The 144179-nt window shown below is 40.4% G+C and overlaps 1 protein-coding gene across 2 annotated transcripts; it reads right to left on the reverse strand.

The window, feature by feature from the left end:
• Nucleotides 1-9761: 9761 nt before the first annotated feature.
• On the reverse strand, nt 9762-111711 carry SH3GL2 (SH3 domain containing GRB2 like 2, endophilin A1). Of its 2 annotated transcripts, none has more exons than XM_055791194.1 (9): nt 111518-111711; nt 30796-30864; nt 28502-28574; nt 22501-22644; nt 20555-20688; nt 19077-19235; nt 17456-17559; nt 14032-14162; nt 9762-11249 (listed from the first exon to the last, which is right to left on the reverse strand). In XM_055791194.1, the coding sequence occupies exons 1-9, from the start codon at nt 111560-111562 to the stop codon at nt 11050-11052; spliced, it is 1059 nt and encodes a 352-aa protein (XP_055647169.1). In that variant the 5' UTR covers nt 111563-111711; the 3' UTR covers nt 9762-11049. The 2 variants fall into 2 exon arrangements, with proteins under 2 accessions (XP_055647169.1, XP_013158007.2); XM_013302553.3 differs by lacking the exon at nt 111518-111711 and adding an exon at nt 72305-72448.
• Nucleotides 111712-144179: the final 32468 nt, after the last annotated feature.

A 144179-nucleotide genomic window follows, 5' to 3' on the forward strand; every position in this document is an offset into this window, starting at 1 on the left:
AATCATTTGTGCCTCAAGGGCCCATATGTAAACTGGGTATAAGAAAACGATTTTGCTACAAGAAGGAACCTCAGTTAATATACATTAAATACTTGGGGAACTTCAGATGAAAGGTGTTATGAACTGTCAAAACATTCATATTGTAATAAATTCCTTGAGACAATTTGGCCCAAAGTAAGCATAACTATCCTTCCAGCTAAAGGCTGACAGATGTATTTCATGATGAATACTTCGTGCTTGAACGAACAATTTCAGAAGCTATTCTGATTTTTTTCTAATGTTTTCTGAAGGTGAGCATCTGTAATTCTATAATTATATGGGGGTCAGGGGAGAAAATGCTACATATAAGCATGTATGTGCCCAATTGAAATTATAAAGCTTTGTGCAGGAAAGATCTGTAGCTAGGAGACAGCTAAAAACAACTTTATTCAGGAAAGATGGGTGATGTATGTGGGTGCTTCAACTGTTTTACTGGACTTTTTAAAACCTTAGGTGTGTTTTATTAACCTGTTCTGAAGATCTGTATGAAAAAGATTTGCTTACACTATGAAAATATGATTGATGAAAATAGGTAGGGTGAACTTCAGCAATTTCCACAGCTTAGGTTTTTGGGTTGCTTGGGATTTTTTTAAATTTTAATATTCAGGTTTTGATGATATTGAAAAATCAGGTTTTCACCATTAGCATTGCATAATGACGATTATTTATAGCAATCTCTACTTTTGTTAACATTATCCTTTAAAACTTTAATTTTCAGAAATAAAACGTATCTGTTAATAATATTAAAATGAAATGCCAGGGTGCCCTCTACTGGCTCACAGTATTAACACCAAACAGCAACAAAAATCAAACATTTGTAACCCGGCAGGAACTATAGTCCAAAATCTAAGAGAAGGTTGCCAGATGCATTTAATTTGAAACATGTTGGACTTGCTAAAAACAGATTTGGATCCCTCCCACGTTTTGGAAAGGTGGTGGCAGCATGCGCTGTATGCTGCTTGAAAAAATGGACTGCCTTTTCCAGTGGCTGCTGACCGCATGGTAGAGCAAACCACATTCATACTGGAGCAATGAGGCTGCCATGTTATGCATCATCAATTGAAAAAATGCTTTCCAGGGTAAGAAAATAGAAACAAAGCATGTGCTGTCACATTTTCTACAGCTCAGCAGAGCCTACAAGTTCAGCAGGGACTGTGAAATCCCTGCTGTTGCGCAGTCCTTCCCAGCTTTAGCCCCGCTCACAGGACCTGTGACAAAAGCCGACTGTTGGCCTGTATCAAGTTTACAAACAAGACTGGTAGTTGCCCACTATGAAGAGGGCGCTTTTCACCTCAGACATGAAATAAGGAGCTTCTTGTGTGAACTGGAAATACTTGCTCAGCATGAGGCCGCAGGTGATTGCTGACCTTCAGCAAGCAGTTTCCCACACAGGAGGAACATTTTAACACCTCTCTGTGATTCCATTTTCACCTCCTGGTAATCTCTAGAAGTTTGCACATAGTGCTACAAGCCAGATCAGCAGACTCATTTCTTCATACTTTTTCATAACTGCAATATTGCAGAGAGCAGCAGGAAGTGACAGCTTTTCTTGGGTTATAGGGAATTATGGAATTCTACAAACTTCCTTTAGATGTAAAGAAATGAAAAATACATAAAATAATGGGATTATTTATTATTTTTGCAGTCTGAGAAGAATAGAAAAAGAACCACTGGTGGTGGTTGCACTGTCCTTGATAGGCCCTCTGACATGAGGGTGTGGAGGGGCACATCTACAGCTTATTAGTGAAGCCCTGAAGCTGCGACCTCCAGGCATCTATCTACCTGTGAAATTTCAGCACCTTAATACCTCTAGTTGCCAAACATCATTCCAGTAGTCAGTGGAAGATACCTTCAGCTTAATTCCTTTTCCAGACTCTCCACTGAAGGTTAGAGTATTAATGCTTAGTAAATACTCTTAAACTGGCAAAAGTAAAACTTTTGGCCTCAGGTAAAAACAGAAATTTTGATTTGGCTGGATTAATACCGTAGTTGTACAGAGAAAACTGAACAGATTTTTCCTCAAGTCTACCGTGCAAAGTCTGAGAACTTTATGCACATTAATATATACTCTCAACAGCTCTGTGAAACATGGAATTATTAGCCCTATTGTACATTTTGAGAATTAAAACTAAATTCACTGCTCAGTTTCTGGTAACAGTTCTCTGCCAGTACTTTAAATCAAATCTATGCTGAGTCCCATCCTAGGACCTTAAACAGATCTGGAAACTGGTATGATGTGACCTCGGTGACTTTGGGAACCCCATGAGACCATTCTAGACTTCCAGGCAGGACAAAGCAAGTAGTAACTTCATGATGCTTCAAAGTGAAAGCAAGGAGCACTTTCTGGGAGAAGGAATGTTCAGGACACGGTGAAATGGTCTATAATGTTCCATGCTTCTGGAAGCTTCCTCATTTTAAACAGCTGTCTCAGCTTTACACACAGCTAGGCATAGCAGCTGCTGCTCTTTTGCAATGGACATTGTGGATCTAAGTTATTTTCATGTGGTATACGAGGCCTTTTATCTGCCTGCTCAGAAGTGTTAAAATGATGGCATAAAAAGTCCAGCTGCCTTCTATTTATTTTATATTGCAATTTTCATTCTGCTCTTTGAAGACCAAGCTTTAAAGCACCTGCTTACAGGATCTGCAGGAAGTGATCAGCTGCTTTAGCATTACTCTTCTCTTTATGACACTCACCTCACAGGAACTGGGTACGACACTGGATCAGAAGATTGCTGTAGGACTGATGAAGCTGATGCATCTGCAGTTTCCTCTGGACATCACCACTGATGTGTGCTGATGTCTGTCATCATACTGGATCTTTTCCTGATAGTTCAAGTTCGCATTATGACAGCTGTGAGCTGCTAATAAGCTACTTCAGCCTACTGCAAAAGGACTGTCAGAGGCTACCTCCTCTCATGTTGAAGAAGCAAAGTATGCTTGCAAGGTTTTCTATTTATGCTCTGTTTTCTTCTTCATGTCAGTATTTGTTTTAGAAACAGCTCTGATCACATTTCACTTGAAGGTTAAAATCAGAGAAATTCCAGGAACGTAAGTCCCATCTCTGGAAGAACAGAAGGTAAATAACATTCCTTCTTCTTTTTTTGCTGAGTACTCTGCTGCTCCCTCATAATTTAGGAAGTAACTTCCTCACATCACCTGAAAAGTCAGCAATAAGAGAGGATAGTTCTGGCTCTGAAGCTTTCTACTAGCAGATTGAACATCCTTTCTGCCTCTTCTAAAGTTGCTTTTTTCATCATGCAACCACATACATGGGCTGAAGCTTTGACATACAATACTTTCTTCATTACTACAGGAGCTTCTGGGTTTCTTCCTGTTCTTGTGATCTCTGGAAGGTCCAGGCATGCTGCAATGGAGAGACGGGACACAGCTTGATGCAAGCAAATGTCAATTTATTGTATAGAAACACGGGTATATATACTTTCAGAAGTCGCGCGTTTTAAACAGATTGGTCCTTGAAGCTAAGCATTGCATACTAGGCAATCCCCGATTGGTGGTTAACTACCATCAATTAACAGCAAGGTGTTACCTTTCCTGGGCGCCATCCTTGGCACCATCCGTCCCCCACTCCCCTACGCTGTCTCAGCATGACTCATCATGTTAATTGTTGTGTCTATTCACACTGGAGCACATTCCCCTCAGCTAACTGATTGCCACGCATGGTCCTAGTTTCCAGTCCGCTCCTGCACAGGCACATGGCGATATAAAATGTTTGACTGGGACTGTCCAGCTAGAGTTAGTGCTACAATTTTTGCTGATAGGCTTTAAACATCAGATCACCCAGCTGATTTTTGCATAAATCAAGAAAATATTGCTGCATACTGGTCTGAGTTCTACTTGCAGTATTGGCAGAGGATTATCTAAGTCATCAAGGTCCTGCAAAGGGTCACCAGGTGAGTTTTGCCAAGCCTTCAGTGCTTCTGGGTAAGAAATGCAGACACTTGAGGAACTTTATAAACAAAACCTATAATGACCACTGGGCTAAGAGGCAACTAAATGGGCACTTTGAGAAATCAAGCCTTAGACATAGGCACTCAGAATGCATGTTAAATCTTTGAAACCTAGCCCAGGTATTTGTGGAATTCTCCTTATGCAGTTAACTTAGTGAAATTATGCAAGCTGTGCATTGTCACATCAACCATTAGATGCCTTAGTATCCCTCAAGTACTTCATATGGTCAACCATTATAGCCATAACTGTTACACAGAGTCATAACTAGCCTCCTTCACACTGCACATAACGTAAAAGTTTTGGAGGCAACCACTACAGTAAGCACTGAAGGCCTGTGGATATCCGAGTGTTCTGATGCATAGCATATACCATCTAACTTTTACAGTGTTGTGACTTCTCTATTTTCAGTGGAAACTAAAAGATGTTCTAAAAAAAACAAAGTCTGGGGAATCTGCAGCTCCAGCTTCAATATGTTCAAGACTTAACTGGACAAGGCCTTGAGCAGCATGATTTAATCACACCTTGTCTGAGCAGGAGATTGGACTAGATTCCACAGATGACTCTCCAAATCTCGTTTTTTCCTTGCTTCTATGAAAATAAGTTTCACCAACTAACATGAAAATAGATTTCATACTTAAAGTGTTCAATATTTAAGAATCTGCCCATTATTTAAGAACCTAAATAATCTAGGAGACTGTGGTCTGCTATATACAAGCAAGTGCTACAGAAATGTGTACATCATTATCTTGAGAGTCCTGTGTTGTAACACTCTCTCTGGTTTAACATCCAAGTAGACAAACTGATAAAGTAGGAGTTAGATTTGTGGGCAGTGAGGCAGACTGAAAGCTGACTAAAAGACTGGGCCCAGAGTGTTGTGTTCAGCAGCACAATGACCAGCTGAAGGCCAGCCATGAATGGGAGTCAGTAGCAGATCCAGTCTTGTTCAACATCTTCATTCAAGTAGGTCCAGAGGAGGGCCATGAAAAGGGCCAGAGGACTAGAACATCTCTCCTATGAGAGATGAGTTGGGGTTGTTCAGCTTAGAGAAGACAAGGCTCTGGGGACACCTTATTACAGCCTTTCAGTATGTAAAGGAGGTTTGTAAGAAAGACAGAGGGAGACTTCCTACCAGTGCCTGTGGTGACAGGACAAAGGGTAACTGTTTTAAACTGAAAGTGGGTAAATTTAGAATGGACATAAGAAAGAAATTGTTTTGCAGTAAGCGTGGTGAGACACTGGAACAGGTTGCTTAGAGCAGCTGTGGATGCCTCATCATTGGAAGTGTTCAAACTCGGGTTGGACAGGGCTTTGAGCAACCTGATATAGTGAAAAATGTCCCTGCCCATTTCACGGTCAGGGGTTGGAATGAGATGTTCTTCAAAGGTTCCTTTTAGCCTAGACTCTACGACACTATGATTCTATGATTAATGGTCTGGAAGATTAGGCAGAGTACACTCTCTGTTACTTTGCAGATGATAAAAAACAGGGAGGAGTGGCTGATACAGAAGGTTGTGCTAGCATCCAGAGGGACCTGAATGGGCTGGAGAAATGGGCTGACAGGAACTTCATGAACTTCAGCAAAGGGAAATGCCAAATCCTGTCCCTGAGGAGAAAGGTTAGAAAGTGTGAAGGTAACATGTCACAATAGAGGTCTGTAAGTGGGACAAGAGATGGGTTCATGGTTTCAAACCAAAGTATGTGGTATGTGTTCTTTGTGGAGCCAGAGCACAGCACCTGGAGTACCGCTAACAGGGGCCTATAAGAGGTCTCTCTCACAGCCTGTGGAGCCTGGTGCTGGTGCTCACCACAGCAGGGAGAAGAAATGGGAAGTAGCTATGGGGTGCCAAGCAGACTCGTAGTCCAGGGATGTGCAGACACCCAAGGTCTTGGGAAGGAGTCCCGATTTGGAGCCACCCTCTCTCTTTGCACACGCTCTCCATCTCCCCAGAAATCGTCTTGCCATTCTGGTGTGGGACGAGACAAAGTGACTATGGGGATCATTAGAAACATTAGTAAAATAACTCTTGTGGTGCTCTGAATTACAGCTGGAGCCTACTTCAGGACCTCATTGACCATATGGATGCTCTGAGCAAAGGACATGCCAGTGACTACTGAGGCACAGGAAAGTCCCATAAATGAGCACTGGTGACGGTGGCTGGTAAATCACTGAATCCTCCAGTTTCAGGCAGTGACCCAAAGTGGCACCAGTTTGTTTCTGCATGTACTGGGAAAGCAGAACTTGTCAGAGAGCTGTCCAGACCCTCCTGGAGCCTCCCAGCTTGTAGGTGAGCAGAGAAACACAGGTCATTGAGCCCCCTTTCCTTTTCCCTGCTTTGTTAGTGTTTCTTTCCAACTCCAGGTTTCACAGAAGGTGAAGGGAGAGTGAAAGGCACAAGCCCTGAGCACTGTGCAAGTGAGTGCGAGTAGCATGAGGCTGGCTGCCATGACCCTACCAAATGAGCTTCAGGCCAGGGGAGGAGTCTTACCACAGGGACTTCAGCTTGTCCACCGCCTGCCCCAGCAGCATCTGGAAGGCAGATGTTCTCTATTTGAGTCCCAAAGCTGCAGGGGCTTTCCAAAGCCAGCAGCTCTAGAAAGGCATGGCAGAAGCTACTGCTGCTTTGACCCACTCCCTTGTGCTTTATCTCCAAGGAGAGATACTATTGAAGGTAAATAGCTTAGAATTTATCTGTACTTCACAGTGCACAGCAAGAATATATCACAAAGCTATCCCCATCTTCCACAGCATTTTAGTCCAAATGGCAAGGAAGGACAGCAAAGTCTTCTGGAAATTCCAGGTCTGTGTCCAACTACCAGAGCACTTAGACTTTAAAAATAATAAAATAATAATTACAGAGCATTCTAGAAATTCTGAGTTTAAGTCTAAGACAACCTACTGGTGCTTTACAGAAAATTAAGATCAAGTTCACTTCTACAGAATGCACTTGTTTTTATACAGTGTTATCTGGGATTGTGCCCTAATTTTTTACTTCATTTGCCCATCTCAAACTCAGCCTATTCCTACGCTGGGAAGAAAACTCACCTGTACACTACCTGTTTCCTGCTTTCATAAGTCTAGCCAGTTTCCTCAGCCTGTAGATGTGGCAAGCCTAGGATACACCCTGAAACAGAACTATCGCTCAGCGTAGCAGTAGCCATAAAGATTTGAAAGACCTACAAATGTGAAACCAGAAAAGAAGTCCTCATAGCAGTTTTCAAGTCTTGTCCATGTAGTTTATGTTGGAAAAGCATTATGATCATAAGGAAAGAGTTGTCTGTATAATCACTAAGCCAAGATTCAAATATAAAATTCTGGGTGTGACTATCATTTTCTTCCTATCTGGAGTGAAGGGATATTTTAAAAGAGGAAAAAACCCGCCCTCGTTTGGTTCAATCATTTCTTTATTTAAATAGAGAACTGCTCAGGGAACTGTTGCAGGGTGGGTTTTTTTCCGTATTTTTCAGGAAGTTTCACTTCACAATAAATGAGAAAGTCTAAGAAGGTAAAAGCTTCATGGAACCCTAAGGTTCAACTGACAAAACACCCAACAAAAATGATCAAACCTAAACCTTTAGCTATATTCAGCAGCTGATAGCTTAGTGCTGGAAGACTTCCTGATTTCCTCTGTGAGAAGCAGCAGTTCTACAGCCAAGTTTGGTAATTAGGAATACATGTCACATTTCACATTTTTTAAATGTTTCTGAAAACATAGACCTTAAGAAGCAGGATGACAGAAGCTGTAAGTCTGCCAGTGAAAAAATGATGTTGCCTCCATCAACAACATCTCATGTACTTCTGGAATGGAACAGTCACAGGGCTCTGCACACAGAGCTTTGAACTGCTTGAGATGTGAAAGCAGTCTCCTGCTTTCTTCCAGCTCCTGGATCACACCCTTTATCCTAACACTGAAGCTTTAGATGCAAACTTTTGTCAGCCCTGGCAGTCTCTGCCTTGGCCAAGTCAGATTTTGATCTTACCACCTGAGGAATAAAGCGTTCTTCAGGGATTACCTGTACGAGACAGAGAACAGAGCACACGGAACTGCCAAGAATCATGTAACATGTCAAGACTGGGGCCAATGTTATCAAGTGATGGCGTGTAACAGCGTTTTTCACTACTCTCTGCATTCCTTCTGGCCTAGTTCTTGTTGAAAGATGCAACATCTCCCTACAACTTAAAAAACAGGCCCCCTCAGCTGGGTGGGACACCAATTATCCTTTTGCTCTAAACCATGTAAAATTATCTCTAAGATAATTGCCTTATGTTTACACGCTCTCCAAAACACTAGACAATCATAATCTTGATAAAATAGGGGAATGCTAGGGCACTACCTGTGATTGCTAGGCCTGGACAATTAACATAATTAACTGCAACATAGTTCTTAACTGTAGTAAGTCACTATTAATGCAACTGTTTGGAACAGATTACTTCCAATCACCAACAGAAACTGACTCAAGAGGCCAGTCCTAGGATTTAGGTCAGAACTGTAAAAAAAGTAACAGTTGTTGTACATATATTTGTGTGTGTGGGTGTATTTCTATTTGGGTTGGAAGGGACCTTTGAAGATCATCTAGTCCAACACCCCTGCAATAAGCAGGGACATCTTCAACCGTATCAGGTCATTCAGAGCCCTGTCCAACCTGACCTTGAACTGAGCCTTGGATGAGGCTCCACCTCTGTCAGACTTGCCTTGTTCTACTCTGCCAGAGTCTCTGTCAATGTGCCTGGGGACATCTCTTACACACAGGCCTGTGGGGTTATGTGACAAGGCGCTGGCAGTGGGGGGCTCAAAGGGACTCACCACAGGACACAGCTGAGCCCCTCAGGCAAGATGGTGGTGCCTCAGAGAAAACCTAAGAATGGGCAAAACACGCTAGGCAGAGAGAGGAGGGGGGAAATAGAAGAGTGAGAAACAGCAGAGGGAACACCAAGGTCAAAGGAAGATGAGGAAGAGGCAGTCCATGACACAGATATTCACATCACACCATGTGCAGGGACCCACCACTGGAGCAGAGGAAAACCCTGAGGAGGAAGGAGCAGCAGCGAGAAGCTGTTATGGACTGACTATAAACCTCCCATTCCACATCTCCCTGCACTGCTGGTTGGAGGGAGTCAGGAGCAAAGGAGCGACTTTGACCTTGGGGAATGGGGCAGGAAAGGTGCTATTTTAGTTGTCCTTTTTTTCTCACTATACACGATCTACTTTTAATTGCTAATAAATTAGCTTTCTCCAAGTCAAGTCTGTTTCGCTTGTGACAGTGACCGGTTAGCAATCTCCCTGTCTTTATCACAACTTTCTTATCCTCTCTCTAAGGACAAACAGCGAGTGAGCAGCTGTGTGGGTGTCTGGCCCTTTGCCAAGGCTAATCCACCACAGTATGTGTACAACAAAGAATATAAAATGAAATAAAATGCTGTGTCATATGAAATAAAAATTAAACTATAAGTTAGCATGTCTTTAAGCTTTACTAGGGGGGGTTGTGAACACCAGCATTATTTAATGAGAAACAACCTCCTATCCACAAGATTGCTGGTCATCATGCCACTGATTTAATGTGCTTAGTGTTCAGTTTCTCCTGTTTATAAGGGGTATTATACATATGAGTTTTAATTGACTGAAGCAACATGATAATGACAAAAAAAGTATTTTTCACATTTGCAGGAAATGAGGAATTTGCCTTCTGAAATAAAATTCTTGTTAGCTGCTTAGCATGACAGATTTGAAAGCAAAAAATAATCCACAACATTATTCTAGTTATTATCTCAGCATTTATTTGAAATATCAATACTTTCCATGATATAGTTTATACATTAAGCAGTAGGGAATTGTCTTCATTTCACATCATCCAGTACTGAAGTGGCACATTCAAAGCAGCACATTAAATCTCTGAGAGTCTGTACAATTTAGATAAATAGAACTCTGGATAACTAAACTAACAGAACTTCTGCAACTGTTACCAAAAGAATGCCAAGAAGCTAGGCACAGCACTGTATGCACAAAGTGCAGGACAGAGGAACACAAGTGAACCAACTAAACATATGGAAAATATTTTTGCATATACAGCCACATGTCTTTAATTGTGCAACACAAAAAGGTAAGTTTTATTTAGTCCTCATTGAGGAGAGAATATGCACAAATGATGTTCAAAGAACACATGGTAGACAGAAACAAATGAAGTGAGGGTCATGTTTGGTTGGTTATTGTATTCCTCAGTGGATGAGTTTACAAAGGATATCTGGTGCTTAAGCAGCATGATTTTGTGCCAAGACTTGACAAGAAACAGTTAACAAATGCCAGTTTTATTCCCCATCTTGCCCTCTTACTGGCATTTTTGGTGAGCATGCTTAAAGTTCCTGAAGGGCAAATTCAGGTGCTTTATGGTCCAAGGTTTTTACTATAGGAATCCCCATTTTATGGTTTACAGTTTACCTCTAGATGGAAATAGGCCTTTTAACAATAATTAAGAACGTAAAAATGAGCAGAGAGCAGCAGGACACACAGTACAGTGGTTTGCTTTATGAGAAACCAGAGGGTCTACATTTACATTGCCTCTGTGAGAAGAGCAAGCCAGTTTGGTTGGAAGGTACAGTTCTGGTTAGTCAATGTTAGACTTGTGTGAACTGCATCATTAGGAAGGAAAAGATGAAATGGCAAGAACGTTTTCCTCTTTTATAGAGAACTAAGACTGAAAAGCAATACAGTGGTGATAGGTATTATCTTCCCAATACCATCTTCACTTCCTGCTACTTTACTATGAGTTACCTGCTTTGCTTGCCATCATCTTCCCAGCTTCACCTCAGTAACGGCTCTGGTTACCACCAGGCCAGCATGGCCAATAAACTAACCCACACTATGCTGGCTCAGAAGATAGTATGTATCACCACCATGCAGCATGACAACACATAAACCAAAGATGCTCCGTGGAAACTGATGACTCTAAACCCTGCAGTTTGCACTTACAAGGTGTAAGAAGCAGCATTTTGAAAGCAGTGGTACTGACACAACTATCTGGGTCAGAGGTGGTGGAACAGCCATCCTAATTGGGTAATGGAACTAGAATATCAACGTAATTGATGGGGAAGAAACCTGACTGGCCATGAAGCATCCCCTCATACCAGTTTTCATCAATCTGGTTAGTGAGGGTAATGATATCACCCTCTTTAAATCCCAGCTCCCCTTCATTTTCTGGTTCAAAGTCATACAGAGCTCGGCAGCATGGCTGATCCATGTGAGCACCTGTGGAGAAGAAACACAAAAACCAATCTGCTTAAAAATCCCAACAGTTACAGCATATCCTTTTTACCATTGTACCTACCACAGATTTTGCTGCTTCTCATATCACTCAGATGCTGATGACAGTTCTTTGGTAACATCTAAATCTGGACTACTAAACTTCATTACAAGACAGCTATCAGCTTTGGCAGCCTTCAGTTTTCCTATGTGACTGCTAGTAAATGTCTGAGAATCCTAAAAGAACCAAGCTACAGTCAAACCCACACCTAAAAGCATGACTATGACCAGTTTGGAATCTAGTTTTTATCTGTTTGTAAAACACAAAATGTAAAGCAGAAGTTCTAATGTATTTCCAGCTTTACTGGCAGAGAGATGCTTTGTCTATTTACTTCAAGTAAATGATGTAATTAGAACAACAGTGAAGATACAACTGCGTCTTTGTCCTTTATTTGGAGACTTCATTGGTACAGCTATACTGTAAACCACTCTAGATGCTCCTAATCCTCTGAATTTTAATCTGAGGTTTCCAAACACTTTTCCTCCCCATTCCCACAAAACACCCGACTGAAGGGCCACCAGGACAGATTCAGAACTAGTTTGAAATTGAAAGCTTTCTAATATGTTAGTTCACGAACATCGGACCATAAAACCTTTAGTATGGCTAATGGAAATTATTATGTTATTAGTTAGATTAGATTTTCAAACATTATATGAAATTAATAAATATTCTTCCTATTTCCCATATTCCCCCTCCCTGAAGTCTCTTTAGCTTCAAGCCTACAGAAAGCAAAATTGTTACTGGTCAAAATATTTCGGATTTTGCAGCACTAAATTGTAAAGAAACTTATATCCCTACCTGACTTTCCATAGTAAAAGTTCATGCACTTCCAGTGGTCAGAATGAACCAACACATGCCACTGCACCATAATGGCACTTTTAAGAATACATATTTCAGCTTCTCCATGTGTATTGGCTTCAGGATGGATAAGTTTCAGATTCGAACTTTCTGTATATTCATTTCAAACACTCACTATGTCTAGAAGGCCTATGCTTGAGCTATTTTAGGACAAAAATATTGCAAAAATATCACTCTCTGATACAAAAATGCTGAAGAGACACAGAAACATCGGTCTGCACTATCTTAGCACAGACAAGTGCTAAAAAACACTACAAAAAAGAAGTGAGGTAGAAAATTACTGGTGGCATGAGAGCTGCATGAGGAGATCTTTAGCATACAAGACTCAAACCACACTCACACACAAGGCCTCTCCATTGTATCCCCCTCCTCACTAGCACAGTAAGGAGCTTACTAGGAGTTTGCAAGATCATGCAAGATAGTTTCCTGTTGCAGGTGCCAAATGGAGATGCTATTGCTGCCTGTACCTGGGAGAACATAAAACATGTGATGGGAAGGAAGGAAATACTGATTAAAGATCTAGTGAAAAAATATCCAGTCTTGCAAGGTGGAGTGTGCTAGCAGTTGTCACTGAGGTAAACTGGAATAACTGAGGTCAGGGTCTAGGCAGAAGACAGTCCTCACCGCAACATGGGAAAACAGATCATTACTGGGAGAAACGAATAATAAAGCTTTCTTGGCATGTGCTAGTGTGAAATAAATACTTCTTTAAGATAACTATTATGCACAATCATACAAATGCTTATTCTTGCTTATGTTGCTCCCAACTGGACAAAGAAAATAATCCAAATGGCTTTGTTTTTCCTTTTAGTGATTTTTACTTTCAGGCTTTTTGTGTTGCAATAACTAGTTTTAAAAAGTAGCATAAAGTTATGGAGGTTGGGTGGGTGGGTGGGTGAGGGGCGAAAGGGTTCAGGGTTCTGCATTTTCATGGAAAACTTCCATTTGTTCTTTCAGTTTTCTAAATGCCTGTTTCATAAAGATCTGTATTTTAAGGTGAATTTAGCACGGCAGCATCTCTTTGAGCTTCTAGGATGTATTGGGTCTGGCTGAGGTGGAGATTCTCCCCACAGCAGCCCTCACAGAGCCGTGCCTTGTACTGGTAGCTGGAAGGGTGGCCATAACACACCAGTGTTTTGGCTACTGCTGAGCAGCGCTCCCACACAGCCGAGGCTGCCCCTCCAGCCTCCCCCCTTACCAGTAGGCTGGGTGGGGGGTGAGCGACATCTTGGGAGCGGGCATAGCCAGGACAGCTAACCCAAACCGACCAAAGGGATGTTCCATACCATATGATGTATGCTCAGCAGTAAAAGCTCAGAGAAAGGAGGAGGAAGGGGGTGGTGGCGGGGGGCATATTTAAGACATACATCTTCCACAGCAACCACTCTGTGTACTGATGCTCTGCTTCCTAGGAATTAGCTGGACAATGCCTGCTGATGGGAAGTACTGAATAACACCTTCTGCTTTCCTTTGCTTCTGCATGCGACCTTTGCTATTGCTTTATTAAACTGCCTTTATCTTGACGCACGAGTTTTATTGTTTTATTTTCTCTCCCCCTGTTCTGCTGAGGAGGGGACTGATAGAGTGGCTTGGTGAGCACCTGGACATCCAGTCAAGGTCATACCATCGCATAGGACTAAGAAAATTTTTGACCCAAAGACACACTTAAAGCAATGGTTGATCCATCTCTGTTCTCCTGCCTGGGGATGTGAACACTTTACAAAGAAATACCCATACTATCCTCCTTCTCATTTTCCCTCAATATGGAACAACTAATCTCTAGAAGAAAGCATGGAACTTGGAACTTCTGCATTGTAGCAAAACTTCAGACAGAGCTGGCTTTTCTTCTCACATTGCTACTGCCATTACCTGATGGTTTGGGTGTGGTGGCATGAGATATTCCTCCATTGTGCTGAGTATTGTCACCAGTTGTGAAATCCAGGCTCATACGAGGTTTGGGCTGGTATTCTCTCCTGGGCTGTGAAGATGCCTCTTTTATTCTGCCAAAACATGAAGTTAAATGTCAAGAGTTAGATTCTTGTTAACAGATGAGATGCACCAAACAATATTATTTCCATGGCTGAAGTTGCCATCCACCAATGATCCAGATTGAACACATTCTGGCATTTGGAGTGTTTTTTTGTTTACTTTAGTTTAAATTACCAAAAACCACCTGATGTGACTATGCCATGAAGTTCCCTCCAGGAACATAGCATTTTGTCTGGCTTCTTTTTGTCTAACAATAACAAAGCGCTTCTAATGGGGAAAAGCTTGTTAAGTGATGAGCAATGCTTACAGAAGAGCTGTACAAACATCTCCCATTTTTAGCATGATTTTTGCTTCTGTCCCTGGCAAGCCTTCACTAGTCACTTGGTTGATGCCAACTCTTGTCATTATGTGAGGAGACTGTGTGGGAATGTACTGACTTCAGTTGCAGACTTCAGTAATCTGTAATTTGGAATACTTGTTTCACAAATGCACACAACTCCACTTTTCCTGATTCTCAAAATTAAAACATTATGTATCATTGATGTCAACTTATTCTTCTAATTGAGAAATCTAGAATTACTAGAAAAGGGTACATTTTCAAATTCCAGGGTAACATCCAGGGAAGGGATGACAACAGAATCAGAGGAGCTTATGCAGAAAACTGCCATATATATTTCTAATATTGCATATGAAAGAATACTTGAGTCAAGACTTCTGAATTTAAAGGACAAGTTGGTTGCCCTAAGTTTCTCTAGATCTGGCCCAGGCGTGTTGATAGCATGTTTTCATTTATCTGTTTAAAAGAACTGCTTCTAACTTAACTGGGTTTTGTCCTCATAACAAGGGTTTCCCCTTCGCCCAAAATGTTATTAATATTAGTCTGTCCCCAGAGACTGCTTTTCTTCTTCATAAACGAAAACATAAAACATATTGAAAGCATAAATTAATGATGTCAAAATAAACAAATAAAAAGGCTTTGCTGTGTTTCACTCATTAACAGAAGTTACCTTTTCAAAACCATAATGTTGGAAGAAAGAAACAGTTAAACAAGTTCCATTACACTTAATACTTCTGTGAAACAAACACCATTTTATACAGATTATGAACTAGAAAGTGACAGTTCTAGTGACTTGCTAAAAATTACCCAAAAGCTCAGCAGGAGCCATGTTTCTTAAGAAAAGAAACATCTCCAAGGAAACCACTCCTGCTTCCCAGTTGCTCTGTCACTTGTTCACTTGGAAACTGCAGCCTCCTTTTGCTTGATGAAAAAGAGTCTGAAAGGAAAAGCCTTTTCTGACCTTCCATTATTACTTTTATTGCAAATCTCCCAATGTTTGTCAAGTTTCTGAAGTCCCAGTTCCTGTAATTGTGGCATTTTTTAAGGAAGCTTACTCCTTCCACTAATGTGTAGAAGAAAAATGAAAATTATTGCACTGACAGTTCCTGAAGAAAGTTTTGAAGCCTAAGCTAAAGAGCTCAGAAAGAATAGAAGACTTGAGTGCATTTTAAAATTTTTCATGGTCTTGCAGTCTAACTCATATCTTTAAAAATTCTTTGGACAATGTTTTAAACATGAAAGTCTTAGCAGTTAGAAGACGTTGTCCATGCCAAAGAAAAGCATGAACAAGTTTCATTCACATCATTTTATTAAAAAAGGATCTAGAAAATGGGCAGTATGTGTTGTAGACATCACTGAGAGTGAACAGTAACAAATTTTCTCAGCTTAAAAGTAAAGCATTATTTATTTTCTAGTCCATAAGGTCAATAAAACAACCCTTAAAACCCAGGGCCATGCATTCTTTGCTGCCTGCATACCACCAGCAGGGAAAGACAAGATATATGTTGGCATGAGCATATATCACTGTGCTCTAATTTGTGCCCAGTGCTGTGGACAAAGGATGATTTAGCCAGCAGACTCTTTACAATTAGGGATGCACACTACGTTTATGCAGTTTTACTTCAGCTGATCTGTAACAGAAGTTTGATTGAGGTTGGTTGACTGAGGCTGTTGAAAACAGCTGAAACTTAAAATAAAGATACTGATCATTTAGCAGAAGTTTCAAAAGGACAAAGGATTATCTGAATTGATACAGAAAGATAAATCTGTTGCGGAGAAAGGTATCCTCACTTTGTCTTGTAATGTATACATTATATGTAACAATATATAACAACCTGCTCCTGGGGATTTTTTAATGCTTATGTAAAGTAACGGAATTGCAGTATTCGTTTGGAAGTGCTGAAAATCATTCTGTTAGCTGTTTAGACAGTACTGCAAACTATCCAGAAACAGCCTGTTGGGCAGCCTACCTAACAAAACAAGCGCTGCTCCTAATTGCAAAGAAATTTTAGGACTTTGAACTGGATGAGGCTTACAGACTGTGTGCTCTGAGAAAATAAACACTGACAGACACAGTAGTACCCAAAAACATTAGATCTACAATAATGACATCAGAAAACAGCAATGAATCATATATGATTAACAAGCTGCCTTCACACAGTATGTGAACATTGTCTGCTCTTGGTAACTATGTCTAACTTTTAGGAAGAGTCCTCTAGAACCATGCGAACTAAAGAAATCTTCCTGTATGTTAAGTTTCCTTGAAGAAGGACATATGTGTGGGAAGCTGATAAGCTTTTACAAACATTATTTTCCTCATTTCAAGGGAGTACAATCTGTTTTGTTTTAATAAAAACAAAAATTCTAACCCCAAAATTCTAAAATTCTATTTAAAAGATTTTGTATCAATTCTGAGATAGCATTTGCAGTTACAGAAAAAGAGATGGAAGAGGTAAAATCAGTTAAGCCTTGTATCAAGTTTGATCTGATAATAAAGCTGGAAAAAAAAGAATATTTAATAAGTTGCAAATGATGGGGGTCTCACTACCTGGCTCAGGAAGATCTTCACATAGATGAGAACATAACAAGATGTTCTTTTTCAATAGCAATCATTAACATCGTCTCTCAGAGAGTGCTTTGTGAATACATGCAGGAATGGTAAGGAATCCAAATTGTAAGTCTCACTGACTACCAGTATTTTATAAACACTTGATTTCAGTTAAATCACATTTAACAGCTTCACTGAGCTGCCTTCCTGAGCTTGGTCCTCACTCAATCATACTCAGAAGTATATGCATCTCCAAAACATATAAACCTTAGCCTGCAATTACCTAATGAAATGGCCCTTGTTTTCATAAACTTACAATTACCAGATTGCAAAAGGTAACAGTGTTGCATTCTATTCATAGGTTCTCTGCCTCTGTAAAACAAAAAAAACAATTCAACAAACTTACAAAAAGTGCTTACCTATCTTCCAGCTTAGAAGTCACTCGCTGTAGGATCTGCGTGGCCTGCTTGTGGTACTCCAGCTGGGCTTGTACAAGAGCAGAAAGCTGGCTCACTTGTTCAATCTGAGGATTGACATTAAAGCATCAGATCTTAGACGAGTGCTAACAGCTCAGCAATAGCGAGTAAAGACCACTGTCACACTGACACTGCAAAGGCATTTTTACTTATCTCTCTAAACACCTGATTCATCTTTGTAGTATGCAGTTACGTACCAGTCTTTACTCACTACCATGACTGGTTGTGACTTGAACTGGAATAGTAAATGAACCCCTTCTCTGCTGATCATCTCCATGGCTGATTTACTCAAACAGCAACCTACAGACCTACCTTGGTCAGCATACGCTACAAAAATAAAAGGACCGTAATGAGACTGCCATGAAAGCATTATATATGTTCCCCACCCTGCCTTTGAGGGGCACAAAACCATATGGACTAAGGTCATGCTTCTGTTGTATTCTGGCCTGTGAAGCAGACAACAATGGGACGATACTATGACGTTTGGGGTTTAGAATATCTGTAGTGAAGGCAGATAGCATTCCACTTCATGAGGGAAAAAACATCCAAAACTCTTGTGTTGGCAATGCAATTGCCAGCAGTTTCCATGGTAGACACAGAGTAGTGTAGTGCCAGTCAGTATTATCTGGCCACACAGGGCTGGATGTTACTGCAAGGATTAAAACTACAAATTTGTTACACTTCTTTCATTTCAGCACAGCTGTATTTAGTTTTTAAATGCAAATATTTTCAGGTTTGTTATGGCCCCTCTTACAGCAATCTGGTAACAAACTGAAGAATTAATTAGAATTAGATGTGTATTTAAACTTTGAATATATCCAATCATTTACTTCAACAGAAATATTTAAACCGAGTTTCCTTTGACTACATATTCTGTAAGACAGACTTCAGCTGAAATGTTTTTTTTCCTCCAAAAGAGAAATTTTTCTTCTCACTTGATTTTACAGTTTCAACATTAATTATAAATAGATTAAAAAAACTAAGATGCTCAGTCCTAAGCCAGTCTGTAAGCACAAAATATGCTGCAGAGTCAGATTTAAGCAGTGACAGTAATTGGCCTTTTTAGTCACTATTGCATCTGCTTACAGCACAGACCATGGGGCTGTGAGTTCATCATCTCTGATCTTCACCAATCATCTCAGCAGCCCACACACTTGAGCAAAAGCCTTGGCTCAAACCCTAAAACCACAGCTAAGTAAAAGTCATGAGTTACATGTAACTAATTTTAAGAAATAATATATTTTTGTTTTCTAAGTAATACTATGCAGTTAGGAAGCACAATGATGCTACCGAGGATTTATGTTCTTTAGCTCAGTTACCTATAAAATACTTATAAAATTAGTCCTACACTAATGTGTAGGTGGTACATTACTGTGGTTTCTGAGCCTCTCACTGAGTCCAATGAGAAAGCAAGTGCTTCCCCATTGTACAGCGACAGGAATCTGTAGCATCATGGATTTAATACAGATTTCAAGTTCTACACTGCTTCAGACTGCCTTCACTGCTGAACTTGTATCCTTCTCTTTTTAAGATTCAGCTCAAAGATCAGCAAGGGATATCTCACATCCATCTCCAGAAGGTTGAACATGCTTGATTCAGCAATTTCTTTTGATTCATCAAATTTCTCCAGCGCTTGGCGAAGTTCTTCATCAGGCAGCTTGCCCTGTCTTTTCTTTTTGTAATCAAAATCCAGGCGTCGACCCTCCATTTTCTTTAGGTGGTGCTAGAAAACAAAAACACAAACACAAACACAGAAAAAAGGATGTTCCCCAGCCCTCCTTATACCACATTGTAACCAGTTAGTCCATGTACATTTGCAAGCCTGTGTTGTTTGCTGTGTAACAACCCTTCCCCAGAGGGGAGTAATACAGAACAATGAAGTGGTTTTACATATCACTTAAGAAATGATGGTGTGCTGCTGTGTAAATGACAGACTTTCAATACTCAAAAAAGGCCGCACAGAATGGATAATTGCAATTGCCATCTGTACAAAAGATCACCAAGTTTCCAGCTTTTTAATTCTGGTGCAGAATTACCTGAACGCTATGGGTTTTCCCTAGATGCTTAAAAGAAAACTCTATTAAAAGGACAAGTTGGTAAATTTTTGCCTGTTTAACAGTTCTCATAAACAAAGCAACAAAGAAAATATTATCATTTCCATCAGACCGCTGAAGGATCTTTTATGTTATCTTTTATTAAAGGTTTACTAGTTTGTTAACTGACATAACATTCATGTCAATGTGTTTAGCAGTTGCCATATCAAGATGGCCAAAAGTTAATGCTGTCAGCATGATCATGGTTAGTTTAGATGTTTACTTTCCCTCAGAAGAATCAATTCGTCACCTATTATGATATTTATAACCTTGCCAACTTTTAAAATTATATCAAACTGCCTAAGACATCTTTTTTCCACATATATTTAATAATATGAAAGCCTTACTGAGCTCAGAAAAATAGCTGCTTATACAGATAAGGATTTGCTGAATTGGGAGGCAATTTAACTTCCACAATTATAAAACTACATTGTGTCCACAGAAGTATGTGTGCAAACAGATTTTTCTCGGTAAATGCTGGCTGGTTCTTGGATTACTAATTATGTAATTCATGCAAGCAAAGAGTGTTCGTGTTCAAAGTTCCTGGGAATGTTTTTGAAACAGTCTTCATGCAGATAAGAGAGTAGTGCCAGTCTACAGGCAACTATCAAAATGCCCTCATGTGTCATACACCTGAAAACTGAATGTAAACATCTGTTCATCTGTTTAGTGAAATGAGCTTCCAAATGGTAGGATTAGAGTACTGGGTTCATGCCTGCATAAGCTTGGTGATGCTACCATAAAAAAAAATTAGGATTTTGATCTTTCCCTTTTTAAACCATCAACACAAGAGACAGAACTGAAAAGTAAAACTCAAACCAAAAAAGACTAAAATTAGATCATCTGCGAATCTGAAAGCTCATTTTAAACTACACAACTAACATAAATTCTGAACATATACGCAACTTGCTCATTTGGCATTACTAAAAAGCTACGTTGAGGGCAATACCTGTATTTCCCTCAGATCTTTGTCATGGAGATTCTGAAGTGGGTCAATGAAGTTTTGTTTCACTTCCATGTCTAAAGAGTCCTTGACTTCAGAAAGCTCCTTCATAGCTTCTCCCACATCTGCAAGTGCTGGCCCTGAAAGAAAAGACGTCCAGTTTATCTGAAAATAACTTCATTCCAAATCACTGTAGAATGGAATTGAGTCATGGAAATTTCAGTTAACATTTCAAGTCTCAAGTTCAGGAAAGAAACAGAGCACGAGGCACTGTGTGAAAGGGCAACATGGATTTCACACTTCAGCAGCCCCCAGAGTTTATGCCTTGTAACACAGCTGAACTTGAGGATCCATGCTGCATCAAGGCAGCCACCTCCACACCCCTCATTATCTGTTCATTCGCCACTCTGGTGAAACAAACATGCTAAAAAAGAATTACCCGTATTTGCTGCAGTGTTGCTGTCACCAGACACCAGACCATGTACAAAAACAGCTCTGATGCAAGTATAGGTATCCCTGTTTGTATCAGTGAAACTGGTGATAGTATCAAATGTAAAAATTCTTAATGATTTCACAGAACTTTTTTTAGATTAAAAAATTTTTTGATGAAATGATCATCTTCATATACCTACTCAAATTCATAAAAGTCAGGAATAATTAGATGCCTTCCGAGATCTCCAATATTAACTTGAGGGCCACAAAAGCCACCACTCTGGTTTACCTCCTCTGCATAAAAACAAAAGCACGAAGCTCAAAAATACCCTCCTGGTTTGAGATGTATGTTCATGGAAAAAAATGCATTTTCAAAGAGTATACAGGGTCTGAAAACCTAAAAATGTGAGAAATCAGGAGCAGTCTCCCAAGCAGCGGATGCCAGCAATGCACTGCAAAACCAGAGAGCCTGCCAGACCCGGATGAAGAGTGACAAACAGTTACAACAGCTGCTATTAGTTAACAATGTGAAAATAATTGCCATATGTATCTTTCTGCGTGCTACTGCAATCATTAAGGAATGTACAGCAATTTGCAAAAACAAAATTCTCTTAGTTCTTCATTTTCCTTTTAAAAATGTGTTTGAAATTTAGCAAATGAGAGGCAACCAATTATAAAACCAATTCAGTAGTCTGCAGCACAAATTAACTCACATCTGCCAAACTAACCAGTAAATTATATAAAACAAACAAGAAAGTACCTTTTCCATTACCGATATCTTTGTGCCAGAAACAACATTTTATAAAGATTCAAATATGAAGTAGAATTTTCAGTCCTATTTGAGGACCCTGTGTGTTGCCATACAAAAATGGCCACTGAGAGGCCTACATAAATAGGACAGAAAGACAAAGGATCCTGTCGTGAATGTCATCTCTTTTAAGTAGACCTCTACTGTTGAAGAACATGATGTTAAGTCTCAGTTTAACATTTCTGACGGAGGTAGCTGTAAACCCATTTGGGGCTTGGAGGGAGGAATGGTTGACACGTAAGACAGGAGTACTCACTAGTGCCTGAAAATGTGGAATTTGGTCAGAAAAAAAGGTCAAAGTCTATTAAAAAAACATTAGCCTTTGTTCCTTGCCTGTAATGAAGACAGTTAACATTTATTATAAGGATTCTGAGGACAAAAGGGTTTTATTGTACACACACATAGACTATAATATGATTTCTGAACACGAACATGTTTCATCCCAACACATGCCCAGTAACATAATCTATGACAGGCAGCCTAAAGTCTATGTGGATATGGGTCCAAATGGAAAGAATTCGACTGCAAATCTGCAAATGATACTCGACAGGCCTAGACCAACTTTAAAGGGGAAGTCTGATGAAGCAGAATGCTGATACTTCATGCAGAAGTTCTTCCTTTATAAGAGCGCAACACTTTAATAATAAAAGTTGTATTAAATTTTACTGCCATTTTTATTGCATTGTAATGGAAAGGGAAGTAATGAGGTTACCAAAGTTGCATTCTTCTCCAAGTTCTCGGCCAAATTTCAGCATCGCATCTGCCAGCAAGGCTTCAGCCTGAGGGTAACCTGGTCCCTTTTCCTGCCCTCGAATTTTTGACATGGTGTTGATCATGCTGAGTTTAGCCCTGGAAGCTGAAGCAGGCAAGTAATAGAAGTTACAAACATGCAACAGTTTGACTAGACAAGACAGGAATGAACTCCTTAAATTTATCTGAGCTACCTGCAATGTATTTGAAGGACATTATCTAAGTTTAGGACTAAGCCCTGGTTATCATCAATTATTTTTAGAGCAAAGGAATGAAATGTTGGTCACTGACTTTTTTTTCCTGCTGGTAGGCTAGAGAGGGGGCTCTGACCTTAACTTTAAGACAAAGCTTCCCTTGAAACGACTTGGACAGAAGAAAGCCCAGGAACACTCCCAAGATAGCACATTTGACATGCTACAACTCACGTGGATAATAAATCTTTAAGCTATCCCCAAATTCTTAACCTTAAAATACTCAGGTACCAGAAGGATAGGAGATGAGCCAGCCTTCCTCTCAAGGAAAAGTCCAGACTAGGTACACTCAAGATTAAACTCTGGTGCCCCACATTTTTTAAATGTTTGTAAATTTTTATGTTGTACAATATTAAATAAAACCTATGTCCCCAAACATCATGTCCAACAAACTTTGAAACACTTTTTGCTTTTTACAGGGATTTGGGGAAACTCCTGCTTCAATATGGTTTTCAACTGTACTTCAGCTTGTATTTTATTTCAGATACACAACTGAGATCGGAAGAAGGCATACAATTATCATAATTAATGAAAACAAAGACAGCAAAGACAGAAGAACTGATTTGTTTGATGACGTGTTTTAGGGAATTTTTGCAAGTACAGAATGTGACTGGCCTGCAGAGAGTGAATTAATTAACGGCACTTGACTTCAAATTTTTCCAACTAAATCCCACTGCCAGCAAAGCTGACTCAGTGGGTGTTTCTATGTATGTTATTGTGTGTGCTACAGGAAGGCAACTATGCATGCCTCTATCTTGCTCCTTGCAAAGGCTTGACTTTGTAAGTTGCTCTTATGAGTTAATATTTCTGTTTATAAAATACTAGTAGCTCACACTGTTGTCTGCTGATTCCATTGCTCAGAACTTAACCTTGCACACATTTCTGCAACAAAACAAAAACATTAGCAGACTAGAGCCAACAACTGTTTTGCTCTTAATTTGTTGAAAGTGCATATCATGAGATGTTTTTTGTTGAATGTTTTGCTTTGTGACACGAAAATGTATGCACAGACATAGCCACAGAGACAGATACAGAAAAATCAGGCAAGTGTTGCAGTACTTACTTTGCCTGACAAGTAGCTATGAAAGGATAACATATTTTTAACATATAGTACTTTTGTTTTCATAAGCCTACTCACTACCCTTGAATGCTGCCAGACCATGCTTTTCAGCATTTGAATTTCTTGATGCCTTCAGTTTCTACCCAGTACAAAACTACTGTCAGCAGACTGGCTGACTGTTCAGTATAAGAAACTTCATTTTAATGAAGTGTCTGGCCTTTAAAAATGGCATTGAAATGATAGTGGCAATGGGAAAATACAGAAGCATAAAAAAACCGTAAGGCCCAAACAAAATCAGTCAGGGGAATGGAGGCAACAAGCTGAATTAAAGCAGGAACAAATGGGGGCGTATGTTCAGAAAAAAAAGAAAAAAATGTAAGTGGGAATATAAAAAAACTGAAAAGGCTATATTCTGGACAGGTAGGTAAGAGTAGAAAGCAAAAGATACAGGAAAGAATGAAAGAAATGAAAGGACAATAAGGTAAGGGGGAAGAAATAAATCATGAAGAGAGAAAGGTAAGCATGAAAATTTCATGCTTCAATGATTCGTCTAATCATTTAATAATGATTACATTAGAATCCTGATTTAGTAGGAAATATTAGAACACATCCACCAATGGTCTCATTCCACTTTTCTTCTTTTAAAGTTGGCTCCAGCAGCTTCCATGGGAACAGAGGTAAGTTTGTGCTCAGTCAATCTAAAATCCCATCTCGAGCTCTTGAGCCCTTTCATTTCCGTTGCTTTACTGTGCTAGTGCCACACGCTTTCTTCTCTATATTTCACCCTGAGTGAGGACAGGCAGAGATGTATACATGGAAGTGACCTGAATGCTTGATTCTTCTCCCATTTGTACTCTCTCTCTCTCACTTTCATGGTGTCGCTAATTATTTGCCTTAATATAAAGTGTTAACAGAGCCGTGGCAAACCCTAAGAATACTGCCAAAAGAGTTCAGAAGAAACTTCAGCAGTGGGTTCAATTGCTCATACCTTGTACTTTCAATATTGTTGATCCTGCATCTTCTTTTTTCTTGAAATTATGGTCATGTACACCTGCAGTGAAAGTCTTTGAGCCTTCACCATGCTCAGCTTCAGTTATTTTCAGCTGTCCTTCAGGTTTTTATATTATAATTGGGAAGTCTACAAAGCTATCTTTCTCATTCACACTAACCTCAGATCAACATCTTTCAATAAATTCACTTTGTCTTTAATATTCTTTTCCTTTCTCTTTCCATCCCTTCCCTTCCCCCTTTCCTTTTTCTTCCAGCACTGATTAACTGTTCAGTGAAGTTAGACAATGCTGCATACTTCATTTATTGATCCTTCAAAACACCATGAAGCCAGCTGATCTCTAGCACTGCAGTACCATGTTATCCAAGCATATTGATGTTTTCTGGGCACATCTTACTTATATAAGTAACAGAATGTGTGCTCCATCCCAAACCCTCTTCTCCCTGCCAAATCCAGGCAAACTTTTAAAGAAACTCTTCTGTTAAATATTGCTGTTAAAGATTTTTGTTTAATTAAATTTCCCTCTTCCGCTGTAATTTTTCTATTTTTTATGAAAATGAGAAAGCAAACAGGAGATACTTGAAATCAGCATTTTTGATGCCCCAGAAAAATAGTAATACAGTTGCAGGGACAACTTTAAGAAGGAAATCTTCCATGTAATTCTTCTCACTATAGGGAGCCTTTTTGCAACTGGCATAAACAACCTAAGATCAGGTGAGAACTGAAAAGAGTCAGTCCTCTTTTCCTCCAACTGATACCACTGCCCAGCCATGGAATTAATAACATGATCTCATTTGATATGCAAGAAAGTAAATCTTCCTCTTGCCTATTACAATTTTAATTTTCTGATATCACTTGCACATGCCGCAAGCAGATGAAGCGATGTGTAGCTAGAATATGGAAACTGCTCTTTCCTGCGCACTACAAAGCAACATCAGCTTGAGTTGCCTGAAATCACACTGTTGGCTACCTCCAGAAATTTTGCTCTCTGCCATTGCTGTGAGCCTCTTTCTTGATTCACAGCAATCATAATCAGTCAGATGTGTCAGGAAGGAAGCCAGAGAAGCACTAAACAGCCAAAGCTTACTATTCAGTCTATGTGATGTTGCACAACAGCAGCTTGACAGTAGTTAACAATTTTATCACTAGCCCCATAACGTTTATCAATCCTATTGTTTTTCCTGCAGAGTGCTTGTTGACAATGGGCAATGAAGCTGTAGACTCAAGTCATAAATAGTATTTCATCTGTTGACATAGAAACCGTTCTAGCTGCTCCTGAATTTGTAAATATTATTCCTACTTTTTTCAATCCACTGGCAGCATCATCAAATTACCCTCTTTTCCTCTGCAATCTAACATAAAAATATCACCAGTTAAGCTATACCTGCAACAGCCCTTCATCCTACCACACTGGAGTTCACACTGGTTCAAATTTGTTTCCAGCTTATAGGAAACAAATTCCTAACACTGAATGACTGAATTTGGTCTGTACTCCCATGAAACTTGAAGACATTTATGACAGGCAGAAGGCCTCATCTTCATGCTAATTTTGCACAAGCCTAACTCCACTGACACCATCAGTGAAGCTGGCATTGACTTATGCTAGTATGAAAACTCTTATGTTCCTAGATCACTAAGGAAATCTTTAAGTTCTTCAATTGAAAGGTTTACTTGATTATAACAGCTCCAGATCACCCCCTACTTGTGAGGCTCCTTTGGCAAGAGAGGAGCATGTAGCTCTCCATCAGCCCAATCACAAAACTTTTCTTTCATCTCCCCATGAAAACCAAACATTTATTTCTATTTTAAAGGCTCAATTTAGTCATCTCTGATTATGTCTGGTCATCTGCCCTTTTTCTCCAGTTCAGCATGACCATCCTTTTTTGCACCGTCTAAGGAGGATGGTAGATCACTAGAGGACCAGGTGAAAGGTGTTATTATGTCTCCTCCTGTACCCTGGAGGAAGTTGCTTCAGAAATTTGTCTTTCTTCTTGTGGTCTGCGAGGACTGCCTGGTGCTTGTCCCTCACACAGGGTGAATGACTGGGACTGCAGAACAAAGGGATGCCTCATGCAGACATCCTCACTGTGCCTGTCCTGATCCCCACCCATGGGCTGATTGCCTGGCCTTGGCCTGTCCCCATACTCAGGACTCGGGTGTGGTGGTTGACCTTGGCTGGACACCAGATGCCCACCAAAGCCACCCTATTACTCCCCTCTCCAGCTAGACAAGGGAGAGAAAATGTAACGAAAAGCTCATGGATTGAGATGAAGACAGGGAGATCACTCAGCAATTATCATCATGGGCCAAACACACTCAGCTTGAGGAAAGTAGTTTAATTTATTGCCATTCAAATCCCAGTAGGATAATGAGAAATAACACCAAAGCTTCAGAACAGCTTTCCCCCACCCCTCTCTTCTTCCAAGGCTCAAGTCCACTCCTGATTTCTCTGCCTCCTCTTCCCCTGCAGCACAGGAAGAATGGGGGTCGTGGTCCGTTTGTCATCTCTGTCACTCCTTCCTCCTCAAGAGGAGGGCTCCTCACACTCTGCTCCAGCGTGGGGTCCCTCCCATGGGAGACAGTCCTTCATGAAATTCTCCAACAGGAGTTGTTCCCATGGGCTGCAATTTTTCACAAACTCTCCAGCGTGGGTCCTTTCCATGGGGTGCAGTCCTTCAGGAACAGACTGCTCCAGCGTGGGTCCCCTGAGGGCATCACAGTTCCTGGCAGGAAACCTGCTCCAGACAGGGCTCTTCCCTCTGTGGGTCCACAGGTGTTCCCATGGGTTCCAGCCTCCTTTGGGCATCCATGTGCTTCAGCGTGGGGTCCTCCGTGGGCCACATGGGACAGCCTGCCTCACTGCTGTCTTTCACCATGAGCTGCAGGGGAACCTCTGCTCCAGCACCTGGAGCACCTCCTCCTGCTCCTTCTCCATTGACCTGGGTGTCTGCAGACTTGTTGCTGTCACATATTCTCACTCCTCTCTTCTGCTGCAATTTGTTGCTCAAGGGTTTTTTTCCCCTTCCTAAATATGTTATCACGGAGGTGCCGCCACCTTCGCTGATGGGCTCAGCCTTGGCCAGCGGCAGGTCCATCTTGGAGTCAGCTGGCTCATCTTCTCACAGAAGGCACCCCTGTAGCCCTCCCACTACCAAGCCCTTGCCACGCAAACCCATTACTACATCAGGGAGGTGCCTGACGCCCAGGGCTGCTGCTGCCCCTGTGCCCCAGGCCACCCTGCTCCTGGCTGGAGCAGTGGGATGGGCCCTGGCTGCCAGCCTGTGCCCTGCCATCCCTGGGGAGTCTACAACCACCTCCATCGCCCAGGGAGCCCTCCATGCACACAGCACGGGCATTCAGATGCCTGCAGGTAAATACATCTGGTTTCCAGGCATATGCTGCCCCCTTAATTAAAGCAACACACAAAAGGAAAACAACCCTTCCAAAGACAGTCTCTGTACCCCTGACAGCACAACACAGAAGCCTGTACTCTCCCTGTCTTCTACCTCACAGTAAATTCACCAATTTTGTGTTCATCTTAACTGCACCAGTGAGGATGAGATCTGTCAGATTACATACTGGTGAGAAAGAGTATTTTCAAAAAGTGCTACAAATACTGTGTGAGACTGTGAAATTACATTACCTGGATTGGGCTGAAGGTACTCTATTGTCTTTGCCATTATTTCCACAACTGCCCTGCTGGTAACATCCACTTTCTAAAGGACAGAGAGTTAAACAGAAAGAAATGAAAAAAAGATGTTAGACAAAAGGAAGATGTTCTCCTTCTTTCTTTTTCTTCTAATAAATTCTTTTAACTCTTGTAATAATTTTATTTTTGTATCCCTGAGAACAGCCATGGTACCAGAATGGTAATAATATCTGGAAAACTACCAAAGCATGAGTCCACTATTTCCGTTTATAGCACATCCATTCTTAAGTGAGGCCATTAGCACAGAGTACATAAGGATGTGTTAGGAATTCCGTTACAACTCACTGTACCATGCTGATACTTCACATCACACTGTGAAGCGTCCACAAGAGGGAGAACTTTTTGATAGAATGATCACTGAAAATTATTTGAAGAATTAGCCACCCTTGATACCCTAATAACTGGCAAAATGAGGGGAAAGCTGATGTCAATCAAAACCAACTACCAATGATAAAATGGGCTGTCTATCTCTTTCCGAGTGAGGTCTGGTAAAAATGGGGTAAGGAAGGCTTGGTACCGCTCAGTTTTCAGTTTCAAGAAACCTATCAGCATGGATGCACTGACCATTTATTTCCCCTGGCTGACTCCATGGAAAATTATTTTGTATTTAGGAATTTAAAATACTTAGAACCGAATAGCATTACTTTCTTCTACTGTAATAGGAATTCTTGCTTTTTTAAGAAGTATGCTGCATTAGCTTCCTAAGCTGCATATAGCAAAGTATGCAACTACTCTCCCTCCCAGAATCAGGCCTCAAAGAAAAAAGGCAGATTTGGGGATCCCTGTAAATTGTCCTGTACTCTGCATTTATGAAGACACATTGCATTTCTCTGCAGGGTAACTTGAGTGAACTCCTTTACCATAATGGCAAGTTCCTATTTTAAAAAAAAAACACCTGAGACAGGTTGGTTGCAGCATGCTGTGACTTACGTTTTCCTGTTTCCTGTTGCCACTGCCATCTGCCAGGTCCTGCTCTATGCTTTACACAAAGAAGCAGAAGGAGGTCTGCCAGCCCTGGGTGACTGTAGCTGAACTGTCTGGTAAGGAGCCCAGAAATGGCTAGAAGGCTGCGGAGGAGAGTGGGGGCAAGGGAACAGAAGGCTGGGCATAGGCAGGAGTATGTTCACTGCCTGCAGAAAAGCTGGCAGGGGATACAGGGCCAGGTGGGGAACTGGGAGGCAGTCAATGAGTTTACTCCATTCTCTTCTCAACTCTCAGTGCTCTTATCTCCTGGGCTGCCAACGCATGCCACCCACAAGCACTACCTGGGACTCACCCCTGGCTGTTGCAATGTCCTATTTTCCACTCTAAACCTTGCATCAGTTTTCTGAATCTTCGTTAACATGTTCCAGTTCTGACAGCAGTGCCTACACTTGTGGCACATTCAAAGCAAAGCTGGGCAGAAGGAGAGAAACCAGCTCTGCTGTACTTTCACTGTAAAATGTAAAAAAAATACGCCCTTCTCCTTTATTTTCCATTAAAGGCTTTTTTCGCCGTCTCACTATACAAATGTACAGATAAATAGGCTCTGTTTATCTTGATCAGAGTTCTATGTCAGATACATCCCCTACAAATCACCTAGCAGTAGTTTGTGTTACAAGATTTGATAGTACCTTTCAAAATCAAAGCCAGAAAAAATCCTGCCCCTACTGATCCTTCCAACTGAAGTATTACCACCACGCACAGCTGGCTCTTTTTCATCGCCTGCACTCCACAAAAATGCTCAGTGCTACCACTGCCAGCCTCACGAAGCAGACTGTTGGGGGATAAGCCCCATCTACCCACGGCACTCGGCCAGTGGAGGCTGCCTAACAGGATTTCTGAACCTGAGAATGAGTATCCCAGTGCCACTGTCAGCCCCATTTGGCAGCTAGCTCTTGCTCCTCTTGACTGATGGTCAAGCAGCTGAGAACTACAGGCACCCTTTGCTATTGGAATTGCCATCTTGTAGATGGACTCTCTGTTTTCAGAGATCTCCTACAATGGTTTAACTGAGACTAATCTGTAGCTTACCTGAACCTCAGTCTCTGAATGAAATATTATAGAGTGCAATATATTACCTATGTCTTGGTTAGAAAGAAATAAGAAATGGAACGCTTGGTCCTGCTGAATAAATTTAAGTCTTTCAAAATTATTTGAGTCATCCAGGGACAAAAACTTTGAAATTCCTGTCCTAGAAAGAAAAATGAATGGCAATAATGAATATACACATCTGTATTTAGACTTACCCTTTCCATTTCTTTGAAGTCATCATCTAGCTTGGTTCCTTCTGCACCTCCTACTTTTTCACTCACTTTCTGCAGTTAAAAAAAGAACAACAAACACATTCAGCAATAACTGAAAAATCTAGCCACTTTTCCTGAGGAGATGTTTTTTTTTTTTCCTGTATGTTGGTACAACAGTCAGACGTATTATTCGTTTTGAAAAATTTCAAACACATTTTAACTTAAGTTAAACAATCAGAAAATAGTATGTTACTGCTTAAGTCTCACAAACCCAATCTTCTGCTGGTGTTAGAAGTACATCCTGTTATGTCTTTGCAAAACCACACCTCTATTCCTCAGTTGAATGAATGTCTGTATCTCAGAACTTATCAAGCAATTAATCAACAAGGACAGTTCTGTATTCAGCAGACAGAAATATCCATGGTTGTGTGTATTGATGAAAAAGGAGGTGACTAGATAGAATGAACTGGGGAAGGAGTCAAGGCACTAAAATATTTCTGAATATTTTATGTGGGGATGAAACATGGCCCCAGCTGCTTTGTCCAGTGGGTATCAAAGCAACATCAACAGTAATAATCATGCCTAAGCACAAAGCAAGAAGAAGATCCCAAGGCTGACCCTAGCTACACAGAAGACAACAGGCACCCATGCCTAAGAACTGTCAGAAACATAGTGATTCAAGACACAGCCAGACCTTTGTTGCTGAAAATTGGGTTTATAAATAAAAGAGATAGATAGATATGGAAAAACCCACATTCACACCATGCAAGAGCTTGAGGTTAACAGGAGTTACACATAACATATCCAGCTGACAGATCTATTAAAAAGAATGAAAAGGAACTTTGGTGCAGTATCTTTAGCAATAGTCCTTTTTTAAAAAAAATACTCAAACTAATTGGAAAATGATTTTGTGCTACTTTTTCATTTCCCTAATTCAGTGGAACACACCGAACTGAGTTTCCCCTTACTGTCAGTAAAAGTGACAGTAACATATTTGAATGGTAACTGCTATGCAGCATCATTCAAAATAGATTTTAGCAATTGCACTGTCAGTCACAAAGTGTTTTAGTGGTGTAATTCCGTAACTAAGTCAGGTGCATATGATCCACTGAATGTACTAATCATTCACTGGGCTTGTATTTGTCACAAGAAATTCATCAGACATATGACTTTCTGTTTTCTATCCATTTTTAGCTTTTTGTACTGAACACATAATTTTACAAACTTTCCTAGATGTCTCTGAATCATCTTTAGACTGTTTTAACTAAGCGTATCTACTGATTTCAGTGAAGTGACTCCTACAATAAACACGGAGAGAGAAAAGAAAAACAGTACTTTTTTTTCTCTTGGTTTCAATCACTGTGTTAACTCTTCCATAGCTTGCTTTTAGTATAAAGAAGAGGAGGAGTCACAGTCAATCACTTACATGCCATTAACAAAATCCAGACATTCGATTAATTTCAAATTCGCTCCAGTTCACTCCAACAAAGCTGCAAGTTCAGCACGGCCAAGCACTTATTAATGCAAGCTATAATTATCTGTGCAATGGGAAATGGCTACCAGCTCTGTTTGTTTTCTGTCAGCTCCTCGAAAATTAGTTCCCAAAATGGTGCGCTAATGAGACATCAATACTATGAAACATCCTGAAAAAACAACAAACTATACTTATCCCTTCTTTCCTATACAGAAGAGATGTGCAAATCCATGCAGGCACTTTCCTGTCATTAATCTGAATGCATATGAGTTTGTGTGGTCTGTATTAGTGAACTTATGCCTTACAGATATTAGCGAAGTGCCACAAAAAAATCATAGATCTTAAACTCACTGCTGTTAGGAACAATTCTGCAGTGGACAATGGATAGACTCAGTGTCCTAAAAGGTGCCACTCATTTGCAGTTTCTGTGAAAAATGGTAACAAAAGAAGCACAAATGACCAGAAGCTTTCTTCACCAACCCATGAATGGACCTCCCACCACATATGATGTGGCAAAATCTGCACAGGAGCTTTCTACCATAAAGGTTGTAGGTCCTTGAAAACAACAGTATGCAAATATGTTAGTACTTAAATATGCAAACCAGGTTTTTAATAACTGAAGTTGAACTCTAAGGATACAAAATACCCAAAGGTAATTAATGTCCCAGACCTTTTTAGCGGTAGCTTTACTTTTCATCACTTTGGGATAATTTCATAGTTGATGAGAATTTCCAACAACATGGCTTATCATTTCCACAGATGCCCTAAAGATCCCATCTCACATCTGCAAACCATAGCAATCACTCCTTCCCTTCATATTCATCGTTAGTCTAGCTAAGGAACGTATGACACATTCTTAGTGTGTCTACAGTGCAGCTATAGTGCAGCTCTGTAGCCTGATGGAGTGGTCCCACCACTATGTCAAAAAGGTAGGTCATCCTTCTCTTCTAAACATGCTTTCCACTCTTGGTCACTTTGTAAATATTACTCTCAGAATCACCGTCATAAGTCACTCATGTAAGGTGACTAATAAGGCTATGTACCAAGCAGAAAATTCATTTTTAAAGCTCTGCGTCAGGTACTGTCACTGACAACAGAAGTGAGTCAAAGGAGTGAGCGGAGCTGTGAAGTCTTCAGCCCTTCTGGAGCTGGGTGAGTCTTCTTTCAGGACAGTTACCTCATAGGCCCTCAAGGAAGTACCTCCACCCCCATTATCCAGACAAAAGTCTGATTTGGAAAAGCACTGACAGACCGCAGGAAGAGAGCAGCTGAACCAAAATCCCACTTGAAAATTTAAATACTGGTTTTCTTCTTGAAGGAGCCACTCAGCAGTCTGCCATGAGAATTCAAATTAAGGATTCAAATTTAAGAAAAAACCCAAACATTAAAAACTAAACCCTCAAAAATTCTTGCCCCTTAGGGCGGAAGGGGGAAATCTACTCATAGGAGAATACTAAGCCCTCTTTGCAAGGCCATAATCTGAAGGTGACAGGTGGGAGCAGTGGGCCTGAGAAAAGCAGCCTAAGCATCTGCAACAGAGCCCACATCTATCTCATCACTGTATTGCCTAAATTTAGAGATATTCTACAGCCCTTTTCTACCCATCCTCCAAATGAACTGTTAAAGCATTTCATTAAAGCTACCACTCCAGCATTCTCTAAAGATTGTCAGATTTTATTATTATAGGTCATGAAGCTGTGCCAGTTTACATAAGCTGAGGATCTGCTCTGGAGCTAAAGATGTGAAGCAGCCAGAAACATTGCCAGCTAACAGTTACAGCTAGCCAGAAAACAAAAGTCGTCTTTGCCATGTCGTTTGAGTCAAGGTTTCAGGGTTCTTGCTTTACAACAGAATGAAAATTAGGCCCTTTGAGTTGTCTTTAAAAATGGCAATACTGCACCCTTTCCTAGTCACATGGAAGAATCAAGACCTAATCTGATACCACAGCCAACATTATTTAGTTATTTTGTGATCATGCCTTCTCTTTCTAATATTGATTACCTATTCATCATTATCTGGGTAAGGGGGAAATGTCATGAAAACATTTTCGTGCAGCAAAAAAATGCAGACCTTTTCTACACCTATTGCAGTTGGGATTGCCATATTTTATATGACTGAAAACAAGTGCTATGTGTCTTCGTTCAAATTCCAGTTTTATGAAGATCCCACTTCCAATCAGGCAGAACGTTAACATCTGGTGGTCAGAATGGTTTCAGTAGGGACAACAAAACTGGCATGAATGCTACACTTGGGGGGGTGGGCAGGAGGGAAATAACACTTTTTTTTTTTTTTTCCCTGGCAGATAATATTTAAAAGGTGGGGGTTTTTTGTAAATGCTGACAGGATCTGGAATATAAACCATAGTGGCAGGAATGTGGTTTGGTAGACGGATTTGATGTGAAACAACAAACCTTGTTAGGTATTACTTATGGAGCCATTTGCTCCATTTTTCATATAGTTGTTCAATTAAGATTTTTTTTGTACTGCTATGTCATGACGCACCACATTGCACAGGACAAAAAAAATTGCTTGTGCAGTCACTATGAATATACTAAAAATTCCAGTTGCCTTTTATAGAATACACTGACGATCACTTGTACAATACTCCACACAGCAGTCCTCTAATGACGGTATGAATCTGACGCTGTCATCTCTCACTACTCACAAGATATTAGCATAAAACTATTAACGTAAATGTACACTAGATAGCTATTCCTTAAGAATTATGCTCTTCAGTACTATGACACTGCAGCATACTAGAGTGCCTGCTGAACAAGTTCACGCAACTGCTACAAGAAAGCCTTACACAGTATGATATGTTACTACCCAAACCTGAAAATGCAGCAAGATCAGCATTAAACTACTTAGTTTAATGTAGTCACCTGAGGCTGCAGCTCTATTAATTTCATTAAATACTAGTTTGGTAGCACATATAGAAGGCACCCTTGCTTCTATGTAGAAGCAGAAAACCAGTTTTGAATACATTACCACCACAATACACTGTCTTTGCCTACGATGCAAACTGAATGCCCAGTTTGCAAAGCCGTCACACCTCCGTAAGACTGAAAATGAACAGTCTCTTTATGGCATTCATCCATAGCTCCAACTACAAAGCACAGCAACATTTTAAAGCACACAGCAGACTGTGATCTACTTCTTTATACCTTTTATCATTACTGCAATCCTAGACTAGTTTTCCCATTCAGGTATTTTGGAGATCGTCCTTCCACAATGTTCCTTATCTACCACATAGTTCTGTTTCCATGGCACAACTTATCTATTCCTAAAAGGAAGGCTGTTGGCACTATACTCCTATAAAATTGCCACACAGTGGAAAGGGTGGTAGGAACAAAATTTTATTAATATGAAAGCTACAGGAAACAGTAATGAATGGAGATGACAAATTCATGCTGGAGAAAAATAACACTCTCTGTAGCTCGTGCTTGATAAATGCAAATCACCCTGTTGATTCCTCATTCCTGATTGCTTAGTGCCTGTTCCACAGATACAGAAGAACTATAGTTCTTCCGTGCAGTTTTTGCCTTTTTGACTTTTGCCTGGAACTGTAAGCGTTCATGTTCTGGCAGCACAGAGACCAAAGTATCTTCAGGTTTGTTGAAGATATTCAAATAGGATCTAAAACACTGTGATGCTTTGTTAGCTTTGCAAACACGAAGAAGACATAGCCGACTTGCAAAAGAAAGTAGTGAGAAATACAAATTTTAATGGGAAGTCTGTCATTTATTAGGAAGAACTCTGTACACATAGTGAAGGTCTGCCAATACTGTAGGCTTTAAAACATTTGAAAAAGAACGTTTATAAAAAGTACAGTTTCTAACCAAAAATGGGCTTTCTATCCTTTGCCACTTCACATACTAGAGTAAGACAACACCGCTTCTTGCAGGCTAATCTTTCTTTCTGTTAGATCCTGCACAGTTTGGCATTTATAGTATCAGAATTTGTTACCAAAGAAAACACGTGACATCTGCAATTCAAATTTATGGTCATGGCCCTGGTTCTCTGCAGATAATGAGGCATACTTCCTTGTGGCAAATCACACTCTTAGCAATAACAGTAAGCAAGAGATTTTCTGCTGATTTCAGATAAATTAGGATAAGGACTAAAAGAAAAGAAAAACAACATCTCAAAAGCATATGTAAATTAGCTGTATTTTAGACTTCTTCTCCAATTGACATCAGAATATAAAAGAAAAGAAGGACCTTTTTCAGACTGGTCTGGAGATAGCTTATCTTCAGAAATACTAAAAGGCTATGGAAAACATCAGTGTTGGATCATAGCACTCTACCTTGTTCTGGAAAGGAAATTAACATCTGATTTCAACCGAGGTAGAGCGACTTTGCTCAAGCTTTTCCAAACTGCCATCTAGATGAGGTAATTCATGATTTACAAGCTAGATGATCCACTATCATTAGTTTTGGAAAGCTTCAGGAAACTCAACATATTTGATAGACCTCATCAGAAGTGTCTGATTAGCCTTACACTGACATTGCACTCATTTGTCTGAGAAACTGAGCAAAACCACTTTCATTAAACACAAAAGATTTCACAAGACAGGAAAGCTTACCACCCTCTCCTTTGCATTTAAAATTCTTTGAATTTTATTCTGTTTTTCTTTTAATTTGTAAACATCTTGTGCAAAATAGGGGCTGTCAATAGGTCATGGCATGAGAATGTAGAACAAGCCACTTCAGTAGTAAAATGACAGTAGGATCCCAACTTCACACACATTTAAGATACAGTAATGCTCATTTACATTTCATTAGTAGATTTCTCTTCTTCAGCTGAGACTGCTACGAGGGCAGTCCACAATGCCAGATGGAACTCATCAGAACATTCTCAGTGACTCCACTGCTACAACAGAAGCTGTAAGGGGTCACGAAGACAGTGCAAAAGGGGAAAAAATGAGAGATCCATGAATCTCCAGGGAACTTCATTATCACCTGTTTGCACTGAGACTTTGATTATGACATTGAAGATTTGCTTTCTTCTTGGCAAAATGAAGAAATAAACTTGCCTGCCACATGGGAAAATTGTGAACGTTAATTTGCACCTGCTACTGCTTGCCATCAGGAGGGTATCTAGCAGAAACGTTCATGATGCAGTTAAGGTAAGCATCTGCCAGACAAGCCTGAGATTATCTTTTCCTTTTCCCTTCTGTCACTCAACAGATGTATTTAATCAGGACATAATATACTCCCTCCCATGACAGCACTAAAATAACTTTCTTCCTGCTAGAAATCGTCGTTCACTGGCCTGTTCCACCACACCAGCCACAGGCTGAGTAGGTTTATTCTCCCTTAAATTTCCCTTGACTGCTTTTGGATGCAGAATGTCAACTATTCAAAGAGCTGGAAGTGAACTGAATTATGGAAACTCAAGAAGAAAAGGGAAGGCTATGACTGGACTCTTTTGGCTTGCCTTCGTCTCACAAAGCGTCTTCTACATACCCTTTATATATCTATACAATAGCTTGGTCTTGCTAGTCCTCACAGCTGCTAGTAGTAGGACCCACAGTCCTGCTAAGAGCTCTTCTAACAGTCTGAAGGCAGGTCAGAAAGCCAGGGAAGTTGGCTATAGATGTGCTGTACATAAAACACCGGAACTGGCAATGCTAAAGGCAAACCATTGCTAAAGCTTGTTCAGTCACAAAGGAAATTCTTCATGGGATAGGATCTCTGGTAACACCAATTATAGTCTGGAGCAAAAGCAAAATAGCTCAGTGGAACTATTTCTCCTCAAGAAGGATAAAAAGAGATCAGGATTCCAACCTTCAGCATTGTTGCAGTGTAAGAAAAACACACTGAGAACCTGTTCTGTGTTCTTACTCTCCTCATTTAGATGCAAACCCTTATTTGTGGGTTTTTTTGTTTGTTTGTTTTTAATTTTCAGTTAAAACAGTCAAAAGGGAGGGAAGGTGGTATCTGGATCAATCCTTTCTTTGATCAATCTGATCTAGCATTTTGATTTTTGACTACTAGCCAGGACAACACTGCAAAATTCCTGCAATTCCAATATCACAGGGGGGAGTCATTCACATTCAGCACTATAAGACAATATGAAACTATGCCACAAGCTCCAGCGCTAACAGGAGTACTGCAGAGCCTCTGCTGCAATGCCACTGCATTACATCGGAAGCTGTCCACTGGTAAGTGAAATATAGCAGGGTGAGAGAAGGGGCAGAACTGCTGAGGAAGTACTAGTGTAGTAGTGCCCTGCACTCTGTCTCTGTGTGTAAAGTCGCTGCACAGGAGCATCCGCTGTGAACCATCCCTAGGGCAGACAAGAATTTACATCAGTATGATGCATTCCACTGCAGTGAATCCATCACAACCAAGAGAATCCATTTCACACATTTGAACTTATTACTGAAGTTTCACATGTTTACCAAACACACATTTTAGTAGGTCAGTTCTCTGCAAAGTTTTTCAGCCAGAAAGCTGGTCATAACCCCAGCACCTTTGCAGTTTAGTGACCTAAGGAGCTAGCAAACAGAAGCTGGCAAAAGCTCAGAAACTGCCAGAGACCTGAGGACAGTCAGAACACTGTGTGCTTTTTTAACACTCCTCAGCAGGCCACCAGTATGAGAGAACAGAGAAATTGGCATTAAAAAGGTGGCTGTATTAGCTAGATGTGCCAATCTGCTTTTTTTGCAGTACAGAAAAGGAGCAGAGAATCTATTCCAATACATTATCTATTCCCATATAGTATTTTTACTTGTGATGACAACAGTACCATGACCCAGTCCCTTTAGTGAACCTGTGGGCAATAAAATGCTCACAGGTTTTTTTAGTCCTGTGCAAAGGGATCTGGATTCAGACCCACAATCCTTACAAGTTCTCCACACAGCAGCAGCGGGAGCCCTGCCCTGCCTTGCCCTGCCCTGCCACAGAAGAAGGGGACATCTGTGCTGTTTCCCTGAGTGCCAAAAATTTGGTAGGTGCCTGATTGTTTCTTCAAAGTTAAGTGGCTCACTCAGCTGGTGGTGATAAGGAAACTCTGAGAGAGGGGCAAAACTAATACAAGAACACTAACAGTTCTGGTGGTTCTCAGATTTCTTGCCTAGAGAGGTACACAGCACCAGCTTTCTCATCTGGAACGCTATCCGTTGCTACCTCCTGACCCATCACGCTCTGTTGCCATAAATATATGTTGGGTTTGCATTTTAGAAGGTGAGTGTAAATCATGAAATTACATATTCATTCAAACTTTCATACTTCTTTCATGTCTCCAAAGCAATTTTTTATGAAGCTTTAAGGGGAAAGATGCTTCCTCTGGGTAGAGAGAATTGCAGCTTTAAGTTTTACTGCTGCACTTTCAGGCAGGTGACCTATGGATCTTAAAAACATATATGGAGGTGTTTGACAGTAAACAGAGCAGAAAAAGAGAGGAGAACACTGAGCATGTATCCATCCATCCAGCATCCTAATCTGGATCCCAGGTACAGCATGCTTATGGATCATGATCCCTCTTTCCACGAATACACACATTCATGCTTCCTCTATCCACATAGCTTCTAAGTTCAGCAGAAATAAGGAAGCAGAAACTTTAGTTCCCACTGCTTCACTTGGCACACAGCAGACCTGATCTGGCTACAGGATGGCTTAAACAGTCCCGCAGTTTCTTAAACCATGTCACCAGGCTGCTTCAGCTCACCTACTGCGTTTCAGCACAAGACTGTTGCTGCAGCAGTGGTTTAAGCTGCCAGCTGGGAGGCAGAGATCACATTCACTCCTCATGAAGAGTAACATTTAGTCTTGGGTACTGATCCAGCTAACTTACAAGCACTAAATGTCAGCTTTGAAAAACTAGAGTATTTCACATGCAGGCACAGCAGGTGAAGAGTACAAGGGCACAGTCTACACTTTCCTAAGATCTCTACAAAACATGGTATCCAAATATCTAAGCAGCATTATGCAAGCAGTGATGAAATGTCATACTGTTGATTGGTAAAGCACACACTACAACACATGGCTTTATCAGGCAAAAATTAATACTCATTTTTACAGAGTATTAAAGCTTTGAGGGTGTTGCAATTTTTTTCCTCTCAGTACAGGAATTAATTACAGTTTAGCAGAAATCAATAGTGCATACTCAGGCCGAAAAAAAGGGGAAATAACAGCACAAGAAATGCACAGCAATTAAATCCCATATAAGGTATATTTCATAACTCTACACAATGTATACTGGTCTAGCTTGCCTTCTGCTGGGTGCAAGTCAGCCTAGTCCTTAACATCTGGAAATGTGAGAATGCCAGGAACATTCTGAAGCTGTTAGAGGCCAAGAGAATAAAACATGGCTTAAACATGGTTCATTGATTTAACAGCTGTACAAACTGTGCTATTGTGAACTTGTCTTTCATACATTTGAAAATGCATTTGCTGGAATCTGCCAGTAAATTAATAGTTATCTGCCAAAGACAAGGTGTTAAAAGGAGTTTGTAAGGGAAAGTATGTCTTTAAGCTGTTGCTGGTACTGATGCATATTTTATTTCTGGTGTTCCTATGGCCACAATGTCTAAAAGGTTGCGTTCTGTACAGGATAATGAAGTGCCAGTCCAAACTATTTATGTAGTTGCTTATGCTGCTGGCAGTGTTGATAATTTATTAACTACATACAGAGCAACTGAAAGCCATCCACCATTTTCATTTCAATAGGAGCACATTTAGAAATTGCTCAGATCTGCTTTAAGTTCAAAGTTTTTCTCGGAGCACTACATAAATGAAGCTGAATGACCGCTCCTTAAATTCATGTCCCATGTCTCACACTCACTGTGTAAGAGCAGTCTGTGCCAAAGCACGGGCCTGTTACCAGGGGCAGGAGAGCACTACAGTACAAAGTAATGCTCAGTCTCTGGGTATTTTTGGGGTGATGCCGTTGGTTGATGAAATGGTTGTGTGCCTTTTTGTGCTTCTGAGGTGTACAAATGAAAAAAAAGAGAAAGGGGACTGGATGACTTAGGACTGGATGAAACATCCAGATATAAGAGAGAAAAAAAGGCACTACTTAGCCTGACACTGTACTGTGTACGAGCACACTGCACAGCATCCATGAGCCGATCATCTTTGCTTCCACAGCTGCAGCAAGGTCAGCAGGGGGATTCTGTCAAGAGTCCCTAGCAGTGAGGAGGAGTAGCCCATTACTACCAAAATGAGTGCACAGCCACAGCCCTAGGGGATTAATATTTAAATTTGAAGATGGTAATTTTCCTCCTTTCACCACTGTATCAGCTACCAATCACAAAGGACATTTTAAAACGTAAGAAAACAAAACCTGCATAAACAGACATGAGACCCAAGACAGCTCTGATCTGAACACCACTGCAATTCACCAGCAGCACCCCTTAAGTCCAGGCAATAATACAAATACACCTGGCATAAAACAAAAGGAGGGCTGAGCCTGCTGCTCTGACACTTACTTGGAAATTTTAAGAGGTACTGAAGAAATGAGAAAAATGAGCATAAAATCCCCTGGAAGCGAACCATGCTATAGCAATGATCTCACTAACTGGCTCATGACCACTGTCAGGACTGATCATAATATAATATGGATCAACACAACAAACTCTGCTACAGAGGCAGTAATAACATGTGCCCATGGTTCTAGCTAGTATTGGAGATACTGATTCTCTAAGAAGGACAAAGGGAAATGAAAACCTAAAGGTTTTACCTAATTTTCAAAGCAGTGTCTTACTACCAGGAGCGATACAGAGATTTTTGACAGAGAACAATGAAATAGGCACTTTTTGCTAATGTTAGCTCAAAATTTGTTTGAACGATGGAATCTAGATGAAAATATTATAAGAAAGAATGTTGGCCTAGGTAAAAGGATCTGTGGCCAGCTTAAAAACTGTAAATATTTACACCTTTGACTATCTCAAGATATTTACAGTCTTTTACAGTCTGTCATAGTCAGTCTTTCAGCCTCTTAAAGCAGCTGAAGCTCTTAAGACACTGTGGCTCAAATTACATACATAGCTGAAGTTCCACAGAAAAGAAGAATGTTCCTTCTAAAGTGCAAATTCAGTTGCTGGTTTTTTGCCAGGTTATATGCCCTGTAATTTTAACATTATATGAGAATAAATTATTGCAATGAGTAAGTTCAGTTTTATAAAGCTATTAGATTCCATAAACTTTCCCTAAAAATATTATGAAGTCTTCAGGAACTGGCCGTGCAGGGTCATTTATAGCCCTTTAATTTTAAAACAGATTAGGAAGATGCAAAAGTGGAACTGCTTACATTTCTTGCTTAATAGGAAAATATGAAAAGTGACAACAGATTCTCTTCTGAACTGCCTTTTGGGAGTTAATCTATTGTTACCTCAGTCCCTGCTTTCAGTGTCTGGAAGTCCTCTGCAAGTCCACCATCTATAATGGAAGTGTTCTCACACTGCATTAGCCTATGCAGAAAATGAAACAGGCAAGGTAGATTCCAATGCGCACGTGCACATATGGGTAGACTACTTTCAGAGATAAAAGTCTGAAAAATACAGAAGCCTCCACATAAAATAATGAGAAGACTTTTTCAATGCTGACATCACACCATAGGCATGTCATCTGAAAAAAAAAAGGGCAGTCGCCTTTTAGACAGTGCACTACAAAATAAAATCATAGCTATGCAAAGGGAATAATATTCATAGCTTACAGTGCAGAAATGTATATATGGGAATATACTACTCGGTACTAAAACCCCACCTGATTGATTCAGCACATTAGCAGGTGAGGGACCATCCTAAAAATGCCTTTTTTAGAAAGAGAGCTGCATATTCATGTCAAGTACAGTAACATAGCAGTGGTTTAAACCTGTCTCATCCCATTTAGAAAGACCATGCTTGTCTTTGACAGACTAGGAAAGGCAGCCCTTGTGGCCCATTCCCACAGACCCTGCCTGCCTATACATCCACAGCCATCTCACTGACACCTATCTTCTCTGGACTGAATCTATTCTGTGGTAGACAGCTGACATAAAGCATGCTATACAGTCCTTGCCACATGCAAGGGGCTTTCCAGTTTCTGTAAAACACATGGAGGTTACTACCTGCTACCTGCAGAAGAGTACCTGGGAGGAGAAAGGGAGATGTGAAAAGAGCAACGGAAGCAGTGCATAAAGCAGATACAATCTTCAGCTGGTGTAACATACACAAACCAGCTTCCATTTTATGACATAAGTAAATCTAACAGATGCTCTGTGCTGCCCCTGTCAGTGAAAAATCCAACTCCGCTTTCATGCATTTTCTTAAAAACATTTATGTTGTGTTGTCTGATGCTGATCTGTTTTTTGCCAGGTGCTGATCTGTTTTGTGCCAGGTTCTATTCCAGAGGTACCAAGTTTCATCAAAAGGTATCTGCAGACTTTACAGAACAAGAGGTAAGGGACATGTAAAACATATCTTCTAAATGTGTAAGACTTGTCTTCCATTTTAAGTAGCTTATAGAAAAATATTTTTAAAGACAATTGCCTTACAGTATAGAAGAAAGTAACACCACTTCTTCCCTCCCTCCTCCTCATACTTCCCATACTGGTAAGGATTAAAATTTGTCTTGAATTTTAGGATGCAAATATCTTGCCATCTGCATGTGATATTAAAGTATGTATGACACTTTATGTCACTCTGCTGATGAAATTTAGTGTAACATTTATATTCAATACAAAAATTTACACAATTCTGTGGGGTTGTAAAAGCAAAAAATGAACAAAAAATGCAGACCAGGTGAGATTTTCAAATGTCTGAATTCAAGCATCTTAACCATAAATAGAAAACCAGTAGTAGCCTCTTGATGTAATTAGTTAATGAGCCTAATTAACCTAACTACCAATGTGTTCAGAGTTACTGTCTGTTGTGCAGACAACTACACCACTAACATGTTCCTTACACCAAAACAGTTTTATCTTGGCAGGGGTGGGAGGAAGAATAAGCTAGGCTTAGTATGCTTTCCCAGCTTTCAGACCTGCAGCTGGATGTAAAAGAAACAGAGACAGAAATGGCTACTAAATAGTTCACCAGCTTACTCTGCCTGGGAAGCTGCTTAGCAGCGTACTCGGTCTAAGGTAGAAAGTAATTATTGAGAAATCCCAAACCTTTCACGCTGTTTCTCTTGCTTTAAAATTAGTTTTTGAATTAGTTTCCAAAGACAACATACAAGCAGAAAATATACACAGAGGTGGCTGGTTTGAAATCTATAAATACGCTCTGCTAGTCATGAGCTCTCTTAATGCACCTTCAGACCTAGAAAAGATCCTAGACTACCCTGCACAAAACATTCCGTGACAAGCTCCTGGTATCCATCGCAGTACAACCTGCAGGCTACTGAGACTCTGAGAAGCACGGATTTTTCACTGTTACCTGCTTACAATGGTGCCTCACATTTATATAATTTAAAGATATTTTAAATGCATTTATCCTCACAGCCTTCTAGAAAGCTAGCAAACAAGGAACCCTGTAGAGGAATTATAGAAGAATGTAGGCATGTTAATTAATATTGATAATATACAGCTGTGAGCTGGCTTCAGGGGCGGTGGGTTGGCTGACATGGATAATGTGCAGCTGTGGCTGGTTCCTGCTAAGTAGTTAAATAGCTCTAAGGGGTATGGAAGAGGAGTACTGGAGGAAGAGAGACCTGGAAGAAGCACAGGGATGAGATTGAGCACTCTGGATGTAGTAGAGACAAGGAGGGGCCCTAGGAGAAGCATGGAGAAGAAAGGGGGCCCAGATGAGGAGAGGCTGGCTGGAAGAGGAACCCGGAGAAGGAAGACTCTGGATGCAGCAGAGGCAAGAAGGGTGGACTGGCCTGAAAAGGATGAAGAAACAGCAGGGACAGTAGATGAATTGTTGAAACCTTGCGGGGGATTGGTGGCTGTGCTGGGGCCAGGCGCAGGAACTACTTACTGAAGTTAACCTGGTATGTAATGGTAAAAGCCTTGTTGCAGCTGGCTAGTTTAGCTTAGTGCTGTGACAGAAACTGTGTTACAGCTGACACTGTGCCCCGACAGACAGCTTCAGCTGCCACTTCAGCCTGTGTGCAGGTGGGTCTCTGTCACACTGCAGGCTTTGCAGTTTTTTTCCAGTGAGGTATTTGATTGACTGAGCTTGACCTATGTGAAGTCATTTAATCACCTGTGATCAGATTTCACCATACATATATTCTTCCCTACACCACATGGATTAATTAGTGAGGATCACAGTTTCCACCACGTCTTGGAGTTAGAATGCTTGGAAAGTCCAGATTTTCTTAGCGGAAGGGTGGCAAAACTTGCTTCTTGGCAAACATGCTGTAGCTTCCAGAGCCGACCTTTTACCACAGAGATGGGCAGAAAAATTCCCACTGCATTTTTTTAATTTTACAATTATTGATACAGGATCAAGCAAAGCAGCAGAACTGATGGGCTTTAAAATATTTGATGTGTTCAGTGGACGAAGGAAAGGCTGTGGATGTTGTCTACCTAGACTTCAGTAAAGCTTTTGACACCATTTCCCACAGCATTCTCCCAGAGAAACTGGCTGCTTGTGGCTCACATAGGTGTACTCTTTGCCAGGTAAAAAACTGGCTAGATGGCTGGGCACAAAGAGTGGTGGTGGATGGAGTGACCTGCAGCTGGTGGCTGTCACAAGTGGTGTTCCCCAGGGCTCAGTCCTGGGGCCAGTCCTGTTTAATGTCTTTATCAACAGTCTGGGTGAGGGGACTGAGTGCACCCTCAGTAAGTTTGCAGATGACACCAGGCTGGGGGGAGTGTTGCTGTCCTTAGGGCAGGCAGGCTGTGCAGAGGGATCTGGGCAGGCTGGAGCGATGGGCCGAGGCCATTCCTGTGAGGTTCAACAGGGCTCAGTGCCGGGTCCTGCCCTTGGGTCACAGCAGCCCCACACGGCGCTACAGGCTGGGGCAGAGCGGCTGGAAAGGGCCTGGTGGGAAAGGGCCTGGGGGTGCTGGTCCACAGCCGGCTGAGCGTGAGCCAGCAGTGTGCCCAGGTGGCCAAGGCGGCCAGCTGCCATGTAAGGGACAAGATGTCTAAACTCCCGAACTAACTCTGATTTAGTGTGTAGCTTATAAGTTAAACAAATCTGTGCACAAAGTTTAGGCCAAGACGACTCTCTAAAGATGTGAAAAGTGACCAATGAAGGGACTTCTAATCAAGACAGTCAGCCTTGGGAAGGACAGGAAACAAAGAATGGATGGTGAAAAGAACACAGTTATCTTAAATTACACAGAAAGAAGCCTCTAAGTGAGGAAGTTCTGGCCACAAGAGGAGGCAAGTTGATAAAGTGTTGGCATTCATAGAAAGTTGATTGAAGGTAGGACAAAAGTAACTGTGGCAGTGGGAGATCACAACATCTGACTAAAATAGTCCCACCAAGAGAGGGCAAACCTCCACTTGGGGAGTATCATAGTAAAAAACTTCATTAGTGCTGTCTGAGGATGTGTACTAGTTTGCATTAGAAGTGAGAAACTTACAAGCAATCTTGTACGTGAACGGAAATGCATATGTAATACCTTGTGAATGTGCAAGTACTCTACTGTATATTATGTGTACTCTCGAGTAAATTGGTGAGCATGCCCGGAGGACATGTTGCCCTGCACTCCCAGGGCTGTAATAAAGAATGCCTGCCTTCTAAAACTTCAAATCAGGTCTTGGAGGGTTTTTCTCTTTGACTGACTTTAAGGTACCAGAATGAGTGAAAATATAGCTACACTTTAACTATGAATATCCTAAATACACAAATAAAAGCATTTTGATCCACTAAACTAAATGCAAATGTGGAAGATCAGAAATTATTTACACAAAATTCAAGGCTACAAAGCACTAAAACAGTATACCCATCTCTTTCCTAGGTGCATCCATCCTTAATACTTAGCTCTACAGGACTAATGGCATTACAGCAACCAAAAAAAGAAAATTTGTTCCCTCTCCTTAAGAATAAAGAACTATTTGTGTCTTGAGATTCCATATTGTTAACAATAATTTGGTGTGAAATTTGCTGCATAATTGGTCATCATGTCACATGTGAAAACCAGCAGTACATGAGTACAGGTGAAGTTATTGTTCTTTTAAAATAATAAAAAGTATATAATATACATACATAAATGCAGATATGTAAGTGCTAGTATTTCTCTCTTCCACCATTAGCCAATGGCAGTGCAAAACTGAGAGGACTGTAGTGGTTGAAGAGTATCTAGAACTGAAGCTAGGGAGTACGGAGACAGACAGTCAAACTGGCTTTTGCAGTATCTCATTTTTCGTACTTCATTTATGCTGAATATGTCACTCTCTTTGAAGTTGTGTAAACTGGTGGACAATAAATCAGCCACATTGTGAATATGCATGAACCTGTGAATAACATTTTCTCTGTGTCCCAGTTCCTTTAGCTCTTGTGTGAAATGGTAATACCCAGAAGAATAAACCATTTTTGTATCTTCTTAAAAGTGTGCGTGAGCTGTGATAGCATCTACAAATCAGTCATGTTCTGCCTTCTGATTATGATCTGCTAATTTCATATGCCTGCCGCCCAATGCCAACACAGGCATGAACAAACATTCAACAGGAGCTACAAAAAGAGAATACTCTTGACATATAAATATAGTAGCCCTTTTCAAAAGCCGAATGAACCACACACAAGTAACACTGTGAAAATAAGCTTGGTATACACAATCTGACAAATCAGGGCAGATTAAAGAAATTGTATGGGTACATATACTGGTGGTGCTCTCAAGACTTATTACCCACTTCTTATTTGTCAAACCTTAGGTTCTCCATTACCAATATGCAGGACATGACAAGGTGGGCCATGACCCACTGAATCCTGTCTGGCTTAGGACTTTTGAAAGAGCCACACAGGAAAACAAGCTGTGGCCTTATAGCGGTGGGGAAACAGAAGCCTAGCAAAGACTGCCTTCCAGCACCACATAAATGTTCAATAGACAACTGGTACTGCCACTATGCTTCTGAAAGGGGACAGCATGCAGGGGAAAAGATTAGGAAAACTAAGGCCAACAGCATCTCCTTTTTAAAATGCCAAAACCGCAAAGACTAGTCTTCTTTCTAAGGAAAAAAAGGCTACCCCAAGCTATACACCATCTCCTGCTCTTCACCACGAACGTGAGGCAGTGTCTAGTGGTGGAGCTGTCAGAAAAATCATTAGAAACTCACATGACCTGGTGGCTACCCAACCATTTTCTTTCATTTCCCATCATCACATACCACACTAGAATCTGTTCATGCATCAGTTCCGGCACAAGCCAGCCTGACTTCATATTTTTACAGTTTCAGCATCAGTACAACTACAGTCATTTGCTGAGATAAGCTGGCAGCGCACTCTGCTCTCGTGACTGATGACCTATTTTGTTCAGCAGAAAATGGGGACATGAGAAGGCTTTGGTGCTCTACAGTTTCCATTTCACTCTCAAGCTTATCTTACCACAGCACTGCCACTCTAAGTGATAATGCTACTATAAATTACTGAGGAAACTGAAGAAAAAAATACTGTGCTTAATGCAAAAGAGCATGTAATTTGCTCTTGTAACAAACACTATACTTGTATTTAGGAGTAACATCAGTTTCTAATTCTTACTTGCTGTATAACGTTCTTTTGTGAAGTTGGGTTTTTTCCAGTTCACTTTTCCTTGACATTTGAAGTTGCTTCTGTCAAACAGAGCAAAATGAAGTTAGAATTGCAAATGAATGTTTGCTTCTTTATACTGTGGGAATATCACTGAAAAAAAAAAAGTTTAAAATAAGGACGTTGTGCCCTGAATAACTTAACAACAACTTTTACAATCATTGTAAAATTTGAAGCTAGAAAAATAAACCAAACTGAAACAATTAATAGTTCCGATTTCGCTATTCTGACACAGGAAGAAATACTATTTATAATTCTAAAAGACCGCAGGATTGGAACCAGATGCATTAACCATCCAAGCTGACAGAGCTAGCCGTTTCTTGAAATGAGGCTGCTAAGGTTTCTATGTTACTGTTCTTTGGAGAGTGGTATTTTCTTCCTCAATGTTTCACCCTCTTGCTTATTTGAGCTGTAAGTCTGCCTGGGTAAAGCCAAGACTATTTTTATGCAGAGTATACATCATCATGCTAGTTCAATCTATCAAGACTATCAGCTTGACACTAGTGCTGAGGAGATGTATACCTTCATTTTGACAAGCAAAATGCAGCAAAACTTTTCCAGCATCAAGCTGCCCAAGGATAAGTCTAAAAATTAAAATCCTTTCACCTTCCTCATTACACATGAGCTTTATAGCTTCCTGCAAACTGTAGACAAAGCAACAGAACTGAAGCTATTACAACATTGGGCATCTCGTGTAAGACAATCAAGGAAATGACTGATCTGAGCTCTGTTTAAACAGCTCAGATTTTACAGCTATGTAACAATGTCTTGTTCTTCCCCGGAATTTCTTCTACATAACAGGTTCTGATCATTCAGATGCTCTTCATAAAAACAGTTGGGAACCCACAGCATCAATGCCTTTAATAACTGCAGAAAGATCTTCATAGATTAGGGTTTGTGGATGGCAACCAGAAATAGAAACTACCAGTATACTATACAGTAAATTTAAAGATGTTTATGAATTTCTCAAATAGTTATTTGACAGATAATGCCAATTGGCCCAAAAGACTTTATTTTTTTTTACAGGATTCTACATTTCACTATAACCTGAGAAATGTTTTCTCCATGCCAGGACAGAAATTCTGTTCAAAACCGGACATAACAAGTGACACTGTAAGTTCAAAGAGTTTCTTTTACAAAGGAGACTAAAACATGGGTCTCTGACGTCTCACAGCCTTAGCTGTTCAGTGAAAGTTATGCTTGGAGGTGAGGGAGGGGGAGAAGGAACTCACACAAAGGGGAAGAGGTCTGAAAGGAGAGATTAAGATCAGCCAGTTCACAGGAGAAATATGCATGAACAGTACATATTTCAGTAGGCTGCTTTCAGCTTTTTCCACCAAAATTCTCTGCTACCTCAGAACTGTTTCCAGTGTCATGCAAGTTAGGAAATTTTCTCAAAATCTCGAAAAGTTGCATACAGCAAGAAAATCATGCTCTTCCTTATCTGATGAATTATTGCTTACAGAGCTTCTAGGTGTGCTGTGCTTTTAATAGATGCTATGGAAGATACCTTGCTCTGGAGGTTGATGACAAGTTGGTTCACAAACCCATTATCTATCACAATATTGACAGCACTGAGAACTAAGTCAGCAGTCAATATGTTCAGGTTACAAAGTAAGGTAAGAAGTGTAGAAGACAACATTACCAATGCAAAATGTGTGGTTCCCTCCGTATGTGTAAATCAAAACCCACCAGGTTTGCCTTACCATGGCATCAGTGAGTTTTCATTGGGTGATTCCCACTTAAAAAGGTACCAGAAAGACAGAGCTACAGTAACTAAATACACCAGTGGAAAACAATTTGTTTGCCCAGCAAAAATAGCAAAAAAAATTCTTCATGATCCATGGACGTGATAATATAAAGTTTCTTGTTTTAACTACCCATTAAAAAGCCATTCATCTATAGCTCTTGAGAAGTTAAATGATCAACTGTGCTTACTCAGGCAAAGGCATTCTGGCACTCATCACGGTTTGCTGCTGCTAGGACACAGCAAATCTTCCTTTCTTTTGTATGTAGCCACAAGGTATAAACTACCTATTTCGACTGCACTGTAATGAGATGTTTGAGTTACTTTATGGTAGCCTGCTACACCTAATAAAAGGTTTTACTTTTAAATCATCAGCTTTGACAAAGGCTAAAATAAGTGCCAATTATTCACAGCAGAATGATAATCATCCATTCCTTCTGTCAGTCTTTCCAATCAAGAAAATGGTAAAGGTTTTCAGACAGGTTTTGCTGCTTTGTGAATATTTCAGACAAATATTGCAATGCACTGCATAGGATTGCTGCATTTTACCCCAGCTCCTTTGTGTAGAATTTTTTAAGGACTAAGTCAGCAAGTGAAACCTTGGCGTCTAGACATCCCACTCTCATACTCTTATCTTCAACTCTACATGCCTAATTACCTAATGGAAATACTCTGACCAACAGAGGCAACAAAACCTGCTGATGTTAAGGATGTTGACAAAGCTACTAAATTGTGAGTAGTATCAAACATGTCTTGATTGACACCGCTGAGGCACATGTGCACGTCTGTACTGCACAGTGCAGCCCCACATCAAAGATACTCAGCCAGCTCTGGGAAATCTGGCTTATCAACAGGAGCACTGCACAGTGCTGTGGACAGCAAGTGACCTCAGCTTGTCCAGGGAAATGGTAGATGTGGAACCACGGGAGGCAGTGAAGGAAGGCAAAGGAGCACAGCAAGCCTGGCGGGCCTTGAAGGGCAGCCACCTCTGAGCACAAGAATGGTCTCCATGCTCGGAAGAATAGGCAAATATGTCAGGAGATCAGCTTGGTGAAGGAGGGCACTCTCAGCTGAGCTTCAATGCTGTATACAGGCAATGGCAGCAATGACAGGCTACAAAGAAGAAAAACAGGAACCTTGCCTGGCTATGCAGGGACCATGCTGGGAATCTTGAAAGCTCAGCTGGAGCCAGAACTGGCAAGGGACAACAAGAGATGCAGTAAGAGGCCCCTTGCTGAACAGGGCAGGAATTCTTGCAAGGGGGGTTGCTAAGGCCTATGTACTTAGTGCATTCACTGCCTTGGTGCCCACTAGTAATGTCTTCCATACTTTATGCCACAGTTCAGAGGAGCGGAGCTACTGGGAGTGGAAGAGCATTAAGTCGGGGCTGTCTTGAGAGAATGTGACTACTATGAATCCATGCGATCAGATGGGCTGCATCCATGGCTGCTGAGCAAGCCAGCCAACATCATACCAAGGGTGCACCCTATCATTTTGGAATGGTCATGCAAGACTGGGGGAGAACAATTTGGTGCAAATATTGCACACATCTCCAGACAGGACAGGAAGGTAGATCCAGGGAACTACAGTCTCATTTTAGTCCTTATGAAAATCATACAGCAAGTCCTCTCAGTAGCTGTTTCTGGGGACATGAAGGAGAAGAATGTGACTGGAAGCAGTCAGCATGGATTTATCAAAGGCAAAGCAACCTGATTGCCTTCTGGGGCAGAATGACTAAATCTGGACATGAAGAAAGCACAGAAAATGTCACCTAATGTAATTTTACCAAGGCTCTTGAGAGCATCCCAGTAACCAGGCTGAGATGCTACAGTCTGCACGAACAATTAGATGAATGAAAAAATAGCTGGATCATCCAGTGACTCCACTATGAGAGGAATGGAGGGTCTGATATGCCGACTGGACCCAACCCATAGGCAGATCTTTTGTTGTAGGAAACATACCACAAATTTGGTATTTAAACTTCAGACTCTGTTCCCAGTAAAAAGTCCAGTTGAACACTACGCACAGGAATGGCAGCATACCAAATCATTTAACATTTTATACAATGCTAGAGGGAATTGTTACTTAATTCTGTTGTAGTTGCTCACAACATCCCTTCGGTTTACATCTGCATGTAAAAAATAGTGTGCAAATATAAAAATATGTCCTTAGACTGCACATAATTACTACCAGGTTTTTGTAAAAAAAAACTGTTAAAGAAATGAAGGATAATCTTTTCACTATGTGGTTAATTGCTAAAGTAAATTTTAATTGCTTTCTGCTACAGTAAAACTGGCAGGTCTTACTGATTTGAATATAAGGTATTTCCTGACAGGTGAGCAGCTGCTGCATGCACACAGTGCGTGCAAAAACATATCTAAGTTCTTGTCTTCAGGCTCATTAAGCTGACTGCTGCATTAGGCCAATTTCTGTACCAATGCCAGTGGCACAAGTTTCCTCAATTAGCTTGGCTCAAATTAAATATTTAGAGAAGAAAAGCTTTTAAGACAGCAGGGCATCACTAGGCCACAACCGCAGTGCACAGCTACAGAAGTGTCATCTCAAAATACATGCAGAAATAGAAATCTGCTGGCTTCAAGGCTGATAACCACCAAGCACCACAGGTTAACATAAAGTTTCAGAGGCACAGTACATCATCTTGTACTGATTCATTAACTGTGAGTATGCATTGAAAAAAAAATCAAAAAGAGAGTGCTAGGACCCAAAATTATGCACACTCAAAGAAAAAAAAACCCAACAAATCAACACCTTTGTAAAAGTTGTACTCTCCAATAGTGATGCCTGTTGAAAACATTGGGAAATATGACGGGTCTGTCAAATCAATGACACATCAGCTTTTTTGTTTTTCTTAAAAGAGCACTAATTATTTGACGAAATGGTGAATTCACACCAAGAAAGGTCACAAGGTCATGTAAACACACTTACTCAGCAAAGTAGTGGACATATGCTTTATATTTAACATCTACCTGTCACCAATTTCACATACAAAGAAGCCTCATTCCTGTGTTAGACCTAAATTAGCATTGCGCAGAGAGGAAACAGTATTAATCATACAGAGATTTGTATAATGTCTTTAATAACCATTCCCACACAGAAATCATCATAGATAATGGGTTTATTGCAACAACTCAGAAGTAAAAAGTGTCTTCATTCCAAGTTTATTTCATTTTTTAATTACTATTATACAATTTTAGGTTTTACAGAAATTTATGTCTTGGAGAAGAAATACATTACCAATAGAGCAGTAGAAAGTTTGAAACTGCTATCCACACCTCAACTTGCTTCTGTTTTTCTGCAAGCACTTTCAATGGCAGCTAAAGAGCGGAGAAATCCCAGGTGTGCAGTCAGTCATATATCCATCCTGACGTGCCTTTCTCCCCATTTTTTGGGTTTGAGGGGTGCTCTCTGAGGTATCATAATTCAGTCTTACTCTCACTCACAGTCTTGCTCTCACTTCCCACACAAGAAGCATTTATTACTAGCTTGTCCAATTTATTACCAGGTTAGCTCTTTTAGTTTTGTTTTAGGAAGATGTCCGGTAAGCCACGAGTCACAAGACAGACATTATACAATGCCATCAACAAAAATAACAGGACCCAAGCAGAAAGACAGAACAAAAGCCTTGATACCTGCGGATGACTTTTGAAGCATCTTCGAGTAGCCCCAGCCCTGATACAAAACAGATCCTGACACATCTTTTGTGCACAAACTTCCCCACTATTGAAGGAATTGCTGCCTGACTTCTTCCTACGCCAACTAGGAGGGCACAGGGTATTTTTAAAAGGTGTTTCTGTAAAAGATGCAAGATTGCAGGTACAGTAAGACGTCCAGCCCCATTCAGGCTTACAGATTTTCAGCTACAGACAGTTCCCTTATCTGGCCATAGTGTACCGCTAGCCTACAGTAAAACAGTAATCCAAGGTCCAATGACTTGAACTCTATTCTTCCCCCTGAGTTTCCTCTAAAGCTTTTTCACTGTTTGCAGGTAACACAGTGCTCCTCTCAGCCATTACACACGCTTGTATTTCCCTTCTTCAAATCCCAGCTTCTCTGTACTGCTGCTGTTTCTCTCCCCCACTCTCACAGGTCTCTCTCCCTTAAGTATCTGTAAAAAAGAGATGAACTATCTGCCAGTAATCTCAGCTGTTGAAGTATTTTACTAATTACACTTCTGGTGAATAATCTATGTGCAGCAGGAGTGACACTAAAGAAACAGACACCACAAACACTGAAGCTCCTGTACATAAAATACACAATTTGCTATTCTGATGAGACAGAAGGAAAAGATGCACTGAAAGTGTCAGAATGTTTGGCTGCACAGTTTGATCGAATTGATACATTATTTGCATCAAATACAGAGTTGAAAAGGCACATGAGAGCGCTTTTTACCAAATCAGAAATTAATAGAGACAGGACTTCCACAGAAATGAAAATTAAATTAACATGCAACCATATATATTAAATATTATGTCTGAAACTTTTAAAAGTGCAAGTATAAACATATATTGTAACCAGCAACATTATGTAACAATATTATGTCACTATAACGTGCACATAGAAGAAATTCAGGAAAGCTACTGTAAAGTGACAGTGAAGAATCTGAACACCTGTCCCAAGTCTCAGCCAGTGATCAGTGCTGCACTGCTTTGGGCACATTATTTCACCTGCTGGTATATTAGTTTCTCAGAAAAAGGGGAATGCTACTACTTTCCTTTGTAAAACATGTATGTAATTATAGTGTGTATCTCTCTTTATTCAGGATCCCTATTTACACTCAGAGATAAAAAACATATTCAATGTATATTCACAATATAAATTTTTAATTATTAAAAAAAAAGGTTTCCAGTAAAATGCTTTCTCTTCTTTACAAGACAGTTCCTTAAAATAACTGTGTTGATTAAACTTTAACTCACATGCATAAGAAGGGTGTACAGCCTGTAACTGCTGTTGTTAATTTAGCCAGCTTCTGTCAACAGGGACATCTCATAACTATCCTTGGATATTCAAGATGCTGATACAGATCTTATTTTCCTGGAGAATACCACCATTACATGAAGCTCTACATTAATTATATTAAAGACACAGGGCATATTTTGCTATTGTCTACTGCAGCTATTGGAGACACATTAGAAGTTACCATACTTGTCTGAAGACTGTTCAGGATGAACCATGGTTCTGCTTCATTTTGCAAGTTACATATCTGTACCTAGGCCCAGCTAATCCTTAATAGGAAAAATTGTAAGATGCATCTCTGTACACAGTTTAGCTTCACCTACAACAGTTATATGAACTGTGGTAGAGCTATGACTCAGTGAATGCTATGTTTGAGCTGTGTTTCATAACCACGACAGAGCTCTCTCATTACAGATGGTGGTGTGGGTTTCTTTCTTCTTGGACACACCACCAATTTATTGCAAGTTCACCATGCTTCTAACATCTAACACTACCAAACTGAAAGGGATTTTCAGTTTTTGTAAGGGCTATATAAACACTTTTCAAAGAGTAGCTTTAAAACCAAAACTAAAAACAGCAGTAGATGCTTAAATGTCATTCTGTAATAGACAACTAAAGAGTATCTGCAGACTTCGTGAATGAAAATAATTCTCCCTGGATTCACCTTTTGCAGAGTTGATGTGCGTACACTACACTCTCACTTCAGTGCTTAATTTCACTTAACCCTACAAAGAAAATGTGTTTGGTTTCAAGCTCACCTTACAGACCACCTGCTCATATAATGAAATCATTACCCAGGGTTAATAATCTATGTCTACGAAAGGTCTCAGAATGGCTGAAGTGCATTAGCTTAGATCTAGAAAGTGCTGCTGGTCATGATCTAGTGCTATCGACCACATGACATTGCAAAGACTTCACATACACCGGTTAATACTTTCAGTGCCCTTGATGCAGCAGAGGTGTGATCTTAAAGCCCAAAGGCCAGAGATTTTCAGGTCACTGTTACTAATAGCTGACCTGCCAGACACTGGTACACTTTTACTACACAGACGCCCTTACAAAAAAAAAAAAAAAAAGAGGAGAGAGAAAAAAAGAGGAAGAGAAATGCAGGAAATCATCTTAAAGGTGCAAGAGGTACAGACCAGCCAGGGAGCTAGACAGGACCAGGACATGGGACAGTTCAGACTCTCAGATGCAGAATGAAACAAAGCACAGATTCCTTTGTGTATGAATTATTGCTATTTCCTCCCTTTCTCCTTTTTTTTCTGCACTACAGATTATGACTGCACTTCAGCCCCACTTCTGGAGAAGACAAGCAGTTCAAAGAAGTTCACTACAACATCCTCTCTCTCTTCAGATGCTAATGTATTTGTCAATTCCCTAAGGAATGAACAGTTCTAAGTTACTGTCCTGGTTTCAGCTGGGATGGAGTTAATTTTCTTCTTAGTGGCTACTGAAGTGCTGTGTTTTGCCTATGATGTGAGAATAATGTTGATAACCACACAGATGTTTTTAGTTGTTGCTGGGTGATATTTATACCAAGTCAAGGACTTTGGTTTCTCGGGCCCTGCCAGCCGGAGGGCTGGAGGGGCACAAGAGACTGGGAGGGGGCACAGCCAGGGCAGCTGACCTGAACGAGCAAAAGAGGTATTCCATACCATGGGATGTCATGCTTGGTATATACACTTGCAGGGTTGGCTAGGGGGGATCATTGCTCGGGGATTGGCTGGGCATCGGTCAGTGGGTGGTGAGCAGCTGTACTGTGCATGACTTTTTTGGTTTTTTTTTCCTTTTCCCTTTTTTGGGATTTTACCCTTTTTTTCCCCATGGTTCCATCCTAATTGTTATTATTATTATTGTTATTGTTATTACTGTTCTTACCTTTTTATTCTGTTTAGATTATTAAATTTTTCTTATCTCAACCCTCGAGTTTTACACTCCTTTCTGATTCTCCTCTCCACCCCTCTGGGTGAGGGAGAGTGAGCAAGCAGCTGCGTGGGGCTTGGTTGCCAGCTGGGGTTAAACCATGACATGTCATGTTAAAAATGACAATTACTTCTCAAACCTATAATGTCATTTTACAAATCTCAAACTGTCAGTGAAGTTGATAATAGTATTGTTTCCAAGAAATACAGGTTAAAATTTTATTTTTTCTTACTTGTGAAATGAAAGGGATATCTACTGACAAGTGCAAGTGAAAATCACATGGAACAGAACTGTAAAGACAATATAATCAATCATCAAAGCTGCAGAAAAAAAGACAAAAGCAACTAGCAACAAACTAATTTATTATGAAAATTAAACAGCTGAGAAACAGAAAACTGAAGAGAAATTGCTAGAAGCAGGAATAACAAAACTTACATAGAGCAAAAGAAATGCTAATGCGTGCAGAGATTTTTTACATCAATCTAAAATGAAAAAGGATACCTGAAACAGCAATGTAAGCATGGAGCTGTGAGCTGTGCAGCTCATATTCACCAGTATAAAAAATACCAGCACAGGTGGTTTGGACATGAGGGAGCTGAGTCCCAGAGAGAGTGTAAAATGACCAACAAGTGGTTTTCAGGTAAGGAGGCAATACCAGCAAATCTCTAACATATTAAGAGAATATGCACTATCATCATTATTCTGTGGTCTACATTTCAGCTGAAGTTGACAGGAAGGAAAATTACTAGTACGTGTATTAGAAAGAGACTGGAGCAATTTCTTCTTGGGGTGAATTTCACCTCTCCTTATAAACTGAAGGTCTATACTCCACTTACAGTTCAACACTGAGCCGAATCCACCTTTGCAACAGCATCAAGATGCCTTGGGTAGTCGGGAAGGACTGGTCTGAATTTGGCTAGCTGAAGGACAGTGCCTCTGAGCAGCCTGCCCTGAGGTCTGCAGCATGAAGGACACAACCCAGTCACACCTGCCAACAGAAAGATGTGTTCTTCATACTTTCAGGCGGATCTTTGCAATTAGCAAGGCTGACACAGCACTCTCAATACTACGGGAAGGTCTGCAGAGCTGAATCCTTCATATGCTCCGTAGTCCAGTTTTCATGTTGTGACTGACTTAAGGCTTCCAGACAGGCACCAGCCAAATTAAAATGATTCTATTAAGTAGAAACTAAGTAAGAAAGGGATGTGATGCCACAGACCCAGGAATAAGGATTTTTATTATAAAAAACCCTAAGACTTTGGACAGGTATCAGGATCTTTTTGTGCTATTACCAATAGTCACATACAACAGATTATTTGCTATAGAAACAGCATTTAACGTGGACCTAAAAAGAGTTAATACTGTGTTAAAATGATTTATCATGCCCTTAATTGAACTCTTTCCCTCTAATAACCATCTAAACCAAGTTTCACGTTATTATTTTTCCTCAGTCTCACACAGACCCAAAACATTTTTTTTTTTAATTCAAGCAGTACATAAAGCTACTGGACAAGGATTACATCCCAAGCAAATATTCAATATCCTGAATGGATTCAACATTTGTTCCTGTCTCAAATTAACCCTCGTGTGCACTGGCTGGCTGTGTAATGGCAAGAAAAGATGTGCATGATTATAACACTGTCTTTCTTCAGTACTAATGTTAGGACTTTTGCAAAGAGAAATTACCAACGTACTTCCTGTAGTTGCACAGGAGGTAAACTCAGACAAACCACTTGAGAACAGCCCTGCCTGGAGCCTCTGGCAGAAAGCACCAGGGGAGACCGACTCCAGGCCCACCCCTAGGGTTTTGGAGCTTGGGATACAGGGGATCTGAGGCTCGCTACACTCCAACTGAAAAAGATATACGGGCAGCTTACGAAGGGGTTTGAGCTGCTTCAGAAGCGATTGGTACTGAAGCGCAGCTCCTCCTGGCACCCTGGCTGCCTGTGCTGGGTGGGATGTTCAAAGGGAGGGTCTGCTCCACACAACATGCTACTGATACTACATGGAGTAAGTGGGTCACGCTCTCACACAAGCTCGCATAGGAAATGCCAGTCATCCAGGAATCTTGGCAGCGATCATGGACTGGCCAGAAGGCAAAGATTTCAGAATGTCACCAGAGGAGGAGATGACACATGCTGAAGAAGCCCCACTGTATAACGCATTACCAGAAAATGAGAAGCAGTATGCCTGGTTTAGTGATGGGTCCTGCTATATTGTAGGAAAGCATCAGAGGTGGAAGGCAGCTGCTGTGGAGTCCCCTATGACAAGCTGCAGAAAGTTGACAAGTTGTGAATCGAGACAGTTTGCAGAGGTGAAAGCTATCCAGCTGGCTTTAGACATTGGTGAACAAGAAAGGTGGCCAATACTTTTACTTCTATACTGACTCACGGATGGCGGCAAATGTCCTGTGAGGGTGGTTGCAGCAAAGGAAGCAGAGCAGTTGGCAGCACAAAGGTAAACCCACCTGGGCTGCTGCATTGTGGCAAGGTATCACTGGCCAGATGGAGAACCTGGTTGTGAAGGTATGTCACATAGATGTTCACGTACCCAAGAGTTGGGCCACTGAAGAGCATCAAAACAACCATCAGGTGGATCAGGCTGCTAAGATTCTCAGGGACTGGCTGGGCATCGGTCAGTGGGTGGTGAGGATTTGTATTGTGCATCATTTTGGGGTTGGTTTTTGTTTGTTTGTTTCCTTGAGTTTTATTTCTCTTATTCTATTATCTCCCTCTTCATTACAATTATTAACATTATTAGTGGTAGTAGTAATATATTTTACTTCAATTATTAATTCATTCTTATCTCAACCTATGGGTTTTACCTTTTTTCCAATTCTCCTCCCCACACCACTGTGGCAGAAGGTGTGAGTGAGCAGCTGTGTAGTACTTTGTTGCTGACTGGGATTAAACTATGACACCATTAGATAAGACATTTTTCCTTTAAGTATGAAATGAAATTTACAGTAACACTTGGAATCTGATACAGTACAAACTGTTTTTCTTAATTCCATCCATTTAGCTCTTCTCCACTATCTAAAATGTTTGCTGTGTTTATATTTATGGTGGAAAAGATCTTCATGGCAACAAAAAGAAAGCTGAATTTTTGCAAGACCTTGAACTGGAAAAGCCTTTCAACATTCATAATCTCACTTAAGCACTTGGCAATGGTCTCAGCAACACATTATAATCGATTTTGTTTCACAAACTTCCTGCAAGAGGCATAATTTTGCTCTTACTTGTTATTCTTGCATGCAGTAGATGGGGAGACTCTATGTCAGAGAAGTAATTGTATCTTTTGATGGGACAGCGACTGGTAATGGATTAAGTTGTACAAAAGTTCTGCCAAAAAAGTACAGGATTTCTCTGCTGTCAGTTGAAACCATAAGGAGGACCTCTCTCAATTAGTAATTGGGGTGGGAGGTTTTTTTCCTTAAATCATCTTAGCTTTTGCATTAAGTACAATGATCCAGCCACTCACCTCTGACGGTCTTTGATTTTATTTGGTGGTTTTTGATGCCAAATGCTGATTTAGTGTACTTTGCACTAGGTTACAGGAGTTCCTTCACCAATCATCACTCCTTGGATCTTTCCCTGATCTTTGATGGGTTTTTGAGTTTATTGTGACCAGCAATTAAGCAGGTAACCTACGATATACCAGTTCAATACCTGCTCATCAGAATACATATATTTCCTCACAAATTAAGAGAGAAGCACACAGCTTGTATGTAAAACTGAAAAAATGCCGACCACAGTTACTAGTCAAAAAAACTTTCCTCACATTTTTCTCCATGACATACATTTTTCTCCGTGACATACTTGAAATCTCACAACTGCACTGTAGTTTTTAGAGTATTTTCAATCCTAGAGTATGTTAGAAAGAACCTTTAGATAACATCAGTGTCCTCAAACAGCTGACTGCCAACCCTCTAAACCATTCTGAAGCCTGATCTACACAACTTACCTTTGTTTCAGGGTTTACAATCAGAGATGTGGGCCTTACCGTGCTCCACATCTCGTATGCAGTACACATTCCACAATGTGCCCTGCAGAAAACATCTGCAAACTCTGGGACAGTTTGTAAATCCATAGGGTTTCATTTCTGAAAGTAAACACTGCAGTTTCATTTCGCTGCACAGGTACAAAGATTGATGGGAAAGTGAGGGTCACAATAAATACTCTCTTTACCTCCTGAGAGGTAAAAAGATGCCTTTGTAACAAAATGATGCAGTGCCTCTGCACATCACATCTACAAAATGCCACCAGAAGGTCACAACTCAGAGTCTTCCCACCCTAGAATTCTGTACCAATTCTTTACTATTTTGTAAGTCTCTAATGGTATCTTATTAGTCAAAGCTGAATAGCTTCAGTCTTATGGGTATCGAACTCCAAGAATTTTTGTAGATATTAAGGTTAAAAGTTGTTTGGGTATTCAAGTAACTAAATATACAGGTTGTATTAATTTTCCTAAATTATGTTATTTTTAATGGGAACTGCCTAGTTGCGAGAATACTTCCTATATAGTTGCAAATATAAACCAGGATTTTTGGTCCCCAAATTTGCTATCCCATGAACAAGAACCTAAGAATCTTTGCAGATGAAGGAACAGTGCAGGATTCTTCTCCAGAAGTTAAAATAACGTATCTTAATGGAATAAAAGGAATGTTAAACTAATTTTCCTGTAATCAGATTGCTGAAACAAAGATAATTGGTACAGTTCTTTACATTTTCCTGAGGAAGTCTAGCACATGCTGGCTCACGTACCAATTAATTCAGCCAGGATCAATTCTACCAACAGGTAGAATTGCCAGAAGGTCTCTGTGGAAAATGGAAAAGACAACAATATATTTTGAATTCTGCAGTGTAAACAAAACATTATAATACACTTTCTGCCAATACCAATCCATTTGAATATCAAAGAAACCTTGAATTTATAAACACTATTGCTGAAAAAAAACCCCAAGAAAAAGCCAAGTTCATTAGCAAGCAACTTCAATTTATGAAACTGGCTCACAGGGAACATACTTCAAAAACAGTGCTCTTGTTTTGTACGTATTGAATCAGGATACTGATATAATTGTACACTAATACATCACACAAACAAATCCATTTGCAAATACACTGCATTACCACATTCCGTTTGTAACACAGCACAGACAAAACGCTGCACTGAATTTCTGACCTACCAGAACACACAATCCCAAGGATGCTATCAAACAGGCCCATGAGAAAAAATACTTTGTTCTTTTTTAATCGAAGACACAGATGAACTGCCAGAGAGACTACTTTTTCAGGGAATAAACCCCTACAACAGTCTAGATACACCCAGATTGGTAACAGCAGAAGCTGGGTTTATAAGCTGCCATATCACTCTGTGTTCACAGCCAACACCCCTCGAAGTTAAGACTAATTAATTCCCTATATGTGGTCAGGGTTTTATTTTATCAATTCTCTGAGTAGAGATAAGCAGGCTAGCAGAAGGCTTTGCGGCAGACCAAAAGCATCATTACTTTTAGCTCCACCTACACCATTCATCTTGATACAAGATGATCTTTAAGACCAAAGTCTGTTAACCTCATTACCAGTGCTGAGTTATTTAACGGCCTTCAGACAGGTCACTTAATGACCTTAATAAATCATGTAAAAATATATTCACAGATCTTAGGTTACACTAGATTACATTAATTGGTTTGCTATATGTCCACATGTTGCTTCATAGAATCCAAAATCATCCTTTTAATACAGCTTTCTTGAAGCATTTTCTTCAAACGTGTAAACATCAGTTCAACTGACAGGACTGATTTTCCTCTTTTTTTTCATGTAAATAGTTTATACTATTTTACATTGCTTTTGTAGCAGTGTAAGAATGAGAACCATTGTGCTTTCTTAAAGCAGAAAATTAAAAACACAATTTAAATTTCTCCCTACCACCATCTGCAAAAGAAAAATAACTTTATGATTACATTCTATGCAGAAAGTCCTCTGCCTACAGAGACCCACTGTGACAGCTGAGGACATAAAAGCCAAGACAGACAAGTCTTTGTCTCTTCATAGTGTAGACTTCTAGTCTTAAATCCTCTTTTCTTTATATCAAACAGAATTTTGCTTCAGGAAACTATCAGTCCTTTCTCTCACATAACAAAAACTTTCTGACTTAGCTAATGGTGACACTGAAATCTCAGCCCTGAAGGGGCTTTAAATTCTGCTTTGTTTTCTGGAAGAAATATCTGCTTTTCACAGCCTCCCTAACACAGCACTGAGCAAAACACTTTAGTCAATTGTGGAGTGCTTTCAAGCTGAGATGCCTCTTTGGCAGGAAAGTCCTGAGACAGTGATTTAAGTCTGCTATTTCTCAGCTTCACTGCTCTAATTCATTATTTGCAAGGCTCAGAGTGACCTCCATGAGCTCCAGTTACACAGAACACTGCTCACTAGTTCCTTACCAGGAGCAGCAGGTCAGCTCTGTTCTCTCTCTTCTGCTGAACCTTTGAATTAGCCTTCAGACTAAATTGCTGTCTTGTGAGATTGCCAGTGATGGAGGTCCCACATCTCCCTCTCAGCTTTGCATGGTTCATAGGAGTCATATATGTTGCAAGAAAATAGTTTATCTGAAGAAACATACAGAACCCAGTAAGCTATGACAGCTTTGCTCTAGAGCTCTATACAATGTAAAAACAGAATCTGGCCTGCTGAGGTTGAAAACTAATACACCAGGCCTGACTCTATGGTGTATCTCCTACGCAGTGTTGCACAGACAGTTCCAAAATAAAGAGGGTAGGTGGGCACTGGGAGTCTCTGAAGCAAATACTGTCCAAGGATGGATAGATACTTCACCCCTTCAGACTGTGAGAAAGCAAGCAAGGACAACCAGAAGTCAATTTTCAGTTTTGGTTAGCTTTATTTTATGAACAATTTTCCACAGATTTTCAGGTAACTCACAATTAAAAATACTTAATTTTCACAGTCAGTTTTGCCTGAATGTTTCAGTATAGATAGTGTGTGATTTACATGGGATCACTATACACGGCACACTGCATATCTCTGTAAAGATATGCAACTTCAAGATTATCCCTTTTGCCATGAAAAAAAGTTTAGCAGCTTTTAAATAGAGGTTCTTACCTGATCTTTAATAAATCATCTGTGTTTTAAATTCACTGTATGTCTTTGTCATAAACATTCAATGAGGTAGAAGTTGAAAAAAATATTTCAGACGAGTTAAAATAGAAGTAAATCCTTCCACAGTTGCAAAATAAGGTGATCCCAAGCAGCTATAAAACAAAAGAAAAAATGGAAACTCTGTTCTCCTTTAAGAACTACAGGATATTTTGCAATATCATGTTAAGACCATTAAGACAGAGGTGTACTGACTTCTCATCAGTAAATACAACTTAATTATGAGCAAGTTCTTTTTCTACTTTTGTACCCTAGTATTGGTTATAGGCTGTTCAATGAGCTTCCCGAGTCATCCTGAAATACTTGGGAAAATGTCAGTGCATTTTATTTCATTAAATTAGCTAAAAACAATAGCTCCTGAAAAATTTGGCTATTTAGGCTATTCCTTTCAAGGAATAATGAAAACTTTAGTGCCACAAAGCACAAGATCTCAACATACTTCTGTACTTACCCCTTTTCCCATTTTTGCCCTCAAGATGCATGTTGTTCTTAGTATATGAGACAGGTTTCTTTAATGGTGGTACAGATAGGCTTATAGTTTAAAAACAAAAAAAAAAAAAAAAAAAGATTTTAAAGTCCAAGGGACAGCCTTGGAAATAAAAAAAATTAAATATTAAAACTTTATCAGAAGTGTTTCAGAAAAGCCATACCAAAAACTGGTGATCCTGAGAAAATGTGGTATCGGAAGTGATAGCCCTACCGGGGTAGATTTAGTGGAGCGTCACAAACTTGCAGCTTCGTACTAATGCCAAAGAGAAAGAAACATAGTAGTCTCATCTGCCACAGTTCCAAAGCAAAATCAGAGACATACATCACCCTTTAAAGTACAGGTAATGCAGTCCATCCTCACCCTTGACATGCTCACATACTATATGCTAGAACACCTTAGAGAAGACTGTCTTCCAATACAGAAGTTACTAACCTTCTATGCAGGTGTACAGTCAAACATATAAGAAAACATAATTATGTTCAGGTTCAGTAAAGAAATAGGGGCCATTACATAACTAATATATGAACTCTACCATTATAATCACATTTTTACCCTGCTTGCTCACACTGCTGTGTGAGATACAAATAAGCAGCATGTCAGCTGGTTTGTGCGCTGTATCAGGATGTTGTGCTGATCACAAGGAGCCCTCCTGGGGCCAGATTTCTCTCTTCTCTTATTTTGTACAAATGAACAAAAAGGAAAAGCAAACTCTAACTGAAGATGCTGGACCACAAGCAGGATCCTTACTTCTGTGGGTCTTTCCAGTAGAGACCAGTTTGACCTGGCTAACAGAGATGCTGGTACTGACAGCGTGTGGGCAGCACCACCACGCATGCCGGGCTGTCCTTACTTCCCGTAGCGAAGGGCTGCCATGCACAAGTCTGTCCCCACACCAGATAGTCTGAAATGCCCCGGTGAACCTTCCTCTTCCCTAGATTCTTCCTCCCTCCCTGGAATTTCCCAGGTTTTCACTCTGCACGCACAACTTCATTAACTGTCACGGTCCATGGTGCATTACCACCCTGTCCCCTGCCCTCCATGACTGTTTCTGGGGAACTAGAGCAAATGCCCCGCTGGCCTCTCTCTTAGCAGGCTGGGTCACCATGCGTGGGCTCAGGGACAGGTCTCTGCTACCCCAAAAGAGCAAGAACAGAAGGCTCTTGCATTGGCTTCCTCCCAGAAGCAGATGCCACCAGATCCTACTTTTTGTTTGTTTTTACACTGATCTCCTTCTGCCATTTGAAAGCCAGCACCTAACACTTGCATTCAAGTACAAAGACCACTGCGTATCGATCCATTGCACTTCACACTGCTGCCAGTGCAGCCTGATGTGTATGTCTCTAAGAATACAGGCACAAGTTAACTAACTGTTAATTTATTAACTGTTAACTGTGTATTAATGGGGAGGAACGCTTACATCCACCAGAAATGCACACAAACCTGTACAAAGTAAGTAGTTTATGCAAGATGTTGTTTTCTGCCGAGGAATCGTTTTGCATAAACCAAGTGGACCTAAGGAGCTGTAAAATTATTAAAGTGCTGTTGCCTGGATACAATTTTTTCCTATTTCATTCCCAAATGACTCTATAAAAATACAGATTAGCTGTGTTCTTATTGTTCAACTGAAAAGCAAAAATTCCCTAAACTTCAAAGAATTAATCAAGCAATTGTCTTAAATTGAAGATATTTATTCTTTGATTGAATATATATGAATTTATACTTATAAATTTATTATAATATAAACTGTAATTAATTCTAACCATAATTTTCCTTCTAATGTGTTACTTATCTACAGTTATTTCTAAAACTGTCTACACACCTTTGTATTTTACAGATATAAAAGGTAAACTGCATGCATAAAATTGTTGTGAGAGTAACAGGTTTTAGAGAGACCTATTAAAAAATACAAGATATGACACAATTAAAATTACTATGTAACTCTAATTAGACTCTCTGTATATATCCAGTATGATATATATAAACCTTTACTGGTTCTGAGCCATTTTCAGCTTTATTATGATTTTCTCATTCGCTGTACCGAATGAGCACTATTCATCTAAGAAAGACTTGGTTTTTACTTTGCTTTAGCTCTACGGTGCAATCTGTGGATGACTGTCTTACCACAAAACAGTATCCTGCCTAAAGATTAAATTCTTCACAATGTTGTTTCCCCACCATATTCATTAATACCTAAACTGAGTGCCCCAAAACTATGGTTTAATTTATTTTAATAACAACTCTACAAGATTGTGGAAAGCCCTAATTTTTATGTTTGGCAGTTACAGTTCCTGATATCCTTTTAATCTATTATTTATAGATTCACAAGAATAAATGATCATAAACACCTTTGGGGTTATGTACAAAGCTTAACCTCTGCATAAAGGATTTTTTTCCCACTACAGTAGAGACAGTTTTACTCAGCCATTCCTAGCTGCATTGCTGACTACCAAAAGTGCTTGAGAGAACATCACTCATCTAAATATAACCCTGGTGAACCCCACATGTCCTTAGGTCCCTTCAGAAAATACATCATATTTCAATTCTGAAGTCATGAAAGATGTGTATCACAAGACACCTGAATTATTCCAGCTGACTATAGTGAGAATTAAGCAGCTGAAGATGAATACAAGTCAAATGACGTTAAAACACATGCACATCTCCCAGGCAAGTTAAAAAAAAGAGTTTATTTGCTTGGTTTTCACCTAGACATTTGTTTCAAATTCACAGGTGTAGCTGAAATGTTAATAACGATGGATGAAAGGTTCCTTTGACTCCCAGATATGATTAAAACTATAGAAGCTACTGTAAGGCTATAACCACAAGACCTACCACTACAGGCATTCACCTGAAAAACTCCTATCTTTAATATTAGCCTCATGCAGCACTATATATATGAAAACAGTATTAATTAACTTATCAAGTTGAAACTGCAGCAAATTTATCAGTTTCTGACTTCATGTTATTTTCAATTAGTCTCAGCTTCAAGAGCCCAGCAACAGAAGTGCCACCACAGGTGATTCATACCCCTCTTCCCACGACCTAAGTCAATGTGCACAAAATTGCCTACTTGATTTCAGTCATGAAGTGTGTACTAAGTACAGAGGATGATCAAGCGCAGAAAACAGGAAAATAAAAAAAAATTAAAAAAAAAAAAAAAGGAAGGGAGGAAAGGAAGAAAAGGAAGCAGAATGTGAGAAGAAAACAGAAAAGAGAAAGAAAAATCCACAAAACTTGCCTCTTTTAATAGTCGTTGGTTGCACAACAGTCCCTACCTATTCTTTGATGGAAGAAGCATAGCACTTACAACTAATTTCCTGACTTGCAGTTTGCTGCTAATTTGTTGCATGACCTGGAAAAAGTAGTCTTCTAATGAAGTCATAATTATTTTTACTATATACAGTAACATTCTCTCCAGCCACCTGCAGCATAAGCTATCCAACCACACTGTGAAAGACCTTGTACTGCACCCAGAAGACTGAAGGTTGTCATGGCTACTGCTACTTCAAAAGTCTTAACTTTTTATGACTAACATTTTATCTTGGTATTATGTAGTTAGTATATTTAGTATTATGACAAAACGTAAGAAAAAACCCCACATCTCTGAGCATGATGCTATGTGAACAGTAAAAAGACGGATTTTTTTCTCTAAACATTTACAATTGTACTATATAAAAGAAAAAAACCTGTTACTTGGATTGCCTTTCCATACCCCTAGCAAAAGTACTCCTTAATGTCTTTACAAAGACACCATTTCTAAAAGCATCATGGAACACAGGGTAAAGTCCATTTTTAATAAAATGCACAAAAAATTGAAAAAATTGTCACACTTAAAATAGTTGTTACTGTATGATACGGTTGTAGTAACAATTTATTACAATTGCAAGCATATTTGACTTTTTTTTTATGCCATGGGAAAACTTTATGAATTTGTGAAAGTCTTGCTTAATTAAAAGCCACAAAATCATGAATGAAATAAATCTAAGGGGCAAAAGAAAAAAAAAAAAAAACAGTTAAATTATTTTTCTACAACTATGTTGCTTTCACTTCAAGAAATGAGAGTATTTCTTCTATTTTGCGCATAAGGACTCAGCTCTTATTTATGCGAGACCAGTATGGGGATTTATCCCTGCAGAAACTGCCAGCTTCAGAGCCTTTATTACTTTTTAATGATGTACGTAAAAGCTTGCTACTCACTACATCAATGAAGTATGTTACTCCACCCTAGGACTTGATCCTAATTTACCTTCAGCTCTTTTATCAATTCACATTTCTTCCTCTTAATGATACTGATAGGGTACACACAGTAAGTAAACAGAGGTTCTAGAATCTGCAAGTTCAATCCCCAGCTGAAGTTCAGTGAGAGTATCTCCAGTGAAATCAATCAATCTATACTATTTCTGCAGCAGTTGAAGTCGAGCAGCTGGAGAGAACCTAAACCCACTTTGTGGTTAGGATGGTTACTATTTAAGCTGCATTTCTTCTTGTTCCTTGATGAAGCTACCCCTTCCCCTACCTGCAGAAGATGTAGCCTGCAAAACAATGAGTAAGGGCTGTACAGAAGCATTTCTGTGAATTTTGGAGGTTTTTCTTAGAGTATGAAAGCACAGGCCAAGACCTTTCTTCTATTCTTCCCTGCCTGCAGTGAGCTTTCCAAATTAACATCAAATAGAGTATCTAGCTGTAGGAAAAGTCTGCCTACCATCAGCAGCTGCACTATTTTTAACATGTAATGAGATTTTAAACTAACTTAGTCACATTTCTTTAAATCAAACTGAAACAAGCCTTGCTTAAACAGGAATGTGTTCCAGAAACATTATGGTCCTATGAAAACAGTTTAAAAATTTCAATATATATGTGTGTATATATATATACACACATATTTGTATATATATATATTAAAATTTGCAGCAAAGATTGTAAGAATTATTATTACTTAATGCAGGTACAGCACAAAAATCTATAGAAATGTATTAGGACATGGTGGCTGCTTGACATCTGCAATAAACCCATTACCTATGTTAGGAAGATGTTGAGCTGCAGCATGCAGAATGTCAGAGACACACTCAAAAAAGATGAACATTTCAAGGTGAAAATATATCACCTGGGGTCAAGGTTTTGTTAAATCTGGTAGATGCATTTCAGCCCAACCATGTTTATCTGGTGGCAAAGCCAGCTTCAGCCAGAGGCTTTCCAAGCATACAAGATGACACATTGGACTTTACAGGAAGGTCTACCAGAACTGCCTAACCACAAAGTTAAGGGCTGAAAGGTCAGCTATTCTTCCGAGTATTGAAGGATTAACCTGATGATGCAGAATGCTTTAAAAAAATGTCTGTATTAGCTTTTAAGCTGGAGGGGCTTTATGCTATTTCAGCCAGCAGCAATGTTTCCTTTCTTATTCTGTGGTGGGTTTTTTTTTTAGATTTAGATTTTTTTTTTTTAGATTTAGATTTTAGATTTAGAGGACAACTCCCCAAAGCACAGAATCAGAGACATGCTAAGGAAAGGTGCAGTAAGGCTCTATTTCTTCAGTGGTTTGAGACTTCTAGCTTCTTATCTCTCAGTGATATAGCATGAATATACAGCACACAAAACGAGTCATAGATTACAAAAGGAAGTGTAGAGCAGGGAAAATGGGTCCAGACACCCCACAGGAATACTGAGATGGGAACTCAAGACTTCTGGTTTTGGAATTTGCCTTTATGGCAGTTACTCTCGGCACTTGTAATGTGACTATGCAGCTTCACTCGGTTCTAATGACAGTATCTGCATTACAAAGCCCTATTAGACTGTCTGCCCTGGTGCTACAGTAAGGTGCTATATGAGGTAATAGTTTTTATCCTAAATGCCCTACTGCAGCATTAAAACCTTAGCTGCTTTTTAAAGCTGAGAAGAACATCAGCATAGCGAAATGAGGATTCTCAGGTTACTACCCCTATAAACATGAGCAAAGCACACAAAGCAAAACCCACATCTTTGGGACCCAGAAGCTAACCCAGACATGTCGCATCACATAACAAACAGGAGAAGTTTGGGTCTTAATGAGCTGTGGAAGTCCTGAAGAGGAGGCATCACCGATAAAACAGGTATTCTTTCCAGATGTAACTAAACAGCACAAAAAATGCACCAGTTCATACCCACCACTACTGCTGTAAAGCTGTGGGCAGGTCTACACTTGATCTACGAAACATGCATTTTCACACTATGTATACTACTACAGTAATTTCCATTAGAAATGCCAAAGAATACAAGTTAGCTAAACTGTCTCAGAAAGAGAGAGTTTTGGCCATGGTCCCTTTTCTCATTAAAAGAAAAATCCCACCCAATGGCAAAGCGGGGCAGCAGCTGGCACTCACTGCCAGGAGCAGGGGGGCTGCCGGCCAGCATCTAGTAGCACACAGGCCAGGCAAACTGCTGTCCTCCGCATTTAAACCCAGAGTCAGCTTCAAGGATGCTGACTACTGTTCAGCTGAGTTTTCACACAGTCTGCCATTTGCAATACGTATCAAAATGTTTCCTGGTCATTCATGTAAGCCATGTACAACCTGCAGGACCAGGGCATCGGGCCTTGCAGCTGCAGAGGGACCTTATCCTTGCACTGGTGACATTTAGCTCCCAAGGATGTCTAGCTCAGCTTGAAGAAAAGGGTATCTGAGGTCATCACCTCCTCCCCAGAGGAGTCACCTACTCCTCAGTTATTCTTCATTAGTGGCCCCATGTGGAAACATGCCATCCACCATAGCAGCCAGCAGTAATGGAAGCCAGTGCTGGAACTTCAGATATAATTCATTTACATACAAAGAAGTGCACTTCTCTGTTTTATAGTCATCAAAAAATGCAACATAGTAACAATGCAATTCGTAATCATGCTAGGTACAAACAAAGCTGGTGCATATATCACAATAGCAAATGCTCTTTCCATACCTGTTCACTTGCATTTAAAGAATGAGATTAAGCACACTTAATCAAAATTTCCCACATAAACATTCAAATTTTCTTTTATTCTGGAGTAAAACTATCAAAAGGCAGTGTACTAGAGATAAAAAAGAGCACTTCTAAGGACACACAGCATGACAGCAGGAGGTGAAAAAGCACCACTTACCAGTCCTTGACATTTTTCAGAAGATATGTATTTTAATTCTGCCTTGAAATGAAACAGATGCACCACTTCTCCTAAAGACAGCTCCAAAAGAAACAGAACACTTTCCAAGGCTCCCTCTCCGCCTAACATTAGCTACACACCACACTCTCCTGCAATATTCCATGTGCTAAAATTACTTGACAAACTTGCTTTGGAATATTTCGTCTCTTTAAAAGTCAAGTAGATAAGTGCTGATACTGTTCAGTCATCTGAAGAAATCTAGATACAGTCTCAACTACACAGCATTGTGTCTCCATCATAAAGTAACTCCTACGATCATGGCCTGTGATCATCACCTAGGACAGGCACAAAGCAATCTCTTAAGGGGAGAACGTTGCTCATGTTTGATTTCCAAGAGACTGATTTCTTAAAGAGTTTGCAGTGCCACCTGTTAGTTAATTTCAAATTCACTGATACAGTTCATGGTCATAAAGGAAAAAAGAGACACAGAGATCCTCCTGTCATTTGTCAAATCGTTATTTTTAGAAAGATGTAAGACAGGAACCTGCTTCTTAAGCTGTGAGTATTACAAAGGATCATCAGAGTTAGAGATGATTTATTGCTTCTGTTCATTATGGATGATACATGAATAATCAAATATAAAGTCAAGTACTTGCAGACTTTCTTTTTTTAAACCGGATAGGGAGATACCTGAACATCAAGAGCCATTAACTATTCCGTGTCTGTCAAGAATTTGGAGTTTCACAAAGTACATTTCCTTCTTGCAAGATGCTTATGAGGATTATATTCACTGAGTGATTAAATGAAATAAATGTGAAAACTAAGGCAGAGTTAAATTAGCAGATTAACATTTTTAACACAAGCTATTCACTTACATGTAGTGTCTGTTTCTCTGGAAGGGAACAAGTACATTTGGGTAGCTTGCCAGGATTTTGACTAATACAGATGTAAGTAGCTGTGAGATAATCACACCTCTGCTTTTATCCTTATGCCTCTGCCCCACTTTCCTGGAAATAGATTTTATCATGCCCGGAACAGTCTTTAAATAAAACTTAGAGTGTTAAGAGTGATCCTGTCTGGTGTTAAAGTCTATGGGGCTTAACTGAAACAGTGATAAATGTGCAGGTGTCTATGTGATCATGACAATAATATAAAAAGTTGAGCTAGTCCATTTTGAACAAAACCCGGAACTGGTAAGAGTACTTCCCTTCCCTTTATTTTTCAATGTACAATCTCTTCAAACTGAAGGCTGAAGCATTAGTAGCAACATCTTTTTCTCTGTTAAGGGCTTCACAAGTCCAGAAGGGTAAAAATAATGTGCTAGCCATTTGTAGGTCATGGATTCACTCTGCTTTTTAACTCTACAGATGAAGCTGTCAGAGCAATAACTCTGTAAGAAGGATTTTCTCTGCCTGCACAACAGTAGCAATAATATAACTCTTCCAAGCAAACTATGCTTATTGGGGTTGATTTTTTCTACTTGGATATAAATGAGTAATGCTGTATCAATAATCCTGAGAGAGTTCTACATGATCCATTCTCCCACTGAAAGCCTTAACAAAACACCCTTTGATTTTACTAACATAAAATGCACATCCCATACAAATGATTTTTTGGGGGGACAGGAGAGCTGTCTTACAATTTGACCAAGTAAATGGCCTATCCTGTTACCTCAGTTTCCTCATCTGTGAAAACCTGATAAAAATCTTTGAGCTGCTGCCATGGAAGGCAGTGAAATGTGTTCTTGCTGTATGAAACAGGATTTGTTCAGCTAAATCTCTCAGTCTCCTATGAGGCCATTTTCTCTACATGCTTCTCCCCTTTTTGAAATCAGCTTTTACAAAAATGATTGCAAGAACTTTGCATCCACAAAAATTCATGGAAGCAGTGGCATTATAGGCAACTTCTTAATGTGAAGCAAAACGTGGGTGAAGTTAGACTCAACAGATGCGATGCCACACATATTCCTCTTGGAAAAAGATGAACAGCTGTTAAGTTCTGCTTTGTGGGGCCTAGCTACACCAACATGATAAAGAGCATAGGAACAGACACATAAATTCCTTGCTTGACTGTATTTGACAGACAGGGTACCTTTTTGGTCACAGTATCTGGACACATTGATGCATATTCTGTAAACTGACTTCCCTCCTATTCCCCTTCTTCTATACTACAGCAGATGTCTCCAAAACCTGTTTGGATCGTTTGCTCTAAATGCACAGGGTTAATTGGAACCAGCTGGCCCAGAACACATAGGCATTTAAATACCTTGTGAGGAAACCAAAACATTAGATTTCCTTTTTTTCCCCCTTTTCTTATGTAGTTACTGCTAAAACCTGTTTTGCTCCTACAGATGCCAGCAGACCCTGTGTCCTGTGGAATTAATTGTTCACAATGTTTTGCTGAAAAGGAAAATGTACCAATCCACTCATCTGGAGACCATTTAAAGTTCTACTCACACACACGTGCACCAGAGCACGCTAATTTTTTAGTCTTGTTTGCTCTTCCCATGTTTCATGTTCCATCCACAGCTGGGGTTCTGTTCCATTAGCAGCTTTCCAAGCCCTCAGAGAATAGTTAGGTGAAGGCAGTAGAGAAAAATACATTCAACTCGTTATCCACACAAACAGAACTGAAGTCATTGAGAGATTTTTAAAAACTAGTAAAAGTCTGGATGCATTCTGGCCTAGAGGTAAGCTGAACAGGATTTGTCAGGACTTCAAGTTTGCAATTTCAGGGACAGATTTCAGTTAAATCTGCCTTCAGATCCAGCTGTAATGATAAATGGCCTGCAAAACATGTGTTGTTACCATTTGTACTGGAGAACAGAGTATGCCAGACTTTTATTTCTCAAGTTAAGTTTGAATCCTGACACCGTTAAGAAAAAAATCACTGCACTTAGGATGCAAAAAAAACCCCCAAACCACAAAAGGTAACTTTAGCTACCTACCAAAGTAAAACTACACAACTGCACAGGTAGGCACCTCCTAACACTGAAATGCAGCACCTTCACAAAACTTTGTTAGTCAAGAAGACATACTATATAGAGAATTTCAAAATTCTCCCCTGGACTCAAGAGAATGGTAAATCTAGGCAGGAATAAAAATGGCTTGTAAGTTAACGATCCATTTCCCTGATATGCCCCCAATAAAAAATAATAGATGCATGCTTCATTACTGAATTGGATTGCCAACAATGCCTGCGCACAAAGCACAAAGTCAAAGATAAGACTGGCTCTCAGAAGTACTTGAAGTCAACTGACAGGGAACTGTGGCTGACACTTCTTCAGTCTGGAGGAAGCAAAAATCACATGATTCCACTAAAAAGCAGCTATTGCTTGTTGTCCAAGACCAGTGTGAATTGCATCCAAACTGGCCAGAATCAGAGGGGAAAGATGCATAGTGATTGAGACACATTTTTTTCTGCTCTTATTCCTTAATATCAGAACATAACGCTCTTCCAGTGTATCCACCATTTCAGGTCACACTGCGTTGACTTTATAAAGCAATGTATAACTACCGTATTTCTATGAAATCCTGAATTTTTACTCAAATCTGATGCTTAAGCAGACAGCATGCTCCTGTAAGCAGTTCAGAAGCACAATTTTTACCACTTGAGAAAGGGTTACAAGCAAGCAGTTCAGAAGCACAATTTTTACCACTTGAGAAAGGGTTACAAGCATCAACCCCTTGAAATGACAAATACAACAATTTAATAAAATTCATTGCTAAGAGACCATGATGATGTATCTTCTAGCAAGGAATTCAGACTGGAGAAATGGTGCAATAAGCAGATGAATGTCATACATAGCAATGACTAGGTGAGATAACTATTGTAGGTAACACAAAGGTAAGCAAAATCAGAGTGACTCGCTAAGAATACATGACTGCAGGCCTATATGCATCTTAGCTAGCAGCTACTGCCTGCTTAATTTAGCAGCTAACAAGAAAACTTGATAGTGTGTAGTGAGACAGTGATTTATTGTGGGTTCCAACTTTTTATTAAATTTATTTTGCATTTGTTGAAACACCGAAGTCGGCCAAGCAATAAACTCCGTATCAATTTCTTCATATCACATTTTTATTTTACTTGAAAAAACTTTAAGTGTTTCAAAAATGGACTTTGTTTTAGTCCACAAAAAAAATTATTACATATCATATGAAAGAGCCTCTGGTATAACTCAGAAGTATAGTAAGCCATGTTACCAGTTACTATGGTATGGTAAAAGGTTTCTTATTCTAGAGCACAGAGATCTGTTCTGGAGTATCTGTGTCCTTTTAAACTTGTTCCTCCTTGTGCTTCATTAAAACATAAATGTTTAGCCAAGCCTTACATGGCAGAAAGTCTGGACCTCAGAGGAGCCCAGTAAATGTATCAGAAGATGATGCTGGGATGCTATGTACCTGTAAACTTTACACCACTGCAATAAAAATGTGTACTTCTGCCTTGCTTTTCAACTGTGAATCATGTTTGAATAAAAAGCATGTGAAAAAGAGCGCACCATCATAGACTCTGGAAAATAATCACAAAACTTAAAAATTCTGTGTAAAACCCCTAAAGGTTCTTCTGTAGTTCACAGGAGCGAAGAAGAATCTCAGGATGATGAGGAGACAGCTATATAAGCAAGTAATTAAAATCACTTACATAACATACACTCCTTACTGCATATACTCTGGTGGCTTCACAGTATCACTACATTACATTATGTAAAGAGGAATTTCACCAGTATTTCTTCTGCCTGTGGTTTTCTCTGCAGAAAGTGATAAAAGACTCATTCTGGAGGCATGGTGGAAGACATCCAAGTATCAGTGCAAATCGATTTCAAGATGAATGACTGACATCCCACTAATTTTCCAAGTGGGGAAACTACAGATTGTTTGGTTTGCTCTTGGACATAAAAGTCAGCAACATACTGTTACCAGATTCTAATATTAAGCACTAAGTGCAAGTTGTCCTCATTAGCTGGGTTTCTCTGTTAGATTGTTTGCATAAAGCAACCGAGATAGGTAGCTTTTAGCATACAAGCAGATTACAAATCAATGAAATCTGGGCACTTTAAATAATCCTATACTCAAAATACTACTACACTCCATCAGAACACCCAAGCTCCAACAATTAAACACATTTCCAAGTACTGGAATACAGTTGACCTAAGTAAGGAGGCACTGAGATGACAATTATACAAAATTACCTGGTAAAACCAAAACCACCATGGAAAAATATGGGCTAGTCAGTCTTTTCTTCAGTCTCTGTTCCTGTTTACCGAAAAATAAAAGTTAACTGTGTGAAGATAAATGTAGAAATAACAGGATGGCAGCCACTGAAAGACATCTACATGACATAGTACTTTAGCAGCTATTACGTTGTAGGAAAGCACATCTGACAGCAACATTACTTGATTGCCTACGTATCTTCAGAAACAAACCAGCAGCAAGGAAAAGAAAATATAGGTAAAACAGTACGTCACAAAAGTAGCGTCTCCACCACTTTACCAACTGATTTAAGCTCAGACCTGCCCACCCTCAACTGAATGTACAGTTTTGCTCTGTTACTAGTCAGGTAAGGGCTTACTGAAGCCAATGAATGTACTTCTTGTGTAAAGACTGAATAAAGGCATCAAGACTTACCGTACAAAGAGAAATTAAAATATTTCATTAGTACTTTAACACAAAGGACCGCATCAAGAAGTAACATTTACACATTAATTTTTCAAGGTATCATTTTCATCCCTCTTGTATTCAACAGAACTAGCAGACTTGCTGAATGAAGCTAGTTTTATTGTCTGATAATCATCTTAAAATGTTCTTAATAGCATCAAATAAAACATAGTCAAAATACATCACTTTACCTGTGCTCTATCCTTTACTAGTAGAAAAACATGACTCAGAAAAGGTATTATGCTGTCCTTAAGAATTATAATCTAAAATCCTCATACAGCCCAGTCTTCTCTGAAAAGCTTTATAAGTATAATAGCATAAGTATATATAGCACAGAAGTATAATAGCATAAGCTTATATATCATACCAGACCATACCCCTTTTCACACAGCTGTAGTCCAGCTTGAGAGCTTAGCCCATAAAGGGGAATATACCCCTGAAATACATCTCCCAAGCACAGGAAAAATTTCCTAATCATACTTTTTAAAAAATTTAATAAAATAAGTTAAAATTTTACTTAAGGAGCTGAAAATTCTTGTGAAAATGAATTTTACCTGAAAGTTTTATTTCTATGAAAAATAAAAATCATAAGCACAAATAGAGTTTTATTGAAAACATTTTAAGCCTGCTTGTTTACTACCATGTACTAGCTCCACTGAAGATGGGTTTTGCATGGTCTTTGAATTCATTTCCAGTGAACAACACTGACTCTGCACTAGGAAAAAAACTGAAACAAACACATCCCCACCAAAAATAGCAAAACTACAACCTCTATCCAAATGCTGAAAAAAAATATTAATCATTCTTGGATGCAGTTGTTTGTGTCTGGACAAGGGACGCATACCAAGCTCCATGTTCTTTATGTTTTCTTGTCAAGTAAAGAATGGCAACTACCACCACAGTAGAAAGCAAAGACTGTATTAGTGTCAAATGTCAAGACTGTATGAGCCTCCTCCTTCTCTTAATTTCTCCTTTGGTTATAGTTTTAACTTAAGACGAAAATCAACTCAGAATCCAAGAAAATGAGAAGGGAAAAAATCCTCTTGGGGCTCTGATTCACATGCAAGCTGGAAATTAAATAGGAGAGTGGAAGAGTATGATTTTATCACTAACTAAAGTCACCACTAACTGATAAGGGATTGTTATATAAGACCCATGCAGTTCCTCCCATAATTTCAAAATGAAGCCACACTGGAGAGTGACCAGTGGAAATAATCCTTTCAGAAAACTGACATGCAACAGCTCAGGAAGACTACAAAAGCCATTCAAAACAAAACATATCTCTGCATTTACCTCTTCTGATAGGCAGAGGAATTTTCTGGGTATACATATGGTAGGTTTCACAGACTCGCAAATAAAAAACAAAAGTATTTCTCATACCTTTCTAGGTCTAGAAAACATGCAGAATTATTCCAAAGATGTGCACATAGATTTCCAAAATCAATGCTTTAATTTAAAATCATAGAAATTCTCTGGACTTGACATTACTGATGTCTTTCCATTTTGATACAAGTTGACACAGAGAACCAGAGAGGTAATGGCATCTTTAAGATGTCAGTTTTCCAGGGATTTTGCTTTTGGCTAGCTGAAGACTTCACAGTTTACCCTTCCCTTCCTTCAGAAATAAGCATCAATTTTTGAAGCATAGCTTTGCATGTAGTTTGATAAAGGCTGAGAAATACTGACCAGTATTTCTGCCAATTTCCATCTGCTTCATGATGAGTCATGAATGTATTTCCTACAAAAAAAAAAAAAAAAAAAAAAAAAAAAAGACTAAAACCCTAGAAGATTATATGTAAAGGAAAGGTCTCAAGATTACTGGTATAATCATAACACATCAAAATTAGAAGGCATCAACTCTAAGTATTTCACTCAGATCATCAGACTGCAAATTAATTTTTTCAGTACTCTTAGGCAATATCAGAGTTTTACAATTTCCTATTCACTGGCATGGATAATCTCCAGGAAGTCTCTGCCGAACACATGCTTATCCAGAAGCTGCAGCAGTTAAATAACAAGCTAAGACAGCTGGGTTCAATTTAGGTTGCGGATTACTCATTCACTCAAAAAGATAACCACTGTTGGGCTAGTGAAAGCCAGCACTGCTGCTATTACTGAACTCAGTTCCTATGTCCAGCTTTTTTCAATTTATGACATTAAGGAAGTATTTATAAAAGGCTACTATTTTCCAGAAAAAAACCCAAAACAAAACAAAACACAAATTTAATTTCTAAACAATGACAGTTCTTTCTCAAAGTAACTACTATTCTTAAGACCCCAGATTAGTATAGATTAAAAGCATGGAAATTTGACATTTTCAACTTTTTTGAGAATGTTTTGCATGCATCTCCTATATCTTACTCTGTAACTGATTTGCCATTTTCTGCCTAAAATCTGCCCATGGGGGAAAGACTGTGGGAAGGGCCTACTGTTATAGATAACAGTATATGTTTTTCTTATTTAGCTCACAAATGCATTACAGTAGGAAACAGCAAGGTTACCCGGGGGTGGTTGTAGTATCTCTGTCTATGTACTTTCATTTTCCAGCTGTTTCAATTTCAATTTCTGCCTACCTCTTTCCTATCAGAAATCTCAATTGGTTATACACTGACTTGCAAAAAGGCATTAAGAGATTCTTTGCCATGTTCTCCATAGTATACTTAGAGAAATCTTTATTCAAAGCACAAGTCCTAGGGTTTGATATGATTCCATATAGGCTTAAAATCAAAATCTTCATTTAGCTTTTAGTACAAAATAAGAACTTGCAAATTTCTTATTTTAGTGATTTTTTTTTTCCACCTGGATACAGTAAATGGGATACCAGATTCTGCTGAAACACTTCAAGACAGTTTATGGTGAAATGCGTTTACTGACTACCCACCCACATTTGATCCAAGCATTTCCCATGTGCCTAATACATAACTTCACTAAATGTTTTAATTTATTGAGAATCTTTTTTTAGGGTGCAGCCTTCATCTTATCAAAGGTAACTCCACAGAAACTCTTGACAAGGCAGAGACAGGAAAACAACCAATACTTTTGCAAAAGTAAATTGCTTTATTGCAGACATATTTATTTATTTTTAGAAGACATTAACCGATTTTGGAGTGACTGACTAAAACTATTCCATGGCTAAAGCATCAGTTCCACACAAAAATGAGGCACCTGCACTCTAATATATTTTTTGACTGAAACCAGAATCATGCCTTGTAAAATATCCTTGCAAGATCAGAGCCTAAGTGATGGCATCTCCTCCTATATGGATTGAAATTTTTGCAACAACTTGAACTTCTTTAAGTTTTCACACTTTCACTGCTTACTCATCTTTTATTTCTTCATGCAGTCATGACAGTTACTTTTGGAATATCTCATCTGTGAACATGTATCTCCATGCTTGCACACTGATGACTTTTATTCAAAGCATCAGTTAATAGCTCAATATATTAAAAATCAGGCTGCTCTAAGTCCATCCATGACAAGTTAGAATATCATTCCAGTGCAACTGTGACTTGTGAAGTTTCCATATATTCAGAAATGGAAACAAATAATCTTTCCAGTATTAACTGGTTTCTGGGCCTGAATCTGAGAATCTTCTAAATTACAGTATGATAATGATTTTTTACCAAAAGTTCCTATTTTTCATGCATTATTTCTAGTGGCATTTCTATGGAAACACAACATGTTTAACAGCATCTACATGACAGCTTTTCAACACAGGGACATTCTCTTTCATACAGAAGCAAGTATATTCCTGGCATAAATAAGCAATCAAATGCACACTAGTAAAAGCTCACAGGTAAGCCTTCAATGATAAGTAACCCACATCTATTTAAATGTTGTGCTTTCCCAATGTACATTTGTATTACAGCCATCAGAAGTTCATTTGTCAAACATGATGAAAATAATTTCTGCAAGATCTGAAAGCTTTTGAAACACTATTCACCATCTATAAGTAGTCACAGGAGCCCTACAGCTCTATTCTTGTTTATGACTTCAGTGGAAATAATCCTGGGAGAAAGCAACATTTGCTGTACATTGGTAATTTGCTCACTACTGGTTAACTGGTTGTATTATAGTAGTATATTCTCAGATTTCTTGGTCTTTCACAGTATTCAGACTAGTATTACAATCTCTCTCTGAAGCAACCCTTTCTAGCAGATTAGGAACCAGCATAAATGACTCAAGGGAGTCACAAGAGCCCAGAGATTTAAAGGGACATTGTAAAGGCTGATAAATGGAATTCCTTGCTTTATACTGCCATTACAGTACTGCTGTTTCATAAGATGCTGTCGTTGTGAGCAGTGTACTTCAGAAACACAGTACTCTGCCAGTAGGTCTACAACCATAAGTCAGTCTATACCAAACCGGAGAAAAAATATTCAGAAAAAAAAAAGTTTCCACATACAAGTTTCTTTCAAGAAAAATGTCTTTAAACACCATCCAAGCGGTGTAAGATCCCCCAGTAAGCATGTCTCCATTCCTATTATTCTCATACTTCTCTAATAAAGACGAAAATCTTGTAAGCAGCCTTTGAACGCTTCAAAGAAATACTGCAATTACCTTAAAAAAACAGTGCTAATAACGGAAACCAGATACATGAACTTCAGAAGGGATACAAAGTTCACAAATACCTGCAGCACTACCTGATACAAATATGCTATTATTTAAAGGACTTTTAAAACAGCAGTGCTCATAAAGTACAAAGAAAACAGTTTAAAAATCCTTTCAAGGCTAAATTTTAACGATGATCTTTAAGTCAAATATCCAAGAATTTAAGAGTCTTTATTACTGGATTATCATATCAGCTACTGGTCACAAAAATTTTCTTAAGTATTTTTAAAATATAATACAAATCATTAATATTTAGTATTTAAGCAAACAAAACTGGAGAGATTTCAGGCAAAAACCAGTTCTCACTAAGGTATCTGAAAGTTTAGAAATGGCAAAACAACTATTTTGGGATATCACCTATTCACTTTCCATGTATGCAGCACTTTGAATAATAACAATAATGAAAAAAGAGGTCTTTATTCTAGATGCTTTGGCTTCTGAAGAGTTGTCCTTAACATCTTCTGTAAATGTCCATATGCAATGGAAGAGATGATCCTAAATGAACGGATACGTATTTCCATGACAACAGTGCCACAGCACCAGCCCAGCACCGCCAGCCCAAGACCATCGGAGCCCCCAGCCTGTGTTTGTGGGACATTATGTAACCTACAGATAAGCCACAAACCCCCCATAAGCTTATCGAACCCCATGAATAAATACAGTCTTACTTCCTATCAGGCAAATCGAGCGAATAAAAGTAGCTTGCACCACTTTATGAGCTGGCAATAAATCAGTTCAGGAGGGTAGGGGGCGAGACCGTCTGACAAGGGCTCATAAACCTAAATGTCTCTGATCAGGCGACCTCCAGCACACAATCTGCTGGCCCAGCCTCCTGGGACACTGCAGCAGCAGCGTTATGTAAGCATTTTAATACTCTTAAATCAACTGGAAAAGGGAGACACAGGGCAAAGCACGGTTCCCTTGCCCCCTTCCTCCCTCACTGCTTACAGCTGATGGTAACTGAGATTTGTTAAGTGAGGGCCTGACCCCATGCTGCGCTGAAGTCACTGAGCACCTCCCAGCTGCCCGCCCCGGGCTTGGGGTCTGACCCAAATGGCTCCCAGAGCTCAGCGTTCCTTGTGGGGGGCACAGCGCTGCCCCTCAGCGATCAGCCCCCCGCCTCGAGCTGCCCCACATCACACCAAATAGAGGCAAAGGGAGTGCTCACCGTGCAAGACACGGGAGAGAAACTGCATACAGGCACAGACATTGCAGGCATCAGAGGTGCCATCTCTAAATTTTTCCTAACAACTGCTGACACTCCCATGCTGACATGATGCTCTACACCCCAAAAACAGACCAATGCAAACAACCAATATAGTTCTTTCAAGAACAAGTTTAAAAAGGTTTAGCATAGTTGCTGTAAGTCCTAGCAAGAGATAATGTGTTGATCAGTGCTACCGACCCAGCTTCAACAGCATATTTGACTATCTGGACATGAGGACAGTGACAAACCCTCTACAGCAAAAACATGCTCCAAGCACAGCTCATCAGGAATTGAATGAGCTGTGCCTCAGAAAAACAACAGAGAATTTCTTCTGCTGTCGTTGCCCCAGGGTTTACCACTGTTTGAGCCAACCCCAATAACAACAGTGCAAGTATTTCTGAAGGGATGGACAGAATGATTTAGCTCTGATCCACTAATGACAGCTCCTTCCTATACTCTCTCTCTGCAGCATAGAAACCAGTCATAACCCCAAGCCAGGGAGCCTCTGGATCCAAGATTAACCTGAACCATCTTGCACTTTTAGTCATGGATGTTCCTCATTTAGCACCCAACAGTCAGCAACAGCAATCACTATTTAAGCAGGAGCCAGAGCCAAGGTCTCTGGCTGAGACTGTAATAAGTCTCCCTCTGTTTATATGCATATAAAAATGAATTGATTATGTTACACTGAAAAAGTTAACTTCTCAAGATGTAGTCTGGAATTTGAAGTTCATTCACGTATAACCAGAAGTGCAAAGCAAGGCAAAGTATTGCAGAGATGCCCTTTTTCCTTGGTGAATTCTTGGAGGAACCACTGTTTATCTGACTGCAAATTCCCAAGTACTTCTGTTTCCACACTATTAATAGTGAGAAAGTGAAGGAATAGCAAGCATAAGAAATTGTAGCTGTGTTCTCTGTATCCTAAAAATGCCATGTCCAAATGGCAAAGTGTTATTAACTTTTTATTCCTTTGCAAGAGCGTGAGGTTTAAATGGAAAATAATATTGAACAATACACTTACATTGACGATGCCACTGTTCCCTTCGGGCAGTCTCAATCCACATCACTATTCAAAGCACTAGCGACACTTCTTGTCAGCACAGAGAACACACGAAATATTAGGACACATGTCTAATGTAATAAAATGCCCATTAAATAACTTTGTCCCTGAGCTACTTTCCGGCTACCAGTGGATATTCAGATGCCCACACTGTGTAACTGTCAGATTACAATAGACAGACCATGGCATGAAATGCCTGAGAAAGTTGCTAACAGAATAAAAATTTCTTAATTTCTAAGCAGCCCACACTCAATCTAAGGCCGATCTCTCCATCACTGAAGACAACTGCAATTTTTCCCACTAGTTTCAATTACAGAGGGATCCAGCCCCACATGACAGTTACAAAGTCTGTTCCATTTCCTGGCTATTGCGACGAGCAAGAAGTCAACACATGATCCCAGATTACTTTCTTCTAAGCACGTACTGAAATGACAGCAGACATACTCCTGGTATCTTGAACAAAGCCTTCATGGACTGAAAGCTCAAATGCTTTCAGAATCACAGTGCAAGCTTAACTCTGAATTATCGTAAGACACCATATGTCACCAAGCTGAGCCAAATGAGCACCCTTCTAGAGGTCATCTACAAAAACCTGTTTGGTACCATGCACAGTGTGTGTGAGTATGGGACTCCCACAACTAAGAAATTCATGCTGCTTTCTCCTACTTCAACCCATCAGCAGTCTAAAATTCATTTCAGCAGCACAAGACTCGTGGTTATGAATTTTTTACAAGCCCTAATGACAACTTATCTCTGTCAAAAGATTTAGCAGGATCTAGAATGACAGGGGCACTCTTACCACCACCGAGATCACACAGCTTCCTTAAACATCCCTGTAGACTTTCAGCAAAGAAATCCTAAGATATGTGTCCAATGCATCACTGCTTCCAGCTCACCCATAAGCCAGCTGCCACAAGGTGTCAAGGCAGAGAACAGGCTGCTGTGAACTCCTCAATTCCCTTTTAACTACTGGCAGCAGTCTGCACTGATAACTAAGTGAAGAGGGATGGTACATACAACATAAACACTCAGAACAGCCTCTTCCCTTTTCTATTACGTCAGTTGTACCTCCATCCTAGTGAGAGATGATGCTAAAAGCCAAACCACACTGCTGTTAGCAGAACTCTGCAGGCCTTTGGTCTGGCTTTGACAATGCTATTCCCAGCTTCCACATCTTCCTGTAGTTGCCTTTCAGATAAGAAAAAAATGAGAATAAAGAATTCAGCAAATTTATTTTCCCATTTCTACTTCCCTTAGTCTGCAAAAGTAAAAGCTAGTAAATTAGTAAAGTTTTTAAAAATAAGAAAGTAGTAAACCCACAAGTTTTTGGCTGAAGCTCTGGATTTCCCCACTGAAACGAGTATTTGTCATCTTGGAAATATAGATAATTCTGTTCATCTAGTAGGCAACTGATGGTGGTATTTTTAAAAAAATAAGTCTTCTAGTGGGAAAAAAGAAAAAATGGAAAATAAACCTTTTATCTGCTGCCAAAAATGGTGAGTATTTTCCACTAGTTCAACAGTACTAATTAGCCAAGTTCTTGTTTTGTTGTTAAGAGCAAACTATTTCTCTGTGTAATTGCTTAAGAGAAATATGTATGGTTCCATCAAAAATGAAAATAAGCTCTACAGAGGGTACTATAAAAACACTGAAGAACCAAACAGTGAATGCCACGTTGACAGAAGGAACTCAGGTTCCTATTGAATTAAATATTGGACATCACTACCATGGCAAGAATTAGTATTAAATGATAACACTACTATTACATACTATTACATACTATTACATACTATTACTCGCTATTACATGTTTTTAGAGAAAAGCAGATGTCATATTGATACTTTCGTGAACACTCCCTTTTTCCTGTATGCTTGTGCCTTTATATGCCACCAAAACACATACATGAACAGTACCAAATCTGTCGTCCACCAGCTTAGTGCAACATGATTATGTCAAGATGGACTTCTCAAAAAGCCTGAACTTCTTTTCTTCTCTTAGCGTGTGTTGTTAATTCCTGCAAATTAATACTTTTTCCACTTGCCTCTTCAAGACTAGTATCAGGAGAGTTCAAAGTAAAGATGGAACACAGAAATACAAGATTTCCTTCAGTCTCCCTCTTGTAGTAGACATCTGAAATATTTCTGAATGGAAAACGGATGTAAATTGAACTAAATAGTGTTGTGCTGGAAGAAAGGTAAAAGCAGACCACAGTCAAGCTTCTCCACAGCTTTTTATTAGGCTGAAATAAAACAAAAGCGAGAGCTGACAATAAGTGCAGCTTCCCTTTAAGGAGAGGTCACAGGGGAGCAATATGCTCCAGAACACCAACACATAGCACACTCTATGCTAGAAACCACAGACTGAACCAAACGTTCCAAAAGAGGCATCACTATTCCAATGTCACTGATCTCTGCATGAGTAAGCACAAAGGAGGGTACAGAGGAGGACTCAGTTTTCGTATCAGCAGTGTTCTGGGGAAGCCTAGAAGAAATGTGACCTTGTAATGTCCCACAGACAGCACCATTACACACTGATGCATATTTCAGGTCTATACTGGATTTTCAGATGAGTATCTTCTTCTGTGATTCCCAAATTGCCAAAGCTCAAAATGAATATATTTATGTAGTCTCATCCACAATGTCAAGAAATCAATGTACTTATTTTTACTGTCTCATTTGAAAACTCCCTTGACAAACAGCGTAACCTTTTTTCTTTTCCTCTACTTATGGACTGCAATACATCAGAAGTCATTTAACCCTTAGTTCACTAATAATCCATCTACTTGGCACAGCAAGTACCTAAATCTCAAGCATGTACACTGAGATTTGGGTATTTTGAACATGACCAAAATGTCAAATGGACTTTCCTATATATTAAGTTAAATTACAAAGTTATCATTTTATTGATGCTGTTGAATTTCCAAAATACGTTGCAAATCATCCCCCCTTCTGTCTTAATCAGATAAGCTATTCCTACAACACACAATTCTCCTGAATCTTCCATGAAGATCCACTTTCTGCAGATCCTCTCTGTAGACCTCCACATAGTTTGAGGGGTGAAAAGCAGAGAAAAGATAAGCTTAAAAGCCTTGAACAATGAATAATCCCTTTGACAGTGATGGATTCTGCAGATGTTAGTGGTCAAAAGCAGTTTAAAATTATTTACTAAATTAAGTTGAATTTATGCTTGCTGCAGACAAAAAGCGTGCAATACAACAATTACCGTGGCTTAGCTGTGCTGTGGCACTTTGATAATGAGCATCACTGATCATGTCAGAGCCTGAAATGTGTCAGAACTTTAGCCATCATTGTGTCACAAAGACGCTCTCATCACATAAAACAAGACTGAAAGACTGATTGTCTTTGCCATAATTTGGACTGTACAGTCAAAAGTATTTGTATATTACCACATGTGACTCATTTCTTAACTCATTGTTTACCACTGTTTCCTAAAGTTCCTTGTGTGAACATAAAGGGGATTATTGTAGTGTGTCAGCATTTCCTGCAAAGACTGCATTCCATCTGGAAATGGATCAGCACTTTTCCTCTCTCAGACCAACTCTAAAAAAACGCATTTTTTAATCCAAGTATTACTGTTTTGAATGTTTGTTTCTCCCTCTTAGACAGCTTACAATGGAAACCCAAATTTTCAAGAGGTCTTTCTGTTCCTATGAAAAAGCTATTATTTATATGAAAGGATTTACTCAATATCCCTTTTTTTAGGAAAATTAAATGCCCAGCTCCTATATTTGCACAACTAGACTGCTTCAACAGGAGGTCCTGAGAGGGATAAAGTATTTTAAACCAAATACTCTCATTTGGCTTAAAATGCCAGTGGGGCTGCATCTACCAGTCTCACCCACTAATCATCACTGTTGTGCTCACCCACAGCCTGGTTTTGTCTCCTGACACAGTGTTTTTCCAGGATGACAGGCAACCAAAGCCTTCCCTATTTTTTCCCTTAATGGTAATTCTGCTACCACCTGCATCCCTGATCCTGAGGAGTCCCTCACTTGGCCAGCTGAACCAAAACTCACTTTGCTGACTGAGGCAGCATCAGGGCTTCCAGGAAAGGCCCAGAGGGGTGGTCTTCTGTACCACTATCAAAGGAAGGATGGAATTTATCACCAGGTAAGCTCCCTTGCTCTTACAACACTATACCCTACTCGCTCACAAGCACGCTGTGCTTTGCAGTGTCACTGGATGCCTTTTTTGCTTTCAGAGCCTTTCACTTCTAAATAACCTCTCTGCTCTAAGAAACTGAAGCTGCCTAAAAAAAGAATAGCAGACAGCCAATCAAACTCTGGCTTAAAAAATGCTTGCAAGTGCAAACTGACACTTCTGTGCCCCAATCAAGCGTTTATAAGCACTTTCTGTCTACATCCTCTACATCCCACAGATAAATGTTGCAGTCTATCAACACCTGACAGAAATTTGTAGTTCTCAGCAAAAAATACTCTATTCTGTAGTATTAAAGCAGGGGTCCTCAAACTTTTTAACCAGGGGGCTGGTGCGGATGCAGTGGCAGGCAGCCATCTGCGGCTGCTTGGTTTCCCCCCCCCAACCCTCGGCGGGGGGCGGGGGGGGGGGGGGCGCGGGGGGGGCGCGGGGGGGTCTGTAAATACTGGGGGCCAGATTGAGGAGCCTGGGGGGCCATATCCAGCCCGTGGGCCATAGTTTGAGGACCCCTTTATTAAAGCATTACAGGGTTAAAGCATTACTCCCGTATCACATGATTATAATACTAGGAAGAACCATCTCCACAGGACAAATCATCCAGTGGCCTCACCAGCAAAAAGAATAAACACTGGATTTGGAACTTAGCAGGGAGAGTCAGGGATGTCTTGGAAGATACAAAGCCACATATATCTACTCATATTTCATTTAGTCATACAGAGAATACTTACTTCCAAGCACATATCTGTGCTTTAAATATACCACAAGCCCAACAGGGCTTTAACTATTGTTCAGTTATTGTTTACTAGTGAAAGAGCATGCCATAGCCCTCTTGATTTGACTTAACTCTTACCTCAGAATCACAGATAGTTCTAACCACCACCACAGTAGCTGGTGTCATCACTGTATGTATTATTTCACGTCATCACCAAACCTTTAAAATATTTTTGTCTTGAATAGTCTTCAACATGTCAGAAGTAGCTCAAGGAAAAACCACTTATTTGAGAATTCAAGTTCAAAGAAAAAGACTGTGTAGAAGTTAAGTAGAAAAATAATCTACTTTCTCTCCCATAATATGTAGAACAAAAATTCTATAATATATTACAATAAAAAATAATAAACATTAGGATTTTAAGATCTTAAAAATTTCCATACATCTTCTGTAGCAGGAATGAACTAAGCTACAGAAATTACCAATACAAAACTTTTATATGCTATGTATAAATATCTCACAAGCTCCTGTTTACTTTGATGAATCAAACCCTGTCTTCCTAGCCTTAAATCAAAACCTGGAGCCCAGACAAAACATTTACCTGCACAGTGCCTGAATACTTGGTCCTGCATCCGATAAGAACCGGTAGATCTGGATTGATCTCCAAGATGTACATAGACACTGTACCTCTGAGCAGCCTTCTGCAGCCTTGTCTATTCTCCAAGCTCCATATTCTCCATTTCTCCGTAACTCATTATTGCTTCAGGCTCTTTGGCCAGCGTGAGTGACCCTAAACGACCATTCTCCTGTCCTTCCTTTTTCACACCCACCAATCACCTCAGGCAGATCCACACTGCATACTTCGTCCTGACACAGCTACCTGAGTATTGCCTGGGAACTGACTTGACTCCTGCCAGAAGAAGCCACTTGCACAGAAGCAACAAAGCAATTTTTTTTTTTCTGTAGTTTGTTTTATTTGTGTGGGCCTCATAGTGGCTTTAATCACAATGGTATTGTTAATATAGCAATCACAGATATTTGCCAGGGTCATAACACTTCCATATTGGTACAGTGATCCTTGTTTAGCTGGAGCCTTCCTTTCCCACTGCCACTGAACAACACCTTATAGGCAGAGGATCTGACATGCAGAGCACATTTTGGGAAATTTATCCAGAGCTGACTGCCTCTATACCGTGCAGAAGAACAAAGCTGCAATGCTGTTTTATAAAACTACTCCACTGAGGTGAAGAGATCACCCACTGCAGGTGAGTCATCTCGACAGTTTTATATATGGGAAAACAATTCACAAAGTAGAACTGGAGGAGGTGACTTTTAAAGCAAACTTTATAGGGGACTCAAGAATAATTTTCCTGACAGCCTTAACGACTGGTTAAAGAAGTTTTACGCTCTGCTGTTGTGAACATAAGTAGTTAAAAACACACTATGCAATGGAGAGGATGAGTAGTAATTAATTAAAGCATCCCTTATCCATGCCTTTGATACTGTCTCTCACAGCAGCCTCCTGGACAAAATGTCCAGCGCATGGCTAGACCAGCCCATAATACAATGGGTGAACAACTAGCTAATACATAGGCTCACAGACCTATGTTAAATGGGGTCACATCAGGCTGGCAGCCAGTCACCAGTGGGGTTCCCAGGGCTCAATATTAAGGCCAGTGCTCTTTAATAGTTTTTTTTATAAATGATCTGGACACATTAATTGAATGTACATTAAGTAACTTTGCCGATGACACCAAATTAGGAGGAGCTGTGGAGTCCTTTGAGGGTAGGGAGGCCTTACAGAGAGATCAGTATAGACTAGGGAGCTGGGCAATCACCAACCGCATGGAATTAACAAGAGCAAGTGCAGGATTTTGCACCTGGGACACATACTCCTGGTTATGCATACAAATTGGGGGATGAAAGGCTGGAAAGCAGCCCCGCAGAAAGAAATCTGGGGGTTTGGGTTGGTGGTAAGTTTAGTATGAGCCAACAGCGTGCCCCAGTATCCAAAAGAGCCAACCATGTGCTGGGGTGCATCAAGCTCAGCATTGCTAGCTGGTCGGGGGAGGTGACTGTCCCACTCTACACACACTCCACCTCAAGTACTGTGTGCAGTTGTGGGCGCCTCAATCTAAGAAGGACATCAAGGTATTAAGAGGGCAGAGGAGAGCAACCAAGATGGTAAGAGGCCTCAAGGGCAAGACTTAGTAGGAGCAGTTGAGGCCACTTGTTGGGAAGGGTATTAACTCAACACCAACCAACAACAGTAAAAAAAAAAAAGTCATATACTGTAGAGGAATGAAGCTGGGTAATTAGCATTGATAACATACAGCTGTGGGCTGGCTTCGGGGGCGGTGGGTTGGCCGATGTAGGTAAGGTGCAGCTGTGGCTGGTTCTGGGAAGACGCTGGGCAGCCAACGAAGAGGGAGCAGCCAAGGAAGAAAGAGAGGGAAGAAGCAGAGAGGAGAGGGAGAGTGCACCCTGGGTGAGGAGGGACTAGGAGAAGGCAGCAGAGGGACTGGCATGAAGAGTGTGCTGGTATGAGATGGTAAAACACCTTGCTGCAGCTGGCTAGTTTTGAGAGTGCTGCGACAATATACTATATTTACTCTACAGGGGAAATTATTGATTTGACATTTCTGAGCTTTCACTAATTTGAAGTATTTCATTTTTATTTAGTATTTTCCCAAAAGCTCCAGAACTTAAAGGAAATGTTTACATGAAGATGTTTACCTCATGGCCTTGTAAAGTAAGCATTCAGCCCCTGCAATCACTGGAAGGTTTGGAAACAGGAACACCCAAAACTTCAAATCAAGAACAATACAAAACCAGTTCAGGAACTCATGCTTTTAATCCAGCCTCTCAGTATCATAACTGCCCACTTCATGCTTTTTAAATGTTCACAGCTGACCATGCTATACATCAAAATAGTACCGCTTGTCTCATTAAACTACCATAATTCGCAACTTGGATATGCAAGATAAAATATTAATCACCACTTCAGAAGTCACTTTCATCCTTTAATTTGTAACAGGATAATGCTCTGCTTAACTCTATTCCAAAAAGCATGCTAATGTATTTTCTGCTAGTATCCACATTTTGCCTTTTCACCTACGTTTGCAGCAGGCACATATATAACAGAAGCACCATTTTTAGATATTTTGCACTGGTCATATGGTAGCAGTAGGTGTCATTTTCTGTGACTTTCCGCTTCATTCTAAAGTCTGCTCAAAGAGGTACTGTAAATTACCAGAGGTAGGATGTATACACCTAAATACCTCCCATGCTGACACATGAGAAAAATGGACACATACACAAAAGCCTGTATCTCCTCTGCATGAGCATAATGCGCACATCCTCGTAGCTTGGAGTGCTTGACACATAATCATATACAGATCTGTGAATAGGGGATGCATTGCAGTAATTTCACTCCTAGTTCCACAAGGACAAGTAAAGCAGAGGAACATGAAATGAAAAAGGCTTGCATGTCTACGGGGAGACTCTTAATTGGATTCCAGAATTTTAAATCCATGCCCAAATGCAGAGAAGCAAAGAGTAACTCACAGGCCTTTCCGCAGAGCATGCAGAGGTGCAATTAGCAGGGAAGATGAAGGTTATGTGGGCAGGAGAACTGCTATAAAAACAAACACATTCATAGCGTAAAAAAGCAAGTACAAGTAATGTTATTTCTGTGGCTCCCAAGACCTTCACAGTTCTTGAGAGAGGACCAGGACCAGAACAGAGGAAGAGTAATTGCCATATACAGTATCACCCAAAAGGAGCAAACTGCCAAAGCATCTGAAAATAGGCAAAGCTGGGTTAGTCTCAGTGGCACACCAACTCTTCATGATGTCACCCAAGCAACTGAGCTGTAAAACTGTGCATACCAAGTTACTGTTGTATAAAGGGAAGGTGTCTGGGAAGATGTATAACAGAAGTGCCTTTCACACACTGTTTTTGTCCTCACAGCAAGGAGTCAGGTAGAGGACTGGGTATGCAAGTAGGATGCCAATAGGAGATGCCTATCCTTAAAATTATTTGCAGCATGAGCTATAGCAGTCTGAGGGCAAAGCAATCTCTGTGTTATCACCTAGACACACGTCCTCCTAGACCTCTGCAGTGTGCAGCTCCCTTGAACACACCACTGAAAAAATACAACACAGCTTATTCAGGTTGAGGTCCACTGCTTAGACAATTCTTTGCAAGGAATTAGTTCACATGAAAAAACCACGATCGCTTGCAGTGCTGTCCACCAATGCTTATAAGTCGTATGAGCAGAAAATTATAACAGCGCAAGAAAACACAAGTAAACAAAAGGAAGAGAGCTCTCATGAAGGCTATTTGTGTAAGCACAGATAAGCACCCTTTCTGCAGCACGATAGTAAAGTACACCATGGAGCTGACACTTGACTTAGAAAGATGAAAAAAAAAAATCTATCCACTTTACATTAATGCACTCTGTAACAAAAATATCTTTCTAGAAACCTCAAAGATCTATGAAGCCTTCAAAATTTTGACATCCACATGCTTCTACCAAGCAAGACTGTAGAGATCACAATGACTCTATACAACCAGAGAGACATATAATGACATACATAGTAAAACAGTGTATTTGATGCAGTTACTCGTACATACTGTATCATTTTATTACAGGGATACAAATGTCCCATCACAAAAATAAAAGGAATTAGAGCAGTTAATGGTTTCCTCACCCCACTCATCAATATGTTCAGGCTTCAACGCACGCTAAGCTCTGAGTCAGTATCATAAATAGGAAATACAGGCTAAACCAAACACAAGATATCTAACTGATCCATGAAAAGAATTACCTACCTATATATTTTATTGGCATGACCATACCATTCTATTCTCACGTCTCAATAAAAGCACAAAAGCCATTATTTATATTACATATTAGTATATATCTTAAAACTTACTGAAATCTGTCTCTGAGGAGCACAGCTATGAAAGACAACAGATGAAGAACAGCATGGCTCCAACACTATTCAGGGAATGGGCAATAGGAGCATCTCTTTAATCCTTTCAGGGCTGTGTAGCAAACTGTTATTGTTTTTTTTTTTAAAAAAAAAAAATCCTTTAACAACTTCTGTAGTGTTGAATGCTGAAGTGTGTTTAAAAAGAAGCAAAAATAACACTGTTTTTTTTCTCCTGAATTTCAGCTTTTTTTTTTCTTTCCCTCAAAATTACTTGGAAAGTACCATTTAAGGGTAGTCAAGCATCGGAACAGGCTGCCCAGGGACATGATGGAATCACCATCCCTGTAAGTGTTCAAAAAAACGTGTAGATGTGGTGCTCAGAGGCATGGTTTAGTGGTGGACTTGGCAGTCCTGAGTTAATGGTTGGACATGATGATCTCAAAGGTCTTTTCCAATCTAAATGATTCTATGATTCAGACCTTGCATGCCTTAGACGACATTCTGACATTAAAAAAAAAAATTCTCTTCTTCAAATTCAAAGAAAAGGCTCCCAAAAATTGCATGGTCAAAACACACAGTACTATTTCAAACTGCTCTCTCACCAGTGATCTTCCAAATCTTTTGAAATCCACAACTCCATTTCAAAGATCAGGAAAAACAGTTGTGGGTAGGAACAATGATTAAAATTGCACAGATTGGCACTGCTTCACTTATGTACTAGCAATAGGACTTCCACACTTGAACTGCTATGGGCAGCATAAACAGAGAACAAATATCCTACAGTCTTCCCACAACTTCATTTCCACGAGTGGTTACAGTCCTCCCAATAATGCAGGACAAGATGGGCACAAAAGGTTCGATTCCAAGGATAATTTCTTCCTTTCCATTGTAGCGATTACTGTAAACCACAGCATGACTGCCCAGGAGACACACGTAGAGTGCTCCAAGGCATCTCCTGCTCTTCTACTAAGAAAACACTTTTTCATGCTAGCTGTAGCTTTTTCATGGATAAAACAGAAGATACCCTACGGTGCTTTTTATCTCTGTTTCTAAAACCGGAAGTCACATTTATGCATCTCAGGGCCAACTCTGCTCCACCTATATGTCTAGCAACTTAAGAAAGTTCACACAAAAAAAGCAGATTCAGGGAGCACCCCTGTGGAAAAGCCTTTAACTTCCATGTCTGGAGTAAACTACGGTTAAATAGGAGGTACACCAATCTGTTTAAAGAGAGAATGGTTCTCACTATATATATCAACAAAACTACAAACTCCTTGGTGAAATTATTAATGAGAAGCAGTGTTTATTACAATTTCTCAAGCTTTTGTGAGAATTTTGGGGAAGTGTAGCCAGCCCAAATTTTAAAAAGATGATGCATTATGATCAACTTATTGTCAGTGCAGAACATTTACCTGTCCAAATAAACTTTCCCCATCCAAATCTTCAACTCTATAAAGAAGTTAAATATAAGGACTTAAAAATCATGTAAATGTACAGTACGTCCCCATCTTCCTCCTACCACACACAACAAGCTAGCTGCAGTGCAAGTAAAGGATGGGAAGGCAGTTAAAATTCATGCCATGTGGCTCTGATGAAGTGCATTGCTTGACTGGAAGTATCAGGAAAGATTAAGCCTTCAGAATCCAAGCAGCATCAGAGTCCAGGGACTTCCTTATTGAACAAAGATGTTCCAGTTCCTACAACAAGCTTTGCCTCTTGGGTGTAGATTAAATCCATCAGGTTTTCCAGCCCCACTGCATACCTGATCAATGGCAAAATCTCAGCTGGTATCTCTCAGTGAAACTGTGGGTCTATCTCTGGCTGCAAACCACAGTTTTAAAACAACATATTTCAAATCAGTGACAACAGACAGGTATGGCAGAACCATTACTCACCAGCACTGTGTATTTGGGCAATTTGGCACATCAGGAATTATACAGCATGCCCCTGCAGCAAGACTAGCAAAGGCAAGACCATACTCCACTCTACTAACTGGGCTCTGGTCGTATGACAGCAATGGTTCCCATCAGCAATAAACAAAGAGATACGTAACAGCAATAAAACCCAAATAACTAAACATCTGCCTCAAGGGCCACATTTACAATAACTATCCTTCTTGGCATATCAAGAGACCAAGAATTCACAGAGTTTCCTCACTAGCTTGCAGCTGGTTTTTCAGTATCACAGCTTTGGCATATTATTGGGGAGGCAAAAGTGACACGGAACAGGGAGAGAGGAATCTCTTCAAAGCTTGCAGTGCCAGTGGGGATCCCTTAGTTAGTAGGAATATCTATTGCCCAGCTTTTATCTGGCTGCACAGAAAGGTAGTGGTTAAGGATCCTTTACTTTTCAGGCCAAGTAAGGCAGATATCAGAGTTCACAACAGAGCAACAGAAGTGGTTCCTCAACAGCCTCCTGGGTTTCCATGATCCAGACTTTGGCGATGTGAACAATCAGTGCTGTAGCACGGCATCCAGTACCTCAGATCAGCTCCTTGATGGCAGGACAGTACCCAGAGTACCAGAGATCACAGCGAGACACACTGCTTTTAGCAGTCAATGGCTTCTTAATATTTCATGGCTCTGTAACAGCCCCCATGTAGGTCTGTGTCTCAGAAGATACAACCTAGTTCTTTACAAAGCGCTCAAGGTAAAGCAACTTGCTCTGCCACATCTGTTCACTATTACACCATTACTTAAAATACAGCCATCTCTGTCCATAAATCTGAATTACTTCTTTTCCCTGTGGATGATGTTACTTTTCTCCTTCTATCTACCTACACCCTTGCTTGCAAAGGAAGTTAGCAGTAGCCAAGCAATTTACTAAATTTAAAACTCAAGGTAATGCATCAGCTGAACAGAGAGCTGTTCACAGCTGTGTGAAAACAAGACTTTAAATATTCACACAACATAGAAAAGTCCTCCTGGACTTGGATCATTTCCTGCAGTTCTCACAAGCACCTGGCTTGTAAAAGTATTTTAAGTAGTGCAAATAAATTGAAAAGACAAATGTGCAGCAACTAGCAAGTACCTTTTCCAGATTGCAGGTGCATTATCATTTCAGTGCAGATCAGTAACATGTACAGTATGTCCCCATCTTCCTCCTACCACACACAACAAGCTAGCTGCAGTGCAAGTAAAGGATGGGAAGGCAGTTAAAATTCATGCCTTTATTATTAATTTTATTATTAATATTATTATTAAATAAATCTCATGGTCATCCCCACTTACTCTACTAAGATTCAGACTGCAGAGCAGTCTTACAGCGTGTGACCTGGATTTCTTTCGAATGAAACTGAAGCAGAAATTTCTCTCCAGGAGCTCACCTGATGTGCTTCAACCAGTAACAGGCATTCAGTTCACAGGACCAGACTAGAAATAGTCCAAAATCAAACTATAAATAAATCATACACCTCCAGTGGGGGACACTGCATCCTCTGTGCCAATTGTTTTGTTCTACAGACCCATGCATTTTGCACTGTGGCTTTCCAATACCAACATAGCTTCAGAAGTTCAGATCAGCTGCTACATCACTTAATCTGAAAGAAAGCAAAATGGACAGCCACAACCATGCACCCATCAAAGATCTGGCACACATTTTAAACTGGAACGGCTCCCAAAGGAGCTCAGTTTTAAGAAGACAAAACAGCTCAGAGGAATTATTGCCAGGTCTTTGATATGGCTGTCATCTGTCTGCTGCAATGCATTGTTTTCCCCTCATAACTAACTTTTAAGTCTTATAATCATATGGCTATAACAAAACATTAGCTTTTACGGTCAGAAGAACTAACAATTTAAACCCTGATGTCAAGACAATTCAGGAAAAAAAAAAAAAAAGAAAAATGAGACAGCATTGTTAATTTTTAAAACATCTTGATCTTGTAATGTTTTCTTCATGTTTGGGATCATATGCTGCAAAAATACTTGATTTCAAAAAAAAGTAAAAAGAAAAAGAAAAAGAAAAGCTTTGTTAGAAATTACCTCTGAACACTTAAAATAAAATAAATAAGCAAAACACCCCAAATCAGCAGAATTTAGTCCACAGAATGTTTTCTTGCTGCTGAGTAAAGGCAAACAGCACATACATTAGTGAATGTCTCCTATCAACAACCAGGTCACATCCATTGTTCATTTGCAACAACTATCAGTGGCAGATGAAATTTTAGGAACATTTTTGATGACTGTCTTGGTAATGCATTGCTTGCTTGCAACACCTTTGCTATTAAAAGAACACTGTCTGCTTTTGTGAACTGATTTAGCTGCCTTTTAAGTACACTTAAGAATTAAGAGCCATATTACATTGTTTTATAATTTAGAGCAGTTGCAAATGACAGCACCCTTGTTGTTTAAGAATAGATCAGGTGTCAGAACAATACCCTAGGTTTTCCACCTGCAAACCAACCACATTATGTCAGTACAGCCAAGGAGTCACAATTAGTTACAATGAATTAACTGCTTAAATCCCAGCTCCTTGGTGACATTGAGACGGTGCAGAGGAAATCAGGCTCACGAACTCTGCCAGAAATTCCTCAGATGTCAAAGGATGGCACAGAAAAAGAGGCAAAGGTTGCTTTTTCATCCCTCTTGGTCACTTTGCAGCAGAGATGTGGGAAGAAAAATGGTTGCAGAAGAGTGCACTGTAGAGTTTTCCCTGCTGGCACAGGCTGGGGAGGGTTGTGGCAGGAAACAAATCTGTTTTACTAAGCTTTCATTTCTTTTTTTCTCCACCCACCCCACCACCCCCACCCCACCTGATCAAAATCCCATCCCTGAGCTTTTCTGTCAGGAAGGTAGGTTTATCTATGATAGAACAGGACTGAGTTCCCGTATCCTTCCCTTAAGTCTTAGCTTAGCATAAGAAAGCCAGAAACGGCTATCACCTCCTTCTTCAATGTACAGAAGGTAACCTCCAAGGCAAGCCCATGCAAGTAAAAATGGGGCAACAATACTTCAAAGCACTCTGAGCCTCTCGCTAAGGAATACTACAGAGCAAGCTGTCATTAGCTCATCCATGCTTACTCATGCCAGCAAGTTTCAACATTGCGCATCTCAGATCTATAACCACAAACCCAGTCACTCTCAAGGGCAACAGTGGAGACTTTAAGCCAGAAAACTGACACCCCAATCAAATGCTGACTTCTGAAAGTGACACAGCCAGTGTACTGTCCTACTTGCATGATGTTGCATTAGAGAATAGAAAACACAATAAAACCGTCATAATCTTCCTCACATGCTCTTCTATTAAGTCCTCAGTGTAGTGCTAATAAAATTCCTAAAACACAGCATGCAAAGCCAACACCTGGTCCTACTCTTGCCTTTTGCTGGCTTTCTCCTACCTGCTCAATTCAAGTGATCATAAATGCCCTAAGATTCAAACAAACTTCACCTCTGGTTCAGCTGTCCACAAGGCTGTAGTGGTCTGGTCTTCATTCTTTAACAAAAAGCTCATTTGACATGCATGGCTTCTCCCTCAGCTGCTTAATTTACCTTCCCAACTAATTACACTGCAAGAAAATGAATGTAGAGTCTAAAGGAAATACAGTTCTCAGTAATAATATTTTACAAAGGTTTTAAACAATTATCAGAAGGAAATCGGGGGGAAAAAAAGTCTACAGCAGTGAATCTGTTTAAGTTCTTATAGATCAAGAAATTTCCCTGGACACAAGGGTAGTTAATCTGCAAACACAAATGAGAAAAATATGGAACTAGAATACTCTGGTTTATTGCAGCTTCATTAAATTTTCAAACCTCTCTTGCTCCAATGTGCTGTGCAAGAAGAGAGAGAAAAAGTCCTTCACAGAATACAAGTGAACAAGCACACACAGCACCATGTCTGCATGCGTCTAGAGAACCTTCCAAACCTGCTCAGGAAAACTGCCTACTTTTTGTAAAAGTTGTTAAAAATCCCATATAGCTGATTTTAATGTACAATTTGGGAAGTCATCTTGTTCTCAAGATGAGAGGAGTAAATCAGCAATTATCCTACCAGAGACAAAATCACAGCAACTGAAATTAGAGTAACACCTGCCCTCGGACATCACTGAATTTTCTCCTATAGTTTGGCAGGTATTTTCAAATTTAAGTCCATCCATGTTCCAATTTGTTTTTACCTCAGGAACTTACTTTATTTTTAAAATGGATTCTGCAGTGGTACCAGTAGGCTCCAGTCAAAAAAGTCAACCCAAGCGTGCTCGGCTGCTTTCTTGGCCAGTATATCTGTGATGAGCATCAAGAAACACAACAGCCAAAACCCCAGCTAAGCTCCTGGAGCTGAGGTTTTCTAGACTTTAAGTGCCACAAGTACATGTATGTCCAGAGATTAACAGTGATATGAGGAAGGACAGATAATTTAGTCACTTACGCTAAGCACTGAGCAACACAGAACAGAAGGATAGCTGATTTTCTAAAAATACACTGAAACCTACCTTAAGAGTTTGCACCAATGCTTTCTCACATTAAAGTCTTCCCTCCTACATCAGGGTTACGGAGAAGCAAGACAAATGGGGACAACCTTGCCTTTCATCATGAAAAGCCATATATGTGTATAGCTAATAAATCCATTAGCGCATTTTGCCTTTGCAACCCAGCCAGGTGCTTTCAGTCACTGACAGCACCTCAGGCCCCCACGCATACGTCACAGCGCTGCAAAGCCCCAGGAACATGCTGACACAGAGCTCAGCTTCTGCCCAGGACAGTTCCGAACTTCACTGAACTGTCTGAATGAGTCGACGCTTTGAAGCAGGCGCTTCGCTGATCAAAACCCAGCAGAACCTTTAGCAGTCAGCACTGGGGAAACTTTACACGTGCAAAACACAAAGACTCTGCCAGCCTACTCAGGACAGCAAACACTCCCTAGGGGAAGGAACAAGCACCTGAGTCACGGAGAGCTTACTTTCCAGTGACTGTCCAGCACTTTTTGTTAAGATTATTCCCAAATCAGAGCCATGGATTGGAGGAGTATTTCCTTTACCTTATTCTTCCTCCCCATGAGACAGGAAATCTGCAACAGATGGGATCATCATCATCTTAGAAACAATGTAGGCTTTTCCCTTCCTTAGTCACATTTGATTCTATGCATACCAACGGACACCATTACATCCACACTTACCCCTTTAACCCACTGGTGTTATTTAAGCTGGATATGATCAGGAACTGAGGATCCTGGACACAATAGGCTAATGAAGCAGCAAATAGAAAGTGCTGGCTTCATTCACTAATACCTGCCACTTCTGCCTCTAGCCAGAGTCACTCCTACATACCAGCGCACAGAATTTGCCTCTGCTACATTTTCGGGGATTCCTCTTGAGGACCTTTCCATTCTTTAATCCTCTTTCATCTTCCTTTGGAATATCTCACTCCCCTCCCATCTTTACAGTTAAATAAAAACCAGAATTCTCTCCAGAGAATACCAAAACCCTGACATTCTATTTCAAACATTACAGGTTTTTTGGCCACCACAATGTAGCCATTCTGAAATGTGCCAATCCAGACCTTGGAGGAGGGACGTGACATCCGTGAACACTACACATCCCAAATAAGCCTGACTTAAATTATTTTGAATTACAACACTGCAAAACAAAGAAAAAAAGTCATGTATCTTCTGCTATCAGGTATTTGTGGCTCTTACTTTAGTTAGAGAATTCCATTCCTATCATGCAAAGCTTAATTTTTGCTGCCATGTGCCCTTTTGTAGCAGTTTACATAGGTGATGTAATCTTTTTTTTTTTAATGCAGAAAAAAACATTTTCCTCTACCAGTTTTGTCCAGTTTGTTTCACCTATCTAAGCTTGCCTCTGCTTTCAGCAATTAAGTCTTCTTCTCCTCCAGAAACTCCCATTTTACCTGTCTACACTTAAGACAGGGCAGACGTATGGTACATTATGCCTACTACCTGCAAGTCATATTCACTTCTGACAGCAGTGGAACTGCCTCATATACAGCAGGATGGTTTTCAGCACTTTTGTGGAAAAGGAAGGAGACTTCCCTGCCAGCCTCAGAGCAGTATGGTCATAGTTTAAAAAACAAATTTAAACTTAAGTAACAGAAGTACCATAAGATCTAGCCATCCTTCTTGAGACAAACTTCCACGTGTTAATGCTAGTGGAAGGCTCCTTGGATGACAGAGTCTAATCAGTAAACCATATATACACGTGTGTGTGTGTGTATATATATATATATATATATATATATATATATATATATATATATATATATATTCTGCATGTCAAGGCACATTGCCACATTCAAAGGTTTTGGTTGCTAAAAATACCTGCAAGTTGTTGAACTTTCCTTGTGCCTCAGCTCTGTTTTAAACATCCTTACTTCCTTTCATTACAGCAGAAAGTAAAATCAAATTCCATCTGTTCCTGACAATGCAAAAAATGGCATGAAGCAACTAACAGACAGCTCAGTTAGGACCTGCTCATAAGTACTGAAACCTCCTTTCACTTTAAGCCAGACCCACATTTAACTAACTCTGATTTGACGCCAAAGATAGCATTCCTAGAGAAATACAAATTCAGCTGGTGAACTGGTTGAGAAAAATACATGAACTGGTCATCTTTAATGCCTTGGCCAGCTCTGTGCAAACACTCTTATTCCAATGGAAGGACGGGGCCTAGTTGGCTGTCCTCAGATCCCTTTCCAAACAAAATCAATTAAGCTGAAAAGCTGTTCATCTACTGGGAGAATGAAATCCATCCATTTTAGAGTTATACTTGTAAAATTGCAGCACGTCAAGTTCAGTCCTTAGACGATGATGCTATAACTTTCCAAGACAGACAAACTCTTAAGTGACTCATCTGAAAGAAAAACATTATTTTTGACATTTATACCTTATGAATTATTAACTCGTTTGCTGCATCTAGATTGATTTTACATGAAAAGGATTTTTTGGCATATATCTTGAAGACTGAAAATTGTACAGACTGGAACAGAACTCAGCAAAAGTACCTAATTGGCTAGTTTTGCTTAAAAGAGCTGTTAAGTCTACTGAAAGACATGAAAGATAAAATCAAGAATAATTTCCAGAATTTTCTTTCTAAGGAAGAAAACCCAACAACTTTCATTCCTTTTGGAACCCCTTTTCACACTATTTTGTTGTGGTGGCACTCTTCCCCACAGAAGCAGATCAGAAATGATGTCTAATGCTCAAGGACACTTTAAAATGGAAAATAAATTGTATCCTCCCTGTTACTGCACAACACCATACCTATTTCTTAATACAAAGGTGAAAAACAAGCCCTATTTTAAAATGTTTAGATAAACTGTTTTAATATTTAAAGACCTTTTGCGGCAAGTAAGAACTGCAATTTAGGCAATCAAAAAATTAACAATTGGTAGATAAATACATAAATAACACAAATGACTAAAAAATCAAATTCACAAAAAAAAAAAAAAAAGGCAGAGGAGGATATAAACATTTTAACAGTGTAAAGTGCTTTTCTGCCATCACAGCAGGGGGAAAAGCCAACACTTTTCTCTATTTTAGAACTTCTGCTTACAAAGGATTCGGTACAGTATCCCCATTTGACAAAGTGATAACAAACCCAAGGAACGTATGACCAAAACACAGCCCAATGGGAAATCACATCAATACGATACCTGCTGTTTTGCTGACCATGAACCCAGCGTGGCACCTATCTATTTTGAAATAGTGGCATATTTACTTCACCAGCCCTCCTCTGGTGACAGGCCCCTTAACCAAGCCAGTGGTTGACTTTCTCGTTCTTTCAGGAGCCCCTCTGGCATCACACCAAGCCACCATTACAGGCTGCCACTAGCAAGGTTACACTGCTGCTGCTTCTTGGTGTGACCCAAGTGATGTTGCAACGACTACTTCAGCTAACAATTTCAGTCTATGTAATAGGAAATATTTTTTAAAACAGTATTTAGTTATATAGATATGCCCTCCATCATGGGCACAAGAGCACCATCAGTAATACATCTGTTACAGCTACATACACATGACTCACTCTGTCCAGGTCTGCCACGGTGGTTTCCATCCACAGACAAGCTGAAATTATGCTGAACTTCAAACAGCCGCTTCTCATTTTTTATTTTCTCCTATGCACGTCTACAGAGACTCCATAAAGGGAAAGCTTATGAAAAACATTTGCACAGTATATATGAATTTCCATCTTTTCTTTTTTCACTTCAGAAGAAAAAAAGGTTATTTTAATTCCCATCACTTCTATGACAGATTGGATGGATTCCTGTGACATGTGCTGTAACCTCGGGTTTAAAAAAGCTACTATTTTGTCTCCAGGATTAAGTGCAGGATTAGACAAGCACTGAAGGCTAGGTAATTCTGCTGTGGCAAAGATCGTCACAATAATACCATGCTGTCGCTCAGTTTTCTTTTGTCTGCACACCTACAGATATTTAAGACAGAATTGGCACCACCATTGTCCATCAGGGACCACTAAGTGAGAAGAAAATGAAGACCACAGTCACAGAAATTGCCAGAAAGCAGCACAAAGCTTTTTAGTTGCAGGAGAAAAGGTTGTTGAAAAGATGCTTCAGCTGCCCTTGAAAGTACCACACACTTTCACTGGGCCATGGGCCTGCTTCATCAAGGCATTTTCCACCCGATGCTGTCGATTTGCAATTTCTCTGCAGATGCACTACAGAGTTGCAACAGTCCCTTGTGGCCTGCAAAGCAGATTTTCAACTCCCTCCCTCCTGTTGAGCTTTTAAAAGTCAAAGACTTCACTGTCACACTAATAGGTCATGACAGTATATGTTCAAGCCCCTCAACCCTCCATCCTCCATAACAAATGTCTAAGACCAACCCGGCACCTCCCTTCCATCTGCACTCCACAGCATGTAGAACTACAGAATGTTCTGCACAGTAACCGCTGCAAAATCTGGGGTTTTTTTTTGGTTAAACCTGTTTGCACTGCTTCAGCACCTTCATAAAGCACACTATCAATCAGTATGTTAGTCATGGTCACCAGGGCACACTTAAGTGTTAAAGACACTGTTTTGCATGAATGCACAAGAGCAGCAGCTCTTCCTTGCTATGTAACATCTCCAGCAAAGATGAAAGTCAAGATAACAAATAAAAAATCTGATGCAGGCTGTGTTTTGAGCATCGCTTCCACAGATATTCTTTGCCTCCGCAGATCACTGAGAGAAAAATTGCAGATGGGCGTCAATCAGTGCTCCAGCTTTATATATACATACATATTATACATAAAAAACGGAAACTGCATATATCAGTTGGAAAGATACTGTAGCAACAGGTGCTTGAGAAATCCTAGCCCCTAAACAAGCTATTATATTTTTTGTACACAAAGCAACAGTTCTTTCAATTAGATTCAGAAACAGGGTTAGAAATTGGAACAGGCTTTTTAGGCCATCAACAACTCAGAAGGGTTACACAGCATCCAACTAAAGGGCAATTTAGATTACAGTCAATTTTTCACCCTTTCAATTATGTAGTATCAATAAAAGGACACATGGGAATGATGCCAAATGTGAATACTGTATCTGGCAATCAAGCCAGAGTGCACAAACAGAAAGAGTCTCCCCTACCTGCCGCAGAAATAATTCCCTCCACAGCTAAGTAAATGCTTTCCTCTAAAAATAGTCTTTATTCCCAGATCAAAAATTTCCTTCATCTCAAAACGTACCACTCTGCACTGACAGAACCAACAGACTGTTGGTGGTACATGGCTCTTGAAGAGAAGTCTCTAATACCCAGTCTGGGCACTATCCTGAGAGCCACAACACCTTGCAAATGGCTCTCTTTCCTCTACCTGCTCACAAGCTTCCTCACCACAGGAGGATGGAGCTCTTTTGCACCCAACATAAGCAACACACAGTGCAGCAGACACACCAGGAAAAATACAGCATTGTCCAGCTTCACAGACCAGCTCACATACATACATGGGAACTGAGCATAACCTGCTGGGCAAGGCTGAGGCAAAACATGGAAGGACACAGGCAGACCCAGTGTGAGCCCAGCTTCAGTCACAGTGAGATGGAAAAGCCACGGGGACGTGCTTTTACTGGAAAAATCCATGTGACAAGCATGCACAGGTCCCACTCAACACCGTGGGACAGTCAGGAATATATGAATATGGGACTTGATGGGGATTTAGGGAAATACTGGTATCAACACATCACTGTCCACATTCTCTATCAATACGAAAGGAATGGTATATCAATTGGTTTGTTGCAGTTTGAGAGTTTAGCAAATGTGGAACGCATGCTGTGTATAAGGGATTGCTTCCCTCACCCCAGTGAAAAATATTTTACACATTTCTGACCAACGAATTTAACAAACATTCAGCTAGATGAACCACAACATAAAAATCATTTGACAAGGTGATGAATTTCTGTCACACTCATATTCCCACTGATTTCAGTGGAACTACTCTCATGGTTATAGTGGTCCACACAGAAGGTTTGCTGGATCCACACTAACCAGACACTCTTCCAGGGCATTTTCAAAAGAGATTATCAACAATTTCAAACTCTGCCTCAACCCTAATGTGCTCTTCTTTGTGAATGAACCTATATAGGCAGATCTGAATCAATGCGGAATCCCCATGATGTGGGTAATACCACAGCAAGGCAGGAGTCTCATTTGCTTCTTACTAAACACTAGGGTCAGTCGCTCACTGTGCTCTTCACAGGCTGCCTTGTTACAGAGGAAGCATAGTATTTTCCACCTGAAAACCAGGGCATGTAACAAGTTACTGACAACTACGAGTGGAGTAGAAGTTGTGTCTTCAGCTGTTTCTGTCAGTAATAAACCTGTCTCTCTATAAAACTGTGCAAACTGGCGACTTCTGTCCTAGTGTTAAGACAAATCATGTTCTATCATAAAAGCAGAACACAGTGGTAGGAAATAAATCATATTACAGGCCTTTTTGTTCAAATCACCACATTCAGACTGATGTTTAAATGTCAGTGGTTCCCAGGGGAAAGTTGGATGTGGCCATTCCCAGGAGTTTTGTTCACTTCTTTCTGTATGAAATTATTTTCTGAAAGCTTAGTCTTGACTGTGCCTCACAAGAGCCATATTATACAATGAATGCAGTCATGTGGAAACAAAGCTCACGCTATTTTAAAACAACTCTGTTCAAATGCCCCAGACTGTCAAATCTGTATGACCCAAAATTACTCTGGTGGTTTTAAAACTGTATACAGACCTATAGGAAGTAACAGTCTTCTTGGTCACACTGACATAGCACTAATGGCAGAGGATTTTGCAAGCCTAAATAAAAAAGGGACCTTTTGGTGGCACACCACTTAGCTGCCCATTTCTAGAAAAAAAACCTTTGGAGCAGGATGTCTGACAGATTTGCAGCAGCACAGTTAACATTCAAATAGCGTTACTTCTTCCTAAGTGTTCTGTGGGTAACAGTTATACAAGAATGATTTATTAAAAAAAAAAAAAGTCAATATCTATAATGAAAACCAAGAAAGAACTTGAAAAACAGAGGATATTAATTAACCCTTACAAACAGTTAACAAGACGTGGCCTTGGGAGAAGGAATAGACACCATAAATATGTCAAGCTAAGAAATAACGAGATAAACACCAGGAGAAATGGTTAATGAGACCAGACAGAAAATTTCTTGAACTATGTTAAATTACCCTAATTGGCACACTAAAAGATCCACCCTCGAGCAAAGACAGCCACCTACTAACAAAGCCCCCTCTCCACAGAACATGCGCAAGAGTATTATACCTATAAATGAAGACACTCCTAGAACAACCGAGAATTAAGTGTGATTAAACATAATTATCAACAAATGTTCAAAGAGTATAACATGTTTCACCATGTGTTAAGAGGTGCACTAGCTTTGTGGATTTACCACCTAGCACCCATCTTTGCACAGACAGGCAATAAACAAGCATTGCGACTCTGTGTGTGGATCGGTTCTTGCATGCCAGGTGAAGAACCCAGATTTGGGATAAAGTAGTTAATAATCTAACCTGTTCCATACCTGTCAATCTAACACCTTGTAATTCTGCATGAATGTCATTACTTCCAGGCTGACCCTCCTTTTACAAATTCAGGAATATTTCTTCTAAACTTTATGATGCCACACAGAGGTAAAACCATTGAAGTTTTTATGAAAGGCAAAAGGGTGAACACTCCACTCATTCTGGAAGGAGCAGCTTCCTCCTGTTTTTCAATGACTCCCTGCTGTTGCAGTTGGTGCACGGAATTTGACAGGCATTAAGTTCTTCAGCATGGCTTCTAGTAAAAAAAACAGAATGGCCCTATTTCATGCAAGCTAGTTTGACATTTTACAAGTCAGAAAACGATGAATGAAAGCAAAATGCTTACATTGTATAAAATAATCCAGACACAGAAGTCACATAATTTTAAGCTGTGCTATGGAAAGTGGGCTTCTGGATGAGAGAAAAACTTCTTAAGAACATTAAAATTGGGCCACAAATCTTTACACTTTTAACTGGAACTGTATTTTGTATTAACAATATTGTACACTCATGATCATAAACTCTCTGTGTATAAGGGGTACTGACATTACAACAAGAAAAATAGCATTAAAGATATAAAGAAACTAAACCAAAGACTTCAAGACTTCACAATGCCGAACTGGGTTAAAGAACATAGCAACCTGAGAAATAACTTGAAATTGTTTCTGGTATGATTTAGGGCTCTATTATGACAGCACATCATACACATGAGCTTACATGAATAAGAACCAAAGGGATAATCGAGAATTTTTAAAACTTCCAAACTTTGGTCCTATCTGGGAAGCTTCATTCATACCAGCAATGTCAATCCATGTTTCACCTGGGGATTAACCCCTAGCCAAAAGGATTACTCCCTAGAGTAAGGTCAGCACGACTAAGTCCTGGATTTCTCACTCATACTGAAAACAAGCCAATAAACAGATCAGTCTCGCAACCTACTTGTGAGTCATTCCCGTCTTCATGGCCTGCATACACACAGTCTGTGAAAGTCAAGGCTGGGCCCAAAAATTCCTGGGTCATCTGATGTCAGGCTGCTAAATCTGGCATCAAAAACATAGTTTTTTGGTTTCAGCCAGCTAAAACCTTTCCTTCTAAATGACATTATTGCTGACAATCAGTGTGGGAGTGTCGTCTGAAGGACAGAACAGCATGCACAGACCTCTCACACCATGGGCCCTCCAAAAAAGATGTTTACCTCTGCTGCTGTGGAGGCATGGTCATTAGTTTACAATCATAGCGAACTGAGACTTCTGTTATTAAAAAGTGAACTTCAGCTTGCCTGCTTGCTAAATGTGGATAACACAGACATGTAGTTCTTACTACCAGAACTCAGTACCGCAATGATGATTCCTGGGCTTCTGATAGCACTGTAGGTAGTAGGGGGAGAAATAACAAAGCAGCAGCAGCAGCAGATGGGCACTGCAGGATGGGCTCAGATACCCTTAACTGCTCCTTCCTACATCTGTCATGAGTACAGCCGGTTTCTTGTGAAGCTTACTTTAACAACGATGCAGCTCAATGTGGTATGAAAGGTGAGACACAATGTCATTTGATGCCTGCATGAGCACCTGCAGGACCTGACATATCCCACTGCATTTAGAATCATAATGGGTATTGCTGCGAATGCAAGGCACTGAGAATCAGAATTTGGATGAGAGCTTGTATTAAGAATTTTTCTTTCAGTAACGTTTCCCCACAGTGCAACAAGAGATGAGATGGATGACAAAGGGAAAAACACAGGTGCTGAAAGCGTAACAGCTGCTGCATCTTGCATGCCTGCACCTACAGACCGCTTACAGTGACCAAGACTGGTACCTGAAGATGCCTGCAAACACAATTAGTAGGAAATAACCAGGATTTTTGTACTTAGTTGTAAGCAAACTAAAAAAAAACCAACAAAAACAAAAAAAAAAATCAACCACAAAAAAGTCACATAACGCTGGTCTTGTTCTCAAAACTCTGAATTCCAAAAAAATTCCCCTGACTTCTATGAAACCATTTTAGATTTATCGCCAAAGCATGCTGAGTCAGAACCTAATTCAGAAACAGTACCCTTACAGAATACAACACAGAGATTCTGTATTATGAAACAACTCTAAGATTGGTGAAGCATCCACTCTGACCTTCCTGCAATATCACACTGTGCCTAAAGCAACAGGACCAAACCTCAACATTCAGATTTCAGCTGTACTCTGGAGCCGGAAAACAGAACAAAAAGGTAATGTTTATTGCTGATTTACAGTCAGGCTCGCCAGTGGGAACACGGCGTGCAGCCCTCGGTAAAGAAGGTCCGAGGCCCGCGGCCACCCTGGCTGCCCACAGCCCCGCCGTGCCCCACCGGCCCGCCGGGCCAGCTCAGTGCCCGCTCCCGCGCCCCGGGAGCCCCCGCCCGCCTGTCGCAGCGCTGCCGGAGCCGGAGGGCGACGGGGGGGGCGGCGATGCGGCCGGCCGGCAGCCCCTGGCCTACCCACGCGTGTACTGCACAGCCCACTCGCTGAGGGAAACCTGCGCACTCACACAAAGCCCCGGACACCCGTGCAGACCCACCCACACTCGTGCACATTCACGCACCGTGCACGTTCGTGCACGTTCGTGCAAATCTGTGAACCACGCACACGCGCGCACCACGGACACCCGTACACATTCACGCACTCGTGCGCGCGCACATCACGCACACCCGTGCACAACATCCGTCCAAGCGCACTCACCTTGCACACGCGTGCACGCCCACGCACACTCGTGCGCCTCGCACACCCGCGCACGTTCGTGCGCCTCGCACACCCGTGCATGCCCACGCACACGGGCGCAGGGCGCACAGCCGGGCATAACCCCGCACCGCGCACCCACGCGTGCGCCCCACGCCCGCCCGCCGCCGCGGGGCGGGGAGTACCTGGGTCGCTTTGTGGAACTGCTTCTTGAGCCCGGCCACCGACATGGCGAGGGCGGCGCCGCAGCCGAGGGCAGCCGAGCCGAGGGGAGCCGAGGGGCGATGCGGGGTGCCCGCCTGCCCGCTCGCGCCGCACGCACCGCGCGCCCGGTGGAGGCTGTCAGACGGCGGCGACGGTGCGGGGGTGCCGTGACGTCAGGGGGGTGACGCACCGCCTTCCACCGGGCGCGCGGGGCCGCCCCTCGCCACCGCCCCCCAGGTGCCGGCCGCCCCCGCAGCCACCCGCCGCCGGCGCCAAGCGGGGCCGCCGCAGCGCGGCCGCCGGCCCCAGGGACCCTGCCCGCCACCCCGCCCGCCCGCGGCGGCCCAGCGGTCGGGACCGACGGCCGGGCCCCCCCGCCCTGGAGTGGCCCCAGCACCGGGGTACGCGCTCGCCCCGTGCGGCCCACGGGTGCCGGACCCCGCGGCGGCCTGGCCCTGCGCGGGCCGCGGCCTCGTCTCAACAGCATCGCCGGCCAGGAGCGGGGCGCCTGGCCCCGCACGGCACCACCGGTGTAAAGGAGCCCGCAGGGAAGGAATCGGTGGAACGGTAACGAGGAAAAGAGCTGTAGCAAACGCAGGATCGCTGTGGTCCAGATAGCTGAGGAAACGTTTGTAGCCATACCAGCTCCTTCAGGCCCGCTTTGCCTTACACCACAGATGCTAGTCATAGCCTGCCTAATTGGGATCCCTCAACAAGTGCTTTTCTCCCATCACAATGTCAGAGATGTGTAGAAAAGCAAATCTAAAGCCTGCCTGTCCTAACCTGCTGGCGTGGCTGTTGGCTTGAAGGTAAACGTCTAGAACCCAGGTGAAAGTCGTGTACTTAAGCTGTTCAGTGTTAAAAACACTAGCAAAACAGTAATTAACAACTCAGGCTCTGCCAGCAAAAGGCTAAACAACATGAGCAATGTGATCCAAACATAATGATCCCTCTCTGCAGGCTGGACCAGTCACAGCATATGTGTGCTGCAAATTAGTACGACGGAGATGCACACTCGCACAAAGCTCTTATCAGCGGGTTGAAAGCAGCCATCCTATATTGGCTTTGTAATTCCGTCACAACAGATGCTCAACACAAGCTAGTCAGACAGGGTGACAACATTTTCAGAAGTACCTAAAGCTGTTTCTAAACTCTACGTGGACTTGCTTGCCATTGTGCCCCCACCACACAGGCTTGATGCTCCTGTCTCGGGTCTATGAGGTGTTGGGGAAGCAACTATACCACGCAGCAGGGCATCCAGAGGCAGAGCAATGCCTCCAGATCACCAAGTCTTACTGACTTAATGCAGTTCTTGGAAGTGACTTGCAATGAGGGAAAGGATCTTGAACACGAGTCGCATCGGCGCTTTTGGGTATATTACCAAAGTGAAGAACGACAAACTAAGTGGGAGATTACCGCAGCCTTGTCCTGGGCATGGTAGCAGGCACCACTTCCTGGCCTAGTCCCAAGTCCACATAGAGATGCTTCCATCCACTTTCGTGTTAATATTATTTTAAAGTATGAAAAGTGAGACCATATGGAGATTCCAGGAAAGGAGTGAGTGTTTCTTGTGCGAGCCATTGTGCTTTTGACAGAAAACCCCCATTGTACCTAGTATTTGGGAAAGAGCTCCATTGTCTGCAAAACACAGTGAGAGGTAGAAAGCAGTCCTATGAAAATTATATATGTCATAATTTTAATTATTTATAGAAAATTTAGAATATATTTCTATGTTACCAGATAAGTGGAATTGAATAAATTTTGAATAAGAATTGAATAAGTTACATTTCAGGATCTGGCATTTGCTGGCTATTTCAAAAGAGTATATTCCTGTCTGCTGCAAATTTTACGTACAAACTGGGTGAACAGAAGTATAAATAAGAGACGATGTGGGCATAGAAAGGTCCACCAAATTCAGTTTCTGTGTGATAGCCTGGTGATACAAGGCCTTGTTTTCAAGGGTATTATGCCCCTGGAGCTTCCACTGACTGTTGATTGAGATTACTAGTATGCTGCCTGGCTATAAATCAGACCAAAAAGGAGTTGAATGCCCTGACTCACCGTATATTACTGGCTATGCATATTTGTATTCTCCAAGCTGAATCTAACACTTTTACTCATGCTCACACTTCTTTTTCTTTTTTTTTTTTCCTAGAACATCTATATTCCTGGGAGCGGAAAATATTTTCTTTATTACAACAAAATTTATGTGTGTCAGTGTCAATGGACTTAAAACTACTTTGAGTAAATTTAATGGTGACCCTTGTCAGCCAAAGAGAACTTAATTTAGTGTCTGCCCTTCAGTATATCATGCCATTTTGACTTCATCTCCTGGAGCAATCTACATGAATAATGCTTTTAAATCTGCTCCAGTGAGATAACTTCTGTTTTTAATAAACTGTAGTGAACAATAGCAAATTATGTTTGCCTATAATGTATCACATCTCATTTTGAAATATTTGTATGTATTTATGAGATCTACATGTACATATATGTGTCTATATATATTCCAAATGCAAATCCCATTTTAACATAAATAAATGTAATATGCTAAGCACTTCTTTTTATTCTATATGGCAAAATAAAATTCTAACAATAAAAAAATAAAGGAAACATCATTGTTGCATATGCAAGCAATAACCAAATGCAGTAAGTGCTTTTATCTGTGCAACCCTAATCCTGTCTTTTGTGCACACCGTTATGACTTTAGGTTGCTAATCACATCTGTTCTTATGTTACATATAGTTGATTTTGCAAATTTAGAACTGCATGCTACTTCTAGCAATATTTGTTTGCATTATCTGATGATTTTAATAGCAAAAATCTTTGCTAACTTAAACCTGTCATGCAAGTACAATGGGGAGTAATACATAGGAAATAACCCATCTGCACAGAAAGAATTGCATTTTTTATCACCAAAGGGCTCTAGTGTGACCTTGTCAATACTGATAGTAGGTAGGTAAGTGTGGCAGATAGATGCTTTTATTAACCTACACGATGGTATCATTCCAAAGAATCTAGAATAAGATTCTTCTCTATTCTTCCAGTTGCCTGGTCATGAAATCTGTTTTTCAGAGAAGGTGTAGAAGAAAACAGGAAAAAAGAGAAAACAAAACACCAAAACTATCTTGTACCTGATCTTCAAAAGAACAACTAATCTGAGATAGTTCATATGTTAAGCTACTCATTGAAGCTGCCTGATTTTCAGAACCTCTGACAAACATTGTCAGGGTTATTGGGACAGAACATTTCTGAAAACTGTACCTTGGCTTTCTCTAGCAGAACACATGAAATTGCACCATCTTTTTTTAAAATATAAGTAATCTAAACTGCGTTACTCAGCAAAACACCATGTAAAAATCTTTTATGGATATCTAGATGGTAAATAAATTCCTTATAAATGTCATTGTAGCAATTTGCAGTGCACTGCCACATTAAGCCTAATGGTACAACAACCTTTCCACTGTTTTTTGGCCACATTTGAATGTTGGCAGTCATCAGTATTTTCTTTAACACATGGTCTAAACCTTGTTTCCATTCGATTTGCACCCTGATTTCAGTCTTGTGTTTCTGTTACTTCATTTGAGCACAGGCAAACTAAATGTGCTCAGTTTTTTCTCAAAATCCTCATGTAATTCATTTACAGTGATGTTTCATTCCTGTTATCTGGCCATTCTTAGATTAGTTCTTGAGTTCTCCTATTTTCCTTCAAGGAACTTAAACCCGTTTTGCAGAGGGTAAAGGGGCAACATAATTAGGTCATTTGTAGGGATTTGGGAATTGGTCTTCTTCCCAGTGTTGAGAGGTGAAGATGCATAGCAAAGCTCCAGACGGCTTCAGTCTCTACAGATAGAGTTTCTGCTAGGGTGTTTGCAACAGAGGTAGAGTTAGCAGTCTGGGAACCTTCCAGCAGTGGCATGAGACAGAATAACTCCCATGCTGTTGTAACTCCTTTCCTAAGTAACATAATTTAAAGATGCAGCTCTACTGCACAAAGCTGAGTTCTAAAGCCACTAAGAATTGAAGCTGCACCAATATTCTCTAACTCATACTGGAGAACTTCATTCAAAAGGAAGAATGGCACCATTGTCTCTTGAGTTTGCTTTGTAAATCTCACATCCAAATTCTACGCAAGTTAAATATCTCTTTTAGAAACTATACATTGCTTCTATGAAAGGTGGTACAGCTATTCTTATTCTGAAAATCATTTTGTGAAATAAGTGGCAAAATTCACTTCAGTATATCCCAATGAATTTGATTCATACGGGGGTTTTGATACAAGCTGCTTTTTAGAAGTTTTTTTTTCTTAAAACTCAGTTAGCTAATACTGCAACAGCACAGAGGGTTGTAAGGCAAAACAAAATCCTTTGCTAAGTTGCCTACCAAAATAAAACAAAATGAAAAAAAATAATATAAAAATTGTAGGAAAAAGTACTTGAGCCAGAGGATGGAAAAAACTAATTCCAGGGGAAGGTGGTGTGGCTGCATATTCTAGGTCCTTGCAGAATGTGCAGTGGAAGCAAATCATTCTGCTCAGCACTTAGGTTATAAAAGCACATTGGAAAATCAAAGGTCAATATAATTAAACAAAAAAAGAAACCATCAGGCATTACAAATACAAATTTATCAAAGTAAGTAACATAGAAATACCAAAATGTACTTAAAGTGTTCATTCAGCTTTCACTGGGGAAGAATTTGTGTATTTATGAAGTTATTTATGGTGCTCTTTCAATGATTTTGTGTGAAACCTTTGTTGATATTATCTTCATAAGACCGAAAAATATAAACCACCTTTATGAGTGGGACTTCAGGGCGCTGGGGAAGGTTTAGTCAATAGCTTATAATTGTTTAGAAGCTGTATAGCTCAGTCAGAAATTAAGCCAGAAATTAAAACTTATGTGTCAGAGTTCTCATTTGAAACCTAATCTGAGCTAGTCTACTACAGGTCAATTAGCAAAGATGGGGGAATTCAAGGGCTGTAAATCAGCAGGCACTGAATAATCATGTGAACATTAAACCAATGCTTAATTTAAAGAAGAATGAAACATGATGGTTGGGTGTTGTGTTGCGGTTTAATCCTGGCTGGCAACTAAGCACCACGCAGCCACTCTTTCACTCCCCCACAGTGGGATGGGGGAGAGGATTCGAAGACTGACAGTGAGAAAACTCTTGGATTGAGATAAAGACAGCTTAATAGGGAAAGCAAAAGCTGTGCATGCAAGCTAAGCAAAACAAGGAATTCTTTCATCACTCCATCAGCAGGCAGGTATTCAGCCTTCTCCAGGAAAGCAGGGCTTCATCATGTGTAATGGTTACTTGGGAAGACAAATGCCATAACACCAAATGTCCCCTGCTTCCTTCTTCCCACAGCTTATATACCCAGCATGACATCCCATGGTGTGAAATACCCCTTTGGCCAGTTGGGGTCACCTGTCCTCCCAGTTCTTGTGCCTCTGCAGCCTTTTCTCTGGCAAGGTCTGAAAAACTGAGAAGTCCTTGACTTAGTACAAATATTACCCAGCAACAACTAAAAAGGTCCGTGGGTTATCAAGATTGTTCTCACACTAAAGCCAAAACACAGCACTGCAGCAGCTACTGAGAGGAAAAGTAACCATCCCAGCTGAAACCAGGACACTGTGTAAGTGTGAGACATAAAGGAAACAAACAAAATAATCCCTTATTGCATTATCTCTTAAAAAGATTAATTCCTCCATTGATTAGGAGATATCTTGGCAGCCTCTGAAGTTAAGGAGTTACAATGACATAGGTAACAAATTCCAAGCAAGGGAAGATGTCCAAGTGGAGGCTAGCGACAAGTGGAATTCCTCAGGGGTCAGTATTGGGACCAGTGCCGTTTAAAGTCTTTGTCAGCAACATGGACAGTGGCATTGAGTGCACCCTCAGCGAGTCGGCTGATGACACCAAGCTGTGTAGTGAGGTCAACGTGCTGGAGGAAAGGAATGCCATCCAGAGGGACCTGGACAGGCTTGAGATGTGGGCCTGGGCAAACCTCATGAAGTTCAGCAAGGCCAAGGCCAAGGTCCTGCACCTGGGTTGGAGCAATCCCAAGCACAAATACCGGCTGGGCACTGAGTGGATTGAGAGTGGCCCTGCGGGGAAGGGCTTGGGGGCGTTGGTGGATGCGACACTCAGTATGAGTGGGCCACGTGTGCTTGCAGCCCTGAAAGACAACCGTATCCTGGGCTGCATCAAAAGAAGTGTGGCCCGCAGGCGGAGGGAACTCTCCCCCTCTACTCTGCTCTGATCAGACCCCACCTGGAGTGCTGCCTTCAGCTCTGGGGCCCCCAGCATAAGAAGGACGTGGATCTGTTGGAGCAGGTCCAGAGGAAGGTCACAAAAGTGATCAGAGGGCTGGAGCACCTGTTCTGTGAAGACATGCTTAGAGAGCTGGGGCTGTTAAACCTAGAGAAAATAAGATTCCAGGGAGACCTTACTGTGGACTTCCAGTGCTTAAAGGGGGCCTAGAAGAAAGCTGGAGAGGGACTTTTTACAAGGCCATGTAGTGACAGGACAAGAGGTAATGGCTTTAAGCTGAAACAGGATTTACTGTGCGGGTGGTGACACACTGGAACAGGTTAGCCAGAGAAATTGCGGATGCCCCATCCCTGGCAGCGTTCAATGCCAGGTTGGATGGGGCTTTGAGCAGCCTGGTCTAGTGGAAGGTGTCCCTGCTCATGGCAGGGGAGTGGAACTAGATGATCTTTAAGGTCTTTTCCAACGCAAACCATTCTATTATGCTATGATTCATTCTACAGTGGAAACATCTAACAAGGAAGGAAGCAGGACAGAGAAATGTCAATAACCTCCATCCTCTTGTATGAATTACATAAACCATTTCATTTCACACAAACCAATAAAATAAAGCAGGATTAACAGCATTGTTCCTAGCAGGTGTTATTGTTCTTCCAAACACAGTAGCTTACAAATTAAATAGCTGAATTTCCGTGTTTGTTTTAAGCATAGCATAGACTATCCAGGTTCAGTCCTGATAGATTTACGCTTCCAAATCATCCATCTCCAGTCTCATGGATTTGCAGCTTCAGTTTTCTTTCTTGATAGATGAGGTTTCCTATAAAGTCCAAGAGTTCTTTATAAAAGTACACAAAGCTTAATTTGACACAGTACCAATACTCTGATTGTATACTTGCTCAACATGCGTTTGCTAAAGCACTGCAGGTTTTTTGCCACCACGCTCAACAGAAAACAAGGTCTGTGTGCTTTCCATAGTACCTTGCTGATTTTTTTTTTGCTTGTCTTAGCTGATAAGAGCCTTTTTCGATAGCACATTTTTGATAAGTTTATTGATTGCTGGGTACTGTCTGTCCTGTCTGTTCCCAAAGGTACTTACGTAGTTCCCTTCCATGTTGAATGAGGTCTGTTCTCAATCGTGCTGTTCTGCACATATGTCTTGCCTTGTCCATTTTAATTCCATATTTGAAAAATGCAGGACAATGCAATCATGAAACTTGTCATTGTAGTTTACCACCACTGGTAAGCTAGTAAGTTTCCACTTGTTATGAAGAGATAGCACGGGTTGATTTTTTTCAATCTTTGAGTCTCCTTTAATTTCAGCTTTGCAAGTAGTTAAGTAGTTAGAGCCTTCATTCACTGGATGCTGGTTAATCTGGATAATAAATAGATCATTAAGATACACAAATGAAATTAATTTTCAGACACCTTTATTTTTTTGACTAGCAGTTTTTATGTATGTTTTGAGGCAGCAGCCCTGTCAATATAACAACTAAGGAATATCAGAAAAATGTCTGCAGACAAAACAGAGGCCTTTAGCCAGGGCGTTTAGCACCAGTTTTTAGCTAGGGCAGCTAGCAGCAGAGAATAACCTAGCTCAATTTCAGACATGCTGGAGCACCTTACAGCTACTCTGCTTACATAGCTTCTGCATTGTCTAGGCATTGGTGTCTTAGTGGGCCAGAAGTCCTGGGAGTGGATTTTGGATACCTTCAGGTTGTTTCTTGTGCAGACAAGAGGCATGCACACACATGCCTGTGTTTGTGTGTGCGTAGTAGAATAAAAAATGTGCCTTAGATGTGCAGCTAGCTTAGATTTTTTAATTGAAAATTTAATCAGCAATAGAGTTAGGCTTAATTGCTCATACTCTGTCACTATTTGCAACACACTATCAGCTACTAAGCTGCACAGATGTTAGCCTGGCCACATCCCTGATTCCCAGGAGATAGAGGACTGCAAAAATGTAAGCATCTTTTATTCTTGACAAAGTCAATGAGTGCTTCTTGTGATCTCTGTGTTGGTGAGCTGTCCCTCACAGTACTGTATCAATAAGATTCATAAATAAAGCACTGCAGCAAGCATAGTCTTATTTCAGATAACTTAGTCTAATGTACACATGGTGATATATTTCACTATTGGTGCAAATATGTCACTGTTTTGTTCATTATAGTTTACAATGTTCAGACAGAGACTGTGCAGTGAAAACTCATCACAATTGCTTATATATATGTATAAATAAAGTTGCGAAAATCTTACTCAGGTTTTCAATTCAGTGCTATATTTCCAGTTGTACTTAAATGACCATTTCATATTTGGTTTTATTTTTTGTCCCTTGGAGATGTTTTTAAGGATTTTAACCTTTAGAAACGTTTAGCCTATTATCTTTGTCTTATTGCGGTGCATGTGCGTCTCATACAAACTAATGTAGACCTTCTAAAGAAACTCCTGGCTCCTCAGACTATAAGCCCTGAGAATCAGTGACTGGCCAGTTTTTCCAGACTTTCCACTCACCTTTCAAATCTCTTTTCTTTCGTGGAAGCATTGGTTGGTTAATAGAGGACAAAACATTTCAGACAGGTGGGGTAGGAGTAAATTACATAAATACTAGATGGAACTGGGGAACCTCCAATGTACTCTATTTTTATGGATTTATTACGGTGAAAGTATCTTCAGAGATTCAAATTACCTGTGCAGTCAGCATGAAACAACTGAAGTTTCACAGCAAATTTTATTATAATAAGATCTTTAAAGGACAAACAGCTCTTTCAGCTCTGCAGCAACAGCTGAAGCAGTGAATTCTGGTTCAGTGATGTGCCATTACTTCTTAACCTTTGTCAGAACAAAATATGCAATTTCTTGCCCATATATGTGTGTTTTTCACAGCATTACTGCAAATCTGTGTGAGGTTTTGGGCACTGATTGGTTGTTCTGTACTACTGAATGCCCAATAATGACTGGATAAATAATAACTGGATAATAAACTTTCAATATTTAGTAGTGTGAATGAAACACTCAGTTTCCTCTCCCTCCTTTCTGAGCTTTTTTTGTTAATTTGTTTGTTTCCACTAATTAGATAAGGATTACCAGCTCCAGTAAAAAACTTGCAGTAATTATCGTATAAGAATGCTACATACTGTACCATGTAACAGGACCCAACTAGGTACTGAGCCAAGGACCGCAATCAAAAATGCATGTGCCTTGACTTGTACAGCGCTGATACTGAAGATGGAAAGAAAGAGGCCTTTGCTACACAGCATACATCATGCCCCCATTAAGTGGAATGTTTCTACATTCACTTGGTTTGGTACTGCAAAAGCACCTGTGTTAATATGAGCCTGGGATGCCCCAGGTTCTCAGCCCTGTGTTACCCTCTCCTTAGTGACCAAACTTTCACAAAATCACTGGGTAAGAGAAGCTGAAACAGGTAGAGCATCCAAACCAGAACTTGGCATCACTTGCACAATTTTCACTTTATAGATTCCTTTCTGTTGATTAAGTAACCAGTACACTTCTCTCAGCTAGCAAGATAATTAGTATTTTGTCTTTTCCCTGCACGAGGGGCTTTCAGAATTCCAGTATAGGGGTTTTGTCCCATTTATTTGATCAGACTGGAGTTATAACAGAGTTTGTACAAAAAGTGAAGGCTGACCATCAATGCATCTCCAGTGGCTACAGTGAAGTCATACTGCAAATGTAATTGGCTTATACAATTGATTAGGAATCACAGTTTGGACTAACCTCAAGGATTAAACTAGACAGAAAAAGGAATAAATTCTGCTGCTTCTACACACACAGACACACCCCAACATATATAAATATATATATATATATAATGTTTGTGTGTGTGTGTGTATGTGTATATACATCAAGTCCCACACCTCCACTGACACAAAAACGAAGAAATGGTTCTGGTCATATACTGTGGAAACAAAGGTTTCTTCTTTCTTCACTACAGCATCTGCTCCTTTGCTACAGGGCTTCTTAGCCATTCTCTCAAAAAATGTAAGGGTAACTCACAAAAATATTGCAGGATTATTAAGCTGTATTTTCTCATAACCTTTTCTGTACCTGCATGAGGGAATCGGTGCAACCTGAGCAGGCCGGCTGAAACAGGCAGAGTTCCTGTATGCCTCTTCTGAGCTTGCACTGCATTGTAGAGGAGATAGAGCCTCATGAAAGCAGACAGCAGCCTCCTGCCAGAACACAATGCTTTTTAAGAAAGTTTCCAGTATTTAGACTTCATTAACTCTGGAAGTGCAATAATGCAAGTAGCAGTACAAGTGTTCAGTACTCCATAAAAATAAATGTAAATGCCCCACAAGAAATGGAAGCAGAAAGTCAAAAAGAAAAGAGTGAATTTTAAGCACTGTGCAAACCTCTCAACCCATCTTCTACTGAGTAGCCTAAAGAGGTTATGACTATTGGCTAGCCTATGTTTTATAATATAGCATCATCTCTGGGATTCTGTGACACATGACCTCTTTGAAGCATCGGGTAGCTCATTTCATTCCTTCCTGTCTGGATTATAATCAAAAGTTACATTTTTGTGTTTCCTGTCCTACCTCCAGCATATACATCCACAACAAACACCCGTATTCCAGAGTACAATAGTGATGCTTTTCAGGAGAATACAGAAATTAGCTTATTAATCTGCTCATGCCAGAGGTTTAATATCCAGTTATTGCAGGGATCCACAACCGCTTCCACCTGTAATTTGACAACCATGCATTTTTTTGCACATGCTATAACCACATTTCTCTGTTCTTGTGTAGTCGTCTGTGTAATATTTGAACCACCACTCCCTGCACACAAAAAAAAATGTTAGGCAACAAGATTGTCTCTTACTGTTCAGTGGTAGATTATACAGTTCAAAGACACACTATTTAGTAAACTCATAAGCATTTTCCCCGTTTTTCCCAATGGGCTAGCACTCCTGTAATTTCTGTTCAAGTGTGATGTCACAAGGCTAAACCCACATTGGTTTGTAAGTGCAACTCTGATTTGCATGAAGGTGCTGCAGTGTTGAAGGCAATGGAAATCTGTAAGGTAGAAACAAATGGATGTTCTCAATTCATGTAAGCATATCCATATTGAAAACAAAAAGAAAAAAAATTGTAAATATTCAGTTACACTACTCTTCTCACCTGGCTTTAGATATGTACAGCAATGTCCTGATTTCAGCTGGGATAGAGTTAATTTTCTTCTTAGTAGTTAGTAGAGTGCTGTGTTTTGGCTCTGATGTGAGAACAATGTTGATGGCACATGGATGTTTTTAGTTGTTGCTGTGTGATGTTTATACTAAATCAAGAACTTTTCAGTTCCTTGGGCCCTGCCAGCCAGAGGGCTGGAGGGGCACTGGAAACTGGGAGGGGAGACAGCCATGACAGGTGACCCAAGCTAGCTAAAGAGATATTCCGTACCATCTGATGTCATGCTGAGTATATAAACCGGGGGAAGAAGAAGGAAGGGGGGACATTTGGCATTATGGTGTTTGTCTTCCCAAGTAACCGGGAGCTTTGCCTGGAGCCCGGCTTCCCTGGGGATGGCCGAACACCTGCCTGCCCGTGGGAAGTGGTGAATGAATTCCTTGCTTTGCTTTGCTTGTGTGCACAGCTTTTGCTTTACCTATTAAGTTGTTCTTAGCTCAACCCTTGAGTTTTACATTTCTTTCGGGTCCTCCTTCCCACCCCTCTGGGTGGGAGGGAGTGAGCAAGCGGCTGCATGGTGCTTGGTTGCCAGCCGGGGTTAAACCACGACAAAAAAAGACATAGAGTCATATAAAGGTTTGGATTGGAAGGGACTTTAAAGATCAGCTAGTTACCTGTCTGCCCTGCCATGGACAGGGAAACATTCCATAAGATCATGTTGCTCAAAGCCTCATACAGACTGGCCTTGTAGGGATGGGGCATTCACAGCTTCTCTGGGCAACCTGTTCCAGTGTCTCACCACCCACACAGTAAAGAATTTCTTCCTAATATCTAATCTAAATCTACCCTCTTTCCATTTAAAAACATTATGCCTCATCCTATCACTACACTCCCTGATGAAGTGTCCCTCTCCATCTTTCCTGTAGGGCACCTTTAGTACTGGAAGGCCACTATTAGGTCTCTTAATACCTTCTCTTCTCCAGGCTGAACAACCCCAACTCTCTCAGCCTGTCTTCACAGGAGAGGTGCTCCAGCCCTCTGGTAACCTTCATGACCCTCCTCTGGACTCGCTCCAACAGGTCCACGTGCTTCTTATGCTGGGGTCCTGTCCTGGTTTCAGCTGGGACAGAGTTAATTTTCTTCTCAGTTGCTGGTGTAGTGCTGGGTTTTGGCTTTAGTGTGAGAACAATGTTGATAACACAGGGACATTTCTAGTTGTTGCTGGGTAATGTTTATATTATTAAGTCAAGGACTTTTCAGTTTTTCAGACCTTGCAAGAGAAAAGTCTGGGGCACAAGAAATTGGGAGGGACACAGCCAGGAAAGGTGACCCCAACTGGCCAAAGGGGTATTCCATGCCATGGGATGGCATGCTGAGTATATATAAATTGGGTGAAGAAAGAGGAAGGGAGGAGCTGTTTGAAGTGATGGCGTTTGTCTTCCCAGGTAACCGTTACGAGTGATGGAGCCCGGCTCTCCTGGGGATGGCTGAGCACCTGCCCGCCCATGGGAAGTGGTGAATTAATTCCTTGCTTTGCTTTGCTTGACTGCGTGACTTTTGCTTTCCCTGTTAAACTGTCTTTATCCCAACCCATGAGTTTTCTCACTTTTACCCTTCCGATCCTCTCCCCTGTCCCACTGTAGGGGAGTGAGTGAATGGCTGTGTGGGGCTTAGTTGCTGGCTGGGGTTAAACCATGACAGGGCCCCAGAGCTGAAGGCAGCACTCCAGGTGGGGTCTGATCAGAGCAGAGTAGAGGGGGAGAGTTCCCTCCGCCTGCGGGCCACACTTCTTTTGATGCAGCCCAGGATACGGTTGTCTTTCAGGGCTGCAAGCGCACGTGGCCCACTCATACTGAGTGTCGCATCCACCAACGCCCCCAAGCCCTTCCCCGCAGGGCCGCTCTCAATCCACTCAGTGCCCAGCCGGTATTTGTGCTTGGGATTGCTCCAACCCAGGTGCAGGACCTTGGCCTTGGCCTTGCTGAACTTCATGAGGTTTGCCCAGGCCCACCGCTCCAGCCTGTCCAGGTCCCTCTGGATGGCATTCCTTTCCTTGTAATCAACCACACCATTCAGCTTGGTGTCATCCACAAACTTGCTAAGGGTGGATCTAATCTCTCTCTACAGCTCTCTTTTTAATTAACAAAAAGAGATATTTACTTCTAGAGTAGGAGTTACCCTATTTGTATGTTTTCAGATGACAAGAACTGCCTTCCAGATAGGCCTGTTCTCTCAACGGACTCTAAGAGATAACTAGACAACCAGCTTAGATGTAGACTTCTTACAAAGCAGATGCCTAAAATTAGGTGGCAGTAATATGGCTGGGGACAGAGGAGAAGACAGCATAGGTGGAGGGGCGGAAGTATTTTTTTTTTTTGTATTAAAAGTACAAAAGATATGCAGAAGACAGATTTTCACAATGGTACAGATGTAAACAGAGATACTTCCACTTATTGCTAACTGGAGGTTTTATGATTAAACCGGTCATGGACACACACACCAAACAATGCTGACATCTCAAGAAAGAGAATTCAGGCAGGATTTCACAGCTTCCCTGATAAGCCCACAGGATGCAATTTCTTCCCTAGAGAGACTCTGCTCTACTGTGAAGAGATTATTTAATTCTTTACAAAAATAACCCTAAAACTTCATGACAGAGGGCAAAAGGAGAGACAGAAGAGCTAATTAGAGACAGAAGCATTTTAATTTGTGATGCCTATTTTATAATATTTGGGGAATTCTCTTTTTTTCATTAATACTTTTTTTAATTTGCAGCTAGTTCAGATACTCTTCAGACTAATTTACCATTGGAAGACTGCAGCTACTTGTTACAGACTTAATTGTTTGATTGTTGTTTTTTTAACTTGTAAGTAACCTAAATTTCCTGTCCGACAGGCAATTCTGGAACTGAGGACTGCTTACATCGTATCTGGAAGAGAAGTGTTCAAGGTAAGAAATCAATAACTGAAAAATGTGTGCTACCTTTGGAAACAAAAATCTCTTTCTAAGCAATCCTTTTCCTCATAGCTGGAAAGAAACATCATTTGTGGTTTTGTACTCTAGTGCAACGTATCTTTGCTCTTTGCCAGTGATGCCACATTCACTATGAATCAGTAAATTTGTATTTTATATATAGGAACGATTTACACTGAGGTTCTACACTGCCAAAACAACACCTCAAAATCAATAAAAACTCTGCTGTTATAAATATTCAACATTTAAAAATAATATTTATTTGCTGGAAAGTTTTTCACTTTGTAAAGATAATATTATGTGAGTGATGATGCTTTGGGAGAGAAGATGAATTAATAAAAGGAAAAAGAGATGTGGTTAACATGTTAGAAAAGGGATAGTGTCTCCCCTTCCAGTTAAACATGAGTAGGTATGCTTTGCTAAAGTCCCAGTGAGACTTCCATAAGAAGTAAACACTGTGTATGTAAACAGCAAAAGTGAACTTTATTTGATTGTGTAGCCATGGTATTTTGTTGAAATGCACACAAAGCATATTTTATAGGTAGGTCATTAGACCAAAGGATATGGTTAGGAAAAACAGGCAGGGTTTTGGTACATTTAAAAACTTCAGTGACTTTGTGCAGAAGACTTCTTTCTCCAAGTATGCCAGTCTGGTTATCGAAAGGGAGTACTGATGTCTGCATACTTGTGGGACCTTCTAAGGTGGTTTTAAACTTTCAGGGGTGCGGTCCTTGCTCACCATATTAAGTAAAACATAGTACCGACATTATACCCTGAACTCTGCTATTATTACTTCTTGGTCTATGCTCCTTAAATTAAATATCAATGTTAAAAGAAAACCCATCTTAAGAATCCCTATTTTTGTGCACACTTTCCTTTGCAAACTGGATTTTAAGCCTAGTGAGAAAGTCAGGCCTACTGTAAAAGAGATGGAAGCTGTAAAGATTCAGTCTCCTCCCCCAAGATTGCATTTGGGTTCTTGAAACTAACTTTACAAAAAAAGAAGGGGGGAAAAAAAAAAAAAAAAGAGGCAGATTCTGCAATGACCTAATCCAAGCATTAAAGAACTACCTCTTTTGTTTCCTCTTCTAAAGAACAATGACTTGCCTTAGGCCTGTTCTGAAAAGAAATGCTTTAGATGTTCTTTTCCATCTGTTGTTTGGTCTTTCAGAGCCCATTAGGGTCTCAAGAACTGCTTAAAGTGGTACTGCCCTACACTTGCCTCTCTCATAATGCTTTAAAATTGGAAACTGACCTTGGATGATGGGTCATGTAGCACAGTACTGTCATCAGACCATTCTTACTAATGTCATTTTAAATATTCTATCAACAGTAGTGCATACAAAACAAAATAGGCCAGCTGTTCCCAGATGTTGATGGAATGCCAGGAGCCCAAGCTGACAGTCTGAAATGAACAATCGAAGGAAGCACTTACTGCTTTCCCATTCAGCGTTTGAGACTTCAGGCAGTGCCAAACTATAAATATCTTCAGCTCAAGCTGCTTAAGGTCAGTGGATTAGCATTAACAGTGAACAATCATTAATGCATTGAACTCTCACATCATCACAATTAGTGGACCTGCTTAGAAAGCAAAAATGTATAGAATAACTAAGGAATGAAATCCTTGAACTGTATATTGTGATTCTGTGCTCAAAGAATAAGATTTTTGCAGTTTTGTTCTTACAGCTCTTAACAGGTTCTTATTTTATTTCACTTCCAAAATCTCAGCATCATGCTTTCTGGAGTTATTCACTGCATGTGGGAAAGGGCAGCTCTAAGGGGTACCTATAAAAAGCCCCAAATCCCAAATCTTCCCAATTCCTATTCAGTGTGATCTCTGCATTACATTGCTTTTAACATTAATTTTCTCATGTGTTTAGATAGTTCCAGTTATGCCACTATAGAAAGAGGCTAAAGTATGGTGTATCTGATAAGGTACCCAACTTCTATTAACCATCCAAAGAGTAGTCTTTCGCATGATTTTTCAAAGCAGTCATTAACAAACTCAAAGCCATGAAAACTGTCTTTCCTTGTAATTTCCTCCTGACCCTCATCCACTAAACACACTATTCTCTTACGATCTTTTCATTCTTTTGTAATCATTCTTCTTTCCATGTGTATTTTGTCTTTTGGGTGCCAAGTTATACTTCACAAGGGAAAGAAATCACAAGGAAGTAGCAGGAAGTTACCTGCATCTGTTGGGAGGATACTGTTCTTTCTCACGGTGGAAAGGAAATAAAAAAAAATAAATGTCCAGATCTTCAAAGAAACTTGCTTAAAAATAATGGCCTGTGCTTATGGGTTCCTTCAAAAAGAAAGCTGGGGAATTAATGACTCCAAATACAGTATCATTTTAAAGAAATTGATCAATGTTGTGTCTGGTCTTATTCAACCAGTGAGAAAGATTTTCATGTGTATGCTTCTATCAGATAATGTTTAGCAATAGATTTTTTATTTGAAATATAAAAGCCGATGTATGGAAAGGCTTCAGGTGGAGATTTGCACATTGCCTTACTTAGCAGATAAGGGCAAGATTTTTGGTTGGGAAATCTTAATTATTGCAAAATTATTTCTCAAATACAAGAAATAGCATACTATCTGTGCAAAAGTGACAGAGTTGTTTCCAAAGGGCAATCTGAATGACAGAATGATTTCCAAAGCTGTATCCTCTTTGATGTGTGCAGTGATCTTAATCTGAACAGAGTTTCCAAATAGAAAATCGAGCACAGCAGAATAGTTTGCTGACTTTGAATCCACAATGATCTACTTATCAGTGGATAAGCACTAATGCTTTTCATCTGGAAGTAAAGAAAAAAGACTTTTTGATTTGCCTTTTAAAACAAATATATAGAATCATAGAATCATTTAGGTTGGAAAAGAACTTTGAGATCATCAAGTCCAACTGTTAACCCAGGACTGCCAAGTCCACCACTAATCCATACCACTAAGCACCACATCTACACATGAAGCATTGCTTTTCTTTATGTCTACTCCCTGTATCTGTACAACATTGTTCTGTGTTTAGATTTCAAATTAAAACACCTGGTTTGCAAATTCAACATCACTAGATAACCTTAAAGCACTCTCCTTCTTTGTGCCATGTTCTTTACAATGGGGGCTATGACTGGCACTCTAGTACCTTATGCCAAGAAAAAAAGAAATAAACTGATGTGGTTATTTAGATGTCATGAGAAGTTATCTGAAAGGAAGAAAAGTTTTTCATAAAACAAAAAAATTCTATTTATCATGGTAGAGTAAAACATTCTGAAACAGTGTCACAAAATAGTTTTGAACATAGCTGTAACAGTTTCTTTGGTTTTTCAAATGAGATTGGGCACTCACTATTTTAATGTCTACAATACTGTTAGCATTTACTGAAACTTGGCTTAAGGTGCTACTTAATCCAAAGCGTCCTGGAACCAACAACTTTTCTATTGAACTTAAAACTAATTTTTTCCTTTCTGAATACTTCTGCCAGTATTTAGGACCTTGCAGGTCATTTCCACAAGGAGACACCTGAAAAGATCCATGGTGCACTTGCTACACTGTTCTCATTTGCACTATGGCAATAATAAAATACTATAAAATAAAAATTATAAAATAAAATTTAAAAAGCGTGGCAAGCTTTTGTTGGGAGGGGCGGGGGGGGGGGCGAGGGGGAGGGGAGGTCTACAGGGGTGCCTTCTGTGAAAACCTGCTAGAAGCTTCCCCTGTGTCTGATGGAGCCAGTGCCAGTCAGCTGCAGGACGGACCCACTGCTGGCCAAGGACGAGCCCATCAGCAACAGTGTAGTGCTTCTCTGTGATACTCTATTTAAGAAGGGGAAAAAGAAAACCGCACAACTACAGCCAGAGACAGGAGTGAGAATGTGTGAGAGCAATACTCAGCAGACACCCAGGTCAGTGGAGAAGGAGAGGGAGGAGGTGCTCCAGGCACCGGAGCAGCAATTCCCCTGCAGCTTGTGGTGAAGCCTATGGTGCGGCTGACACCTACCTGCAGCGCAGGGAGAACCCCCCACACTGGAGCAGGTAGATACCCAAAGAAGGCTGTGATCCCATGGGAAGCCCATACTAGATCAGGCTCCTGGCAAAACCTGTGAACCCATAGAAACTGAGGAGCCCAAGCTGAAACAGGTTTGCTGGCAGGACTTTGTGACCCCATGGCGGACCCACGCTGGAGCAGTCTGTTCCTGAAGGGCTGCACCCCATGGAAGGACCCGTGCTGCAGCAGTCAGTGAAGAATTGCAGCCCATGGGAAGGACTCATGTTGGAGAAGTTAATGGAGAACTGTCTCCCATGGGAGAGACCCCACGCTGGAGCAGGGGAAGAGTGTGAGGAGGAAGAAGCAGCAGAAACAGTGTGTGATGAACTGACTGTAACCCCCATTCCCTGTTCCCCTGTGCCACTTGAGGGGAGGAGGTAGGGAAATCGGGAATTAAGTTAAGCCTGGGAAGAAAGAAGGGTTGAGGGCAAGGTGTTTTTAAGTTTTCATTATATTTCTCAGTATTCTACTCTTATTTGAGTGGTAATAAACTAAACTAATTTTCCCCAAGTCAGGTCTGTTTTGTCTGTGACAGTAGTTGCTGAGTGATCTCCCTGTCCTTATTTAGACCAATGAGCCTTTTATCATATTTTCTCTTCCCTGTCCAGCTGAAGAGGGTAAGGATAGAGCAGCTTTGGTGGGCACCTGGCATCCAAGCAGGGTCTACCCAAAATACCTTGACATTCCTGTGAGGTTACATACCAAATCTGCAGTGTAGATGTATTCACAAGGTCGGAATCTGAGTTGATACCATCTATACATTCAAAGGTAAAAACTGAGGGCTGTGCTCATAATGCTCGGTAATAACAGTGGGACTATCCTGTTTGCCTGTACTACTTGTTTACAGCATACAAAAGGTACATAGTTTTCTGCAGGTTCCAATCAATTCTGCTTTTGGGACCATCCCCAGCCTTAGCACTCTTAAGTGTGCTTAAACAGTTTGAAAGATATGTCTAGCACATAGCAGCCAACAAGGACTACTTTGATTTCTGTGTTCCCCAAAGTGAAGTCTTTATTCTGTTTAAGTCAAACGGGGTCTTACATCTGATGAAAAAAAAATCTCTTGACACATAGGAGAACCTGAATTTAGAATCTCAGTATTACACCTGGGTCTGGACAGGTCACCTGACAAGGCTGATGCAGGTGAACGCAAAGTAGATCTCTTGCAGGAAGATTAAGACATGATGAAGTTCCTGCCACTTCGTCCTCCCCAAGTCCATACTTATTCTGCCCTCCTCTGCTCCCCTGCACACTGTGAACTGCTCATTTCTGCATCTCTGTAGCAAGCTGGGTCAGGAAACTGACACAACTGAAAAGTAATCAAAGGAAAGAAAGAAGATTCGTTTTGCATTTACCTACACGGCTGCTAGCACTAGCCCAAAGGGAGTAGGGGGACATGCAGCCAAAGCAGGAAAGTGATGGAAAGGTTGTCACTTTTAATGACAGTGAATTTTTCTGTTGGCTTAGGTGGCTGTAAAACCACAACCTAAGCAATGCCTGGTCATCACTTACAGGGGAACGAAACTCTAATGGGAAAGATGAAGCAGTTAAAAGCCCCACTGTGGTTTTGTACTGGGTCTGGCTGAGCCCCATAGCAGCCCTCATAGTGCTGTGCTTTCTATTGGTAGCTGAAAAGGTGGCCATAACACACCAGGCATCATAAAGGCTGTCTCTCCAACCTTCCCACCCCCTCCCCAGTAGGCTGTGGGTGGGCAAGATCTTGGGAGGGGACATAGGCAAGACAGCTGACCCAATATGCTCGATGGGATATTCCACACCATGTGACATCAGCTCAGCAATAAAAGCTAAGAGAAAGGAGGAGGAAGGGGAGGCATTCATTATTTAAATTTGTCTTCAGGAGCAACCACTACTTGTGCTGAAGCCCTGCTTCCCGGGAAGTGGCCAAACATCACCTGCTGATAGGAACTAGAGAATAATACCTTTTGTTTTCCTTTGCTTCCACATGCAGGACTTTTGCTGCTTCTTCATTAAACTGCCTTTATCTTGACCCACAAGTTTTTTTCTCGTCTTATCTTCTCTCTCCCTGTTCTGCTGAGGAGGGGAGGGATAGAGAGGTTTGGTGGGCACGTGGCATCCAGCCAAAGTAACCTGCCACAAGTTTAGTCTGTGCAGATGAGTATAGACTTTTGAGTCTGTAGAGATGGATATTGGAAAAAGTTTTAAACAAAAGTTCACTTTGCAAGTTGAAGACAATAGCTGGTTTTGAAGTACATGATAAATTGAATGCCTTTTAGTTAAGCTGGGCAATGGCAACTGAATTCTATGAAGCCAGGGAGAATGGCACTCTATACAAAAGTGCAATGTAAGAAAACATTTCTATTTTTTAAAAAACACAAAGACAGTGAGTGCCTAACCTCATTAAAACAAACAAACCAGTCTTATGATTTTGAAGGGCTGGACATCTACTGAGAGAGTGGATCAGGAGCAGATTCTGGGACAAGAAGCTCACAGGATTTACTGGGGTTGGGCAGGGAGGGAGGAACACAATGAATTCCTAACAAAACAGTAAGACTTTCTCAGGGACAGGAAGTCGGAGTCTGTAATGAAGCTAAGTGAGAGTTCACAGCACTCTGTAACTGAGCATGCAATCCTTTAAGAAACAATGTCTGAGGAAGACTGTTACAGTTTATCCCCAGTGGGCAGCTGAGACCCATACAGACATTCGCTCATACCTATCCACCGACATGCACCCTCAGGAGGATGGGGGAGAAAATCAGGAGGGCAGAAGTGATAAAATGCATGGCTTGACATAAAGACGGTTTAACAGGGAAAGCAAAAGCTGTGCACACAAGCAAAGCAAAGCAAGGAATTCATTCACCACTTCCCATGGGCAGGCAGGTGTTCGGCCACCCCCAGGGAAGCCGGGCTCCATCACGTGTAATGATTACATGGGAAGACAAATGCCATAACTCCAAATGTTTCCCCTTCCTCCTTTCCCCCAGCTTTTATTGCTGAGGGTGATGTTATATGGTATGGAATATCCCTTTGGGGCCAGCTGTCCTGGCTGTGACTCCTCTCAAACTCCTGTGCACCCCCAGCCAACTTGCTGGGGGCACAGCTTGAGAAATAGAGGAGGCCTTGGCACTGTTCAAGCACTGCTCAGTAGCAGCTAAAACAGTGGTCTGTTATCAACACTGGTTTAGTCACAAATCCAAAACACATCACCATACAAGCTGCTAAGAAGTAAAATTAACTCTGTTTCAGACAAAACAAGTATAAAAGGTTAGATGGCTAGAAGAGACATACAAGAAAATGTAGAGAAATATATACAGTAAATTCTCAATATACAAGAGAACCAGCCAAGAAATACAATTCAGAAGTTTCCAAACATCAGCAAAGTTATGTTCATTGTACAAAGATGACATCAGCCATGTGCTAAAATTATTTCTTCTGGCAATGGAATAAGGCTGGACAATTGTGGCATTTATGCAGCAGACACTGAAGGCAAAAAGTGTCCTAGCAAAGCAGAAAGTATGGTAGAACAGGTGAACAAGACTAAGAGTGATGAGCTTATCCTGAGCTAATAATACCATCAGAATTTAAATAAATTAATTCAGTTCTGTGCACTTTCCCCTTCAGCTACCACTAATATCAAACAATGGTCTAAATCAAAACCATTCACAGATTAACCAGCCAGAAAGGTATCCTAGATTATTGCTCTTGGGTCATAAAATGTTGACTAAATTCTAAGGCCTCAGCATTGTCCTATTCCCAGAGTGAGCTCAAACATTTCTCCTGTGACTTCAGTTTGATTAGAAATCAACATCTAAATCATAGATCTCTTCTTCATTAAAAATGATCACTTCCTCCTGATTGCCTTCTTGGTTTTATGGTGGGTTATAAGATGTTAATATAAAAATTTGTGATTAATAATTAATAACCTGATTAGAATAATTATGGCCAAATAATTTTCTCTAATAATTTTTTTTTCAATGACAACTGATATTTTTTCAGAAGCAGAATTAGGACAGATGGCTTGAATGGGCAATGGTATGAAGTCTTGATAATACATAATATGTAGAATACATCTAATATCATGTTTAACTTGCAGCAGTTATCAAATTGTTTATATTTTTCCTTTTGCTTTAAGGTGGTGGTTATGACAAATGAAGGCTACAAAAAGATGAGCTCATTAAGAAGAGTCAAGGGCAGACAAGGGAGAATGTACACATGTATATTTCATTAAGCCAATAAAAATGGTATATAAACCACTGCAATGTCAGAAGCAATTTACTGCTACTCAGGATTGAACTCTACTGAAAATTTCATGAGCATCGATCAGGATTATTTTGTGGGACCACCTATAGACATGTTGCAATTGATTTATTTTCCTCTCTGTTTTGATAGACTTCTATGTAACCCCTGTAAAGTAAGTGCCATTGGATATTTCACAAGACAGAAGGCTTGTTTTTCTATGCACCCACACTTCCTTTTAAACCAAGTCATTGACTAATTGAGGGCATCAGCAATTAATGAAAAAGTGTGACACTTTCACTCACTTGTTGGAAAGTCACTGTCTTTTTAGTAGTGTTTTAGGATTTATGACTCCAACCTACAGACCGTAACAAGAGGCATTTTCTTTTTGGTTTATATGTGTACCATTTCACACATTATCAATAAATATGATGTAGTGAAGAACTACACACAAGAACAATGAGTCACTGCTTTTTTTCAGTCAGCAGGTTTCAGAGGAATAGAGCTTAAAAGTGAAAAGCCACTATTTGTCGCTGTCACAAAGTTTTCTTAGAGGTTTGGAGGGAATAGGGAGGGAAGGAGTGAGTCACTGATGTCAGATTTTACTACTGGATAATGTAAAGGTTATGTTAAAATTACAATAGGTTTGCATCTCCATTTATGAATGATTAAAACCTTTTTTGAAACCATATTCTATATTAGTGTGCTTTTTTTTTCTTGCAAATGCTCATAAAAGACATAACTACTAAAATGTGCTTCTCAGGTTATCTCCTTGCTGCAGAGGTTTCCTATCCTTTTCATAGTACCTGCACAAATCTCCAGTTCTTTCAGCAGATTCAAAACAGAATCACTTGCCGTTTAGGTTTAGGTATCTGAATTACAACCTACTGGTACAGGATAGTGTGCAGCAAAGCAGCGTGATAGAAGTTAATCGTAGCAAAAGCAGCATGGGTGCCCATCTCAGCTAAAAAGAAACATGAATTCCACTGGCTGTCATATATGATCAGGATCTGTGACCTGTGTGGTGCAGCACTGGAAAACAACAGTTCTGTTTTTTATGCCTGACTTGGACTACAACTGATTTGTTCCATCTCTCTAGATGGACACAGTAGTCTTGTCCCCATATTTCAGTTCTTTGGATGCAAAGTGTTCCTTGGATGTAAGACACAAATATAGCTTGTATCTGTGTGTTGGCTTTTATCATTGAGCTTAAATTTTAATTACCAGTCAGATGCTGCTGCTAGTCTGGTTCCAGATGCTGCTGCATCTGGATGTGCCAGTCTCCATCATACAACTCTTGATAAAAACTCTGTAGATCTCAGTAGTCTGTGGACAAAGGTACTTTTTAGATTGAGGGTATCAAAATTAGGCTTTGATTAGTTTATACCTACAACACAGAACATCCTCCAGTTCAAAGCTGTAACAAAGAAGGTGTTTTTGAGGCCACCAGGAAGCTGTTGACGAATAAACTTTGCATATACAGGAAGCTGGGAGATTTAATTCAGGTAATTATTGCAATAAAAATTATAATATTAAAATTATTACTAGGCCATGTTTACTGTTCAAGGAAAGTGATTTTTTTTTAATAACTGAGCAGCCTCTGATTCTTTATCTATCTCTGACTAAATACAGAATCATATTCCAAGTAAGTGCAAGGATCAAAATTAAAAGCACATATGCAAGCACAAGAGTAGAAATAGATCATAATGAATCATTATGGTTTGGAAAAGAACAATGAATTGTGGAAAATACTGCCTATTAATTTTTATTTTTTTTTTTAAAAAAAGGAAAGCCATATGAAGGAATCCGACCAGCTCCTGCAAATAGCCTCTCTGTCACAGCAAACAAGAAGTGACTTGACAAGGTCTTAAGACAGGTTCAGAACAGGAGGGATCCTGACCTTTCATTGCTCCACTAATCACAAGACATATCAAGATCCAGAGAGCTCTAAGAGTAACAAAAATGTGAAATTTAAAATATTGGCAAGACAACTTCTTTGAAGTCACCCCACAATGCATTGTTTTGAGACTTTCCTTCTGTAGAATACACAGCAGATGCAGATATGAGAAGGCAGGAAGGAGGTGTTGCCGCTCATCTGGTGTTTCGATTGCATCATTGTTCTTCATTCTTCTTGCAACAGAGTCAGCACTGATTCAAGAGGCTGTTTAATATCCAGGTGACTTCTAGTGTGCTTCAAGTTCAGCACTTAATCTGTTCCCCTCCTCATCTGTGTTGCACCACTGCAAACCCTTTATATTGCTGAATACTGAAATCTTCCTCTTTAATAGGAAGCACATATTCAAGTCTCAGCAAACTGCGTATGTCAGTCAGTAGGTAAGCCAGGATCATATCAAACCAGACAGAATGTTAGCCTGCATCGTATCAAAGCCTTCCTTGAAGTCCCAAAGTAAATTATTAAATCATCACTATGCCAAGTGTCTGCTGAGATTCCGTCATAATGCCAAGATTACTTCTGAATTAGACCTCACAGATGACTTAGAAATCCTCTTTGCATGGCACCTTAAATACAGATGCTATTTTGGGGGAGGTTAATACTAGGAAAACCCCTTATCCAGTTAATTCCATGCAAAATGAAGCTTTGTAGTGGAACTTAGCCACTTCCTGTAGCCTACTTGGCCTCATAGTGTGTACTTCAGTGCCATCCACTGTTAGGCAGGTCTTTTACCTAAAATAGGTAACCTGTGCTGCTTTAATACTTCAGTTCCTGATTTACCACTTAAAAGTTTACAGCACATGTTCAATATCCACCCACTTACTGTCTTAACATCTTTTAGAAACATTCAAATTTTAATCCAGTTACTGAATTTCAAATGCTAAACAGAAAAGGAAGAGGATCACAGTGATCTGAGAAATTCTGTGTTCAAAGATCATTTGAATCCTATTTGTCTTAGTGGCAGTTCAGATCAGTTTCAAACAATGTGCTCCCTGTTTGTTCATTTTTGGAGGGGAGGTCTATCCTATCTGGAGGACGTGGCTGTTTCAGTCTTAAAAGACTGAAACCCCACCCTGTAACCACTTCCTTCCATAGGAAGCCCTACTAAAGTCTTCTTTTGAAGGAAACCACTTTAATGTCAGAACATTTAAAAAAAAAATATCACTGCTTATTCTTCCATTTGAACTGACAGAGGAAGAGACCATGGCATTTCACTTTGCTGACTTTAAAGATGATCTTCAGTCAGCGTTGAACTGCTGTACTAGATTTTTTTCATGAGCTCTAGTAGCTCAGACTCACTTCACAGGCATTCTTATCTAGTATGCATTACTTCTGAAATAATATGTGAAGACAACAACTAGATGAACAACGTATGAACATTAACTTCACAGCCATGTTAATCCAGTGAAGGCTTGGAAAGCCAGGTCAGGACCACAGCAGGAGCCAAGAAAGAGGAAGGAATCAAAAAGCACAGTTAAGAGAGGAGCAACACAATGGAGCCTGATGGGCTGAAGTGGGGAGTGAACTCTGCTCTGCCAGAAAAGGAAGGAAAAATGCTGTCAGAGCCCTAAATTCTTCAGAGACACAAGCTCTTCTAGGAACCTTCACCCAGCACTCCCAGCGCCTCAGCTCAGAAGCCCACCTGAGCTCGGGCTCAGGCACCAGTCCTAGGCTGAGCTATGCTGTAGGAGTGCCCATCTCCAGTCTTGTCTCCTGCGGCTGCTGAATTGTTTGGGTTTCCTGGGCTGACATTGGACATGGATCATGAGACTGTGCTTCTGGAGTAAGCACATGGCAGGGCCCAGGGAACACGGTGGGGTGGAGTCCCAGTTCACACTGTCTTTGGGTTTTCAGAGCATCGAGCTTGTCTGTCCTGTCTGAAACAGATCACAGACCCCTGGGGGTAGCTCGTGCTTCACTTGTGCCAGCTAGTAGCCTCACTTGCTTTTTAGTGCTAGGAAAACATGCATGACAATAAGAGAAATTGACAAGAGAAATTCATGTCTTGAGCCAGATGCTCAAGGGTAGGCTGTATGGAGAACACAGCAATGCACTCCCAAATCAGTAAATGTCTTATGTGTATGATATTCTTCTAGTACAATCAGGTTTCATTTTTGAAGCATTATTTTTCTTCAGAACTTAGAAGTCTAATTTTCAAAAGTGTAGAATTAGCAACTATAAGAACACCTTCAATTAAATTTAATACAGATAGTAAGTTACATAAATAAGCGTGTAAGTAACCATTCATCTTAGCGTTTCTATAAGGTCATTATTATTCTTCCATTTACATTTGTAAAAGGCACACCATAGAGAAAATCAGTATTTTTAGAATAAAAATCATTGCATTCTCAATTGACACCTGTAAACCCTGATTTTCACATCGATAAGATATAGATAGAGCTCCTGTTGCCTACACTTATTTCTGAAGTGTGGTCATAAACCAAGGAATAAAGACATTGGCCATACTTAGAGAATGAAGGTTAATGCCTTGAAATAACCAGTTCAACATGAGCTCCTAATGCAAAGTTGTAGCTAAGAGTGTAAATGGATTCTTGCATGTGTAACTTGAGAACGATCAAATACAATAGGGAAATAGCACTACTTTTTGAATAATAATTGTGTAATGAGACCATTACTTGGCACATAATTTAAACAGTTTTTCTGCAGAATAAGCAATGTGTAAAGATGCAGCAAAGATCCATTGTGGTCCACTCATGCTTCTCCTCCCCATATGCACACCATGACTTAAAATTAAAGTTCTGTCTAGCTCACAGCCTTGATTTCCTGCACAGGGGGAATTGTTTGATAGTCATAAATGCCAAGCTTTGAAACTGAAGCTAGACAATTTCAATAGGAAATCTTGAGTTGTGAGAGTTATCGATCATAGGGCTACTATACTGGACTCTCCATCACATCAGTTCTTCAGCCCAGGTTCAGTACCTTCTTAAATACAAATCGTGACATTTTAAGCTGCAAATTCTGTTTTGTTCAACAACAACCAACCATGAAGGAAATCTGACTGTCATTCTTCAAAAGCTAGGATTGGCTGAATTACAGATTCTTTTACCAAGGGAGTTATCCTGTTTCAGGAAGATGTCAAATCAGTGCTCTGCAGTAAGTTCAATATTGTTGATTTGGACTCAAAAAACCCAAAAAACCTATTTTTTTGGAGTTTGAACTATTTCTCTATAGTGTCTGTCACAGGTATCAGAATAGGCTGTTAGTATGGTAAGCTTATTCTTTCAGAAAGACATGAGCCTTAAATTTCCCCAGCAAGTTAAATATGCTGTAAAACAGCCCTCACAGAAAGCTGGATTTCTATATAGCTGAGAAGGATGCAAATATTAATCCATTTATCTCAGACCTAAAACCCTCAAGATATCCAGCCAATATCTTCAACAAGCTGGACTCTGCTTCTTGGGCTCTGGACCTACCTGTTTGGAGACATACTGCTTTCACATACTAGTTTCATATCCAGTTTTAATCATACAAAGCAATCCAATGGTGATGCATAAACTGTGTACAACGGCTCAGCTATTGAAATTAGCTCCCTTTTCCCTTGTAGTTTAGCTAAATGTTAATTCAATAGCAAAGACAAAACAGAAAAGGCAAATAACCTGGCTGAAGGAATGACAGCCAGAATTAAAACACAGACCTTCCTGACTCCATAGCCTCTCTGCGTTCCTGAAAGTAACAAAAAATTAACGCAGCTAGCAACACAACTAATTTCTAAATATGTGATTATAGCAGAAGTCAGGGAGTGTTCCCAGCTCTCTCAAGCGTTCATTATACCAGAAGAAATTTCATATAATTGTACTATGGGAATTCTTAAATCTCAAATCAGGAAATTGCAAAAATAGACCCTTATTTTATGTACAAGAATAGTGCATAATGAAAGAAAGCAAAGCATGGAAGTACATGGCTGAAGGACTTGCAGACTTGGCATAATATTTTATTCTACATATTTTTCTTCAAGGCACTACAGAGAAAACATAATAGTGTAAACAGGTTTCCCCTTCTTTTGCAAGAATACAAAAAGTGAGACACTGCATGATGGCTACATGAGCACTTTGGAATGTTTTTGATTTCTCCCTGAACTCCTCTTTATTGTGACCATTAGGTCATATAATATAATTACACTAACCAGCTAGAGTCTCAATCATGTGAATACCTAGCCTTAAAAATTGCACCCCGAATATAACCAGATTATTCAGACAATGAGGAAGTGCTGAGGCACATGGGGAGACACCCACAGTGACTTGTCTAATAGAGAATCCTCAGGATGGAAGCAGATGGATATAATTTGTAATACGAAATCTATGTTTTGGAAGACTCATGTCTTTGACTCCTGTCAGAGTAAATTAGGACTTGTGCGGATTAAACAGATGGTACTACAGAAACATAAAGTGAGAAGTCACTACTGACAGATGCTCTGACTTGAATTCTGACATTTTAGAGTACATAATGAAAATTTTTGAAAGGGTTAGAACATTTAAAAAACTTTGAAGCTCTGCACAACTCTGAAGCTTTCACATTCATGTATGTGTACACACACATGCTTGTGTGCATACGCACACGTATGTGTGTGTGTGTGTCTTTCTAAGTTGTTAAATTTTAGGGACTCACCCACCCTTGAGACACTGTACGTAATGGTTATAAATAGCCAATATATTCCACATGTTGAGATATCAGCTATGTGACAGGCTTGTCTGACACAGTATTTGGAAGCTTGCAGGAATCAAGGTCCCAGCCAGGCTGCGTGGGGGAACCCGCCATCTGCCGTTGTCAGAAGCCAGCACTGACCCATTTTTTGTGGAAGTCTGCCATCTAGAGGCCACATCAGCAAGTACCAAAATATAAAATTACTACCTTAATAAAAGAAACACAGATTAAATGGATTTTCTGGATATTTGTAGGTTTCGTTCAAAACAGCACTGCTTTTATTATCTGTTATATTTAGCTTTGTTGGCAATATAATCTTGAAAGTGTCTAGCTAATACTTTTCCCCAAAATAGTATCAGTTCTTTGCTAAATTTGTAACATGCATGTGTAATCTGAGCCTGGTTCCAGCAAAAAAGGAATTTTTATACTGTTCATAAAACATAATACAGACATGTACTTTTAATCATTTTGTAGTAAGATAGGTTATTTCAGAAGCCCCCTCCTCTTCTGTTGGTGGGTCAAAGATTAAATAAGCAGTAAACCCAAGTATGTTCATTGCAGAGACAGACTTCAATATTCTTGGCAGAAAAAGGTAAAAATTCGTTTTCTTTGGAATACCAGCATTTTTATTCTCCTTACAAAATACTCAAACTAGATGAAAACTTTTTCACTGAAAAATGCTGATACTTTCACTTTCATTTGTATATATAAAATCAGAAATGTTGAATGGAAATACCTTTAAAAGATGAAGAGACATCAAAGATACTTAGAGACCTTTCCAGCAAAGTTTGCAGAAAGACTAGCAGTGCTATAATTTCAGGCACCTGTCAAGTATAGTTATTTTTCTTCCTCTTCATCATAACATCTCATTTATGCTTTGGGTTGTTTTCCTGCTCCTTTTCTCATTAGGGTACTCGGGTTCCATTTGCACACTACAAAACTGTACTAAAACTATCTTTTTAAAATGCAGGGAACTGTACCCACCACTTTAAAATGTAAGAAGGAAGAAAATCTTTGCCACGGTAGGCTCAATAATTTTAGGAGAGTAATGAGGTATTCAGCAGACATTGGTTTTACTTCAAGTGATAACCACCATCCTCCCATCCCATCCTAGCCACTCCAGAGGTTTTTATAAAGAGACAAACTGGTACCTGACAATACATGTATTCTTTCTCTGGAACCATCTTCCTTGGTGAATCAAGATACCATGTTCGGTACAATGTACAAAGAGGAAGAGATAAAGTTATTTACTGTTGAATTTAATAAGCAGATGACTTATGAAGTGTCCCATGGCCTTTGGAGACTGGCGTCATGACTTCTACCTACACTGGCTTGCTAATAGCAACCTCTGTCTTGCTGCAACGGGTGCTGCGGCATTGTCTTTAATAAGCAGGTGTTGGAAGTTAAAGGCCAGAGCTTCAGCCATGTCATCAATGCCCAGGCTCCGTCCTTCCCACAGGGAAGGCGCCCCTGCAGCACAGTAAGGGAGACACCAAGCTCCCAGGCTCTAAGCTGAGTCTACATCCAAGTAGGCTGATCCAGAATTTTCACTGCAGAACTGAGACAGCAAATTATAATCTGAGCCTTGCTCCCCCAGTCTGATGTTTTTGGAAATTAGAAGCTGGCTTGTGAGATGAAGGACACACCACTGACCCAAAAGAGTGATAAATGCCATGGAAAGAACACCAGACACACCAGAATCCAAGGGAAAACATGCCTTTGTCTGCGTGCTCCTATTTTCAAAATGTTTTCTTTTTATATTTCAGAAAAGCCAGTTACAAATATTAGTGCTGGATATAGGTTTTTAAAAAACATTTCTTAAAATATATGTTTTAAGTTAACCCTCTCTGCATCAGAAGGAACAAGTTGGTATAGCAAATAAAATGTCGTGAGATTTCCTCTGCCTCTTTCCACATGTCTGCATTCAAGAGAAAGCACCAGCCAGAAACAGGCTGCTTGAGGGACTGAGGAAACAGACCTGGCAACCACTCATTTTGCATTTTTGATGGCTCACAAGGCTTGTGTGCACTAGCTTCTCTGAGCAGAACAGCATAAATGGTAGAAATGGACTGTATGTTGTAATTCTAAATTTAGAAACTGAAAAAGCAACCCTATAGCTGCCATGATTTCTTTTGAGAATTCATTTAACTCTGCTACTGCGTTAGCAAGCTTAAAGACCTACGGCCAAAGAAAGCAGCCAGGTCTGTACAGCAGTCTCTGAGGACTGCTTGCTAGTGCAGGCCAAATATGGCCACCCCACTGAATATCCCAAGGCAGTGGTTGGGGATGCAATGCCATGCAGACTTCAGGTAGCTAAAATAATGCAGAAATTGCAAATCTGTATAATTTTGTGTCCAATCTTTACATCAGGTACTTAACCACATGCTTCCTCAGTATAAACTTGAGACTTTTCCTTGGTGAGGCTTCCAGGTTAACACGCAGGCAGGAAGGACAGAGCATCCATTTACAGCTGGCAGGTGGTGGCACTGCAGGTAACCTGTGTGGGACCAGGCCTGGGACTGCCCAAGGCACTCATGTATTTGTTTCTTTCTCAATACCAGAATCAGTAATTAAAAGCTTGTTAATAAATTAATTTGATGGAAATTCTCCAACGTGAAGCCGTTGTGTTGCCCGTGATGACAACATAGGGTAAAAAGTTCTTCAGGTGATCTTTTAGAAAGACTTTTTGCTAGATCGAGTGAGGGAGGTTTTTCCTTCATTGGAAGAGTATGTGCCGTCCCAACATAGTCACTTGATTAAGGCGCTGTGCTGCTGCCATCAGTGACTCACTTTGCCAGAGTGAGCTGTCATCTGTCTCTTCCATGGAGCAAAAGTGCTGATGGCAGCTCTGCTGGCTCACTTACGAGCAAGAGCACGTTGACTTGAAGAAGTTAGTATCTCATCAGAGACAAGGCAGACAATTACAGAAGACTCGGATGAAAGGAACAGATGTATCTCTACTGAAGTATGTTCTGCAGAGCCTGGTTTGGTATAGTCCAAATATGATATTTTGGCCAAGCAAGCTTATCAGGCTTACTGACACTAATAATTTTCAAAAGGAGAAAATAAATGTCACTCTAAGGGCCTAGGCCATGGAGATTTATGAAGAATTCTTTGCAGAGCATTTTTGAGTCTCCTGACATGATGCACAAAGGAAACAGCTGCAAATAAGCAACACCTGCTGTATTTTCCATTCCTTGAAAAAATGGTGGTAATTCTGGCTCCACCTGGGTTTAAGGATTTTGTTTTGTGCTTTCTCTTCAGATGAAGTAAATAATAATTTGGTTCTGCAGCATTGTGGTGGTTTGACACTGGCTGGATGCCAGGTGCCCACCAAAGCTGCTCTATCCTTCCCCTCCTCAGCTGGACAGGGAAGAGAAC

Source organism: Falco peregrinus, chromosome Z, assembly GCF_023634155.1.
Source record: "Falco peregrinus isolate bFalPer1 chromosome Z, bFalPer1.pri, whole genome shotgun sequence".
Classification (NCBI taxonomy): Eukaryota; Metazoa; Chordata; class Aves; order Falconiformes; family Falconidae; genus Falco; species Falco peregrinus.

Excerpts from the sequence above, each read along its gene's own strand:
- SH3GL2 (XM_013302553.3), bottom strand. The coding sequence starts at position 72,433 with ATGTTAGGCGGAGAGGGAGCCTTGGAAAGTGTTCTGTTTCTTTTGGAG. Across the intron at positions 30,865-72,304 it reads CTGAAAAATGTCAAGGACTG|AAAGTGAGTGAAAAAGTAGG; the intron begins GTAAGTGGTGCT and ends TTTTAACTGCAG. Across the intron at positions 28,575-30,795 it reads ACTTCAAAGAAATGGAAAGG|AAAGTGGATGTTACCAGCAG; the intron begins GTAAGTCTAAAT and ends TCTGTCCTTTAG.